The sequence below is a fragment of the Zingiber officinale genome, chromosome 7B, assembly GCF_018446385.1.
Source record: "Zingiber officinale cultivar Zhangliang chromosome 7B, Zo_v1.1, whole genome shotgun sequence".
Taxonomy (NCBI): domain Eukaryota; kingdom Viridiplantae; phylum Streptophyta; class Magnoliopsida; order Zingiberales; family Zingiberaceae; genus Zingiber; species Zingiber officinale.
In genome coordinates, this window is record NC_055999.1 from 90416514 (window position 1) to 90560692 (window position 144179).

The following is a 144179-nucleotide window of genomic DNA, read 5'->3' on the forward strand; positions in this document are numbered from 1 at the left end:
GACTTTTAGTATACACTCTAACAATATTTTTGATCAATATGACTCTTTATAAATATTTACAAAAACTAGACTTTTAGATCCCTTATAGAAAATTGTAACAGAATTCTGTTATATAAAATTGCAACGAATTTCATTACGAAAAATTTTAACATATTTTTCTTCCATGATATTCATCACATTGATCTTCATCTAAATATAAGTCACTCGTCAACAGGACATTTTATGTGGCGAGAAGATTTTGGCTTTAAAAAAAAATAACATGGACTTACCACGAGGACGATCCATAAGTTTATATACATAGAGAATTTAACCTACACATTTATTCAGTGTATATTTTTGGATGACTCTCACATGCATGCCCAGTGCCCAGGTACCCGGAGTATTTGTGGGCGTACCGATTCACTTTTACAAATCAAGGTGTCCAAGAATACTATTGGGCGTCTGGACATGTGAGCATAGTAAGTATATATATATATCCACGGGAGAACGGATTAAAAGGAACAACAAACGAACCCTCCAAAATGCATCAAATCAAAGCAATAATAATAAACAACGTGCTTAAGAGACGAAAATTTCACATTTCACGTCCAGGATAACACAGCACAATCGAATGGAACAGTCGCCATGGAAACACGCCGGCACGTCGAAGTTTGCGCTGCCGTTTTGTTCGCCTCACGGAATCTCTTCAATGCGGGCTACGACCTCCGACATCGACGGGCGGTGGTTGGGGACCAGCGCAGCGCAGTCGACGGCCAGCTGCATCAGCTGCATCATTGCCTCCTCAGCTTTCTCATCTCTCAACAGTTCGACGTCGAACACTTCCGTTCTCCAGTTCACTGCGGCCACGGATCGGACCCATGTTGGGAGGTCGACGCTGTCGTCGCTGTGAGGCGTCTGCGTCGGAGATTTGGCAGTGAGTAGCTCCATCAGAAGAACACCGAAGCTGTAGACGTCGGCCTTCTGCGAGACCTTGCGCACGTCGGTGACCTCCGGCGCGCGGTAGCCGACGGAGCGTTGGTCGGGCATCGCGACGGAGCCTAGGCTGCTTAGGCCGAAGTCGGAGACGCAAGCGTCGTAAGTTTTAGTGAGGATGATGTTGGACGACTTAATGTTGCCGTGGGAGAAGCCGGAGCCTTTCAGGTGGATGAACTCGATGCCGCGGGCTGAGCGGAGCGCAATCTCCAACCTTGTCTCCCAATCGAGAGGCTCGCGACCAGACACTTTGTTTCCTACGACAAAAGAAGAAGAAGAGCAATCAGTACCATCTCTTTGACATTTCGCCAAACAGCTTATGGACGAAAAGAGTGCTTGCCGTGGAGAAGGGAGGAGAGGCTTCCGTTGGGTACGACTTCATAGACCAGAAGCTTCTCGTCTTTGCTGTAGTAGTAGGCCTGAAGGGCGACCAGGTTGGGGTGGTCCATGGCGCCGATGGCATCCATTCTCTCGCGGAACTCCTTTTCCGAGAGACTGACGTCCCTGAGGCGCTTAACCGCCACCACCATCCCCATCTCCAGCATCGCCTTGTACGTCGTGCCACTCGTCCCTTTCCCAAGTACCTCCGCCGACGCTCGTAGCAAGTCCTGCAAGTCGTAGATCCTCTGAACCTTCCCGGTGAAGACTAGTTTCCGACCGACCCCGTTTGCCCCTCCCGAGACTGGCAAAGGCGAAGACGCCACTGACGGCAGTTCCGTCTTCTTGTCTGGAGTGTCTCGCTTGCCCCTCAACGCCATCTCCGCTTCGGGCTGCAATTTCCGCACCTCCTTTGGCTTTGCCTCGCCCTCTTTGCGGGCTCGGAAGCAGAGGACCATGAGGAGGAGCAGGAGGATCAAGAAGGCGACGGCCGCGCCAATCGCAAACCCGGAAATTTCGCCGGCGGAGAGTTTCTTTTTGCCTCCGGATTTATTGGAAATGTGGGTAGAGCCCAACGGTGACAGCGCTGGCGCCGCCAAGTTCGAGTTGTCGCCAGGGCAGGCGGCAAGCGGACCTCCGCAAAGGGAATTACCGATGAAGGAACTAGCTGGAATTCCTCGTAGGCTCGAAGGGATAGATCCGTTGAGATGGTTAAAGGACACATTGAAAAGGAAGAGGTTAGGGTACCGGAGATCAGGGATCTCGCCGGACAGCCGGTTGCGGTCAAGAAGCAGCGCATAGAGGTTGGTAAGTTTGCTGAAATCCTGAGGAATTACGCCATGAAATAAGTTTCCCCCCAGGTTAAGGCGGACGAGCTGACGAAGAGCGAAGATGGGAGGAGGGATCTCGCCGGAGAAGCGGTTGTTCTGGAGATGAAGCAAGCGTAGATTGACGAGCGCGGTGAAGTCTTGCGGGAGAGTTCCATAGAGAAGGTTGTAACGTAAGCTGACGGCTGTGAGAGCTGTGAGATTACCCAGCGTTCCGTGTGGGATTCGGCCGTAGAGGTCGGCGCCGGGGAGGCGGAGCTCGGTGACGCGGTTATCGGAGCAGGTGACTCCGTCCAAGGCACACGGAGAGGGGTCAGAAGTGTTCCACCGGTGGCTGTCTCTGAATACGGCAGCTCGGAAGGCTAGGAGCGCAGCACGATCGGATGCGAGATCGTCCGGCGCTGCGCCGCCGAACAACGATGACGAAAAGAAAAGGAAGAGAAGGAGCGACCTCATTGGCAGGAAAACGGGCGCCATTGATAAAAATTCTGTATGAAGAATGCTATAATTCCATGGAGAAGATGTAGTCGCCGCCGCCGTCGTTTCTTCTTCTTCTCCGACTCAAGTAGTCGCGAGCGCATACAGGTCGCCATGATCTTTTAATTTATTTCGTAATGGATATTTTTTAATTAAAAAAATCATTCAATTTTTAAATAACCGTTTAGGAGATTTTGGTTGTGGACGACTCGGCGGCAAACGTTGATCCCTTGTTTTGATGACGTGTCAGTAACACTTGGCTCGGCAGTGGACGTGGGACCCAGTAAATCACCCAGGAGAGACAGACGTGGGATTATGTTCATGTGGGGCCCACTTCTTTTTTTTTAAATCACCAGTTTCCACCCTGGTCGTTGTTGGGGACAGGAGCAGGGTACCCGTAGAGTTGGTAAGTGAAATGGGTTGGCAGGACAGCTGCCGTTTTGCGGGCTAATCCTAAAAGCATGAAATAATAAATAGGTTTTTATTTGAGCTGCTCAACGCAGAGGTGGGGCCGAACTCCGAATAGGCCGGCGAGAAGCTTCTTACGAGAATATTTACTTGGTGAGAAATATCTGCGACTTTAATTTTAAAAATAAAAAAACATTATTTATTTTGTTATTGTTAAAAAGGGTATCCATGATTAAAAAATATATTAAATGTTCCTTCTAAATTTTCTTCTCAAATTATTTCTCTTTACTCGATCGATCCAACCACCTTAATCCAACTCGACAGCCTAAATAAATCAATCGAGAGATGAACCAATTAATGATTTTATAAAGTCGTTTTTACACTAGCTCTTTAATGTTTTTCTTAGTCACTCATTTTTCATTTACTTATTCTATTTGTCGTACTTTTGTTTTTGTTTTTTAATGGAAATATGTGGAAAAAAATCAGCAATCCATCAAAAGCGCACTTAAAAATTTTTAAAACAAAATTCAGCCATCCATCCATGAAAGAGCGCACTTAAAAAATTTTAAAACCTGCACGTAATTTTTAGATTTATCAGATGACATATTTATTTTTCATTTTATCCCTCCCGCACAATCACTATTAACACATTCTGGTGCAGGATTACAAACAAAACAACAAAATCAAATTAGTTTTAGGGTTTATGCAGCATTACAACTGTGTTATTCTTTGAATAAATTATTATAGTGGGGGGGATAAAATGGAAAACAAGTGACTTTTTTTGAGAAATCTAAATATTAAATGCGACTTTGGATAATTTCATAATTTTATGTGCACTCTTTCAGCAATTGCCGAAAATTACTTTGTATGATTTAGATTTTTAAGTGATCTCAGGAGCACGTAAAACCAATATACAACGATATTAATATAATTAATTCTTAAACAACTACATGGGAAATCAATGCCCAAGAGTGGAAGCACCTCATAGTTAATTTGATTAACAATTATAAATTTACTTTATAATTTATCTTCTTTCCTATAAACTGAAGACAGAGGATAAAGATATCTTTTAATATAATACTCGTGGAAGATTAAACTATTTAATAACTAGTCCCTATGTTCACGCGTGACATTGGATTAAATGAATGTGCATCTTGAGCTATTTTGGTTCGTACAATAGTTTGTGGACCAAACTGCTAAATCATGTAGATTGATTTACATGTCTATCATTGCATTATTATGTTCAGTTGACTCCAGAAAGTTGTAAGATGTTATGTCCCAGTTATGTGTTAAAATATATTTCATAAATATGTACAATAAAAAATAAAATAATGATTTTTAATTATTACAGTATGTACATCACACGTAAATAAGAATACATTTCACACATACATAATCATAAAATAAAATTTTCTAAAATAATTTTTATTCTAGTTATACATAACGGATGATGTAAAGTGAAAAAGACATCAACTAGTAAATCCAACGGAGTTTGCCTCTACTTGTATCCATGCCAAGTTATCGTTGAGATTGCTTCACGAAACCACGAGTCGTTTGTCTCCGATCGGTACTAACCAAGCATGAAAACGAAGTAATCCGAGAGAACTCCCATAACATGATTTAGTGGGGGCGTGACATCGAAATCATCGACACCAAATTCGTCAATACCGAAATTGTCAGCACTGAAATCCTTGACACCGAATTCAGTAGCTGGAGATGGCAGACGATAACTCTTGGGAGGCAAGCGCTTGGGTGGCAGCTAGAGAGAGGGAGAAGAGGGTGAGAAGAAACTCTAATCAAATTATAGTCATATCTCAAAGAATAAAATCACTATACTACAAGAATTCAGACTTTTAACTACGCATTTTAGCGTCACCATATGTACGTAAAATGCGTCGCAGAACATTTTGCGGCGCAAACATGTGTTGCCAGCATCCGTCGTAATTGGTTCGTATGCAAATGTCAATATGATCTTTGGCGACGCATTAAGGTACGCATCGCCACAGGTTACAACATTTCGCGACGCAAGTATTGACGACACCTTCTTTTATTACGTCGTCAAATGACGTCGCCAAAGGTGATGTCATTTCGCAACGCTAATATTGGCGACACCTTTTATGCGTCGCGAATAGGTTCTAACATGTCACGACACATGAAATGCGCCGCGAAATGTATTTTTGCTATATATTTTTTTCTTTTATTATTTGTGACGTAGTCTATGCATTACAAAATATATTGCTCATCCCGTCACAACATTATAATGTGTCTAAAATACATCATAAAAGTGCAATTTACTATTAATTAGTCAAATATTTTTAAAACATGAACACAACTAGTCAAATATTATCCAAAAGAACATATAAGTAGTGAAATGCGCATTACATAATGTTGCAAAATAAAAAACTACATAGTCGATAATGGAGGTGGGCGAGGTGGTGGAGGAGGTCGAATTGAAGAGCATATTGGTAGAGGCTGGAATGAGAAGCCAAGAATGACCTGTTGAAGTTGGTGCAATAATGCTTCAAATTTTTGATACTACTCACATATAGTCAGATTTTGTTCATCGATTGTTTTCTGCATAGTTGCAAATTTTCCATAATTATCATGATGTTTTGAACTGATATTTGTGGCTCTAGAACCACCCACTACAGATAATTTAGGTAATGGACCTAAACCCATCACGTAACGAGACCATGAGCCTAAGACTTGTGTCATGATATTGACATCCTTTGGCTAGCGTACATTATCAACCGTAGAGGTGAACTCTTCACTTTCTGATTGAGTCAATCGAAGATCTACCATTTTAGCCTAAAAAAAATATTAGTATGAAAAATAATGGATTAATGAATTTAAATTTTATGAATAAATACATCAACAATATGTAAAAAAACTATAAACAAATTAATCATCAAATATACAAATAAATAACCAAATGCTATTTCATTTTACATTAATTCGATGAAGCAAAAGGAATTATGTGGAGTACGTATCAACTATATATGCAGACAACACAATCAAAATACAATTGGATCAAGTAGCAACTATTATATATAAATATTCATTAAACAGAATTCTTAAAATAAAATATTAAGAAACATGCAAGCACTGTTAACGTAATTAATTAGTTAGCAATCAAATAAACCTATTTTCTATGAGTGACTTTAAAATGGGTGAGTATATGATATTGAAAATTTGTGCTTCAGAGTGAGTATATGAGATACTTATCTCTGTTATTTTTTTCTTTCTCTCCTTTCTTTCAAATGAAACACAACGTAAGGGATATTCCATCTTTGATTCTTGTATCAACGATGCTTGAGCTATGTTATGGGCTTTTCTGATTGAAATTATGCTTAAATACACGGATGGTCTATTCTACTTCAGGAAATTACTTTATTATTTTGTTTATTGAAAGATATAGCCAAATGAGAAGTAAACATCAATGTGTCTCTTGAAGTTGTTATTGGCATTAACAATTACATAGCTAGTTTGTACTCATCAGAGTCAAATTCTCTTTTACTGAGGGCAATGCTGGAAATGTTTGCGAATAATGGAATCCAAAGTACTTGTCCTGGAGTTTTTTTTTCAAAATATCTTTATATGTTATTTAATAAGGGTAGATTTTGCCATTTTGTACTTCAGTATTTGTGTTAATTGCGATGTCTCATCTACTTGAGTTGCACTAAGTAATAATAATAATCAGAGAGGATATCTAGATATAGCTTCAACTAGGTTCAGTAATTCTAATGTAAGGGTGGTGTGTGGTGAAGGAATGCCTCATTGTCTCAAAGTGTAGTTAAAGATTATTATTATCCATCAACTTCTCTTATTCTACAGTACTATATATGTACGTAGTTAAATATATAAGAAAGGTTTGCTTGAATATGTAACTTTCAACAATAAAATTCTTCAAATCAAAGATTTTCTACAGTACTATATATGTTTCACTCGATTGTTTTAATACCAGTAGATGAGGTGATCAGTGGTACAACCTCAAGGTTAAATGCTGGTTGGGTTGGCCTTTGTCTCCATTATATTCTCGAAGGTATTAAATACTTACATGTTTTTGTGCAGCCCAATCATTCTTCCATTGTCCTCCTTTGTGAAAAAATTTCTCGAAGGTGTCGATCACACTCGGAAGCTCTCCCCTCACAGGATCAGCTTTAAAAAATGAAACAATTTATTATCATATAAATTGTGATAAAAAAAATTTATTTTCAAATAAAACTTACAGCTGTGTGATAATGTTGAACCAAAGTTTTCAATCCATGTGCACCTTCAAGTGGCCTATTAAACCAATTATTAGTATTCTTTTCAGATATTTCCTATAAAAAAGATAATATTAGTGCAAGTAACAATAAAAAAATATTTATCAACTAAATTTAACTATTACTAACCATTTGTTTTTTGTGCCAAAATAATTACAAAGAAAATCCCAATCATCTTAGCTTACTCCCTTGTACGACTTCCTTTTTGGTGAATCTTTAGTTCCAAGTCCCCCGAGTTGTTTCCAATGCCTCCTCATCTTACTCCTTTCTTCTCGAATAGCTCTCATGGCAAGCCGCTCTACCTCCGCCATCACCAAGTTCGTCTTTTCATATTCAAATTTGTTCTGCCAAAAAAATTCATAAATACATAAATTATTGATGGATCGAAAGAGCCGCTCGTGGCTATTTTTCGCGATTTAAATACAGAGTTGAAATGCAGCGGAAAGTTAAAGCAAACACACAGAGACGCAAGTGTTTTACTTCGTTCGGAGCCTATAGCGACTCTTACTCGAAGGCCCGTGGTCCTTGACCGCTTTCGGTGGGCAACAACTATAATATCGGAATGATTACAAACTGGAGTACAATTAGTGCAATAAAGAAACTATACCAACGAACAAGAAGAATAATGAACTTTGGAGTTGATTCGTTGGAGTAGCAAAGCGTTGTTGAGGCGTTAGCAGCAGTACATGGAAGAGCTCAGTTTTCTTGTTCGGAATTCGATGATATGAGCTGCACCTCGAGGCCTGTTAGTTAGAGCCCTAGAGCCAATCATTTGATGATTGTATGGACTCATTGTATCATATTCTTGTATAAATAAAGGCATTTGTTTGGTTATTATACTTATTTGTATTAGTGCTAAATAAACTAAGTATAATAGCGTCCTTGAGTAGAAGGTTCATACCTATATCAATCGATTAGTTGAATCGATAGTGAGATGATATAGGGAACACTACTCTAAATCATTCCTAGTCGAGTATTAACATTCAGGGACAATGTTAATGCAATAAGACTAGCATGTAGGTCAGCTCGATGACTTGATCTCACAAGTCATGGATATAGAGATATCAAGCTGACACATGGGTATACATTGGAGAATGTATACTGAATGACCCGCCATGAGAAAGTATCATGGATCGTTATATGAGTGTCATATACTTTCTCATGTGACTATTAGTATGACTATTAGTCCTTAGACCTGAAGTCACCATGGATCCCTACATAAGGAGTTATGTACTTTGGTTTCGTCAAACGTCACCCGTAACTGGGTGGACTATAAAGGCGATTACTGGGTATATAACGAATTATGTAGAGGGATGTGAGTGATGTAGATGGGATCTATCCCTCCCATATGACGGGAGCGACATCGGTATTCTTGATAGAGTGAGACCACTAAGTACATGGCCATGCCCAAATGAGTCAACATTAGATGTTGAGCTCATTTGATCGAGTGAGTCTACTTGGAGTTCAAGATTTAGATTGATTAGAGGATGACACGGTCTATGCCTCACATTGATCAATCTAGATGTCTAGGATAGAAGGAAAATGTCACATATTGTGAGGAGTCACAATTAGTAGTCACAAGATGATGTTGGATCTCAACATTCTTGTAACTTGGGTAGTAATGATGTGTTGCTAGATACCGCTCATTACTTATGCTCCTAAATGGGTTTAGGGCATTGCCAACGTTACAAGAACCTATAGGGTCACACACTAAGGACAATTAGATGGAGATTTGGTTCATACGATGAACCAAGAGGATTAGATTCATTTGATGAATCAAATTGGATTAAGAGTAATCCAAATTGGGCTACTTGAGTTAGACTCAAGTTGATTCATGTATTTAATGAGTCTAATTTAGATTATGACTCATTAGATCAATTTAATTTAATGAATTAGATTCATTATATTAAGTTGGCTTGACTTAACCATGAGAGAGATTGAGTCAAGTTTGACTTGACTAGAGAGGAAGAGGAAGAGTCAAGTTTGACTTGACTCTTTGCCACATCATGAGTGAGGTGGCAAGATGTGGACCAATAGTGTTGCTCCACATCATCTTGCTTTGCCACCTCATGGAGGTTACAAGCCTCCATTGCATTTAATGTGAGTTAGCCACATTAAATGAGTGGAGGTTACTCATTTGCCACATCATTGTGAAGTGACAAGATGTGGACCAATGGTAATGGTCCACATCTTCATGATGTGCCACATCATAGGAGTTACAAAACACCTCTTAATGGCTTCACATTAATTGTGATTAATGTGGAATGGGAGTTACACTCCATGGAGTGGCCGGCCACACAAAAGTGGTGAATGAAATTTGATTTTATTCAAGTGTGATTATTACTCCTTTCTTCTTCCTCAAGCTCTCCCTCTCCCTCTCCTCCTTGCTTGGCCGAATCTCACCAAGGTGCTAGCACACCTTTGTGTGAGGTTTTCTCCACCTACGTGTCCGTGTGGATACTTCTAGAGGACCGACGCTTGACGGTCTAGAGATCCGGCAATTCCTTGGACGAGCGGGAACGCGAAAGGGCACGCTTCAAGGTGTACTTCTTAACACATAGATCTAGGAGTAGATCTAAAGTTTTGAAACTCGTACTTGTATTTCATTCGATTTTCCTTGCACGGATCTACGGCTTTGGGTGATTCGGGGTTTCCGCGACGCGAAAAGCGGTTTTCGCGGCCCGAAAAATCCAACAAAGCCTCCTTTTATAGCTCTGCAAGGTCTGATCCAGATCCCCAAGTCTCGGGATCAGCTTTGACCCGAAGCGGATCGGTCGACCGATCCCCACGTTCGATCGATCGATCAGATGACCTCCACCGCATCTGATCCGTCCATCCGTCGCTCCGCTTCGATCTGGTCAAACTTTATCCCTGGGTTCGGTCGACCGATCCCAAGGTTCGGTCGACCGATCAGTCTCCTCTGACCCGCACACCTCGGCTTAATCCAGTCGACACCTTTCCCAGGTTCGGTCGACCGATCCCAAGGTTCGGTCGATCGATCCCTGGTCGAGCCTGGTCCAACTTCTGGAGATCTGATCTGGTAGCTTGGAGGTTCGGTCGACCGATCCTGGTCAGTTCTAACCCTGCATAAAACTGTTAGTTACCTGCAAAACAGAGTTAGAACACAAAAAGATAATACGATAAATAAAATTGTCAGTCATCGGACTGACCGAATCTGACTTCGGGCTTCCAACCGGAAACCTAGGTCGACCCGACGCCTACTGTTCCCTCTACGGGGAACGCGTCCTCACCTACTCCACTCAAGAGATTTACCTGATGCCAGTTCGATCCTCCAGACCGACTGGACTTTCCGCCTAGGGTTACCACCCCCTAGGACCTAGTGTTACCGCCCCCTAGGGTTTTTCTCCACCTAGGGTTACCACCCCCTAGGACCTAAGGTTTCTGCCCCTTAGGATTTTACTCCACCTAGGGTTACCACCCCCTAGGACCTAAGGTTACCGCCCCTTAGGATTTTCCACCTGCCTAACCGTAGTTAGGACTTTCCTGCACACTTGTTTAAGCTCATTAGATAACAAAATAACTTAACTTGAACCCTTTGACATAATCAAAATATCGGTTCGATCGTCGGATGCTTCCTGCACCAACAATTATTATATAATAAGAACATAATACATTAAAGAACATAATGTAATTTCCCAATCTTACATCAAGACGGCGGTCAAATATGAGTTGTTTTTCGGCCAAAGAGACATCCTCCCAACTTGTAATACGAGGAGATATTGTGTCTCGAACTATTTGAGCTATCAAGTTATTAAACCATTTTCCATTTTCTTCAAGACTAACTCTGGTATGCTCTTCAAATTCAACCACTACAAGAAAAAAGTCTTACAACAACAGTTTTTCACCGTTGTCGTATTCCTTTCGGACTATTGTTAAAGGATGTGTTGTTAAAGGGGGTGCTCAAAGACAACAGTTTTTAACCATTGTCTTTGAAGACAAAGACAACAGTTTTTAACCGTTGTCTTTGAAGACAGACAACAGTTTTACAATGGTAAAAACCCGTTGTCTTGTCATTGACAACAGTTATTCACCGTTGTCTTTGAACGTATACCTTTAATAATAGGCTCTTCAACAACAGTTTTGAACTGTCTACGACAACGACTAAAAACTGTTGTCTTTTTAGCCAATGACAACGGTTTGACAACGGTTAAAAACCGTTGTCTTTTTAGTCAACAATGTTATTTAACAGCAGTTTGACAATGATTTTTTACTGTTGTCTTTTAATGCTATTGACAACAGTTTCACATATTTAAACTGATGTCTTTGGGTACAATATACAATATTTTGACAATAAATAAAAAATTAAATTTTTTCCATCATTTAATAACCATTATTTTATTTAAATAATATATCTACAAAATATCATATATCAAAAACCTACAATCTGATCCAAACATCATAATCCAGTGCAAATTTCATTAAAGTACAAAACATCATCATCCAAACATCATTAAAGTACCAAACATCAACATCCAAACATCACAAAAGTTTACAAAACTAAATAGTACGCATAACAATATATCACACATATATATGAAGTCCAAAATATCTTGTTTTGTTGGATCAAATCTTCTCTACCTGTGCATCTTCTAAACACCATATTGAGAACTGTAACCTTTTCTGCTTTCTCCTCCCTCCTAGCTTCTTTTTTCTTCTCCTTTCTGGGTATGGTCATTATCTTTTCCCTGAGGTAAATAGCATATGATTGCAAGTTAAGTCATTTCCCAAGAGTAAATGGCGTAAATTAAGATGATGATGACAAAGACGCTGTACACATTTGAATATGATAACAATACTTCTTTCTAGGCACAAACTAAAATTACTGCATACCTCACTTTCAGTTCAAGTTATCTACAAAATATCATTGATCAAGAACCTACAATCCAAACATCATCATCCAAACATCATTAAAGTACCAAACATCAACATCCAAACATCACCAAAGTTTACAAAACTAAATAGTACCCATAACAATATATCACACATATATATGCCAAAGTATCTTGTTTTGTTGGATCAAATCTTCTCTACTTGTGCATCTTCTAAACACCCTTTTACTTCCTGTGAAAATAAAAATCACATGATTTTAATCCAATTCAACAACAACAAGTTTAGCTAGTCTCCAGTAATATAGAACTTTAGAGTTTGCAAAGTATATAACAAAAACTGGCTAACAAGGTTTGTTATTTTCTTCATTGTGATATACTCTAAATTAAACTTCTCATACAGTATTTTCATATAGTAGATCCTAAAAAATAGAGTATCTTCCAGAACCATCGGATAGCATGAGCTGCTCCAACAGAAAAATCAAGCAGAAAATATTATGCCATGCAAGAGAAATCAAAAATAAAAACAAGAAATAAATTTCAGACTTAAAACTAGAAGGCATTATTTCCTTTATTTATTTATGTTCTGGAGAAAAGGAAGTCACATAATATATATTACTTGTCCGGTTCTTGGTCAGCCAACCATTCCCCTACAAGAAAAATGCCCATTACACATCTAATGGGAAACTATACCCTTTACATTTGGCTGCAGATTATTACCTTTAACTTATAATAATCGAGCTTGATTTGATCCATCAAAGGGGAGCATTGCAAGCTTTCCAACACAAGTTGGTAATTTTAAGATTATCATTTTGTTTTAACCTTTAATAATAGTACATTTGCACTACAACACTATAGAACTGTCTTATATTAATTATGTATTTCCCTTTTCATTGTGCTTCTTGTGCAAGTAGGTCATCAGTATTACTTCGCCCACAACTACGGAGCATCCAATTCTTTAAGAAGAAGGTAGTTGAACAGAATCTTAGAAGTAGTTGCAAAAGTCATGACCAATTCAAAAGTTATCGAATGGAAAGGGAAAATAAAATTTAATCCTTGTTCTAATCGATCTTGATAAAGTAAAGTAGTTGAACGAAGCATGATGGTAAAAGGAAGTCAGCACAGTAAAGGCAGATACATCAAACACAAACTAATTACCTGACAGGGATATTGGCTCTCGTGCTAGGGGATTGATCCTTTCTCTGCCCAGTGATCCACTTGCGGAGGCCTTTCAGCATTCTCCTTAGAGGTCTCACTTTCCTCCATGATCTATAATAGGTAGATTGCAAGTATATTTTAAATGCCAAGTCAAAATTCTAAAAGGCAAACTAATCTGGGAAGAAAATATCCCCATATCAATATGTTAATTGTTGCTCATTGGATGCTCGAAAGCTTCAGGTTTGATATGCTTAGTTAATAGCCTTAACATGTGATTTTTGCAAAACATATGACATGATAATTGTAATTAGATTTTTTTTTTACTTGTAAAAAATCGCTATGGGCATTGAAACTTAACAGACTTTATTGATCTGAACACTTAACATCACAAATGTTCAAGCTTGCCACTTTTCCCTGCATCAATAATGCATTGAAACAAGGTATCACGCAACCAATCTAGGACAGTTTGCATGTCATTCGAAATTGAAAAGTAAACTTTTGTTAGCAAAAAAGACAACTTGATAACATGCACTTTGGAGGTGAGACTAGGGGAAATTATCAGGTCATTTTACACAATAATGGAATAAATCCTGGTTAGGACCTGATTAATATGGAACTAAACAGGCTACACTATACAAAAAAGTAAATTTCAATAGAGGGAGAATAAATATAAAAATCATACTTTTAGTTCAAAGATGGAACAAACCTGAGCACGAATAAAGCCAGAAAGAGCAAAAGTGGTATACTGACCGGTGTACACTCCATTATCATCCAAGTGTCCAATATTGATTTGGACGGATGCGTGATCCTTGGCAGTGATTAGTCTGTTCGTAGCAGAACTAGGGGAGAAAACGAAAGTTGGAAAAAACATCACAATAATCAACATAATCGATCAATATATCCATGCTACAGAAGATCTAATTACTAATAAGATAATCACCATTTTCTAAGGATATAAAGATTCATCATTTCACCCATGTAGAAACTACAGCATAGGAGAATCCATGCTCTGGCAACTTCACTGACTTCATAAAGTGTTCAAGACTCGTGACATTGAATACACCATCTCCGTCAATCAGTTGGATAGAGCAACATTCATTAGCCATTTCTGCTTAAAAAAAGAAGAAAACAGTAATTGATGTGAGGTCAAAAACAATCCTTTAACCGACACAATAGACATCAATTGAATTATTGCATTATGGAAGTGAAGTAATAATCCTTTAACATGACAGACATAATAGATTACTCATATCACAAGCCAATGCATATAACTTATCATACAACTATACTTATTGGTATTGATGGAGTCTATTTGTTGGTCCATTCCATTGGATTGTAGGTTATTTTCTTTGTAACGACTTGGATGCTGAGATCTCTAGTTATGGTATCATCTCCTAGAAGCCAACATGACTACATGAAAGGCAAGCAAGGTCATGGATTCTAGTGAGTACTTAGATAGACTTGAACCTTCCTAAAGTATCATCTCTAGTTATGGTACAATCGTTTTTCAGAAACTTAAGGGGAAGTTGTTGATGTAGTTGTACTTGAGTTGGACTCATTTTAATGTGTTAGTAAAATGTATGACGTTATGTTTAAGTTGGACAAAACCTCTATATCCTGAAGCTTTAATCCATACAACAAACTTTAATGAGAAAAGTAAATGACCAAATTAAAGATAAAAATATGTTATAGCTACATGCGCAAAAGGCAAAAATAACATATTCTGATGCATAAAGCAGTTGGTCAACAAAACATGCACTTGTCTAAGAGTTTTCATACCTGATACAGAGATGACTCAACTTTTGCCTAGCTGTGTGTAATTGATTCTCAAGTGCAAAATTAGATAGCATCAGAGCATCCCATTCTTGTTTCAGCAGAAGAAAAACAACATTAAATTCTTTAAGGATCAATACATTGGCTGTAAAGTATAAAGAAAGATTATTCTAGAAAATTAGGATAAGGACAAGCCATGGCAACAAACTGATACATGCAAATGATTAGACCACACAATCAAATCTATACTAATTGATGCATAATAATCAGGATTAAGTTCTAAACTAACACTATTGAAGAGGTGAAATTACTCAAAAGATCTTTTTTATATTATCCGCCATTGCCATCTATCTATCTTACAAGTCGTGCAAAGAATAAGATTACATCATAGGAAGAAGAAACTTATCCTCGACCCATTTACTAGAAAGAACATAAAAGCATGTCAGATTATTTAAAAATTCATGTAGCACATAGAATTCAAGGAAAAAGACATTTATTGCATTCAATTGATAAGACAACTAGACAGTTAAGGTAACTAAAAGAATATATTGCAATCCATATTCAAAACAAAGAGTTCAGAATACACATATTCTGGAGCATTCCAAGCAGTCCAGGAATGCTGGCAGCTTGCAACGGTCCTGGCTTCGCCACCTACCAGAAGAATAATTTAAAAAAAATCATGAAAGACAATAAATATAAAAAATAGCATTGTTCAGTTCCATGCATTAATTTATTAGCTTGCAATGATTGTAACATTTCATAGTTAAGGAATCAACAGCGCATGGGGTTGTGAAAATTCTCAACCAAACAAAATGGGATTAATTGTTGTTTATGCACATGGTATTTTGAAAGTAGAGTTGATCCTCCTACTACAATGAACAATCAAACAAGACAAATTAGTGAGTAGGACAGGGATGGACACTATTAATGCAGTGTTGTTGTTGTATCATGGCATGGGAGCAAATCCTAGACCCTATACATTAGAACATTTAGAATCTTAGAAGATTGGTCACAACTAAGTCTCTCCTACCATCCTCACCATTAACAAAAGTAACCATTACAATCAAATCTCTACTTTCTTTTTATGGCAATGAATCCACGAGAGCAAAAAAACGAAAGAATAAGAGAAAGATTGTATTTCTTATAAGATAAAATGAATGATGAGTTGCTGAGGATAAAATCAATTATTCTGTGGGGGGGCTTAAAGTGACAAATAAATGCTCGTCTTTTTTTTGCACATCCACATAATCAAGTCACAATACAATCCACCGCCCCTTGCTTCTTCCACAATACTTTCATATATATATATATATATATATATATATATATATATATATATATATATATATATATATATATATATATATATATATATATATATATATATATATATATATAGACCATTTTGTAACTTACATCGATTTCTGAGGTTGACATCTTTGCAATACATCCCCTACAACATTCTAACTCATAAAAATGACACTTGGTAGCTAGACAAAATGACTTGAAACAGTCTAAATTTTTCATTCATATATGTACATTATATCGTGCTTTATAGTTGCTGATCAATTATGATGATAGATCGTCACCATTTATATTATGAGATAAATTAAAGAACTTGACGATTTATATTATTTGACAACCCAACCATTTTTCTTCTTAATCTTGGTAGTTCAATCACCTTTAACTACGTCCCTGAAGAAATTAAAGGAACAAAATTAGCCAGGGAAAATTAGAGAGCACTAAGCTACGTACAGAGTACAAAATCAGCTAGCCAGGGAGAATTACGATCGATCTCTTGCAATGAACAATCGCGTCGTAAATGGAGATATCGACGTTGCTATGACACCACTGCATGTTGGAGGAAGAGGCCGCAGCTGCAGTGGCATTGGAAGCGCTGCTGCTTCTAGCAGAGTCTTTGCAGCCGCCTTGGGTCGACATTGACTTGGAAAAGGAAACCGATCTCGAGCACCTGAGCATCAGGTGCGCCGAGGGGACGAGGAAGCTCAGGCACTTCTGCAACGTCTTCTTCGCAGCCCTCATGCAGCCCCCGAACAAGTACTCCAGCTTCCAAATCTTCGACGAAGGAATCAGATCTATGGGCGACGACGAGCTGATTATTGGGCTGCCCGAGTAATCCAGCTTTGCCCTGCAGGGAAGCGTCGCCCTCGCGGTCAGTGACGACTGGGAGGAGGATTTATAGAAGTAGTGATTATTGGGCAGCGCAGCTTGGAAAGGAATGGAGAAGGGGCGACGGGTTTAGGGCTTGGAGAGGAAAGGAGAAGGGGCGGTGGGTTTAGGACTTGGAGAGGAAAGGAGAAAGAAAAATGTGAAGTAGATGAAGAGATCGTAAAGGGGGGGAATGCAGCGACAAAAAAATTTCGAGGAGAGGGAAAAAAAAAGCGCGGCGGCAAAAAATGGCGAAGGGGAAAAACAGCGAAGGGAAAAAATAATGGTATTCAACAACACTTAATAGACAATGGTTTTCAAAAACTGTTGTCGTAATCCCAAAAAATAGCGCACATAGACAACAATTTTCAAAAACTGTTGTCGTAGCCTTTAAAAACTGTTGTCGTAGCCCTAAAAAAGCAAAAATAGACAATAGTTTTTAAAAACTGTTGTCGTAAGCTAAAAAAACTGCTAAAAGACAACAGTTTTTGTTAAAACCGTTGTTAAAAGGCAAAAAGACAACAATTTGGCATAAAATTGTTGTCGTTTGAGTGTTGTTGAATGGGGATTTTCTTGTAGTGAACCTTCAATTTATCTTTTTTTCTTTTTTGCTTTTTTAATGTCTTCTCGAGAACTCTACTACAAGACTGTTGTCTCCATGTCGTTTGTTTACCTCTTCCATCACCTCCTGATCCATCCTCATTAGCACCTGAACTACTACCATCCAAACTAGACATCCTATAAAAGAAAATTACTTTCTATGAACAATTTTTGATAAAATAATATCAAACATAATGAAAAGCTTAAAGGATCGGTTGACTCAGCTTCCAGATAGGTTGACAAATTAACCATTTAAGTTTAAATCTATAAAAGCTTAAGGATTGGAACAGGCACATATTGTTTTCTAGTTGAAAACAACAATAGATTAGAATTTAGGCAATTCTCTTAGTTTTTCTTTGTCATTGTTCCTCAGTTCATTGAAAAACTTTAGAATCACTTGTCAGACATTGATTAAAAGCAAAAGAAAAGAAAGGACAAGAATAAATGGAGCATAGGTCTGAGCTTGCTTGATGATGACATGGATGTCTTAGAATTGCAGAGAAGCTAGGGACACCATGGAGTATCATGAACAGGAGAGAAGAAATCACGACAATGGTGAGAAGCAATAACAAAGAAATCGGCAGGAGAGAAGGCTTACCTGTTAAGAGAGAGCAGGAGATCCTCGGCGAGCAAGATGCACAGGAGAGAAAAATTGGCAATGGTGAGAAGCACGAACGAAGAAATCGGCAGGCGAGAAGGTTTTTTGGTGAAATCGGGTTTAGCGTGAACGAACAGGGTAGGGTTTTGATGCATTAAAATAAAATAAAATAAGAATTATTTAATAATTTGTTTGATTTATTTTTAAATGCTATTTATTTTGATTGATAATTTTGTTAAAAGAGAATACAAACCATTAATTTATTAAAATAAATTAAAACATTAATTATTTAATAATTTTTTTTTAAATGATATTTATTTTGATTTATAATTTTGTTAAAAGAGAATACGAGCAGTTAATTTATTTAAAAAAAATTAAAATATTAATTATTTAATAAATTTCTTTCTAATGCGTTTTCAAATGATATTTATTTTTATTTATAATTATAAAATTTTTGAAAAATTTTTAATCTCGAATTTTATTTTAGCGATGGTTAATGTATCTACGTCGCCAAATAACTACAATTTGAGGTGGAAAAAATTTCCACTACTATTAGTGGCGTTGAGTACAGAATGCGTCGCCATAGTGTCACATTTGACGACGTGTTTTCTATGTCTTGTCGCCAAATGATCCAGGTAAAATTTGCACTATCTTTTAGCGACGTGGAGATGGAGTGATGTGCGTGTCGCCAAAGACCTTCATTTGACGACACATATTGTTTAATGCGCCGCTAAATGATACAAAATAAATGTGGGAAAATTTCCTCCTAATGTTCAATCTTTTAGCGACGCGAAACATTCCACGCATCGCCAAAAGGTCATATTTTGCGACGTTGACCGTGTTATGCATCGCTAAAAGTCCGAATTCTTGTAGTATACTCTCTTATCCTCATAGGGGTATTTATACACATCTAAATAACTTAGGGAGCAAGTATCTCCCAAATCCAATAAGTAAAGTCAACCTGATCCATTATCATTAAGATTAAGTTTGGTTCAAAATGAAATCATCTCGGTCCATAATTAAACCAAACCCTTTTGATTTATTATTAGACTAAAACCCTTTTTGGTTTATCCATCCATGCTTCTATTCCGACAAATATCTTTCCATATTTATCTTTTCCGTTTGGTCCAACTGTCACGCCCCGAGGGTAACGTTGACCGATGAAAATTGGACAGCACATCCCCTGTAGTAATGACAAATGAAACCAGTATACAATGTCACAAGGCTACTCACAAGCTATCAACAACTCACACGGCTGGAACATACACAACCACACAGTTATATATACAGTCCACACGGTTGGAACAATAAGAACATAACCACGCAGTTGTTTAATAAACAACCCACACGACTGTAACAAAACACAGTAGAAGTCACAAAATAACAATCACAAAATCATAAAACAACTAACTGTGAGTCGACCCGGCTTGACACGACATCATACATCAAACCAAATACAAGATACCACAAAGCTAACCTCTATATATATAAAAGATACATATATGCAAACAAGTCCAAAGCCAATAATACGAACCGAAGCAATAACAGAAGAAGTCGTTCAATGTGAAATGGGACTGGCGGACAGGATCTCCAGATGACTCCATACATCCTTTACCTACTATCCGGCGAAAAAAAATTACTTTGTATGATTTGAGTTTTCAAGTGATCTTAGGAGCATGTGAAACCAATATACAACAATATTAATATTAATTCTCAAACAACTACATGGGAAATCAATGCTCAAGAGTGGAAACATCTTATAGTAAATATGAGTTGAGATAAATATAGTCACCTTTTACTATAATACTCAAGAGTGGAAGATTAAACTATTTAATAACCCCATATGTTCAAGCGTGAGATTGGATTAAATGAATGTGCATCTTGAGCTATTTTGGTTCGTACAATAGTCGTAGACAAAACTGCTATATCATGTAGATTGATTTACATGTTTATCATTGCATTATTATTATGTTCACTTGACTCTAGAGAGTTGTAAGATGCAATTGTTTTTCACACCTAATTAATTTTGCATAATGAAGTAATTAAAACTTTAAATCTAATGTTCTAGTTTTGTGACAAATTACTACATTAAGTTTTGAACTCCTACATGATTAAAAGAGTTTATTGTTATATGGAGTAAGAAATGCATTTGTTTTACAATACTAAAGAACGTCATGTAATTGGTAACAACAATGGGTAAAGTAGAGAAAAATCCCTAATTACAATTTGAATTTTGCATGCAATCCCCACTCATAAAAAAATTTGTTTCCACTCCCTCCATGCAAAGCTTTATTTGCTTCAACTCCCTCATACAAATATTGTGACCTAATTGCCCTAAGATTTTTTAGGTACAAAAGGTCCAAAAATGAGTATAATTCCTCTTAAATTCAGCACTTTACATTAGAATCGAGTATATTTTCTATTAAATTGAGCATATTTTTTTTCCTGTTTTAATATAATTTCTCCCTGCATGCAAAGTTTTATTTGCTTCAACTCCCTCATACAAATATTGTGACCTAATTGCCCTAAGATTTTTTAGGTACAAAAGGTCCAAAAATAAGTATAATTCCTCTTAAATTCAGCACTTTACATTAGAATCGAGTATATTTTCTATTAAATTGAGTATATTTTTTTTCCTGTTTTAATATAATTTCTCCTAAATTCAGCACCATGTAAAAAGAAAATCTAGTATATTTTCTATCCAATTGAGTATCATTTAAAGAAAATCTAGTATATTCGAGTATATTTTCTATTAAAATTGTCATTCGTATTTTTTAGGTATAAATAGTCTAAAAATGAGTATAATTCCTATTAAATTCAACATTTTAAACTAGAATCGAGTATATTTTCTATTAAATTGAGTACGACTTTTTTCTTATTTAATATAATTCCTCCTAAATTCAGTACCATTTGAAAAAAATCTAGTATATTTTTTATCCAATTGAGTATCATTTAAAGAAAATCTAGTATATTTTATATTCAATTGAGTATCATTTAAAGAAAATTTAGTATATTTTCAATCCAATTGAGATGGAAAAAGAATCGTACTCAATTTGATAGAAAATATACTAGATTTTAGTTTAATGTACTGAATTTAAGAGGATTTATACTCATTTTTAGACTTTTTATACTTAAAATATAAGGGACAATTAGGTAAGTATATTAGATTAGGGAGTGAAAAGAAAGATTTTTTCCAATGAGGAATACATACAAAATTATGTTTGTCAATGGAGACTACATGCAAATTTTCCCAACAACAAACTTATCTATTGATTACAAAAGCATGCACTGCCTTGCATGAATATAGAAATGGAAAAATGATCGTTTTTTCAGTTTAGATTCTTTTTCATATTTGTACGACCTAGTAAAAATATATATATATAAACTTCCTCTATATATATATATATATATATATATATATATATATATATATATATATATATATATATATATATATATATATATATATATATATATATATATATATATATATATATATATATATAATCCAAATATAAGAGACATTATGTTCTCATGTAGAGACCGTTACATTAGGGTATAATATTTTTTATAATTTATCTATCTGTATTTTACTGTGGAACAAATAATACTGTATATAGAATGATATAAAGTCATCTAATGTAGACTGCCCATGGCCCAATTCTAAACAGATGATTCCACAGTTTTTTTTTTTAATTTAATATATTTATAATATTTAAATAATATTAATTAACATATTCTATCTTTCTATTATAATTAACTTTTTAACATATTTATCTTGAATTTTTTTATATTAGACTATTCTATCTATATAGTTAAACTATTTTTTAATTGATTTTGTTAAACCTTTTCTATTCTACCTTTAATTATTTGATCTGAGAGTATTCTACCTTTAACTTAATAAATTTATTAATTTTATTTAACTCTCTTAACTACTCAATCATTTTATTTTATTAATTTAATATTTAATTTATTTTAAAAATCAATAATTATATATATATATATATACACACGCACCATATTCATGCCCCTCCGCACCCCACTTCCGCACTCGAGGGGCTGCCACGTAGGGGGGCCCATCCCCTCCTACCACATCGGTTGCCACCTCATATGCGAAAGTGGGACATGGAGGGATGGACATGGTATCCTGTGTATATATATACTTGATTCGAATTCATAATTGAGTCAACGGGTTTGATCAATTCCGACCATTGATAATTTTTTATAAATTTTTAATTATTATTTTTAAAATAATAATTTTGAACCGTCTTGAATGGTAGCGAATCGTTAATCGAACTATGAATCAGCGATTTTGAATCGTGAACTAAATCATTTTGGACAAATAAGATTAAGAGTTGATCGATATTCCAGAAACTGTCGAATTAACGATTCTGAACCGTCGGCGATTCCAAAATGGTGACAATTCAACGGCTCTAAAGTGTCGAACCGATAATTTAGAACCGTGATATATATGGTCTCCTAGTGTTGATTAATAAAACTTTCTTTTCACGAGTTCTAGGCATCATATACAATCCAAACATAAGAGACTTTGTGTTATATCACTCCATCCCATGTTTCTCCTCTTACCACGTGCGTGATGTACGCAGCTGCATCCCTACCGTTGCCACCGCCCCTGCCCACGTGAGTCGTTGATGCCGGCGCCGCGTCCCTCTGCTACCCTCACCAATGGCCACGGACAGCCGCCACCGCCGCTACCGTCGGCTGTCCTGCCGGAGAAGAGCTATAACAACAACTAGGTAACCTGTCAACTAAATTAACAAAAATTATTGTTTTGGTTAATCTAGGATTTATAAGGATTGTCAATTAGTTTGAAGTTAATTTGATTTGATTAAGTTAATTAATTAATTGATAATCTAATCTCGATTACAGATTAAATAATTAAATAGGTGGATATTAAATGATTGATTATCTAATAGGTATTTAAAAATTTATTAATATCAATCAATTAGTGATTAATTAATTGTATTAGTTAATAATCAGATTAATTACATATTTAATGGATTGATTAAGTAATTAATTGATTTATTAGTTATCTGATTAAATGTATTATATAATTAATTGAGTAATTCATAAATTGAGTTATTAACTAGTTTGATAGTTGACTAATTTAATTAACTTAATAGTTAGTGGGATATCATTGGTAATCAGATTAGTGATTGACTAATTAATTAACAGATGGATTAATATTGATGAATTAATGATTAAGATATGAATTAATCAATGGGTTGATAAACCTATTTGACTCTATTACTAGGATTATTCTAATTAATACTTAGTTTTACTTCGCATCTTGTATTCGTAGGATTAGAGTTCGAATCAGACCATTTGATTTGAAGATGATTAGGATGACCTATAATTGAGATGGGTGGTTCTCCTTGATCTCTTTAGATTTTTTGACCCAAGTACATGATTCTTGTTATTTTTATTAATTAGGAAGTATTAATTGCTTATTTTGACTCCACTCTATGCTATTTTTTTAGATTGATATTTGTTGCGTGATTTTCTTTTATTCTACTTTGATATCTATGCGCTTTCATTGATATTTATTGTCATTTATACTTGTACTTTTATGTTAGCCATACTATACCATCTCATAAATGTAAAATTAATATTCGATCGGCTGTGTGAGGCCATCAGGATCAACGTATGACCTTTTATAGAAATAAATGTAAAATATTCTACTTAGTTACTAGTACTGAATGATTTGCCATGAGAATGTTTCATGGATCATTATATGAGTGTCATAAATATTCTTATAGTACTATTAGTATGAATAGTCCTTAGACCTGAAGTCACTATGATTCCCTACATAAGGAGTTGTATACTTTGGTATCAACAAACGTCACCTGTAACAAGGTGGACTATAAAGTCGATCATTAGGTATGCAATAAGTTATGTGGAGGGATGTGAGTGATGTAGATGGACTCTATCTCTTCCATATGACGGAAGTGATATCTATGGGTCCCTTGATAAATAGGACACAAGAATATATAATCATGCTTAAATGAGTTAATATGAGATATTGAGCTTATTTGATTGAGTATGTCTACATAGATATCAAGAAACACAAAATTGATAACAATATGACATAATCTATGCCTCATTAATCAATCTGGGTATCAAGAATAGAATGATTGAGTCATACAAGATAATAGACACTGAAAGGTTAGGTCGGATCTCGACATTCTCATCACTTGGGTAGCAATGATGCCTTGCTAGATGTCACTCATTGCTTATGTATCTAAAATGATTTTAGAGACATTGCTAACATTACACGAACCTATTAGGTCACACACACAAAGAATATGTTAATTTGGAGATTGATTCATATGATGGATCATTGGATTAAGTCTAATCTGAATTAGACTCAATTGGATCCAACTATTGGATTGAGTCCAATTTGAATTAGACTCATTGAGTTAATTAGGATTGATAAGGACCAATGAGTTAGACTCATTGAGTGAGTTGGTGAATTTGAATTCATCAATTAAGAGAAGTGTTCAATTTAGAATTGATCATATATTGGATGAAGAGCAAAAAGTTGGTCAATTTCGAATTGATCATGCATCGAATGAAGGCAAATATTAATGTCAATTAAGGCAATTGATTGAATGAGTACAAAAGGAGTTTTTATTGGTGCAGGTTGCACCAAAATCAAATCTTTTGATATTGTCAAAGGTTCGAGTTAAGTCATCTTGTGATCTAATAAGTTAACTAAGTGTGCAGGATGTTTACTCAACCGGGGAAGTCTTAGCAGATAGTGGAAGCCAAACAGGAAGCCCAAGTGGGTCGAGAGGACCTGATACTTGGCAGGGAAGCTCGATAGGTTTGGAGGACTAAAGATCGAGGAAAAGTCCTGGTGACCCGATAGGATACTAAGCGGCAAAGTCCAAACATTTTTGGAGGACAAATGTTTGACAGGTAGGTTGAGGTAAGCAAACTGGAAAGGAGCGACAATGAGATCGTGTTCCAAGAAGGAACAAACCCTAGGTCGCTGATCCAACTGAAGAAACAAGGAAGGTTTCTAAGTTGATATCAAGACAGTGCTACTGTCAATTACTACTCATGCATCATACTATACTGTGTTAACTTTTGTTTTACAGGGATATATTGTGTTTAACTCTATTTTGCAGGAACCGACATGATTTGTCGACCGAACATAGGGATCGGTCGACCGAACCAGATCGACTGATACCAGAATTTAGACCAGAGCAGAATAGAGTTAGATTAAAGGCTGATCGGTTGACTGGACCAGACGATCGGTCGACCAAATAATGATGACATGGCAGAGATCAGATCGAGCCGAAGCAAAGAAGGAAGCCAGGCTGATCGGTCAACCGAACATAGGGATCAGTCGACCGAACGATCAATTCATTAATGCAGAATTAAGTGTGAATCTCAGCGAACAGGGAACTTCACTAGTCGATCAACCAAAAAAGGTGATTGGTAAAGCTCATTAATACTCAAAGATCAGATCTCGGCGAACAGTTTATCAGTCGATCGATCAAGGCTTATATAAGCAAAGCTCGAGGTCCGAGGTGAGGCATCAATTTTGAAGTCAACATTGTGCAAAGCTCATGTACATTCTGCTACTCTGTACTTCACTTTCATAAGCAAGCTGCTCAATCTGGAAGTACCGAATGAGCTTCATCTTCTATCTAGTGTCGTCGTTATAACTTTTTGTTTATGCTTGTATTGTCTTAATTTCTAAAATATGGTAGTTTGTTACTATCTTACATTCTCCATATTGTATGCACTGCTTCTTTATGAAGATTTCTGAAAGAAGAGTTTTAGTGGATTGTTTAATGGTGCGATCAAGGATCGTGGGTCTTGGAGTAAAAGTCAACCTAGGCTTCAAACCAAGTAACCAACTTATGTCATCTGTATTATTTTCGTTTTGATTTTCACTGCTTATTCTAATTTGTTTTACAAGCAAAAGAAAGTTTTTAATGTGCGATATTCACCACCCCCCTCTATCGCATCTTTCCATCATTCAATTGGTATCAGAGTCTGGTAGCTGTAAAATTACTTAACAGTTTTTTGAGCAATTTTAAAAACTTTTTCTTTTTTTTAAAAGTGTTTTCTTTAATTCTTAAGTAATATTTTTTCTTTATCTCGCACTACTAATCCCAAAATGAGAGTCTTGGAAATTTTCTTCCTTTTTACTCTTTGTCACAAGGATGTCGAACTCCTACCAAGAAGGGTACAACACCATCCACCCTCCATTGTTCAAAGGGGAGAACTTCAGCTACTGGAAGAACAGAATGAAATGCTACCTCAAATCCAACATCGAACTTTAGTTCACCATCTTAAAGGATACACTCCTCCGATGGTTGATGGAAAGCCGATAGAATCAGAAGATTGGACTCTCCCGATGATCAAGAAGGCACAACTAAACTACAAAGCAATCAACACAATTTAGTGCGGCCTGACCATGGAAGAACTGAACCGAGCCGAGCCTTATGAAAATGCAAAAGAACTCTGGAACTATTTGGTAAAGCTGCATGAAGGAATCAATGAATCTAAGGTAAATAAAAGAGATTTACTATTAAATAATTTATTTAATATTAAAATACTTCCCGGAGGGACGACCACGCAACTGCATGCGAGACTAAAGGATATTCTCAACGGCCTACATTTGATCGGACACAACTTAGAGAACTGTGACACAATAAGGTACACACTAAACGCCTTCCTGAGAAACTCTTTGTGGGCATCAATAGTAGATGCATACAAAGTTTCAAGGGATCTCTCAATTCTTAAATTAGACGAACTTTTTATAAACTAAAATTACATGAACAGTCTAACTTGAGTTTGTAACGACCCGCCTCCTACTAGCTAGGCTACGAGGCCGATCGCTACAGTTATGCTGTGCTGGACTATTAATGCGGAATGAAAACTGACTAATTTTAAATTTTACTGAACTAAATGCTGTAAAATAAGATAATCTATGCCTCTCGGATGACCTGCTAGCTGTAATCAGACACTTCAATCGATCCATAGATCGATTGGGCTGTCGGATCGATCCCGTGATCAATCCAGCTTGTTACTGGCACGGAACAACTCTCTGGATCGGTCGGCAGACCGATCCATATGCTCCCTCGCCTCTGTATGCGGCTGGATCGGTCTACCGACCGATCCAGGAGTACCCTGATCGGTCGGCTTGACCTATCAGTAGCTCACTAATCGGTCGGCTGACCGATCAGTGAGCGTCGGTAATCTCTGTTCGCACAATGGATCGGTCGGCTGACCGATCCATAACAGAGGCCAACTCTCTATTCGAGCATGGATCGGTCAGCTGACCGATCCAGCGGCACCACCCACTCCCTGATCGGTCTGTAGACCGAACAGAGTTCTGATTTCGGCCTGAAACTCTGATTTCGGCCTGAAATTCTGATTTCAGCACTTAGGCGTGCCAAAATCTCACATATGAGTTATACACTACATGAGAAACATTCTAATAACATGAAACTAGTATTCTAAACTTAACATGACACATAGTTCACTGGTTCATAGCATTACACAACTAAACGTGCATGAAAGTAAAACACTAAAGAGTTTTACGATTTAAACTTGCTAAGTCCCCTAAGAATCTTTTATTCCAGTTCCTGCCACACACACCATCTCTGCATTGGCCTCCAGCTTCCTCTGCTAGTCCATTTTCCTTTTACCTGTATCTGCAGTATAAGGAAAATAGTATCTGTAAGCTAAAAAGCTTAGTAAGAAACCATCTACCTCACTAAAACATGCATACGATGCAAATATGATTTTAAATCATGCTGTTTGAAAGGATATGCTAAGTATACTGAATAAACTAAACATGGCATAACATATAAGCATACAATCATGGCATAACAACTAATCATATGAATCAATAAAAATAACTGAACTGAACATATAATAAGCTAAACTGTAGCTAAACTAATACTGAATTCCAACTCAACTAACATAACTAATTTGAGCTTTGAAAACTAATTCATAATAAGTGAAAATACATAATCATGCTGTTTGGGCCCAGCAACTGTACTTGCTGTGCGCGCATCCCTAACTAGACCCGGGTTTGCAAGTCCCGAATTTAGTAGGGTTAACTATGTTATCTAAACCTAGGGACGACTGTGGGAGTCCAACCCAATGGATATCTGATCCAGTACAATGTCACTGAAAATAAAATACATTTTGCTAATACTATTTTGCTGAATCTAGGTTATCTGAACCTAGAACTAGGTTGTCTGAACCTAGAGGCGTCTGTGGGAGCCCACCCATTTGGACATCTAGTCTCGTAAAAACTGAAATAAAAACTGATCATGCTAATTAACATGTTCTATGGCATTTACTAAATGCCCACTGTATCATAAGGCTGTGTTAGGCATTTTGTCGAGCATTTGGCGCTCTCTAACTCTCCTCTCGATCAGGGAGACCACCTCTAGGCACCCAGCAGCGTCTAAACCCCTATCTACAGAGGATACACGTGCTCGGCCCATCTAAAGATGCTCACTAATCCCTAAATCTGTGAGAAGAGTTAAAATACACCCTATACGCTGACAAAATTCAATAAACTAATCTAATGCATAAAAGAAAACACGCGAGAGCTACTTATACTGCAGGTGAGGGGTTTCTTACCTTGTGTGCTAGATTTCTTACAAATCTAATCGCTAGAAATTCCGGTGGAGACGACTTCTCGACGATTCGCTCGCGTCCACGTGCTCTACTCGCGGAGGGGAACGTCCTTGTGCTGAAATCGTCGCCGGAAGACATCCTTGGGGCCCTAGGGAGAGAACCCTAGGTCTCCCTGTGGTTGGCGCCGAGAGAGGGAGGAGAGGGAGAGGTGTTCGGCGTGAGGGTTTGGAGGGGAAGAGGTTGCCGAACCAAATTAAAAATAAACCAAACCCCAACTTAAATTTCCTATTTATACTAAGTAATTAATTCGGCCAAACCAATTATAAATATAATTAATTCCCTTTCCTTTCAGCACGGCCCTGCTGGGTTCACCGGTTACTAAGGTTAACTAAAGGTTCAGCGGACCCGAGGGGTTCCGGGTTCGATTCCCGCTTAAGCCTTTTTATTCTTCTAATTATTTTTGCTACTTCCGCTACTCAGAAAATTCTGGAAAAATATTTAAAAATTCCAGAAAAATCATAGAATAATTCTAATGCAAGTTTGAGAATTTTCGGGCGTTACAATCCCCCATACCTTATAAAAAGTTCGTCCTCGAACTTAGAATAATTCTGGGTACTTCTGTCTCATGCTGGCTTCTGTCTCCCAAGTTGCCTCTTCTGCTGTGTGACTGTGCCAAATGACTTTGACTAATGGTACTTCCTTGTTCCGCAATTTCTTAACTGCTCGGTCTATTATCTGAATAGGCTGACTATCATAGCTGAGGTCTTCACGGATCTGTACCGACTGGGGCTCAATCACCTGGGTGGCATCTGGGGTATGCTTCTTCAGCATAGAGACATGAAATACGTTGTGGACAGCTGACATTTCCTGGGGTAGCTCTAGCTCATATGCTACCTTGCCCACTCTTCTGCTGATAAGGTATGGTCCCACATATCTGGGACTAAGTTTGCCCTTCTTCCCAAAACGCATCACTCCCTTCATGGGAGCTACTCGAGGAACACCGTATCCTCGATCGAAACTCTAAGGGTCTCGCTGTATCAAGATAGCTTTTCAAGGCTCGAGCCCTCTATCCTCCGCGGATCTGCAGATAATCGCTGTGGTATCCGCTACTAGATCTGCTCAAGTTCTAGTTCTTCTGCTCACCACTCTCATACCAGAAGATATCTGCACTCCGCCCATAGAGAGCCTCGTAAGGTGTCATGCGATAGTGGCCCGATAGCTGTTGTTGTATGCAAATTCCGCTAAGCTCGGATATTTGCACCAACTTCCCTTGAAGTCTAGGGCACACGCCAGCATATCTTCGAGTACCTGACTCCGTCTGACCATCCGTCTGAGGATGGAATGCTGTCAACTTTAACTTAGTGCCCAACGCCGATCGTACACACTCCCGTAAGTGTGATACGAATCGCTATCTCTGCCTGAAATGATGGTTCGTGGGACTCCATGTAGTCCGACGATCTCCGGAGATACAACCGAGCTAGCTTCTCCATGGAGTAGGATATCTTGATAGCTAAGAAGTGAGCCGATTTAGTCAACCCGTCGACTATTACCCGGATGGCGCCAAAACCATTCGTGGTTCTGGGCAGCCCACTATGAAATCCATAGAGATATCCTCCCACTTCCATTCTCGAATCAGATAGGCTGCAGGACTCCTCCTGTCGCCGATGTTCCGCCTTGACCCTCCGACAGTGAGGCAGACATGCTAACATATCTCGGCGATGTCTCGCTCATCCCGGCCACAAAAATGGTTCTTCGTGTCTTGATACATTTTGGTGGAACTCGATGCATCGCATAGGGAGTCTTGTGAGCCTCATCTAAAATCTGCCTCGTAGATCCTCCTGATGGAACACGTAGTCTGTCACCAAAATACAACACCCGCCTATCGGACACTCTGAATTCTCTGATTCTGCTAGCCCTTGCTTGATTTTCTCAATTTCAGGGTCCCGCCTCCCGAGCCGATCGAATATCACCAAGCAAGGTAGACTCTACGGTCATAGTAGAGAGCCGTCCAACGATGAGTTCGAGACCAAATCTACGATCTCCTTCCGTAGGGGCGGTGACATGGTCGTAAGAGATAATAAGGTAGCACCGGATTTTCTGCTAAGTGTCTGCTATCTTATTGGCTTTCCCTCGGTGGTAGAGGATGTCTATATCGTAGTCTTTGACCAGCTCAAGCCATCGCTGCCGCATGTTCAGATCCTTCCGAGTGAAGAAGTACTTCAGACTCTGTATACACTCTGCACTGAGCTCCATATAAGTAATGTCTCCAAATTTTGAGAGCGAACACTACTGCTGCAAGCTCAAGGTCATGAGTAGGGTAATTCTTCTCATAATCCTTGAGTTGTCTAGAGGCATAGGCGATCATCTTGTCGTTTTGCATCAGTACTGCTCCTAGTCCCAACTTAGAGGCATCACTATAGATGTCAAAGCTGCTGGTGCTGTCTGGTTGAGCCAAAATGGGAGCACTGGTCAATCTCCTTTTTAGCTCGCTGAAGCTGTTCTCACCGAAATTCTGTTCTTTCTGGTAAGAGCTGTCAGTGGGGAGGCTATCCTGGAGAAGTCCTCTACAAACTTTCTGTAATATCCTGTTAATCCCAGAAAGCTCCTGATTTCGCTGGCGTTATTGGGTCTCTTCCAGTTACTTACTGCTTCTATCTTGCTGGGATCTACCATGATACCATCCTTTGAGATGATGTGACCCAGGAAGGACACCTGATCTAGCCAAAATTCATATTTCGTGAACTTGGCGTATAGCTGGTTCTGCTGAAGGGTCTGCAATACTAGTTTCAGGTGCTCTGAGTGTTCTTCCTGAGTTCCTGAGTAGATAAGAATGTCATCGATAAACACAATAACAAACTTATCTAAATACTCCCTGAATACTCTATTCATGAGATCCATGAATGTAGCTGGAGCATCGGTCACGCCAAAGGGCATGACTACGAACTCGTAGTGTCCGTATCTGGTTCTGAATGCTGTCTTGGGTATATCCCCTTCTTTAACCTTCACCTGATGATAACCTGATCTGAGATCTATCTTAGAGAACACCGCCTTTCACTGGTCGAACAGGTCATCGATTCCGGGAAAGGGTACTGTTCTTGATCGTGACTTGGTTCAGGCTCGTAGTCTATGCATGATGCATGCTTCCATCCTTCTTCTTCACGAACAAGACAGCACTCCCCATGGTGAGTGACTCGGGCGTATGAAACCCTTGTCAAGCAGCCCCTGTAGTTTCCTTCATTCTGCTGGAGCCATGCGATAAGGCGCTTGAGATAGGATTTGTACCGGAATGAGCTCTATCTCAAAGTCAATCTCCGTCTCGTGCTAAGCCCGTAACTCTTCGAAGACCGGTAGTCACATATGACTCAACCTCTGCTAGCGTTGGTTCTTGTCCCGGCCGGCGTTGACTACGTATGCTAGGAATCCTGTACATCCCGAATCCAGAGCTTCGTGCTTTCATAGATGAGAGAAACTTCTTGGCCTTTCTTTGGTTCCCCAGATTCAAATTGCATCCGCCAGTTGGAAGATGACTTTCATTTACTAGACTCTATGGTAGCACCGTATCGATCGAAAGTCCATTCCAAAGATAACGTCATAGTCGGTCATCTCTAGCACTATCGGATCACAAAAGAGCTCTGTCTGCTATAATGACCGGCACTGAGCCAGTGCGTGGATGCCATGATCTCTCCAGAAGGTAGTGTCATCAAAACCGACCACCGAGTACCTCCGAGGGTATTTCTAATTTTCGAGAACAACTGGCTATATATGAATGGGTTGCCCCAAGATTTAACAAAACAAGAGCACTATAATCGTAAAATGCTAATTTGACTGTGACAACCGCCGAGGCATTGGCTACGCCTTCTCCGTGAGTGAGTAGATCCTCGCATTCGCCGTAGGAGGGGCTTCTAATCCGCCCGGCCGATAAGTGGACCTTCTAGAGCAGCCTGCATCTAACCGAGCTGGCCGGCCTGCATACTGAATCTCTGTGGCCGAGGAAGACCGGTCTTGTTCGGGCCTGGCCATGTGCCCTTCTTGTCCACATTCAGAGCATCCTCGTGTGCCGCGACAAACCCCTGGTGGAATTTCCACAAGTAGCACACTTTGATAACCGGGTCGCTGCTAGATGGTCCTCCTTGGGTCACTCCCGATTTGCGCTTGCTGGAGTTCCTTTCGCTAGAGTCGTGGCCTTGTTGTTTTGAGTGTGAGAGTTTCCTTGGCCTTTGGACTCGAGGAGACTTGCTTCTGCTTTATGCTGTTCGGTAATGCTCTGGTCAAGGCACCGCCCACTAACTCCTCCGTGGTTTGTGGCCTATATACCCACCAGCCACGTTCATCGCGGCCTCAGCATCTTGAGCATCAACCGATTCGTTCCTTCTCTGTGCCGACTAGCTCTAGGCATAGACGAGCCAACTGTTGAATTTCTTCACAGCTTCCTCAATCGAAAGGTTGCCCGACCGAAACTCAGTGAACTCGTCGTAGTGGCGGTTTGTAACCCGTATGTGAAAGAACTCCTCGAAGAATTCCTTCTCGAAATCAGCCCATGACATCTGGTTCACTGGGTGCTTCGTTCTGATTCTTTCCCACCACATGCGTTCGTCTCCTGTCAGGCAGAAGGAGGCACACTTCACCTTCTCGTGTTCTGGCCAGTCCAGAAGCTCCATCGTGCTCTCCAGTGTTTTGAACCAGGCTTGTGCATCCCATGGTTCACTAGTGCCTGAGAAGTTCTCTGGCTTGACTCGCTGCCACTGGATCAAATAGGTTTCCTTTCTTGGCTCAGCTGCTGGGACTGCTGGTGCTGGTACTGGTGCTGGCGCTGCAGGCTGGGCTGGTGGAACCTCTAAGACTTCTGGAGTCGTCAGGTTCGATTCCGGGGTGATTATGGGGGTGCTCCGCTGATTAGCCTTTAAGGTGGCTATTTCCTGTTGCTGTTCAGCTAGCTGCTGCTGTAACTGAGCCACTAATGCTATAAGGTCTGGGGGAGGCACTGAACTGCCTGCCTCTTGCTGGGGCTCAGTAGCTAGTGCCCTTCTAGCTGGGCGTCCTCGTGCCATTGCTAAAGACATAGAGGACAGAACATGCATAACTATTACAATCATAATTGTATAACTATCATTATCATGTTATATACTATCACATACTATCAAGCAGTAGGCATATAAACATGAACTGTAATAACAAAACAAAGAGCATAAATTAAGTAGAGGTATTCTTACTTGGAAGCTGCAGGTTCAATGCTGATGTGTGTGTAGGAAGTATGGAACACTGCTCTGATACCACTCTGTAACGACCCGCCTCCTACTAGCTAGGCTGCGAGGCCGATCGCTATAGTTATGCTGTGCTGGACTATTAATGCGGAATGAAAACTGGCTAATTTTAAATTTTACTGAACTAAATGCTGTAAAGTAAGATAATCTATGCCTCTCGGATGGCCTGCTAGCTGTAATCAGGCACTTCAATCGATCCATAGATCGATTGGGCTGTCGGATCGATCCCGTGATCGATCCAGCTTGTTACTGGCACGGAACAACTCTCTGGATCTGTCGGCAGACCGATCCATATGCTCCCTCGCCTCTGTATGCGGCTGGATCGGTCTACCGACCGACCCAGGAGTACCCTGATCGGTCGGCTTGACAGATCAGTAGCTCACTGATCGGTCGGCTGACCGATCAGTGAGCGTCGGTAATCTCTGTTCGCACAATGGATCGGTCGGCTGACCGATCCATAACAGAGGTCAACTCTCTGTTCACGCATGGATCGGTCAGCTGACCGATCCGGCTGCACCACCCACTCCCTGATCGGTCTGTAGACCGAACAGAGTTCTGATTTCAGCCTGAAATTCTGATTTCAGCACTTAGGCGTGCCAAAATCTCACATATGAGTTATACACTACATGAGAAACATTCTAATAACATGAAACTAGTATTCTAAACTTAACATGACACATAGTTCACTGGTTCATAGCGTTACACAACTAAACGTGCATGAAAGTAAAACACTAAAGAGTTTTACGGTTTAAACTTGCTAAGTCCCCTAAGAATCTTTTATTCCAGTTCCTGCCACACACACCATCTCTGCATTGGCCTCCAGCTTCCTCTGCTAGTCCATTTTCCTTTTATTTGTATCTGCAGTATAAGGAAAATAGTATCTGTAAGCTAAAAAGCTTAGTAAGAAATCATCTACCTCACTAAAACATGCATACGATGCAAATATGATTTTAAATCATGATGTTTGAAAGGATATGCTAAGTATACTGAATAAACTAAACATGGCATAGCATATAAGCATACAATCATGGCATAACAACTAATCATATGAATCAATAAAAATAACTGAACTGAACATATAATAAGCTAAACTGTAGCTAAACTGATACTGAATTCCAACTCAACTAACATAACTAATTTGAGGTTTGAAAACTAAATCATAATAAGTGAAAATACATAATCATGCTGTTTGGGCCCGGCAACTGTACTTGCTGTGCGCGCATCCCTAACTAGACCCGGGTTTGCAAGTCCCGAATTTAGTAGGGTTAACTAGGTTATCTAAACCTAGGGACGACTGTGGGAGTTCAACCCAATGGATATCTGATCTAGTACAGTGCCACTGAAAATAAAATACTGAAATAGCTAATACTATTTTGCTGAATCTAGGTTATCTGAACCTAGAACTAGGTTGTCTGAACCTAGAGACGACTGTGGGAGCCCACCCATTTGGACATCTAGTCTTGTAAAAACTGAAATAAAAACTGATCATGCTAATTAACATGTTCTATGGCATTTACTAAATGCCCACTGTATCATAAGGCTGTGCTAGGCATTTTGTCGAGCATTTGGCGCTCTCTAACTCTCCTCTCGATCAGGGAGACCACCTCTAGGCACCCAGCAGCGTCTAAACCCCTATCTACAGAGGATACACGTGCTCGGCCCATCTAAAGATGCTCACTAATCCCTAAATCTGTGAGAAGAGTTAAAATACACCCTATACGCTGACAAAATTCAATAAACTAATCTAATGCATAAAAGAAAACACGCGAGAGCTACTTATACTGCAGGTGAGGGGTTTCTTACCTTGTGTGCTAGATTTCTTACAAATCTAATCGCTAGAAATTCCGGTGGAGACGACTTCTCGACGATTCGCTCGCGTCCACGTGCTCTACTCGCGGAGGGGAACGTCCTTGTGCTGAAATCGTCACCGGAAGACGTCCTTGGGGCCCTAGGGAGAGAACCCTAGGTCTCCTTGTGGTTGGCGCCGAGAGAGGGAGGAGAGGGAGAGGTGTTCGGCATGAGGGTTTGGAGGGGAAGAGGTTGCCGAACCAAATTAAAAATAAACCAAACCCCAACTTAAATTTCCTATTTATACTAAGTAATTAATTCGGCCAAACCAATTATAAATATAATTGATTCTCTTTCCTTTCAGCACGACCCTGCTGGGTTCACCGGTTACTAAGGCTAACTAAAGGTTCAGCGGACCCGAGGGGTCTCGGGTTCGATTCCCGCTTAAGCCTTTTTATTCTTCTAATTATTTTTGCTACTTCCGCTACTCGAAAATTCCGGAAAAATATTTAAAAATTCCATAAAAATCATAGAATAATTCTAATGCATGTTTGAGAATTTTTGGGCATTACAGAGTTAAATCGAGAAATGTATTACCTTGTATGTAGGATTAAGCAAAGAAACCAAGACTAGAGCCAAGAATGAATCAGAAACTGAATCTGACTCAGACTCACCCAATGAAAAGGAGCTGGTCAACATGGTCATAAAACTACTAACAAAAAGGAGGTTCAAAAGAAGCATCAAGAAGATACCAACCAACCAGATGTAAAATAAATTAGAAATGATTTATTATGGATGCAACAGGAAGGGACATTTAAAAAAGGAATGCCCTAATTGGAAGGAAGAAAATTCAAAATTAATAAGAAGGAAGAAGGCCCTCAAAGCGACATGGGACGAGTCATCTTTCAAGGAGTCCGACGTGGAAGAACCAAAGCACTCGAGCCATCTTACCCTTATGGCAAGAGACGAAGATTCTGAGTCCTAGGAAGAGTACGAGTCCGAGATCGACATCGAGTCTGAAACGGACATCGAGTCTGAGAGAAGCCACGAATCCGTATCCGTTTCCGGAAGTCCCAATATGGTAACCTTTTATTTAATGTCAAATTTATTTAAAGTAGTTAAATATTTGGTTAAAAAATTAACAAAATCTGAAAAATAAAATAACTTGCTACTTAAGGAAATTGACCACCTTAAGGAGAAAGTTAACTTGAGTAACTGACTAACCAAGTTCAAGTCAAAACTTCAACTCAAGTTGAGAAACTTGAGAAAGAAAATTCCAACTTGAAAAATCAAGTTGAGCGACTCAAGAAAACATTGGAAAAGTTTAAACTGGGATCCAAGTGTCTAAATATGGTACTTGGCTCATAACGAGTCGTATACAACAAATCAAGACTTGACTATAAACCAAACAAAACTAAGAAACCATATACGACATTAATTAGTTAAAATGTTAGAAATCAAGTCCAAGCACGAGTTCCTAAAAAATATTTAGCCAAACCAATCAAACTAAATCATTATTTGATCCCTAAGAGTCAAATTCACTACTTAGATATGGTCTATCTAAGCTATGACTCAGGGGAAGCAAATAAGAAAACTGTTCAACCAACTTGATTAATCAACTATGCATGCTTAGTTTAGAACGGATAGTTAAAAAGGTTTATCAAACTCTAATAACATAGCATCGGAATGGATTGGGATGATAGTACGTCAAGAAACTTTGTTGAAGACATGTCTAGGCTGAATCTTGTATATTCTACATAGTGCACGAGACTTAGTGGATCTGACCAAAGCTATACCAGTCAAACATGAGCTAGTTAGACCAAAACCTAGTATTAAGTTTTTTTGGATAGAACTGATTTGGAAAGTATTGACAAAGTGGTCCACCATTGATACACAAGAACGTCATATCCTCGCCATTGATGGAAAACTTATTCTTAGAAAGCTTGCTTGATTAACCCAAAATTAAGTTTTGATATAACATGGGCTCAACAACCATTTTCAAAATACTTAATTAAAAACTTAATTAATTTAAAAATTATTTTAAAACTTAATAAAATTAATTAATTTAAACACTTCTTAATACTTAATTAATTTAAAAATTATTTAAACACTTCTTAATACTTAATTAATTTAAAAATTATTTAAAATCTTAATAAAACTTAATTAATTTTAAAATTATATAAAACTTATTAAAACTAATTAATTTAAAAATTATTTAAAAACTTAATAAAGCTTAATTAATTTAAAAATTATTTAAAAAACATAATATAAACTTAATAAAACTTAATTAATTTTAAAAAAATTAATAAAACTTAATTAGATATTAAATTGATTTAAAACTTAATTAAAATTATTTTAAAACTTAATTAAAATTTTATTTAAAAACTTAATTATTTTCAAACTTAATTAATTTAAAACTTAATTAAAATTATTTTAAAACCTAATTATTTTAAAACTTAATTTAAATTAATTTAAAACTTAATTAAAAATTTAAAAACTTAATCATTTTCAAACTTAATTAATTTAAAACTTTATTAAAATTAATTTCAAATGTAATTAAAAATTTATTTAAAAATTAATTATTTCCAAATTTAATTAATTTAAAATTTAATTAAAAATTAATTTAAAAGTTGAAAAATAATTGAAACTAAAATTAACACACCTAACTTAATACTTAACTAAAACTAATTCTTTTGTAACTTAATAATTAAACTCAAGTTAAACTCAAAACACTTAAAACTCCATTAACCAAACTTTGGTCTAACTCCTACGTTATGTGTAGGAATTCAAAGTTTTGGACAAATGGATTTTGGACAATAACTGCTTCAGGCATATGACTAGGGATCGACATAAATTCACTAGTATCGAGTTCAAAAACCTAAGATCAGTTGTCTTTAGAAACAACGACAAGCTAAAGGTAATGAGTACAGGAGAGATTCAATTATAGTCGAATATTAATTATGAAAATAGTGTTTGTCGAATATTTTCATTATAATTTGTTTAGTATAAGTCAATTATGAGATTTTGAATTTAAAGTAAAAAATTTATCCTCTGAATGTCTAATAAATTAAACTAAATCAACCAATACATTATTGAAAGGATTTAGAGATAAAAATATTTACTCAATAAATCAACCAAAAACCTCATACAAGTGTCTTTTAGCACAACATGAAGAAGCATGATTGTGGCATAGGAGATTAGCTCACACCCATATTAGAAATTTACTAAAATTAAATAAAAATGATTTAGTTAGATCTACCTAAATTAGGAACCCCTGAAAATAAAATATGCAACTCTTGTCAACAAGGAAAACAAAGTAAATCAACTCATAAAGTAACTAATCAAAATAGAACTAATAAAATACTTGAATTATTACATTAAGATTTATTCGATTCTCATGGAGTAAAATCGCTAAAAGGAAGTCTTTACTGCTTAGTTATAATAGATGATTACTCCAAATATACTTGGATTAAATTCTTAACTCATAAATATGAAACTTTTGAAATATTTAGTAACTTCTACAAACAAATAGAGAACGAAAAAAAAATCAAAATCAAGAAATTTAGAAGTGATAATGGAGGTGAGTTTAAAAATTAAAATTTTACAAACTTTTGTCTAGAAAATGACTACCATCATAAATTTTCATGCCTCCAGACCCCACAACAAAATGGACTATTAGAACGTAAAAAATAGAACTTTACAAGAAGCTGCAAGAATAATGCTAAATGAATATGATTTACATAAATATTTTTGGGCAAAAGCTATTAATATAGCCTGTTACGTCCAAAATAGAATTATAATAAATAAATTTCTAAATAAAACATCATATAAAATTTATTTTAAAAAAATTCCAAACATATAATACTTTAAAGTATTTGGATGTAATATGCATATTTTAAACCTTAAAAAATACTTAGGAAAATTCACCTAAAAAATCCATCAAGTAATTTTCCTTAGATATTCATCTACAAGTAGAGCTTATAGAATTTATAATAAATTAACTTTAAAAATTAAAGAAACAACTAATGTCACTTTTGATAAAAAAAAATATTAATAATAATATAATTAACCCTGAGAAAACTAATAATCAACATAATTCTTCAAATCAAGAAGAAGAAGAATAATTAAAACAAAACAAATATATAGAAAAAACCAATCCAAGAATAATACGACTAAACCCTGATCATCTAATTAAACAAATAATAGGGAATCCTGAGTTAAGAGTTTAAACCTGATTAGCTTTTAGGAACTTAAGCCAAATAGCACTAATATCTAAAATTGAACCCAAAACCATTAACGATGCATTGTCTAAACCTGACTGGGTAATTACAATGCAAGAATAATTGGATCAATTCGATAGGAATCAGGTTTAGGATCTAGTACCTCCACCAAAAGGTAAGTCAGTTATTGACACTAAGTGGGTCTTTAGGAATAAGTTAGATGACCAAGGTGAAATCATAAGGAACAAAGCTCGACTATTTGCCAAAGGATTTAGTCAAGTCGAGAGACTCGACTACGATGAGACTTATGCCCTGGTAGCTAGGCTTGAATCAATTTGGATATTGCTAGCGTATGCAGCATACAAAGGATTCAAGTTATTTCAAATGGATATTAAATCTGTATTCATAAACGGGCAAATTAAGGAAGAGGTTTATGTAAGTCAACCACCAGGTTTTGAAAGCTTAGAATACTAAACCATATTTTAAAACTAAAAAAGGCACTATAAGGATTAAAACAAGTACCTAGGGCTTGGTATGAAAGACTATCTAGCTTTCTAAATTTAAAAGGGTTTAAAGAAGGTCAAATTGACCCTACCATTATCATAAAAAACCCCTATCTCAGATATATTTATAGTCCAGGTATACGTAGATGACATAGTATTTGGATCAACCAACTCAAAATTTTTAAAAGAATTTATAACTCTAATGGAAAATAAATCTGAAATGAGTCTAGTTAGAGAGTTAAACTACTTTCTAGGACTACAAATTAAACAAACTAAAAAAGAAAACTGCGTACATCAAACTAAATATACAAAAGAACTAATTAGGAAATTTGGTATGGAACACTCTAAAGAACTAAAAACACATATGGCAAGTAACATTAATCTAGATAGTGACCCAAATGGTAAATCAGTTGACTTAAAATACTATAGAAGTATGATAGGTAGCTTAATATACTTAACTGCAAGTAGACCTGACATATTATTTACAGTAAGTATGTGTGCTCAATATCAAACATGCGCTAAAGAGTACCACCTATCATATGTTAAAAGAATAATTAAATATCTAAAAGGAACCATTAATGTAGGCGTGTGGTACCCAAGAACATTACATTTTGAATTAGTTGGCTATTCTGATTCAGATTATGCCAGTTGTAAGTTAGATAGAAAGAGTACAAGTGGAGGATATCAATTACTAGGATCATCTTTAGTTAGCTGGTTTAGTAGAAAGTAACATTGTGCTGCCTTATCTACTACTGAAGCTGAATACATAGTGATGGGCGAATGCGTAGCTCAATTACTATGGATGTCCCACACTTTAAAAGATTTTAATTTAGATTATAAAAATGTGAAAACATATATTGGTAATATAAGTTCTATAAATCTAACTAAAAACCCAGTACATCACTTGAGAACTAAACACATAGAAGTTAAACATCACTTCGTTAGGGATCATGTCACTAAAGACAATATTGAACTTAATTATATTGACTCTAAATCAAATGTAACTGATATATTTATCAAAGCTTTACCTGAAACTGAATTTAGTAACTTAAGAAGACAATTAGGCATGTGTTTTATAGAATAGATTTCTTTAACATGTTTTTGAAAATTATTAATTAGTTTTTCAAAATTCTCATTTCAAAATTTATTTTTAAAATAGTGTTTAAAATATTTTATCTTTTGGAGTAGCCTAGGACTTACTGTAGAATTGCATATTCCTATAGTCTTAGAAGCCAACATATCACAAGCATAGTAGGGTACCTTGCTTGTGTATGTTGAAACATAGAACGGTGTGAGATGCTTAAAACTTAGCCTAAGATTTCAGATACTTATGCCAGTGTATCGCTATAAATCTAGGCTTCAAACAAAACACATTGATCAATTTGAGTACTCTATCTAATAAAAAACTAGTTAGACCAAATGTTCAAATTGACCATCTTGAATCAACAGTTGCTATCTTGTGGTAGTTAGCTAAGTATGAAGGTTGGATATTTCATCATAAGGACATTTTTTAGTTTTTAAAATCATGCTTGGACTTTTAGGCACTTTTCAATTTTAGGGAGAGCTTCAATATCATTTTTAAAAATTCCAAGAATAAGAAAATTCAAATTTAATTTTTTAAAATTATTTTTAACCTTTATATTTACAAAAAAAATTCAAAATTATTTTCAATTTTCCCCTTAATTTCAAGATTATTTTACCCTTTATCTTTACAATAAAATTTTCAAAACTATTTCTAAATTTTTTTTCTTTAACATATTTTCAAAATTATTTTCAACCTTTATCTTACAAAATTTCTTTAAAATCATTTTCAACTTTCTCTTTATAATATTTTCAAAATTATTTTTCAAATTTTTTACTTAACAAATTTCAAAATTATTTAAAAAATTTTCCATTAATATTTATCTTCAACTTAACCTTTTTCTTTTAAATTTTTATTTGACTTTCAAAATTTTCAAACTTCTCTTCAAAATTTATCTTCAAAATGTATCTTTGGATAAGTTCTCAAAAGTCTATTTTTTCTAAATATTTAGATACATTTTCCAAAGTCAATTTCTTTTAAAGACTAAATATTTTGGATTCTTGTTTAAACTTTTTTAAACAAACCCCTATTTTTCTAACTTCAAACTTGTTATTTTTGTTTCCCCTATTTTTGATGTGTATCAAAGGGGGAGAGATGAAGGGGAGTCTTGACATAACAGTAAAGTTGTTGCTATGTGACCAAAAGGTCACGAGTTTGAATCCTGGAAACAGTCTTTTGCAAAAAGCAGGGTAAAGCTACGTACAATAGATCCTTCCCTGGGACCCCGCATGGCGGGAGCTTCATGCATCGGGCTGCCTTTTTTATCAAAGGGGAAGAGATAATGAATTCAGAGGGAGAGATAATGAATTCAGGGGGAGAGTTAAAAAAAGTGTTTGTTTACTTATATTTTCTATGTTATTAAAACTTAATTATGAACCTTGGTTGTCAAACATCAATAAAGAGGAGATTGTTGGTGCAGGTTACACCAAAATCGAACCTAAGTTTAGATGTTGTCAAAAGTTCAAGTTAAGTCATGTTGTGATCTAACAAGTTAACTAAGTGTGCAGGATATTTACTCAACCAGGGAAGTCTTAGCAGATCGTGGAAGTCAGGCAGGAAGCCCAAGTGGGTCGAGAGGACCCGACACATGGTAAGGAAGCTCGATAGGTCTGGAGGACCGAACATTGAGGGAAAGTCCTAGTGAGCCGATTAGATGCTAAGCGGCAAAGTCTAAACATGTCTGGAGGACAAATGTTTGATAGGTAGGTTGAGGTAAGCAAACTAGAGAGGAACGATAGTGAGGTCGTATTCTGGGAAGGAACAAACCCTAGGTCGCTGATATAATTAATAAAATCGAGAAGGTTTCCAAGTTGAGATCAAGACAGTGTTATTGTCAATTATTACTCATGTATCATACTATACTGTGCTAACATTTGATTTGCAAGGATATATTATGTTTAACTCTATTTTGTAGGAATCAACCTGATCGATCGATCGAACACAGGGATCAGTCGATCGAACCAGATCGAGTCATATCAGAATTCAAACCAGAGCAGAACAGAGTTTGATCAAAGACTGATCAGTCAATCAGACCATGATGACATGGCAGAGATTAGATCGAGCCAAAGTAAAGAAGGAAGCCAAGCTGATCGGTCGATTGAACATAGGGATTTGTCGACCGAACGATCACTTCATTAATGCAAAATTAAGTGTAAATCTCGACGAACAGGGAAGTTCACTGTTCGATCGACCGAACAAGGTGATCGGTCGACCAAACCATTAAAGCTCATTAATTCTCAAAGATTGGATCTCAACAAAGAAGGAAGAGAGTGCGTTCAGTCGATAAATAGGAGGTTCAATCGACCGAACTGATCAGTCGATTGAACAGTTTATCAGTTGACCGATCAAGGCTTATATAAGTAGAGCTCGAGGTCCGAGGTGATCAGACATCAATTTTGAGGTCAACATTGTGCAAAGCTCTAGTTCATTCTGCTACTCTGTGCTTCACTTTCACAAGCAAGTTGCTCAATCTAGAAGTACCGATCGAGCTTCATCTTCTATCTAGTGTCGGTATAACTTTTTGTTTATGCTTGTATTGTCTTAATTTCTAAAAGATAGCAGTTTGTTACTATCTTACATTCTCTATATTGTACGCACTGCTTCTTTCGAAAGATTTCAAAAAGAAGAGTTTTAGTGGATTGTCCAACAGTGCGATCAAGGATTCCAAGTCTTCGAGTATAAGTCAACTTAGGCTCTGAACCAAGTAACCAACTTGTTTCATCTATATTATTTTTGTTTTAATTTCCGTTGCTTATTTTGATTTATCTCACAAGCAAAAGAAAAGTTTTTAATGTGCGATATTCCCCCCCCCCCCCCCCCCCAAATCGCATCTTTCGATCCTTCAGTTTTGATTCATTTCATGAATATACACTTGTGTTCTTGCTCTTCTTTTAATCTTTCTTCCTCTTTGGCCGAAATCTCCTTGTTTGGTTGCTAGCACAACCTTGTTAGAATTTGAGGGATGTCCTAAGACGATTGCCTTACGATTTTTTCTATTTATTTGATGAGTATAGATTCACTATTTGAGTGTATATTATATGTTTGATTGTCTTAAACTCATTTACGGAATGTCCATAATATAATTCATACCATGGGCAGGGATGGATCTAGGCGAGGGTTGGAGGGGGTTGAAGCCCTCTTCAAGATTTGCCGGAGCTTTAGCTAAAGTGGAGTCCGGGATGAGAAGTTCGGTGTCCGGTGTGACTGTGAGAAGCTCGGCGTTGGACAAAAATGAAGCAGCGAACTTCTAGATTTTTTTTAAAAATAAAATTAAATCTCGGCATCGGTCGTTAAGATTTGCCGTCCAGTGACTGTGAGAAGCTCGGCGTCGCCACTGGACAAAAACGAAGCAGCAATCCAGCAAAGCTCGGCGTCGCCCACTGGAAAAAAATGAAGCAAAAAAGCTCGACGTCGCCCACTGAACAAAAATGAAGCAGCAATTTAGCAAAGCTCGGCATCGCCCACTAGACAAAAACAAAGTAGCTGTAACGACCCTACCCTCCTCTTAAACTAGTCTGTAAAGGTGGGACGTTACTTAACTATTAGCTTTACTTAACTAGTGTCGCTCACATATTGACAGTAATACTTGAAACTCTTTGAAAACTCGAAACATGCAATTTAATAGCAGCTGGAATCATAAATAACTCATCTATACATTCTACTCAAGCATTTGTTCTCAACTAAAATATATCAATCTGCACATGCATGCGACAGTGATACAACTCAAATAATGAGACTAATGTGCATAGCAATATAAATGGAAGAATTCTAAAACATAAAAGCATTCTATGAATAAACCATCAACATGAAAGAATAATTCTAACAATGCAAGAAGGACTTAATCCACCTAAATTTCTCAACCAGTCTAAATATAAAATCTTAATAAATTCTTTAGCAAGGTCCTAAGGCTTCCATAGTCCAGACATCACACATTCATCCCACACCTCCTTGTCGCCTTCCTTCACTATAGCTTTCCTTTTCCTTTATCTGTAGTAAGAGGAAATGCAACTATAAGCGGATGCTTAGTAAGCGCTGTCTACTCACAAAACTCAATGTGCATATATGGATATATCTATAACAAAAACTAAAACAAACTGAAATGCTTAAAGAAATGTTTAACAAGTGAGTAATATCTAAAATGCTTTAGTAAGCCCTGCTCGGTCTAGTAAGTTTCAAGGGAAAAACCGAATCTGCAAAATCAACTTATATAAAGCCGATCCCCTCATTCAAGCCAACAACTGAACCAAAACAGCATTGCTACAAAAGAGGAACTGTCCCCGCCCGTTTATAACCCAGCAAAGGATCTAAAGTTGAAATGCAATTGGTGGCTATTCTTGCTCATGGAAAAATACAAAACCAGAAAATCTGGACTGCACACACTTGGATTAGAGTTATTCATGCTCAGAATTTACAAGGAAAATTCTGTAACTGGAATGCTATATTACACAACCAATGAATCTAAAACTGCATGTATAACAAAACAATAACAAAGGATCTAACAACATAGTTAGCACAAGTTGTTCCTACTAAAGAGTTCCGAAGGGAACCAAACTGCATGTTTAGATGAACTGCTAAAAGACCTAGCTGAATACTCCAAAAAACACAGGCTGCTCATGCCCGATACATAGCACAAACAACACTAAAGCCTGCTGGAATTAAAAACCCATATAAAGCTTATTTCATTTGTTCAAAGCTTATAATTCAAAATAATAATAAATTTTCCTCTTTGGGCCCAGGCGTAGTACCAAAGCGCGCTCCCTAATAGAGACTGGGGTGGCGAACCACCAGTCCTACGAGGGTGAAGACCTTGGTCTTACCAGGGCCGAGACCTCGGAACCGGTCACCTGGATTTGTTTAACGACAACCTCGGAAGTCGGGTACTAGCCTCTTCAAGTAAAATACTCGTTACTTGTTAATACTTTTAATATAAAATGCCTCGACATCTCTTCAAGCACTTGGCGTGCTGCGGATCCAAATTCTGAAATTCAGAATTCTATAAAAACTAACCTTGCTTTACTTACAACAACCCATAAGTCTCTAAAGGTCTACTAGGCACAAAACCATTCTACTGCATCCTCATTTAGAGGGCTTTTCCTACACATGGCAGCAAGGAAAATCAAATACTGAGATATTATTGTTAGAGTGTATACTAAAAGCCTAGCTTTTGTAAACATTTATTTGTTGAAATAAAAGAATCACATTGGTCAATATCTGCATTTATTTATTAAATGTAATTGTTCGATTAATTTATATATATAGTAGACAACATGGAGTGTGGTGTCACACTCAGTAGATCATGTTGTCAGTTCTCTATAAATTATAAACACATGCTCGCGACTAAGATAGAAAGGAACAAACTATCAGTATAATCGTAGTGTAATTAAGTATTAGTTTATCTTGACTAATTAATTACACTGATACACTTTAAGTGTATTGAGTAGGATCATTTAGGTAAGTTATTTTTGTACTGACTTAGTAAAAGAACTAAACCTTAGTTATTATGGAAGTGTGTGCTCTTAATCTTAATATAATAACAAGCACATATATTTAATATTTATTTCTTTAACTTATCAAAAGGTGAGGTTTAGCTCGATAAATCAATATGCCCGATAAGTTGGGAAATGATATTACTTATAGTGTGTGTTGTTGATTATAGAAGGAATCTGTGTCCTAGTTATCTAGGTTGAGAATGTTCCCAAGAGGAGCTCATAAGGATTGCCATGTTAAACCCTGTAGGTGGACCTAGTCCGACATGACAATAAAGTTGAGTGGTACTACTCTTGGAGCTAGATATTAATTAAGTGAGTTGTCAGTAACTTACTTAATTAGTGGACATTCATAATCTTAAACACAGGGAGACTAACACACTCATGATAAGAAGGAGCCCCTTAATGTAATTTGGGATTGGTGCGGTAGTGCGGTAATAACTCTCTAGTGGAATGAGTTATTATCGATGAACTTGAGTTGTGTGTTCGGGGCGAACACGGGATACTCAAGCTCATCGGAAGGCCAAAACCAATTTCTCCTCTAGGTCCCTGTCGTAGCCTCATTATAGCCTCAAGTCCATCCAAATATAAGGCTCTTCTTGGTGTCCAAGAAGTGGACCGGTCCAATGCTTGGTGACCAAGCAAGGGCCAGCCACATCCTCTCCTATAGGGGTCGACCCTTTGCTTGGTGACCAAGCATGAAAGGGGCCGGCCACAATATTCAAACAAGGAGGGTTGTTTTTGAATTTTTAAAATCTTCTCTTTGTAGAAAACTATAAGTTTTAAAAGAGAGATTTTAATTTTTTAAAAACTTTCCTTATTTGAATTTGGCCACATGTTTTAATAGAGAGTTTTAAAAGTTTTAAAACTTTCCTTTTTTAACCATCCTCATGGTTTAAGAAAAAAGGGAGATAAGTTTTAAAATTAAAATTTTCTATCATCATGTTAAAAAAGGAAATTTTATAAGAGAGTTTTTAAATTTAAAATATGATTTTAATTTTTAGAAACTTTCCTTTTTTTAACTCCTACTTTAGGAAAGAGAGCTTGTAAAATTTTATAAGAGTATTTTCTCTTGTAAAATTTTATAAAAAAAATTATTATTCCTTTCCTAAATATGGTGGCCGGCCACCTTGCTTGGTGCCCAAGCAAGGGGCCAACCAAACTTAATCCTAAACCATATAGGATTGATCACAACCATTGATTGGTGATTGATTCAATCAAGAGGAAAGAAAAGGAAAAATAAAAAGGGAAATGAAAAACTCTTGGATGATTTTATTTTTTTAAAAGGTTTTTCCTTATTTGTTTTGGGCAAGTAATATAAAAGAAGGGGTGAGGGGGCTTCATGAGATACAACTCTTATTCTATTACTTGGAGGTCTTTTGGTGGCCGACCCTCTCCCTTCTCCCTTTCCCTTTGCTCTCTTCTCCTTGGTGGTGGTGGTGGTCGAATCTTAGAGGAAGAGGAAAGACTCTTTTGGGTGGTGTTCATCTTGGAGGATCGTCACCCACACGACGTCCAAGGCGAGGTGAGGAATACGGCAGAAGATCTCGAGGTCATTAGCTTACAAAGAGAAGGTATAACTAGTAATTTTCTTCCGCATCATACTAGTTATTTTCTTTGTAAGAATTCTAAATACAAGAGGCAATTAGATCTAGTTTTTCGAAATAGTTTTTCAAGTTTGTGTTTTCTTCTTTTTCGAATTTGTGATTCGATTGTTATTTTTGGTTAACCTAGAGTTATTTAAGGAAATAAATATTAGCTTTCCTTAAAAGGCTTTGCCTAGGCGGTGGTGGTTGCTCCCATATCCAAGAAGGCCATGTGCCTCGCCATGCAGTCCTGGAAGTCAATTTTGAAAATTAATATCTATGGAATTAATAACTTAGGTAGATTTGAATCAATAGTGTTAAGTTCCGTTTGTGATTCAAATCTAAACCATTAAGAATAGATAAGTTATATTTAGAATCAATGATGTTAAATTCCGTCTGTGATTCCTAATTTAACTTCTAAAGAACACAATAGGTTATTTAAGGAAAAGTTCGACACTTGTACAAAAATTTTTGTACAGTGGAACCGGTACGTTTTCCTAGGATTAACCAACAATTACAAACATAAAAGCCATTTCTGTTCATAGCAGTAACCACAAAACCAACACCACATGCTCAAAATCTAACTCATCTCAAGCTCGTTGCTTGGCAACAAAACCGAAACCTGCAAGGCTCAATATGAGTCGACTGTTCCCATTAAAGTAACAACCAATAAGAATCTAAATATGAGATGCTAATCATAAGGGCTGGAAAATCTAACTACATGCCTAATCCACACAATCCTTTTTTTTTATAAGACTCATGGCAGCATACTTCGAAAACCATACTCCTTACAGCGTGCTTCGAAAAATCAAGGAGGAACAAGAATCCGAAACTACTCCTACTGCAGGTGAGAAGCACTTACCGAATTCCCTTGACTCACAGCCGAAATCGGCTTCTAGGGCTTCGGAGAAGATTGAAATTTCGACAACTTCCTCACGTCTACGCGTTCTCCTCGACGAGGTGATCGCGATGGTGTGGAAAGCTCTCGAAATTGATCCTTGGCTGGCCGCCGGAGTCGAAGCCCTAGCTTCCTCTTTTCGTTTTCGCCCAAGCAAAGGCGCCACGTGCAATCGGGAGGAGGAAGAGTCTTAGGTCACGAGAGAATAAATTAAATTCCTCTCTTAACTTATCCCTTTTAATATCTAGGGTATTTCTGTTACTTATTACCGCTTAAGTTCATTTCTCTATCTATTTGATCAGCATGGCCCTGCTGGGTTCTTGGTCATCCGAAATAACTTAAGACTTTGCTTAACTAGAGGTCTCCGGTTTGATCTTCGGTCAGACCTCTTTTTGCCTCAAATTCGTTTCTTTTGGTAAAAATATCAAACAAACTCCGAAAATTACATAAAAATACTCTAAAATTTTCTAAAAATCTCTAGAATATTTCTAAAGCATTTCTAATTTTTTTTAAAGTACTAATAGGACTCGTAATGAGGAAATTTGGGTTGTTACAATTCACCATACCTTATAAAAAGTTCGTCCTCGAACTTAGAATAATTCTGGATATCTCTGTCTCATACTGTCCTCATGCTCCCATGTAGTTTCCTCGTGCTTCTGATTTTGCCAAATGGCCTTCACTAGTGGTACGTCTTTGTTCCTTAGTCTCTTAACTTCTCTGTCCACTATTCGTATAGGTCTGCTCTCATAGCTAAGATCCTCCTGAATCTGCACTGACTGAGGTTGAATCACTTGGCTAGGGTCGTGGAGGCACTTCTTTAGCATGGAGACATGAAATACATTGTGTATTGCTGACATATCTTGTGGTAAGTCCAGCTTGTAAGTTACTTTCCCAATCCTCTCTGTGATCAGGTAGGGCCCTACATAGCGGGGACTTAACTTGTCCTTTTTGCCAAATCTCATCACTCCCTTCATAGGAGCAACTTTGAGGAAGACTGAATCCCCCACTTGGAATTCAAGTGGCCTACGGCGTGCGTCAGCATAACTTTTCTGCCTACTCTGAGCAGTCTCAATTCTCTGTCTGATCTTCTGGATAGCCTGAGTGGTCTCATCTATCATCTCAGTCTACCTGCCTAGTTCTGATTCCATCTCTTTTCTTTCTCCAGCCTCCAACCAGCATATTGGTGATCTACACTTTCGGCCATACAGTGCTTCATACGGTGCCATCTTGATAGTGGCCTGGTAGCTATTGTTGTAGGTGAATTCAGCTAAGTACAGATACTTGCACCAACTGCCCTTAAAATCTAATGCACAAACTCGGAGCATGTCTTCTAGAATCTGATTTACTCGTTCTGTCTGTCCATCAGTCTGGGGATGGAAGGCTGTGCTGAACTTGAGTTTGGTGCCTAATGCATTCTGGACACACTCCCAAAAGTGAGAGGTGAATCGCCCATCCCTATCAGAAACAATCGACTTCGGGACTCCACGAAGTCTGATCACCTCCTTAACATATAGCTGTGCCAACTACTCTATTCAGTGAGACACCTTGATGGCTAGAAAATGAGCAGACTTTGTCAACCTGTCTACTATAACCCATATCACATCGTACTCATTGGTGGTTCTTGGAAGACCTATTATAAAGTCCATGGATATTTTTTCCCACTTCCACTCTGGTATTGGGTGGGGTTGCAGACTCCTCCTGGTCTCTGGTGCTCTGCTTTGACCCTCTGGCATGTCAGGCAGGTACTGACATATTTTACAACATCTCTCTTGAGTCCAGACCACCAGAATCTCTGTTTCAAATCTTGATACATCTTGGTGGAACCAGGATGCATGGAGTACGGTGTATTATGAGCTTCCTCTAGAATCTTCTTTCTCAATTCCTCATCATTGGGGACACAAAGGCGGCTCCCCTAATAAAGGATTCCACTGTCTGATACCCGAAACTCTGAATTTTCTTATTTTTATATCCCTTGCTTGATCTTCTGGATATCTGGATCTTCACTTTTCCATCTCTGTATATCCTCAAGCAAGGTTGACTCTAAGGTCAATGCAGAGAGTTTCCCACAAACAATTTCGACTCCAAAGTCTGACAGTTCCTTCTGCAGTGACAGTGCTAATGATGACAAGGGCATCAGGGTTACACTGGATTTTTGGCTTAGTCCATCCGCCACTTTGTTAGCTTTACCTGGGTGGTAGAGGATTTCACAGTCATAATCTTTAACCAACTCTAGCCACATGCGCTGTCTCATGTTTAAGTCTTTATGGGTAAAGAAATCAAGCTCTGATGGTCGATGAAGATTCTGCACTGAACTCCATACAAATAATGTCGCCAGAGTTTTAGTGCAAAGACCACAGCTGCCAGCTCAAGATCATGAGTAGGGTAGTTCTTTTCATAGTCTTTGAGTTGTCTGGAAGCATAAGCTATAACCTTCCCCTCTTGCATGAGAACAGCTCCAAGGCCCATCTTGGAAGCATCACTGTATATGTCAAAACTCTTGTCACTCTCTGGAACAGTCAGAATGGGAGCACTGGTCAGTCTTTTCTTCAATATCTGGAAACTTTGCTCACATTTGTCTGACCATTCAAACTTCTTGTTCTTCCTAGTTAGGGCTATTAGTGGAGAGGCTATCTTGGAAAAGTCCTCCACAAATTTCCTGTAATACCCAGCTAAACCAAGGAAGCTTCTGATCTCCCTGGTGTTCTTGGGTCTACACCAGTTGTTGACCGCTTCTATTTTAGCAGGGTCCACCTGGATACCTTCTTTAGAAATGATGTGACCTAGAAACGCCACCTGCTCTAACCAGAACTCGCACTTTGAGAATTTGGCATAAAGCTGTTTTTGCTGTAGGGTCTGCAGTACTATTCTCAAGTGTGTGTCATGCTCCTCTGGGGTTCTGGAATAAATCAGAATGTCATCAATGAACACGATGACAAACTTGTCAAGGTATTCTCTGAACACTCTGTTCATTAAGTCCATGAAGACCGCAGGTACATTAGTCACTCCAAAAGGCATGACTACAAACTCGTAGTGTCCATATCTAGTCCTGAAAGCTGTTCTGGGTATATCACTTTCTTTCACTTTCAACTGATGGTATCCAGAGCACAGGTCTATCTTAGAGAACATTGTTGCCCCCCTTAACTGATCAAATAGATCATCTATTCTGGGAAGAGGGTACTTGTTCTTAATTGTCACTTTGTTCAGCGCTCTATAATCTATGCACATCCGCATAGATCCATCTTTCTTCTTAACGAATAACACTGGAGTTCCCCATGGTGAATGACTAGGGCGGATGAAACTTTTGTCAAGCAGCTCCTGGAGTTGTTCTTGTAGCTCTTTCAGTTCTGCTGGAGACATCCGGTATGGAGCTTTTGAAATTGGACCGGTACCAGGAACCAACTCAATTTCGAACTCCACTTCTCTGTTAGGAGGTAGTCCAGGTAGCTCTTTTGGAAAGACCTATGGATACTCACAGACTACCCAAACGTCTTCCTGCTTAGGTCCTTTTTGTTCTTCTGTATTCACAATGTATGCAAGAAAACCAGCACACCCTTTAGCTAACATCTGGTGAGCTGTTAGAGAAGAGAGGAATTTCTGGGTTTTTCTCTTTGGGACTCCCGTGAACTCAAAGGATGGTTCACCTTCTGGACTGAAAAACACTTTCCTTCTGCGGCAGTCCACCGAGGCACTATACTTGCTGAGGAAATTCATACCCAGAATAACGTCGAAATCCTTCATCGCAAGGACTACTAAATTAACATATAGCTCTCGGTCTGAAATTCTGACTGGTACAACCCGAAGCCACTGGTTGGACTCCATGACTTCCCCAGAAGGTAGGGTTGTCAAGAACTTGGAGTTCATACTCTCTGTAGGCACCTGAAATTCCTTGGCAAAGGGCACTGATATAAAAGAATGGGTCGCCCCAGTATCAAATAGTACCGTAGCTAAATGCTGAAAAATAACCACTTGACCTGTTACGACCGTGGAAGCACTAGCAGTTTCCTCTTTAGTGAGGGAGAATACTCTGGCACTGGCTGGAACTGGTGGGGCTTCCTGGTAGATCATTTGGAGCGATAGAGGGGGGGTGAATATCGTGCGTTTTAAAACTATTCTTTTCTTTCAAATCAAAGTCGTGCAGCGGAAATAAAAAGGAGACACAATTCGGTTACTTTGTTCGGAGTCTAGCTCGACTCCTACTCGAAGGCCCGCGGTCCTTGACCGCACCGATGGGCAAAGCACAATAATCCTTCTTTCCAAAATCCTCGGAAAGAAGTGAATCGTACAATGGAGCAAGATAGTAACACCCTACTATCTTGCTTAAATAAAATTACAGTGCAAGCTTAAATTAAAATATACCGACAAATGAATTGCAGATGAAGCTTAGGTCGGCACTCCGGATGATGTTGCTTGCTGAGCTGATGAAGATGAGTAGCGTGAGCAACTTACAGAGTAGCACAAGAATTGATCAGAAAGTACTTCTTGGCCTCTGACTTCAAGCCTCAATTTATAGGTATGATGGATGTTCGGTCGATCGATCCCTCTATTCGGTCGACCGAACCAGCTCCGATCCCTTCCAGCTGGAGTCTGACGCTGGCTCGATATTCTGCATTAACTGGACTTCAATGGTTCGGTCGACCGATCCCTCTGTTCTGTTGACCGAATAGGCTCCTTCCCTGTTCGTCGAGATTTGTCGTGATCTGCATTTACTGCACCTTTAATATTGATGGTTCGGTCGACCGATCCTCGGGTTCGATCGACCGATCAGTGTATTTTCCTTCTGCATCTGATCGTTGCTGATTAAACTGATCTGTGCTGAGTCATCTTGGTTCGGTCGACTGATCCTCTGGTTCGGTAGACCGATCCGGCCAAACCTGCAACACAGTATTAAACAAAGTATCCCTGCAACACAAAGGTTAGCACAGTAATATATAATGCATGAGTATGATAGTTAGGACTGTCTTGATCTCAACTTAGAAACCTTCCTGGTTTCTTTAGTTGGATCAGCGATCTTAGGTTGTTCCCTTTAGGAACCCGACCTCACTGTCGCTCTTCCAGTTGCATACCTCAACTTACCTGCCAAACATGATCCTCCAGACATGTTTGGTCTTTTTTCTGCTCAGTGTCTGATCACCTGATCCACTAAGACTTTTCCTGCAATACCATATTAGCCAACAACAATAATAGTAATACAGAAAATAATGGTAAACCTAGACCTAGATTTACCGAGATCCGCTGGTCTGGTCGACCTCCGATCAACCTTGCTTGGAGTTCACTCCTCTAAGACTTCTCGTTACCTAAGGTTACCACCCCCTAGGATTTTCTCCACTTGGCTTCACTCACCAAGACTCAGTATTCAGCTACCCAGGGATCAAGTCCTCCAGACCTATCCACCTGGCTTCCACGATATACTGAGATTTCCCTTACCTAACCTACAACTAGGACTCAGTATTCGGCTACCCAGGGATCAAGTCCTCCAGACCTATCCACCTGGCTTCCACGATATACCGAGATTTCTCTCCTTGCCTAGCCTCCAATTAGGACTTCCCTTGCCTAGCCTACAACTAGGACTTCCCTAGATTAAACTCCATACTTAAACATACTTAAACATATTTATCTGACATTAAAACCTTGGAGGTCGATTGCACCAACACTTCCAACCTTCCTTGACTGAGATGAGGTCCGTCCAGAGTTGTAGGTATGTAGTGTAACTGAGGCTTGCTCCCGTATGGCGCTGCCTGTTACTGAGGTGCTTTGAGCGTGTTAGGACATGCCTTAGCCAGGTGTCCTTCTTGACCACACGAATAACATCCAGTCATACCCACAAGACAGGCTCCTGGATGTAGTCTCCCACATTTAGGGCAGGGAGGAAACTTGGCCTGCTTGTCTACTGGACCTCCCCTTTGGCTGTCTCCTGTATTCCATCGTTTCCTTTTGTTATCCTTGCCCTTCCAGTTCTGTTTACTTGCCTAGGGTTTCTGATTCCCTGCTGTCTTGCCCTCTATTTTGACTGGCTTGAGTTGCGTTTGTTGTGCCTTGATGCTGTTCAGATAGTGCTCAGCGACTAATGCCCTGCTGACCAGCTCTTCACCAGTCTGTGGTTGGTGAGTTCCACTACTAATGTTAAGTGCTGTTTCTGGCCTCAGCATTCGGAGCATCAGTCTGACTCGTTCTTTCTCTGTACTTACTAGCTCTGGGTAGAGATGAGCTAACTTGTTGAATCTCTTGACTGCTTCTTCTACTGGCAGGTGACCCTGTCTGAATTCTATAAACTCCTATTCTATAAACTCCTCATAATGTTTATTGGTGATCCGATGGCGGAAGAATTCTTCGTAAAACTCTGTCTCGAAGTCAGCCCAGCTCATCTGGTTGGCTGCTCTCTTGCTCTTAACTCTCTCCCACCACATACGAGCATCTTCAGATAGGCAGAAGGAGGCACACTTGACCTTCTCGACTTTTGGCCAGTCAAGAAGCTCCATTGTGCTCTCTAGTGTCTTGAACCAAGCTTGAGCATCCCAGGGCTCAGTCGTGCCTGAGAAACTTTCTGGCTTCAGCTTCAGCCACTGTATCAGATACGCTTCTTGTCTTTTAGGTGTTGTGGCGACTTCCAAGGCAACTAGTGGAATCTCAGTCACCACCGGGGTATCCACATTGATAGTTGGGGGAGTGAGAGGTACTGGCTACCGATTAGACATCAGATTGACAATCACTTGTTGCTGCTCTGCTACTTGTCTCTGAAGATGAGCAACAACTTCAGAGAGATCAGGTTCAGTTGTTCTGGGCTCTTCGTTCTCCTGAGTTCGGTCCTCAGTACGAGCGGTACGGGGACGCCCTCTTCTTGCCATCTAGTCATGCAGAGAGAGAAAACTAAGCATAATTCTTGACTTTAAACATATATGAGCAAGTACCTCTAAACATTTCTCTATACTGCACATAAATAATAAAGGAAAACATTTATAGAAAGTATAAATACATTCTTACTTGAAGACGGCAAGGCTGATGCTGATGTGTGTGTGATGCTGGAGAATGAGAACTGCTCTGATACCAACTGTAACGGCCCTACCCTCCTCTTAAACTAGTCTGTAAAGGTGGGGCGCTACTTAACTAGTGTCGCTCACATATTGACAGTAATACTTGAAACTCTTTGAAAACTCGAAACATGCAATTTAATAGCAGCTGGAATCATAAATAACTCATCTATACATTCTACTCAAGCAATTGTTCTCAACTAAAATATATCAATTTGCACATGCATGCGACAGTGATACAACTCAAATAATGAGACTAATGTGCATAGCAATTTAAATGGAAGAATTCTAAAACATAAAAGCATTCTATGAATAAACAATCAACATGAAAGAATAATTCTAACAAAGCAAGAAGGACTTAATCCACCTAAATTTCACAACCATTCTAAATACAAAATCTTAATAAATTCTTTAGCAAGGTCCAAAGGCTTCCATAGTCCAGACATCACACATTCATCTCACACCTCCTTGTCGCCTTCCTTCACTATAGCTTTCTTTTTCCTTTATCTGTAGTAAGAGGAAATGCAACTATAAGTGGATGCTTAGTAAGCCCTGTCTACTCACAAAACTCAATGTGCATATATGGATATATCTATAACAAAAACTAAAACAAACTGAAATGCTTAAAGAAATGTTTAACAAGTGAGTAATATCTGAAATGCTTTAGTAAGCACTGCTCGGTCCAGTAAGTTTCAAGGGAAAAACTGAATCTGCAAAATCAACTTATATAAAGCCGATCCCCTCATTCAAGCCAACAACCGAAGCAAAACAGCATTACTACAAAAGAGGAACTACCCCCACCCGTTTATAACCCAGCAAAGGATCTAAAGTTGACGTGCAATTGGTGGCTATTCTTGCTCATGGAACAATACAAAACCAAAAAATCTGGACTGCACACACTTGGATTAGAGTTATTCATGCTCAGAATTTACAAGGAAAATTCTGTAATTGGAATGCTATATTACACAACCAATGAATCTAAAACTGCATGTATAACAAAACAATAACAAAGGATCTAACAACATAGTTAGCACAAGTTGTTCCTACTAAAGAGTTCCGAAGGGAACCAAACTGCATGTTTAGATGAACTGCTAAAAGACCTAGCTGAATACTCCCAAAAACACAGGCTGCTCATGTCCGATACATAGCACAAACAACACTAAAGCCTGCTGGAATTAAAAACCCATATAAAGCTTATTTCATTTGTTCAAAGCTTATAATTCAAAATAATAATAAATTTTTCTCTTTGGGCCCAGGCGTAGTATCAAAGCGCGCTCCCTAATAGAGACTGGGGTGGCGAACTGCCAGTCCTACGAGGGTGAAGACCTTGGTATTACCAGGGCCGAGACCTCGGAACTGATCACCTGGATTTGTTTAACGACAACCTCGGAAGTCGGGTACTAGCCTCTTCAAGTAAAATACTCGTTACTTGTTAATACTTTTAATATAAAATGCCTCGACATCTCTTCAAGCACTTGGCGTGCTGCGGATCCAAATTCTGAAATTCAGAATTCTATAAAAACTAACCTTGCTTTACTTACAACAACCCATAAGTCTCTAAAGGTCTACTAGGCACAAAACCATTCTACTGCATCCTCATTTAGAAGGATTTTCCTACAAATAGCAACAAGGAAAATTAAATACTAAGATATTACAAACATAAAAGCCATTTCTGTTCATAGCAGTAACCACAAAACCAACACCACATGCTCAAAATCTAACTCATCTCAAGCTCGTTGCTTGGCAACAAAACCGAAACCTGCAAGGCTCAATATGAGCCGACTGTGCCATTAAAGTAACAACCAATAAGAATCTAAATATGAGATGCTAATCATAAGGGATGGAAAATCTAACTACATGCCTAATCCACACAATCCTTTTTTTTTATAAGACTCATGGTCGCATACTTCGAAAACCATACTCCTTACAGCGTGCTTCAAAAAATCAAGGAGGAACAAGAATCCGAAACTACTCCTACTGCAGGTGAGAAGCACTTACCGAATTCCCTTGACTCACAGCCGAAATCAGCTTCTAGGGCTTCGGAGAAGATTGAAATTTTGGCAACTTCCTCACGTCTACGCGTTCTCCTCGACGAGGTGATCGCGATGGTGTGGAAAGCTCTCGAAATTGATCCTTGGTCGGCCGCCGAAGTCGAAGCCCTTGCTTCCTCTTTTCGTTTTCGCCCAAGCAAAGGCGCCGCGCGCAGTCGGGAGGAGGAAGAGTCTTAGGTCACGAGAGAATAAATTAAATTCCTCTCTTAACTTATCCCTTTTAATATCTAGGGTATTTCTGTTACTTATTACCGCTTAAGTTTATTTCGCTATCTATTTGATCAGCACGACACTGCTGGGTTCTTGGTCATCCGAAACAACTTAAGACTTTACTTAACTAGAGGTCTCCGGTTCGATCCTCGGCCAGACCTCTTTTTGCCTCAAATTCGTTTCTTTTGGTAAAATATCAAACGAACTCCAAAAATTACATAAAAATACTCTAAAATTTTATAAAAATCTCTAGAATATTTCTAAAGCATTTCTAAATTTTTTTTAAGTACTAATACGACTCGTAATGAGAAAATTTGGGTTGTTACAGCAGCAAAGCTCGGTGTCGCCCACTGGACAAAAACGAAGCAGCGAGGTTTTCAATTTTTTTTTAAATTTTTTAAAATAAAATTTAAAGGCTTTTGCTGCCCAAGCCCAATGCCCAGTAGGCAATAGGTCATCCGTATAATTTTTTTTTGTCTTCGTCAATTGCACTTTCTCCCTCACGATCGCGAATCGCGACTCCGCCTCAGCAGTCGGCGCTTCGTTCTGCAGTCCGTCGTTCGTGTTCTATCGTCCGCTGTCCGTCGGTCCACCGCCCACCGGTCCGACGCCCGCTAGTCCGACGTCCGCCGTTCGTGTTCTATACTTTTTTTTTTGGTGTTGATTCCACTGTCTGCCGGTCCGCCACCCGCCAGTCTGCCGTCGACTAGTCCTGGGCTGGGCTCGTCGGTCCGCCGCCCACCGATTGCAGCAGCCGCCCACTAGGTCCGCTGCCTCCCTCTCTGTTTTTTTCTCTAGTTTTGTTTTTTTTTCCTTGTGTTGATTCTGCTGTCTGCCAGTCCGCCGCTGACCATTTTGTCGCTCGTCAGATGCCGGTCTGTCACCTGCCGACTGCAGCAGCCGCCCACTAGGTCCGCTGTCTCCCTCTCTTATGTTTTTCTCTACTGTTTTTTTCTTGGGTTGATTCATTGATTGGATTATGTGTAACTTTGTTCTCAAAATCTTTTCTATTTTAAATTGTTCTATTGACTACCATTACCAAATATGAAAATTAATATTATTTAGTGGCACAGTACTATTCGAGGTACATAGTAAACTCATTTGTGTTGTTTTCTCACATGTTTTGCAGAGTCATTGTCTTATTGGGAAGCCCCTAGCCACTAGGCCACCACTGCTCAAGTTATTCACATAATTCAAGGTTAATTTTTTTTTTACCATTCTTATTTCTTTTTTTACTTTTTTATTTCAATTTAAATTATAGGGTTTAGGGTTTAAATTAATTGTGATTTGTGAATATTAATTTAATTACATCATATACACAGGGGCGGATCTAGGCTAGGGCTGGAGGGGGCTGAAGCCCTCGCCAAGATTTGCCGAAGAAAGAGGTAAAGTGGAGTCCGGGATGAGAAGTTCGGTGTCCGGCGTGATTGTGAGAAGCTCGGCGTTGGACAAAAACGAAGCAGCGAACTTCTAGATTTTTTTTAATTTTTTAAAATAAAATTAAATCTCGGCGTCGGTCGTCAAGATTTGCCGTCCAGTGACTGTGAGAAGCTCGGCGTCGCCACTGGACAAAAACGAAGCAGCAATCCAGCAAAGCTCGGCGTCGCCCACTGGACAAAAATGATACAGAAAAGCTCGGCGTCGCCCACTGGACAAAAACGAAGCAGTAATTCAGCAAAGCTCGGCATCGCCCACTGGTCAAAAACGAAGCAGCAAAGCTCGGCGTCGCCCACTGGACAAAAATGAAGCAGCGAGGTTTTCAATTTATTTTTAAAATTTTTTAAAATAAAATTTAAAGGCCTTTGCAGCCCAAGCCCAATGCCCAATAGGCAATACGTCATTCATATAACTTTTTTTTTTATCTTCGTAAATTGCACTTTCTCCCTCGTGTTCGCGAATCGCGACTCCGCCTCAGTAGTCGGCGCTTCGTTCTGCAGCCCATCGTTCGTGTTCTATCGTCCGCTGTCCGCCGGTCCACCGCCCGCCGGTCCGACGCCCGCCGGTCCGACGCCCGCCGTTCGTGTTCTATACTTTTTTGTTGGTGTTGATTCCACTGTCTGCCGGTCCGCCACCCACTAGTCCGCCACCGACCAGTCCTGGGCTGGGCTCATCAGTCTGCCGCCCGTCGATTGCAGCAGCCACCCACTAGGTCCGCTGCCTCCCTCTCTGTTTTTTTCTCTAGTTTTGTTTTTTTTTTCTTGTGTTGATTCCGCTGTATGCCAGTCCGCCGCTGACCAGTTTGTCGCTCGCCGGATGCAGGTCCATCGCCCGTTGACTGCAGCAGCCGCCCACTAGGTCCACTGTCTCCCTCTCTTATGTTTTTCTCTACTGTTTTTTTCTTGGGTTGATTCATTGATTGAATTGTGTGTGATTTTGTTCTCAAAATCTTTTCTATTTTAAATTATTCTATTGACTACCATTACCAAATATCAAAATTAATATTATTTAGTGGCACAGTGCTATTCGAGGTACATAGTAAACTCATTTGTGTTGTTTTCTCACATGTTTTGCAGAGTCATTGTCTTATTGGGAAGCCCCTAGCCACTAGGCCACCACTGCTCAAGTCATTGACATAATTCAAGGTTAATTTTTTTTTACCATTCTTATTTCTTTTTTTACTTTTTTATTTCAATTTAAATTAGAGGATTTAGGGTTTAAATTAATTGTGATTTGTGAATATTAATTTAATTACATCATATACATTACTTTATTTTTAATTATTTATTTATGTAGATTATGGAGAGGTTTTTTAAACCTAAACGTTTTCGTGAGAGTTCTTCCAATGATCCCAATACTAGTGAAGTTGTGGAAATTCAATCTCATGTGGAATTAGATTTAAATGATATTGTTAGTGATCCTAGATTACGAAAATCAATTGAAGAGTTTGATATTTCTATTCGAGATAAATCCGAAGAGAGTACTTGACTAGGGGGCCTTGCCAACCAATTGGGCATATCCAAAAAGATCTTTTGGTAATCAAGAAAGGAGTTTCCAAGAAAGTTGGTATAAAATATATCCATGGCTAGAATATAGCATATCAAAAGATGCTGCGTTTTGCTTATGGTGTTATCTTTTTAAACTATCAAATAAAGGAGGTCAATATAAAGAAGATGCCTTTGTAAAAATGGGATTCATTAATTGGAAAAATGCTTTAGAAAGATTTAATTTGCATAATGGTGCCGTAGATAGTTGTCACAATCATGCTAGAGTACGGTTTAAATCTTTTCAAGATTAAAGACATAGTGTTTCAAATATATTACGAGCACATGGGCGAGATATAGAGGTTTCTTATCGCACCCGTTTAACAGCAATGTTGGATGTTACGCGATTTCTTTTGAAGCAGGGACTGTCTTTCCGTGGACATGATGAGTCAAGTAATTCTTTAAATAGAGGAAACTTTCTTGAATTGCTTCAATGGTACAGTCAACAAAATAAGGAAGTTTCAAAGGTTGTTAATCAAAATGCTCCCGGAAACAATCAAATGATTTCTCCAGCAATTCAAAAAGACCTTACGCGTGCTTGTGCCTCTGAGATAACACTTTCCATAATCGAAGATATTGGAAACAATGTTTTCTCCTTAATGGTTGATGAATCTCGAGACATTTCAGTGAAGGAGCAAATGGGAGTTGTTTTGAGATATGTGAACAAAAGAGGACAGGTGATTGAACGATTCCTTACAATTGTACATGTATCTGACACTAGCTCTCATTCTTTGAAGGATGCTATCGATGCTTTATTTGTGAAACATGGATTATCATTATCTAGACTAAGAGGTCAAGGATATGATGGAGCTTCAAATATGCGGGGTAAATTCACTGGGTTGAAATCTCTCATTTTACAAGAAAATCCATATGCAAAGTATATTCATTGTTTTTCTCACCAATTATAGTTAGTTATTATTGTTGTTGCCAAGAGTAATCTCAATACAAGTGATTTTTTTTAACTATGTTACTATGATTGTCAATACGACGGGAGCATCATGTAAAAGGAGAGATCAACTTAGGCAAATTGAACATAATAGGATTGTTGCAATGTTGGAGGGTGGAGACATTAGTACGGGCAGTGGAAAAACTCAAGAAACTAATTTAGTAAGGCCAGGAGACACTCGTTGGCGATCACACTACTTGACATTGGGTCGTCTATTATCTATGTGGCCTTCAGTGATACACGTGTTGGAGAATATTTGTGATGATTTTAGTTCTTTTGATAGTAGAGGGGTTGCCAAAAGTTTGATTTAGAAAATGGAGAATTATGAGTTTGTTTTCATATTGCACTTGATGAAGATGATATTGGGAATGACACATGAGTTGTCACTTGTGTTACAACAAAAGGATCAAAATATTGTCCAAGCCATAAGTTTGATTGAGAGTGTGAAAGATCAATTTCAAATATTTAGGGAAGACGGATGGCATACAATTACAGATAAAGTCAACACATTTTGTGAGTTGAATGAGATCCCAGTGCCAGATATGAAAGACAATTGTTTGATTGGTGGTCGTAGTAGACGTAGAAGGCAAGTCATCACTAATTTGCATTATTATCGTGTGGAGATTTTCTATCAGGTATTATTTCTAAAAAATAAAATTTATTATTATTATATTCATCAATAAGATTTTTTTACTTATTAATTATTATTCTTGTAAATTACAATGTTAGGTTGTTGATTCAGTTATACAAGAGATGAATACTCATTTTTCAGAAGTTGGCACAGAATTGCTTAGTTGTATAGCATGTCTTCATCCAAGAAATTCTTTTTCTGAATTCAATGTTCAGAAACTTGTTCGACTTTGTGATTTATATCCTGAGGACTTCTCAACAAATGATTGTATAGTTATTGAACAACAACTTCAGAATTTCATTCATAATATACGACAGGATCCAAATTTTTCTGGAATTGAAAATTTGGGGAGTTTTGCTCAGAAAATTGTTGAAACTCTAAAAAATCAAGCTTATCCATTGGTTTATCGTCTAATTGAGATGGCATTAGTTTTACCAGTTGCGACCGCTTCTGTTGAAAGAGAATTTTCTGTGATGAAGACGATAAAGATTGATTTACGTAACAGAATGGGAGACGAGTGGATGAATGAAAGTCTAGTTGTATACATCGAGAAAGATATCTTTTCAACAATTGAAAATGAGCAAATATTGCAGCGTTTTTAAAAGATGAAAAGCCGCAGAATGCAGTTGCCTCCTCTTTCTTATCCAACGACCACCTGATATGTCACCAAGTGTTAACCAATACTTCAATAAGCAATAGCCTAATTGCAATTTATTAATTTAGTATTTTATCTTTTTATGATGCCAAATTTAACTTTTTGTTATTAAATATATTTATTATGTTACAAAAGATATTCTGTTAGCCCTCGTTAAAATTTATTTCTGGATCCACCCCTGCATATACATGACTTTATTTTTAATTATTTATTTATGTACATTATGGAGAGGTTTTTTAAACCTAAACATTTTCGTGAGAGTTCTTCCAATGATTCTAATACTAGTGAAGTTGTGGAAATTCAATCTCATGTGGAATTAGATTTAAATGATATTGTTAGTGATCTTGGATTACGAAAATCAATTGAAGAGTTTGATATTTCTATTCGAGATCAAGTCCGAAGAGAGTACTTGACTAGGGGGCCTTGCCAACCAATTGGGCATATGTATCCAAAAAGATCTTTTGGTAATCAAGAAAGGAGTTTCCAAGAAAGTTGGTATAAAATATATCCATGGCTAGAATATAGCATATTAAAAGATGCGGCGTTTTGCTTATGGTGTTATCTTTTAAAACCATCAAATAAAGGAGGTCGATATAAAGAAGATGCCTTTGTAAAAATGGGATTCATTAATTGGAAAAATGCTTTAGAAAGATTTAATTTGCATAATGGTGTCATAGATAGTTGTCGCAATCATGCTAGAGTACGGTTTGAATCTTTTCAAGATCAAAGACATAGTGTTTCAAATATATTACGAGCACATGGGCGAGATATAGAGGTTTCTTATCGTACCCGTTTAACAACAATGTTGAATGTTACGCAATTTCTTTTGAAGCAGGGGTTGTCTTTCCGTGGACATGATGAGTCAAGTAATTCTTTAAATAGAGGAAACTTTCTTGAATTGCTTCAATGGTACAGTCAACGAAATAAGGAAGTTTCAAAGGTTGTTAATCAAAATGCTCCCGGAAACAATCAAATGATTTCTCCAGCAATTCAAAAAGACCTTACGCGTGCTTGTGCCTCTGAGATAACACTTTCTATAATCGAAGATATTGGAAACAATGTTTTCTCCTTAATGGTTGATGAATCTCGAGACATTTCAGTGAAGGAGCAAATGAGAGTTGTTTTGAGATATGTTAACAAAAGAGGACAGGTGATTGAACGATTCCTTGCAATTGTACATGTATCTGACACTAGCTCTCGTTCTTTCAAGGATGCTATCGATGCTTTATTTGTGAAACATGGATTATCATTATCTAGACTGAGAGGTCAAGGATATGATGGAGCTTCAAATATGCGGGGTGAATTCAATGGGTTGAAATCTCTCATTTTGCAAGAAAATCCATATGCAAGGTATATTCATTGTTTTTCTCACCAATTACAGTTAGTTATTATTGCTGTTGCCAAGAGTAATCTCAATGCAAGTGATTTTTTTAACTATGTTACTATGATTGTCAATACGACGGGAGCATCAAGTAAAAGGAGAGATCAACTTAGGCAAATTGAACATAATAGGATTGTTGCAATGTTGGAGGGTGGAGACATTAGTACGGGCAGTGGCAAAAATCAAGAAACTAATTTAGTAAGGTCAGGAGACACTCGTTAGGGATCACACTACTTGACATTGAGTCGTCTATTATCTATGTGACCTTCAGTGATACAAGTGTTGGAGAATATTTGTGATGATTCTAGTTCTTTTGATAGTAGAGGGGTTGCCAAAAGTTTGATTCAGAAAATGGAGAATTATGAGTTTATTTTCATATTGCACTTGATGAAGATGATATTGGGAATGACACATGAGTTGTCACTTGTGTTACAATAAAAGGATCAAAATATTGTCCAAGCCATAAGTTTGATTGAGAGTGTGAAAGATCAATTTCAAATATTTAGGGAAGACGGATGACATACAATTACAGATAAAGTCAACACATTTTGTGAGTTGAATGAGATCCCAGTGCCGGATATGAAAGACAATTGTTTGATTGGTGGTCGTAGTAGACGTAGAAGGCAAGCCATCGCCAATTTACATTATTATCGTGTGGAGATTTTCTATCAGGTATTATTTCTAAAAAAGAAAATTTATTATTATTATATTCATCAATAAGATTTTTTTACTTATTAATTATTATTCTTGCAAATTACAATGTTAGGTTGTTGATTCAGTTATACAAGAGATAATACTCGTTTTTCAGTAGTTGGCACAGAATTACTTAGTTGTATAACATGTCTTCATCCAAGAAATTCTTTTTTTGAATTCAATGTTCAGAAACTTGTTCGACTTTGTGATTTATATCCTGAGGACTTCTCAACAAATGATTGTATAGTTATTGAACAACAACTTCAGAATTTCATTCATAATATACGACAGGATCCAAATTTTTCTAGAATTGAAGATTTGGGGAGTTTTGCTCAGAAAATTATTGAAACTCTAAAAAATCAAGTTTATCCATTGGTTTATCGTCTGATTGAGATGACATTAGTTTTACCAGTTGCGACCACTTCTGTTGAAAGAGAATTTTCTACGATGAAGACTGATTTACGTAACAGAATGGGAGACGAGTGGATGAATGACAGTCTAGTTGTATACATCGAGAAAGATATCTTTTCAACAATTGAAAATGAGCAAATATTGTAGCGTTTTCAAAAGATGAAAAGCCGCTGAATGCAATTGCCTCTTCTTTCTTATGCAACGACCACCTGATATGTCACCAAGTGTTAACCAATACTTCAATAAGCAATAGCCTAATTACAATTTATTAATTTAGTATTTTATCTTTTTATGGTGTCAAATTTAACTTTTTGTTATTAAATATATTTATTATGTTACAAAAGATATTCTGTTAGCCCTCGTTAAAATTTATTTCTGGATCCGCCCCTGACCATGGGAGAATTTGTGATTAGATCACAACTAGTGATTATCTGTACATGTGTAATTATGAATATATTGAAATTTTTCTAGTCATCGAATTGATGTATTCGGACACCATCAATTATGTAAAACTAGCACAGGTTATACTCTTTGGTTCTGCCAAGCAGCTATTTTCTCACTGGCTGGAGACATTGAAATGTCGAGAGTTAAACGTGGATGTTGGCTATCGTAACTAGTTCATTAGAGTGACTCGCTGTAAGATTTCATATGGTTCTCTATATATATATATATATATATATATATATATATATATATATGCGAAGTTCTTACTACAGCACGAGTGCAAATTTCCTTCAACTTGAGGTATACAAGTCATCTTGATCATGGAGACTTATACTTTGATATCTTAAGCAAGCATCTCATTGAGATGTGGACCCGGGATGATTGGGTATAAGTTGAAGTACCCGAATATTTTTGGATAGCCCACAGAGGATTCACCGCTCCTTGCGAGGAGATGTATACCCTATGGTTACTCGTTAGGATTATTACTCAAAGTCTTTAGTCAAAGCATCACATGTTAAGAGTGCGAGACTCTTGTACATATGTACAAATAATTTGAATCCGCAGAATGAGAAAATATTACTTAGGATAGGTGTGACGTAGTCAACCTAGTAGGGATAAGATACATAGTATTTATTAGATGAATGTCATTTTAGATTGAACTTGGATGATATTGTTAGTTTAATTCGATCGATGACATCAAATTATAATTTTTGATAATAAAAATAAATCAGAAATATTTGAATAAGGATAATAATTTATTCAAACCTTTCTGATTTCTCAAACAACTCAAGTGAGTTGCCTCCCAAGGTATTCATGGTGGCAAAAGATGAATACGTTCGCCTCCAGCGCCCCCGCCAATCCGTTCCAGGGTTAACACGGAGGAGGTAAATCACGGGCGGCTACCAGCCTTTGGAATAATGACTAGCACATAAGGGAAGTATTTACCTCGACTTTGTCGAGATTCAAATTCCAGACCTCATGATGTCATGATGACAAGCCTCCCAAGGTATTCATGCTCTCTCTAACTTTTGTGAATAATTTTGTTGTGTGAAATTCTGATGGTCAACCTACACAACGATTGCTCCTTTAAAAGAGATTTGCGTGGGATCCTTAGGGATTTTAAATTTCAAATTATGGATGATTATTAATCAATATCCGTGATTACTATAATCACTTATTTACATTCCATAATTAAATATCCATTGACGTACAATTATGTCCATTAACATATTGTAGAGATTAAAATAGATATTGATAAAATCCTTTACTACAAAGTTACAATCTTATCCTTTCAACCACACTATATTCCATATGGGTTATTGTCAAAATGAATTTACCCATAATTTTCATAACTCATTTGGACTCTAAAAATTTTTGAAACAATTTTTATATATAACTATAAATATAAATGATTTAAAATAGCCGGCTGGTTTTCTTTGGGTCCAGTCAATAATGGAAATTGAATTGAATATACTCTCTTTAATGAAAAATGGCGGATTCCTTGTTGAGCATTTATATAATTTAATTATCACATACACGACCCAATAAATCTGTATATATCTTTTGTTAGCATCCTATAAGATAGTTTTGGTGTGATGAATTAAATTAGGTTAGATTTTATTAGTATTTAACCTCTATGTCTAAGTGTTCAGAAATTTAGGAGCACAGGAAGTCGAACGAAAGATGCAGCTAGCGAGAAGGACGACACATACGAGAGTCGACAAGCTCGGTGCATCCGAAGAATGAGGTGCTGCGAAAGAATACGCGGGCGGAATGAGGAGGCGCTCGACATTTTCGAGGGACGAGAAGCCGGAGCGGAAGACTGCTAGAAGACTAGAAAATGAGTTCGGGTGAGCCCTATTCCAAATGACTGAGATCACCCAAGCGAGCGGAGCCGCAGCAGAAGACTTGGACCAATGCGAGCAGAATCGGAGCAAAAGAGTCGGGACCAAAAAAGTCAACAAAATGTTGACTTTTTGGGTCAGGGCACTCGGACTTGGTCCAGGCGCCCGGACGAATGTGACGTGGTTATCCCCCTCCAGGGACCTGAAACCCTTCCAGATGCCCCGACTAGTGCTATAAATACAACCCTAGTCCCAGAAGGTCATGCAACACTTGTAATTGATTCCATTTGAATTTAGCTTTGCATTTTGAGTGCTTTAATTGCTATAAGAGGCTTCTTCGCCTGAAGGAGACATTAGTGAGCTTTTCATCTTCCTTAGATTAACAACCTCCCCGGTTGTAACCAAGTAAACCTTTTGTGCCTCTTCCTTTCTTTATTTAGTCTCTTATTTATTTTATGCAAGTGTTGATTCTTATAAAGTTATAAAGTTCGAGGAAGGTTCATTTTCCTTTGCAGGGCTATTCACCTCCCTTCTAACCAGCCGCTAAGGGTCCTACATTTGGTATCAGAGTGGGTTCACTTTAGGAGGACTAACCGCCGAACGAAGAATACAAGATGGCCGAACCGAGCATCTACCCATCGAAGTTCGAGGGGGAATTCGTGAGTTGGAAGAAAAAGATGGAGGCATTCTTTAAGACAAATTTTGATTTACTTTTAATAATGAAATTCAGTTTTATAGCACCTAAGGGTAAAGAAGAATATCAATGGATGAAGAAGGAGCAAACCAACTTCGTGACAAACGACAAAGTAAAGTTTCACCTGCTTAGCGTTTTACCACCTCAAGAAGTCAACCGGATTGGAGCCTATGAGTCAGCCAAGGAGCTCTGGGAGAAATTACTGGAACTACACGAAGGGACCTCGGAAGCAAAACTCGCGAGACGGAATTTGCTCAAGAGCCAGATCAGCAACATCAAGTTAGAAGAAGGTGAAACCGTTGCACACCTTCACTCAAGAATAAAAGAACTCATCACCGAACTCACGAATCTCGAAGAAAAGGTAAGCAACAAAGATTCGCTAAGGTACGCGCTTAACATATTTCCTAGGACTACTGAATGGACATCATTAGTAGATGCTTATTATATATCTAAGGATCTTGAATTAAGTATGTTAGAATCATTATTTTCAACATTTGAAGTCCATGAAACAAGATATACAAATCCGAAGGAGCCAAGGTACAACGTTGCCTTAAAGGCAAAAATGGACGAATGAGACTCTTAATCTTCTCTCGACGATAACGAAATGACACTCATGGTAAGAAAATTTTAAAAATTATTTAAAACTAATAAATTTAATTAAGTGCAGGGTAATAAAAGGAAAAGAAAGATAAGATGCTACCATTACAATGAAAAAGGGAACGTAAAAGATAATTGTCCTAAATTAAACAACAAAGACAAGAACAAGGACAAGAAAAAGAATAAGAAGTTAGCCCAGACCAAGTATAATCTAAAAGCAACGTGGGATGAAATGTCATCTGAATCAGAGATAGAATCCCTCTCTAGACTTGCGCTAGTGGTAAGTCACCAAGAAGATGAAGACGAAGCAAGCTCATCCGAAATGAGCATCGAGAGCATCGATGAATGAGGAGCGACATCAGAATAAAGCAACACTTTAGGGGGAGCTTCATATTATGAGATCGACAAGGTAAGTTAGGTACGGTCTCTTCCTCTTGACAAGTTATTTCAGTTCATAAAAATGTTATCAAAAAATTGTTGTAAGTTAAAAAAAAAAATAAAGAGTTAAAATCAACCTTAGCTATATCTTATCGATTAGAAGATCTTGACAAAATAAAAATGGGAAATGAAAATTTAAAAATAGAAATAGAATATTTGAAGGAATGTGCATGCTCACATGTTCAAAATATTAGAAGATATAATGGTTTAAATTGGTATTTTAAATACCATAAAGACCAAATTAGGAAAATATCAGAGAAATATATTCCTAAGAAATTTTTGATTAATCCTGTAGGAAAGAATTTATTTTGGGTTCCAAAATCATATTTAGATTAATTATCTTTTGGGGGCTTTCAGAGATAAAATTAAATATTTACTTTCATTAAAAGACTTTGTCTAGAATTAGTTGTTGTTCCAATATCCAAGAAAGCCTAGTGCCTCACCACAACCTGAAAGCCAATTATTGAAATAAGTATTTAATTGACTAACTGTCAAGCATTTAATTGTTATAAAAATGCTTTCAATTGTTTGTAAAAAATTTTGTAAGAACTTAATTAGAAGTTAATTTTTCTAGAAAGATAACTTTATCACTTATCTGTAAGAAATTTTTAAATTTTTATGAATGTTAAATTTTTTAATTATTAACCAAAAAAAAATTAATGTGTAAAAGACTTTATTTTTGCTTAAAAATACTTTTAACTTCGTATGAAATTTTTTTTCTGCCTTATATATGTTAAATTTTTTTAAATCAAGATTTTTCGAAGCTTAAACTTTAATATTTTCTAGAATTTTTCCTTAGACTTTTATTTTTTTCAAATAGCATTTTTAAAATATATCATTTTTAATGTGATCAAAAGGGAGAGTAGTGAAGATTAAGTCTAGGGGGAGAGTAGTACAATTTAATTTTTGTACTTGCTAATTTAGTTACAAATTTTATAACTGTTATTTTGTAATTGTTATTTTTATAACTATTTACCCTAACTTAACTTGGGTTTGCTCATATTAAAAAAGGGAACATTGCTAGTACCCCAATATAGTTTTGATGTAATAAACTAAGTCATGTTAGATTCTGTTAGTATTTAACTCCTGTGTCTAAGTGTGCAGGAACTTAGGATCACAAGAAGTCGAGCGAAAGATACAGCTAGTGAGAAGGACAGCACGAATGAGAGCCGACGGGCTCGATGCGTCCGAGGGATGAAGTGCTGCGGAAGAGTACGCGGGCGGATGAGAAGGAGGCGCACAACGTTTCCGAGGGACGAGAAGCTGGAGTAGAAGACTGCTAGAAGGCTAAAAAATGGGTTCGGATGAGCCCTATTCCGGATAGCCAAGATCACCCAAGCGAGCCGAGCCGGAGCGGAAGACCTGGACCAATGCGAGCGGAACCGGAGCGGAAGAGTCGGGACTAAAAAGTCAACAAAATGTTGACTTTTAGGGTCGAGGCACCTGAACTTGGTCCAGGCACCCGGACTTGGTCCGAGCATCCAAACTCTAGGCGACAGGAACCCTTCTAGGCGCTTAGAGCATAATTTTATCCGGAATGTGACGTGGCACATTTCGTTACAACGGGGATAAAAGTTTATCCCCCTCTAGGTATCTGGAATCCTTCCAGGCACCCCGACCAGAGCTATAAATATAACCCTAGTCTCAGAAGGTCATACAACACTTGTAATTGATTTCATTTGAGTTTAGCTTTGCATTTTGAGTGCTTTAACTGCTGTAAGAGACCTCTCCGCTCGAAGAAGACATTAGTGAGCTTTTCATCTTCTTGGATTAACAACTTCTCCAGTTGTAACCAAGTAAACCTTTTGTGCCTCTTCATTTCTTTATTTAGTTTGTTATTTCTTTTATGCAAGTATTGATTCTTATAAAGTTATAAAGTTTGAGGAAGGTTCGTTCTCCTTTGTAAGATTATTCACCTTCTAACTGGACGCCAAAGGTCCTACAACTTTTAATTAGCATCAACAATTGATAAATTAAAGTTATGCATACTTTAATTAACTATATATAAATCTCTCATGTCTAAGGATAAAAAGAAATTTGTGAAAAATATATTTTTGGCAATAATATACTTATATATATTCTTTAATTGATCATGTTCAGTGCATGCACAGCTTACATTGCACCTACTTATTTACCTAAGGTCACTACCTTAATGATGGAGTAAATCATTCTATCTCGTAGGGGCACAACAAGCGTAGGTTATATATATACATTATTTTATAACCTAGAACTGTTAGGACCGAAAAGTAGCTAGAGGGGGGGGGGGGTGAATAGCTCGTCGCGTTTGCTCGTTGATCGGCGTTGCTTGTTCTTTCAAAGATGTGCAGCGGAAATACAAAGAAACAATCACACAACGCTAACACGGTTGGTTTACTTGGTTTCCACCTCACAAGAGGTGACTAATCCAAGGATCTACACCAACACACACACCCTCCACTATGAATAACACTCCTTTATGATAACTACCAAAGGCGGAGAAGCCCTACAAGACTCAACACAAAAAGAGAGGGAAAGGATACAAGAAATACAAGCTTACAAGCTTACAATGAGTACAAACCCTAACCCTAGCTTCTCTTCTTGGCTTTGATCCGCCTCTTGACTTGGAAGCCTTCCAAGATCCTTCAAGAACTGGCGATCTGAGCTTTGTGAGTGCTGTGGAGAAGCTGGCGAGAGATCTGAGATGAATCTACGAAGAGATACCGAAGGAATCGTGCGCCTGCGGCCTTTATCGACGCCAACGGTCGGATCCTGATCGATTCGAATGTTCCCAATCGATCGGGGAGGCTTTGGATCGATCCACGGATCGATCCAGAGCGCCTCTGTGCTCTGGAAAAATGTCTGGATCGATCCACGGATCGATCCAGCGCTTATCGCGCGAAGCATCAGCGTCCCAATCGATTCACTGATCGATTGGGACATCTGGATCGATCCACTGATCGATCCAGAGGCTTTCTGTTCGCTGGGAAAGGCCTAGATCGATCCACTGATCGATCCAGTACTTGGTTTTTGCCCAAAACCAAGTCCCAAGCCTCTCAACCCAACATCCGGTCAACATTGATCTGTTGGTGCATCATGCCTAGCATCTGGTCACTCCTTTGACCTGCTAGGACTTCCCACCAAGTGTCTGGTTAATTCCTTTGACCCACTTGGACTTTTCTATTCATGCCAAGTATCTGGTCACTCCCTTGACCTACTTGGACTTCCACCAGATGTCTGGTCAATTCCTTTGACCTATCTGTATTTCCTCGTGCCAAGTATCCAGTCAATCCTTTGACCTACTTGGACTTCTCAACACCAGATGTCCGATCATCCTTGATCCATCTAGATTTTCCCTTGCCTGGCTTCACTCACCAGGACTTTCACCTAGCTTCACTCACTAGGGCTTTCACCTGGCTTCACTCACCAGGACTTTCACCTAGCTTCACTCACTAGGGTTTTCAATCTGCCTAGCTTCACTCACTAGGACTTTCCTTCTGCCTGGCTTCACTTACCAGGACTTCCATTCTACCTAACATCCCAGTTAGGACTTCCCAGTCAAGTATCCGGTCAACCTTGACCTACTTGACTCTTCTTCAATCAATTTCTTATTGTCAAACATCTAAACTCAAACCAAGACTCAGCTTGGTCAAACAGGTCAACCTCGACCTGAGGGATGTTGCACCAACAATCTCCCCCTTTTTGATGTTTGACAATACCACAATAACACTTACAATACCACATGTAAGTTAGGCTAATCCTATAGCCTCAATCTTCATGCCACTAGGTAATGAACACATAAATTAAGCTCTTCATTCTCCCCCTAAGAGGGCACACTCCCTCTAGGTAATGAAAGCCTAACTTACACCCAATCACAGGTCCTTTCATTCTCCCCCTATTGGCACACATCAGCCCATCTTTGGGCACACATCAACCCATCTTTGGGCACACATCAACCCATGCCCCAATTTTGGGTACACATCAACAAATCCATTTGTTGACGATTCTCCCCCTGAAGAGTTGCTCAACGTTGTTCACAACATCGCTCGTTGTGATCAACACGATAATGAAGGTCTCATCCCCTTCATTTATCCTTAACTTCTCCCTCAATGTAGACAAATATCCAACCTTGAACATTTTCTAACCACTTGAGTTCCCACTTGAAATAATGAGGATATCCACTCCCCATTTCAAGTTCAAAAGCTCATACATGAGCATTTTCTTTAAAGAAGGTTAACCACCTTCCAAGGTTCATGAAAAATAAATTTTTCATGTCTTTAAAGAGTCCCTCCCCCTAAAAACATGGTGGTAACTTCTGTCATTGCACCAACAATGACTTGGAATCCCTAAACCTTTAGGAAACCCAAATTTTGAAGTTTTGAGGTTCAAATACTCAAAATTTGAAACAAACCTCAACCTAAACTTCAATGAAGCCTTCCTTAACCAATCCATCCTTGTTTTCACATGAAAACACCCTTTGTATGTATACAAATATATTTTAGGGGTTTGGAATGGTTACCTAGACTCAAAGAGGTTCAAAGATGCTAAAATCAGGCCTTCCCAGCCAAAATCTGCAACTTGGATCGATTGGAGTTGGGTTCCAATCGATTGAACCTTTCTGAATCGATTCAGACTACCTGGATCGATCGGCTGATCGATCCAACGAGCTTCTGCTCGCGGGAGACTTGCCTTCTGAATCGATCCACGGATCGATTCAGGCACTCCAATCGATCCATGGATCGATTGAAGCTCTGATAGTTGCTGAAATTCCATTTCAGTCAACTTCAGAAACCCCTAGAAAATTCTACAAAAATCCAAAAATCATAAAATTTCGTGTAGACATTATTTAGGGCATACTTAATCATGGAAAAATAGTTTTCTATGAAAATACATCATATTTTCAAAGATTGACACAAACTTGAGAACTTGCAAAAACTTTAGTGTTTTCTTCAAGTTTGTGTCTAACTATTCAATGGTGATTACTATCAAAAGATAGCCTTCACCAAGGTTTTCCAAAATCATTTTAAAACCATTTTCAAAACCAATATCCCATCATGTTCCTTGGGCATAATGCACATGACTTGTACATTAGCTTTTCCAATGATGGGAAAACACATAACTATGTGTTTTGATGAACCTAAAAACTCAAAAGAATGCACTAAATCAGCATCTTGAGCTTTGTTCATCATCCTCACATCTCACTTGTATCTAATGTGCACTAAAACACATACAAGTCACCTTATAGTCTTTGTGAGATGTAGATTTTGGTTTTGCCCTAATCTAGGGATCATGCATATCTATCTAGGCATTTTAAAGATATTAGACATCCACCTAGGATGTCACTTGTTAATAAGTGTTGTTAAATGTCATTTGTCCTTAATTACAAGGAATTAAACTAATGCATGATAATGTTATGGCATACATCAAAATAAAATAACTTTCAAAAGAAAAATTCCTATAACTACATGATGTATGAATGTCATGACATGGTATTTTTGGATTTTGCATAATAAAACATGAATGCAAAAATAGACATGATGTCATGGCATATGATGGGCAAACAATCATGGCAAGATTTAGCATAAATAAAATATACCTAGATTAACTATCTAAGTATCCTTAAAATCTTAGCTAAACTTACAACTTAAACCTAGATTGCCCTAAAGTGCTTCAAGAAAATGACAAAGCCTAAATTTGCATCTCTAATTTCCTTGATTAATGCATGCCAATTGAAAATAAGCATATCCTCAAATTGTTGGCCTATTTCATTTTTCCCAAGAGTAGCACCTTTAAATTAAGGCCCGGATCGCCTTAAATTTCCTAAGAACATACCAAAATCCCAACTTGGTAGTTCTTATGAATTTCCCAATATGTGCAATTTAAGATTAAAATCAATTCTTCCACCATTAGGCACATTTTACTCTTTCAAGGAGTAAATAATAATTCCATTTCATTTTCAAAGGTTAACAAACCTTGAAAATGCTCATTGAGTGTCAATTTCCTCAAAGTTGGGTTAACTACCCTTCTAATCGGAGTTGACACTCTCTAACCCATTTATGGGGTAGAGAAAATGCTCCTAGGAACCCAACACCTATTGGTGCTCCTTGGATGCTCTAGGTACTCACTAGGGATAACTTCCCTAGATACCTTCCTAGTGACCTTGTTGGGCATCTTAGAAGCCTTGGTCACATTTTCTAGGTCAACTCTAGGGATAGCCTCCCTTGTGACTTTGTTAGTGACTTTCTTAGACTTCTTAGAAGTCTTAGTCACTTTGGTTGTAAAGATACTTCTAGGGATATCTTCCCTTGTATCTTTGACTTGACCTCTAGACTTAGGGTTTGTTCCATAGCTATATGGAACTCTATGATAACTAGGCACAACCTTTTTAGCTTTGGGTTTGTATCCCAAACCTCTATGGCCATTGGATGACTTTTGTACCCTTAAACCTAGGTTATGCTCATTTTGCCCTTTTAGGATATTTTCCATCCTTTTTAGGGTCTTTTCCATTTTATCGAGTCTTGATCTCAAAACTTGATTTTCTATCATTAAATCCTTAGGTTTTGGTCCATGAGCATTTTTGTTCTTGGGCATGTATCTATTTTCCTTAGTGTTCCCGCCCAAGTGTCTATCTACCTTCCTTACCTTAGGTTGGGTAGTTTTGGCATGTAGGGCCACATGCTTTTCTTTAAAGCCCTCATGCTTTCTATTCTTATGGTAAATTGCATTAAAATGATAAAAATTAGAACTATCATGCTTTTTACCATAATGTAAAGGGGTAGGCTCAATAAATGTTACATTCTTCTTTACCTGGGAGGCTCCCCCTTGACTAATGCCTCCTTGAGCCTTGACCATCTTCTTCCCCTTGGGGCATTGACTTCGGTAATGCCCCTTTTGATTGCAAGAGAAGCATATAATATGCTCCTTGCTTTTCTTTGTGTTGGGGATGATCTCCTTGGGCTTCACCTTGCCCTTTTGTGCCACTTGGCCCTTCTTCTTGGCCAATTTAGGGCTCTTGTAGTGCCCATGTTCCCTACACTCAAAGCATATAATATGATTTTTATTATTAATTGAAATATTTATACCTTTGCTTGTAAGGGATGGCATCTTTTCCTTTGGATCCGGAGGTAGAAGCTTCCTCTTGATCGGACCTTGATTCTCCTCCATTTGATTTTTCTTGACTTGTGGAGGTAGAATCTTCTTCCTCCTCTTCGTCTCTTGACCCGGATGTAGAAGCTTCTCCTTCTTCTTGATCCGGCGTCACCAAGGATTGCTCCCCCTCAATCCTAGAAGTGGAGGCTTCATCATCTTGAATATGAAACAAGGAGTATGCTCCCTCCTTGTTCCCTTCGTTGCATTCCTTTGAGGATGAAGCTTCTTGGATTTCCTCTTCTTCGGAGGTTGAGCATCTCTCAACCTCGGAGTCCTCCTCTTGGTCTTGCTCCAAAGAGTCACCCTCTCTGGATACTTCTTGCTCTTGTACAGTGGAGGGGATCTCTTCATGAAGCTTGGCCAATTTGCTCCATAATTCCTTTGCATCTTCAAATTCTCCAATTTTGCAAAGGATGGTGCTTGGCAATAAATTGACCAAAAGCTTGGTCACTTTGTCATTGGCCTCGCACCTTTGGACTTGCTCTTGGCTCCACTTGCTCCTCTTGAGAACTTTGCCCTTTGAATTTCTTGGAGCCTTGAAGCCTTCCATTAGAGCAAACCATTGCTCTATCTCCATCATAAGAAAGTTTTCGATTCTTGATTTCCAAGAATCGAAGCTCGTGGAAGTGTACGGTGGAGCCACCCTTGTGTCAAATCCAAGTCCATCTTGGAATTGCATCTTGAAGTTGAGCTTCTTGAATTCTTTGACTTTGATGAATTTGCTCCAACTTCTTCACCCTCTAGCTTTGCTTGTTATGTTTGCCCCTTCCGGCGGTGATTCCGGTGAAGAGCAACTTTGCTCTGATACCACTTGTTAGGACCGAAAAGTAGCTAGAGGGGGGGGGGGTGAATAGCTCGTCGCGTTTGCTCGTTGATCGGCGTTGCTTGTTCCTTCAAAGATGTGCAGCGGAAATACAAAGAAACAATCACACAACGCTAACACGGTTGGTTTACTTGGTATCCACCTCACAAGAGATGACTAATCCAAGGATCCACACCAACACACACACCCTCCACTATGAATAACACTCCTTTATGGTAACTACCAAAGGCGGAGAAGCCCTACAAGACTCAACACAAAAAGAGAGGGAAAGGATACAAGAAATACAAGCTTACAAGCTTACAATGAGTACAAACCCTAACCCTAGCTTCTCTTCTTGGCTTTGATCCGCCTCTTGACTTGGAAGCCTTCCAAGATCCTTCAAGAACTGGCGATCTGAGCTTTGTGAGTGCTGTGGAGAAGTTGGCGAGAGATCTGAGATGAATCTGCGAAGAGATACCGAAGGAATCGTGCGCCTGCGGCCTTTATCGACGCCAACGGTCGGATCCCGATCGATTCGAATGTTCCCAATCGATCGGGGAGGCTTTGGATCGATCCACGGATCGATCCAGCGCTTATCGCGCGAAGCAGCAGCGTCCCAATCGATTCACGGATCGATTGGGACATCTGGATCGATCCACTGATCGATCCAGAGGCTTTCTGTTCGCTGGGTAAGGCCTAGATCGATCCACTGATCGATCCAGTACTTGGTTTTTGCCCAAAACCAAGTCCCAAGCCTCTCAACCCAACATCCGGTCAACCTTGACCTGTTGGTGCATCATGCCTAGCATCTGGTCACTCCTTTGACCTGCTAGGACTTCCCACCAAGTGTCTGGTTAATTCCTTTGACCCACTTGGACTTTTCTATTCATGCCAAGTATATGGTCACTCCCTTGACCTACTTGGACTTTTCTATTCATGCCAAGTATCTGGTCACTCCCTTGACCTACTTGGACTTCCACCAGATGTCTGGTCAATTCCTTTGACCTATCTGTATTTCCTCGTGCCAAGTATCCAGTCAATCCTTTGACCTACTTGGACTTCCCAACACCAGATGTCCGATCATCCTTGATCCATCTGGATTTTCCCTTGCCTGGCTTCACTCACCAGGACTTTCACCTAGCTTCACTCACTAGGGCTTTCACCTGGCTTCACTCACCAGGACTTTCACCTAGCTTCACTCACTAGGGTTTTCAATCTGCCTAGCTTCACTCACTAGGACTTTCCTTCTGCCTGGCTTCACTTACCAGGACTTCCATTCTACCTAACATCCCAGTTAGGACTTCCCAGTCAAGTATCCGGTCAACCTTGACCTACTTGACTCTTCTTCAATCAATTTCTTATTGTCAAACATCTAAACTCAAACCAAGACTCAGCTTGGTCAAACAGGTCAACCTCGACCTGAGGGATGTTGCACCAACAAGAACAACTTGGATATATATATAATTAAGATTATTTCTCCCCACTAATGATCATTTAATTATAAGTATAATTTAATAAAAATATCCAATTGATATCACATACCAATAAAATCTACCCATAAATATAATATACACATGAATAATATTTAAAGAAATTATTTTGAGGGCATATAATTTTAACAGATATATTGTATTATATTTATCAAAATTGCTGGTTAAATTAGTCCAAAAATGTGATTTAATCGGTCAATTTTTATCTATTTACATGAAATATGTGGGTTCTTGCAGCTGGATTATTGTTCTTGTAATTATATGTATTAAATGAGTGCGGTGCCTTTGACACTGGAAGAATGGAGTGAAACCAGATTCAAGTAACGAGGAACAAAGCAAATTTATTAGGTAATTATTTCAGTGTTTCTCCTCAAATTGGTTCAGTAACTACTTTTAAAGATCCCAGTCTTTGTAGGTTAAAGTATGAGTTGCAAGATTTCCTGAAACCAAGTTTGCGTATAGTATCTTCAAAAATAGTAAGTCGTCTTTGAGCATTCTTTGTTTTAGAGCTCATAAAGTTGTTCACAATGACTATGTCTTCAAAGATAATCTTGCATTTTTTTATTTAATTTTGAAAATGATTTTAAAATTAAAAAAAAATATATCTTTACTATTAAATCCGGCTTGCCCGAATAAAAATAATTTTATAATTGACTGATAAAATATATGATATTACTTACCAAGCTTGCCGAGCAGGGACGTTGTTGGTGATTAATGATTCAGAAGTTATAAAAAAAAATGTGAAATCATTACATCAACGGTCTTACTAGAGCCGGTCCCACGATTATGGAGAGAGATAAATACAGATACATAGTTGAAAATGAAAAACTGTATAAGTAAATTTTTTATAATGCCCGACACCACTGTCGAAACGACCCCTTATCGAAAGTTACAAGTAAGCTATTAATGTGGTGATTTGATTATTCTAGGGCGGTCATTAGTGTGTCCAGTATGCCGTTTCAAGTCAGTTATTAATGTGCCCATTTTATACTTGAGGTGGTAGACAGAAAAAATCATTTGAGTGGCAAAACGTTAATTGTATTACTTGGCCTCTAGATTTTCACCTCCACCGTGAGCCATTCTGTCACATTAGAGTAAATTTCCGCTGTTATTTTCTTCCAATGCGAAATTAATTTTTCAATCACATTATAACCTATTTTTCATAGACTTTTCTAATTACACAAAGAACGATAGTGCAGCTCCGTAACAAATGATAAAAACCCACCGATAACTAGAAGATGAAACGAGTTTTGCAAGAAAATAAAATCACAAAAAAAAACAAATGTTTTTTTTTCAATGTTTTTCAATTGAATTACTGTGCTATTGGGGAGTGGGCGTCAGCAGGTGTGGGCAACAGGCTTGGCCATAACAAGGTTAATCGGATTTTTAAAACAGGGAATAAATAAAACAAAGAATATTGTTTGCTTCGCCTCATTGAATCGATCAGCACGTTGTATCAAAGGTTAATATTGTTGTTATCCATGATTTATCTTCTCCGTATTGGTCCTAGGACGGATTGACGGGGGCATTGGGACGAGTATATTCGCCTTTGCCACCAAAGGTTAATATTGTTGCCACTGAAAATGAACTCCGCCATCACGTTAATTACGTTAGATCACAGGAGAATGCAGAAGACTGTCCATTACAAAGTATATTGAAAATGAGTATAATTTTGACTGACAAATTAAGATGTCCATAATCCACAATCACTTGGGAACTGCTATAACATTTCATAAGCGAAAGAGAGGAAGATAGCATCATGGAATTTTTGAAAGAAAAGAAAAGAAAAGAAATTGCACCAACCAAATTTAAAAAATTAATTACCAATAACCAAAATGACAAAAAAAATCACTTTGAATACATATCAGAGCTACAGCTCACCTCTATACTCCATTACTCATTACTAACAACATCCCTCCTAGCACTACCTTCACTCGTAAATCATGGAAAATTTCAGATCTTACTTTACAAGCATATTTTGATGAACACTCCAAAAATTCACTTGAATCATCAGTATACTTCGAGGCAGAGAGCAAGAACAATCCATAGTATCGTTTTTCCAGGAAACTTAAACTTCTCCTTGATGGCCAGAGTTTCGTCTCTTTTTGTGCTAACTGCTGCCTTTCTCAGGTTCTTCGATGTAAAAAAATGGTCAAATAAACATCAAAATCCAGTTAGAATAAAGCACTCCACACAGCACCATCTTCTTCACCACACCTTTGATGGACACCCTTTATCTTCTCCACAGATTTGCATATGCCACTACAACTCCAGTCAAATGATGCAATGCAAACATTTCCTGCCTGTGCTTTCCACTCGCAGTCTGAAGAAAAAGTTAACAAAGAACCGTGAAGCACAAATGTCACGATAAGATAGCTTATAGACAGACGACTGCAAAAGATTAGTTCCTAACCCGGCGGAGTTCCACAGCACATATTCCTCTCATCGATGTATTCAACTTCCAGCCCAATGAACCATGAACCTAGTGATACATCTTCATTGGCATACTTGTGCAGTATCGGTCTGGCATCAGCAACTTAACAGTAAGAACCCTGTGCAACTGAAGCTTAGCGACAAGGAAGACAATCATAGATCACCCTTACTGGTTAATTGATATGTATGTGGCCAGATCTTTTGATATAGCATAAATCTGCCCAGTAGCATGCCGAAAGTACTTGTTTCCATCTTCTCCGAATTTCCAGTATTCAGGTTCATGGTACTTCGCATTTCTGGGATTCATAATTAGCAATCAATAGAAGCATTTTGCAGAGTCATTGCTTTAAGGATTCATAGGGTCACAAGAGATTTAAGAAACAAGAATATTACCTATCAGAAAGCACTGGCCCAGACTTCATACACCCTATGTAGGTTCTTGGTTTTGATCTATGTCGAGCAAGGGTTGTAGCCAGCATACCTCCATTTCATAATATTATCAAATTGTATCAATGTATATGGAATCTATAAGGAAACAGAACTTGAAATTTATAATTGAGTACTACAATTTGCACCTAGATTCACATGAACATCATCATCAACCTTGACATAGAAATCAGCATCCCATATAGCAACAGCAGTGGAAAAGAATATTTTTGTTTTGGCAGACAGTTCATGGTAACCTTCAACATGTTCCTGCATATGAAGCGATAGAAATGCAGGTAAAACAAACAATGTGCAAATAACATGCCAATTGTAATGTGAAATTTTAAAGTCCAAATGCCGGATCAATTCAGGCAGCACAAATAATCTGCAAACACCATGGCAATCTAAAATCCTGAGACAACATGCTTTACCAGCCTGAGAAAGTCATTGTGCTGAGCTTCTTCTGAATCGATAGCTTTATCCAGAATACTGTGAGATGTAGCACTGTGAAAAAAGAAGTGATTTTAGGTTTTCAATGATCAAGAACATTATCAGCTGGATTTTGTATAACTCGAATGCTAGTCCAAAACAAGAAACATTATGAAGATAAAAGACAATCAACAAAAGAAGTCAATATTTGCTGGTAGCTTTTAACAAGATTGAAAAGCAATAAAATAACAAGTTAACGACAGCCAACCAACTATGAATCTCATTTTTTAAAGTCTAGTACATGGATTTTATCCAGTCATTAAAGACTATATGCGAATGATAATTTCCTGATCTTTTAAATCACTAAATTATGTTGTATAGATTTCTTATACTCCTCATGCTTTCAACTCTAGTCAATTTAATTTAACATCTATTGTCTCGGTGAACATATCCAAATCATTTCAACTTATTTCCTCTCATATTATCAACAAGATATTGAACTTATCTTTCACAGAAGCATATATAAGATACATTCATAAAGTTATAGTAGGGTTTCATTTGGTTTGTTAGGTAATTTCTAAACCACCTTGTATTAATGAATGCATAAACATCTATAAAAGAAATATTTGCATGGATTTTTTTGCAGTGTACGTTCCTCTAGAAGCATTAACCTATTTGTACACAAAGCAACACTTAAACAATTCATGAAAATCAAGGGAAGTATCCACATACTAAACCATAATTAGAATGTTTTAGTTGTTGGGACCAAGGGGAGCTGGGGGGTTGAATAGCTTGCTCGCTTCAATGAAGATGATTTGCAGCGGAATACTTGAAGCGAAGAACTCTCCAATGCTAACACAAGGATTTACTTAGTATCCACCTCCTTGAGATAACTAATCCAAGGATCTGACCCTCTCTCATACATACATTACGAAAGAGTTCCTTCTCTGAAACAATCCGAAGGCGGAAAAACCTCGTACAAGCTCACACACAAAGCAATACAAGAAGAAGAGGATGAGAAGCTAATACAAATGAAATCTTACAAGATTACAACAATGAAACCCTAGCTAAATGCACCATCACTTCACTCTAAGTCTCCAAAAACTTGTGTGTGGTTGAGTTGTTGTGAGCAAGAGGTTTGCTTTGAAATGTCCACGAAAACCCTTTTCTAGGATTCTTTGACGCCTCCCAATCGATTCAGCTTTTCCCTAACCGACTGCCACATCATCCGACCGTCCCAATCGATTGGTGAGTCATCCCAATCAATTCAGAGAGCCTTAATCAATTTACCCAATCGATTCCGCAACTCTCTGGTTACTCACAAAAAGGCCTTAATCGATTGCCTCAATCGATTCCCTCTTCTCGCAATAAAACACTACCTAATCAATTGATAGCATTGGCTAAATCGATTGCGCCAATTGATTCAACCTTGTTTTCATGAATTCCTCTTCGCGAATCTCCTAGCCCTAATCAATTGGTCCAATTGATTAGGCTCGGCTCAATCAATTGACCAATTGATTCGGACTCTTTCTATGTTCTCGCAAGAACCTCTTAATCGATCATCCTAATTGATTAGCTTAGGGTCAATCGCCAATCGATTGCCCCAATCGATTGTCCAACCCTAACTTGCTTAATCAAAATCTAGGGTTCCGTGTCCAACATTAGGTCAATCGTGACCTGTTGGGACTTCTCCACCCAGTGTCCGGTCAATCCTTTGGCCCACTTGGACTTTTCTCCTAGTGCCAAGTGTCTGATCCTCCATGACCCACTTGGACTTCCAAACACTAAGTGTCCGGTCAACATTTGACCCACCTGGACTTTTCTTCTCGTACCAACTGACCGGTCCTCCGTGACCCACTTAGACTTCCAAACACCAAGTATCCGGTCAACTTTTAACCCACCTGGAACTTTTCTTCTCATGTCATTGTATCCGGTCCTCTATGACCCACTCAGACTTCCAAACACCATGTGTCTGGTCAACCTTTGATCCACCTAGATTTTCCAATGTCTGGTTTCACTCACCAGAACTTTTCTCTACCTAGCTTCACTCAGTAGGATTTTTCCACGTGGCTTCACTCACTAGGGTTTTCTCACTGCCTAGCTTCACTCATTAAGACTTCCCAATTGTCTGGCTTCACTCACCAAGACTTTCCAATCACCTGACTTCACTCATCAAGACTTTCCAACTACCTGGCTTCACTCACCAAGACTTCTCACACCAAATGTCCGATTAACATTGACCCACTTGGTTTTTCTTCTTCTGCCAACCATCCGATTGGTCTTGCCCCTGTCTAACCTCCAGTTAGGATTTTTCCAGTCAACTATCCAGTCAATCTTGACCTACTTGACTACTCTCTAATATCAAATTGGTCAACCTTTAACCAGTGGAGAATTGCACCAATAATCTTCCAAATGGACAATTGCATCTGTAATCTTCATATATTGTCAAATATTAAAACTCAAGTCTGAGTCAAACTAATCAACTTTGACCAGGGACAATTATACCAACATTAGTCTCATGGTTTCTGAATTTGAAAGCAAAGCTCAATTAAGACAGGTATACTAGATCCACGGGGTATGGCACTATACTAGAAAGATGGATCTAAAAATATGCATATTTATAATAAAATCAGGTTCAATGGTGATATGGTAATGGACATACTGTAAAAATACAGGACATAGGGGGAAAAAATGAAAAATGATGATAAAATACCAGTAATTTATGCCTAAATTTATGGAACAGGAATCAGAAGTAAAAGCTAGAAGAAGGGGCTTCACTTACCTATGGCCAATCGTAAACCGAACGACAATTCCTTTTTCTTGTTCTAGCAGTTGGAGCTTTCCACCTAATTAGAAGTAGAAAATAAAAGAAAGTAGATATTTAAGAGATAAGACTACTTAAACACAACATTACCAGCACAGTCCAAAACAAGTTAAGTTGAAAATGAAGAAATCACTTGTCTAATCTACCTTGCGGCATCCATGTGGCTCTGACCGAGTCCCTTCTCTTCCTGCTGCTAAATGCTGTATTTATTCCAACCACCACGAAAGCCTTCTTCCTCTTCTCAGTCAAAGCTTCTGTTGATGGCGGACCATCCCTGCCGATCAACCCCCTCGAGCTCCTCTTTGCAGCCAACTCCATCTGCAGCGTGGATATTGCCTTATCCAAAGATCTAATATTCAACATATCCTACAAGCTTTAGTTCATCTATTCCTCAATAATAAAAACCCTCAAAAGTTATAAAATGCATGCAAATCCCATGAGATCCAGGTAGAGGACGCACTGGATGGCCTCATGTGTTCTGCTCACTTCACCCATTACATCCTTTTCTTCCGCATGCTTCTGCAATCAAGTTGCAATTTTTAGCCATCTAAACGCCCAAATCCAACAATTTAACAAGCAAGCAGAACAGACTCTTTTAGTGGTACAATCTTCAGAGATGATCTGGAGCTCCTGCTCCTGCCGCCGGCTACTCGATACGACCGGGTTGTTTGCATCTGGGAATGCCCAAAACCTAATCGCAGACGAAACCCCCCATTTAAATTGAATCAAAATAAGATCTTTAACACACCAAAAAAAAAACAAAGGAAAAAAAAAATGTAAAATTGAATCTAACTTGTCAGTGAGAAGCATTCCTAAAGAGAAGCTGCAGACGCAAAGAATGACCATCCATCGGGGTGACACTCTCCGATCGCAACGGCCGCCAGCGCCGCCGCCGCTCCTCCCCCGCATCTCAGTCTCTGCCTCGGAGCTTCTCGAGCTCAAACAAAACTAGATTTGATGAAATGGACACTAAGAATTTGCTGTCTCGATTGGAATCCAGCCCATCGATTTGAGACGGGGGCTTGAGAGAGAAAGGGAAGTGGGATCAGGAGGGATTTTTGTCGCGGCATGGCCGCATTCACGTTTATTGATTTGATTCTTGAAGCGTTTCAACGGAAGTGACCCGGCGACGTAAATACGACTCATGTCTGTTCTTAATCACAACACTCGATTCGCCAATTTGTCTTACTTCTATTTTGATTTGGAGTTTAAAACGGGACCCACGGGGACTTATGCTGTGGCAGCTCCCTGCTCTCATAACCAACTCAGGTAGATGGTCGGGTGCTCACGAATCGGTAAGAAAATCTCAATCTTAATATTCTCCTGGTGTATTTTAATGTCCATATTTAAAAAAAAAATTAAATATCCCTCACGGAAGTCCTCATCGAACTCTAGATACCATCACACAATAGCCCGCGGCCTATTTAATGCCACTCATGCACGTTTACGAGTATTAGCCGCCTAAGGATAGACCTGACCTGGATCGAATCCAAATCAGATCTGATCCGGATCAATAGATTAGTTATTCATTGACTCAGTTCAATGCGTCTAGACGGACCAGCTAATTAATCAATGAATTGGCGATTAACCACATATTCATTAAAAAAACATATATTTTTTAAATTATAATTTTTTATTTGATATATTTATAATATTTTAATAATATTAATGGTGTGGTTCAATATTTTATATATATATATTACATTTCTATTTATACTAATTTTTTAACCTATTTATCTTGTATTGAAACTATGGTATCTTTTTATTTAAATTACTTTTTTAACTTATTTACTGAAGGTTTTTGACGTGGGACTATTACTATATTCTTTAACTTATTAATTTTATTTAACTTCCTTAGTCTTATTTTATTCCTTTAATATTAAATTAATAAAAAAAGCTAAGATAAAAATTATTTGACTTGATAATAACTGGTATGAAAAAGAAAATATAATGTGTTTACCATATATATATATATAGTAAAAACTATTATATTTTTGGATAATCTAGATATTCAACTCTTCAAATGAACTAATCTTGAAGATGATCGATCCGAACTCATGTAAGTTTCGTACCGATTATTAAGGTAAATCGGAAAGGGTTCACAAAGGCCTATTCAAGCGGTTATCATTCTTAGGACTCGTCCCATGGGAGGTAAATCCATGCAATGTACTGCAGCTAGGATTCAAATTTAGATGCCTAGTTAATCACTTAGAGGGCCTAACTACTACACCATAGCTCCGGGTAAAAAAATAATTATAAGATATAATTTATAAGATATATATATATCTAGACTCGACTCAAACACATAATCAGGTCAATGGGTCAATTCCAAGTGTTATTTTTTAAAAAGAAATTATAATTTTTAAATATATATTTTAAAAAATATTAATAATTGTTCTTGCTAAATATCATGGATGGTCAAGTTACCCGTCAATGAATGATTCGACGTACGGGCTCTCCAGAGGTCGCCGACGAGGAGGGTGAGGAGGCCTTGAAAAGCACTTCAGCATAGGGTTAGAATGACGCTAAGGAGAGATGTCATTTCGATGCTCTAAGTTAGGGTCAGCCCCGGTCTTAACATTCAGGAGGCCCGGGGCGAAACAATCAGAATAGGTCCTTGATTTTTTTTTCATAAAGTAAAAATTATTTACAATGACTTCTTCTAGCTTTTCTAGATGCAAAATCATCTATAATATTATTAATTTCATAATTTTCTAAAATCTCTTTTTCAATAGATAAAATTACTAATTCATTCAATTTTTCTTGTGACATTATTGATCTCATGTATGTTTTTAACAATTTTAATTTTAAGAAATTCCTTTCAGCTAATCCTACAGCAACAGGCATAGTTAACAATACTCTATAAGCAATTACAATATTTAGATAACAATCTATATTTTTCATAAAATTAAGAATATCAATTGCTGACATTATTTCATTTGGTAAAGTCACTTGTAATATTTTTAATTCCGTAAACAAATCATCTAACTAAACATCTAATGAATTGTCCTGCGTAAAAGTGGATGTTAAATTAACACAACATTTTCTCAACTCATCATTATCTAATGATTTTAATGTTTTCAAATCAAACAAAAAACCAAATATATTTTCAAATGTTTTCATTTCATCAAATCTACTTTTCAAAGAAGAAATTGTCATGTCTACAATAATCATAAAATAATCAATTCTAAAAGATTCTTCCGGTGATAGTGGAATTTCATCATCTTCTTTCTCATCAAATTATTTTTTTCTAAAATTATGACGTTTCATTGAAAATATTGGCTCTATATTCATATTAGATGCAAGACTTTTAGCAATAGTCAAATTTATTGCAAAACCATCGTTCTTATATTTTTTTTCAAAATATGATATTGTACCATCTAATTGTTTCATAGCAGAATCAATGCACATAGATTTTGATTGTAACTTCTTACTTATCATGTTTATAGCATACCAAATGTCATACCAAATAACCATACCAAGTAAAAATTCAAAACTTTCAATTGAGTTAACTATATTTTCAGCTTCACTCTTAGACTTTGCATCATCACAAATATTATATAACTCTAATAAAGCACTTCGCACTTCAGAGCCTGAAATCTAATAGTTTGAACACTTTTAATACGGCTTTCCCAACGTGTGTTTGAAAAAGATTTGACAGTTAATACTTTCACGTTATCAAGTAAAACTTTCTATCTTTTAGGAGAATTTGAAAATAATGTGTATATGCGTTGGACTACTCCAAAAAAAAGAAATAACTTTAACACAAGAATGTGTCATATCACTAAGAGTCAAATTAAAACTATGACAAGCACATGACATGTATAATATTCTTGGATTTTTTTTTCAAGCAACCTCTTTTGAACTCCTTGGTGTTTTCCTTTCATATTAGAACCATTATCGTAACCCTGACCTCTAATATTTCCAATACTAAGATCAAGTGATTTTAACACATTTTTTAATTGATTAAAAAATCCAAAACCAAATGTATCATTAACTTTTAGAAACTCTAAAAAAATACTCTTCTATTTTCACATTGCTAGATAACATATTAACACATCGTGCTATAAAAATCATTTATTCTTGATGACTTATATATGGAGTACAATAAAAAATTACTGAAAAATATTTTGTCTCCTTGATTTTCATAATGATAATACTTCTAACATTATCAGCTAAAAGAGAAATCAACTCATTCTGAATTTTATGACCAAGATAATGATAATGAATTTCATGATTTTGAATGTGTCTAATATGATCTTGCATCACAATGTCAAATTCAGCAATCATTTCAATCAACCCTAAAAACTTTTCATTACTTTCTTGATATAGTTTCTTATTAGATTCTCGAAAAGTCAAACAAAGTTTAGAAAGATATTTTACAATTGCTAATATTCTTGTAAGAACTTGTCTCCAACGCTCTTTTTCTTTAGATATTTCTCGTTGTAGATCTTTAGCAATTGTTCATTTTTATCTAATCTCATTTTTAATTCTTTCCAAGAGATCATATTAGTTATATGTTCAATAGAATTTTTATGTTCTTTAAGTTGTTCACTGATATGTTTCCAATCTCTAAACCTATCACTTGCTAAAGAACTTCTATTATTTTTAAATTTAAATAACTTACAACAAAAGTAATAAACTTTATCTACATGTTTACTGTATACCAACCACTTTCGGTCTCTTATCTCTCCATTACTTAATTTTTTAAAATAATGAGTACTTGAAAAATGTCTAGAGCACTGATCAAAAGGAAATATGAGATTCATTTCTCTTATAGGTCCCTTTTCAATTAAAATATTATGTGCATTATTATCAAGATTATCCCAATTCCTTGGATCATATATATCAAGTAAAGGAATAAATTATTTATCAATATTAGTATTCTCATTATCTACTACATTAGTAATATTTTCATGTTCTCTTAAATCATCTATATCCTCATTAACATCATGAATTTCATTAGATTCATCATTAAAGTCATGAATTTCATTAGACTCCTCGTTAACATCATGTATTTCCTTAAACTCATCTATATTATCCCTATTTAAATTTTCTATATTTTCATTAGAACTTGATCTTTTAACAAAGAATTTATTAAAAGCACCTCTTTGTGATTCACTTAATCGTTTTAGTCCTTTTTTTTTTCTTTTTTCACATCCAGAACTATGTTTTCTAGGCAACATATTATACTGCACAAATTACAATAATTGTAAAACTATAATTTAAATCAACTGGAATAATTGCACCTGGATGAAGAAGATGAGTAGATGACAACCCGCAACTGCCACAACTCGTAAATCGCAACACAAACCGTAGAGGTTCAAAACCTTCAGGTGCAGCATGCAGGAGGTGCTGGTGCAGCCGTGTAGAGCAGAGGCAAAGGTGCAACCTCGCTGTGACGCAGTCGCGGAGTCGCCGGTAGAAAGGAGAGCAAACAAAAATGAAAAGGGAAGACTAAGAGAAAAGTGGTGTAATTGTAAAAAAAAAAACCAAGAGAAAACTGAGAAGCAGACAGAATCTGATAAAGGAGAGGCATCAGCGGAAATTGCAAGAGCGTGTGCGGTGGAAGTTGCAAGAGTGTGTGCAAGATTTACAAGTTAACCTAATTCTTAAAACAATTAATATATACATATACTTATATAAATTATATAAGCTTTTAAAAATTTTGGGCCCCTCCCAAACTTTGGGCCTTGGGCAGTTGCCCAGGATGGCCCAACCTCTGGGCTGATGGTTAGGGTTGGCTTGAGTATGGAGAAAGATAAGCAGGAAAAGGAGGAGCTAAAGAGTGTGTGTGTGTGAGTCCAAAATCGAAAGCCCTCATATTTACCTTTTCTAAGGTTTATATAATTGTTTAGAAGAGCATCTTTATGTCAGACATTGCATTCTTCTACATCATCCTTATGTGAGTCAATGAGGGAACCTTATCCCACAGTCGTTAGTTGCCTCTCTATTCATCAAAGGCCACATGATTGAAGGAGGACATCTAGGAGACCAGATCTGACAATCACATAACCGTCTCTCCATTCATTTAGTGACATGTATCCTAGAATATTCACAATCGTTGTCTGGGGGTAATAGTCATGCTACTTCCCTATCCACGTGTGCCCTACATGCCTTCAGTAGGCCAATATAGGGTGTGGGTCTGATCAAAAGATGTATGAGGAAATGAGAGTTGATGTTGAGCGACCTTGAGAATAGGCAAAGTCGGCGATTGAGGTCGAGACAGGGAGGATGTCGACGACTAAAACTAACCCAGGTGTGATGCCAAGATCTTAGGACGAGGGTGTTAGCGACTAAGGCCGAGACATGATGTTAAGATCTGAGACTGAGAAAGGTACAATACTGGGATCTAAGATTGAGAGAGGTGCAATGTCGACGACTAAGGCCGAGACACGATATCAGCAACTAAGACTGAGAGAGGTGTGATGTCGATGACTGAGATTGATGCATAGAGGATGTCAGGATCTGGAGCTGAGATAGAGAAGATGTTGCCTTTGGCAACTGAGGCTGAGACATAATTGCTAACTTGTCATTGATCAAACTTGAATCTTTGGGATGAGTATGTTGAGCTAGTTTGATCAGGTCCAACTCTTATCTAGGCTAGGTATGATTCCTTTTGGGTCACGTCTGACTCACTTTGACTTTGATTGTATATGACATGTGGAAACTATAGGATTTCGTTGTATCACGAGCCTTCAAGTCTAGTCGAACTAGGTATAGTCTGACTGACTGACTGACTGAATTGTGTTGAGTTGTCATTTGCTTATTAAGTTTACCTTTTTAGAATATTAAGCTGAGGTGTTGGCATTTCAATAGAATAGCAGGCTGGGTCTTGATTGTTAGAGAGAATATAATGCATCACATTTAATGAACCCGATATGTGAGATCGTATATTATCCTTACGATTGGCGTACTATTCTGTCACATTAATGGGTGACATGCGGTATCTACCTTGAGTCGCAAGAGAACCTTAACTCATTAATTGCAAAGGCATGTGAAAGTGTCTTTACCGACGTAATCCTGGATCAAACGATGGAGGTGTGTTGCCTCCTATTTGGACTGGGCATTCGATGGCTGTGTTTGAACCATCATGGAGATCGATGTGTCACTTTGTAACTTGCCACTATTGCGCTTAATAAGGAGAGATTATGTTGTGATCATGACCGTTCATCTGAGTAACCTAATGGCTGTGATGAGATCTCATCATTATTTTCTTGCAATCCAACGACTTGGCGGGCTAACGCGACAACTCTATTATGTCGCCACCAAGGTATAATAAGTCATCAGAAAGCAACAATGCCTTTATTCATTTTTTTTCTTGAGCCAGTGTCTTCGTCTCTATTTTCTCTGTTTCCAATATAATAAGTTTGTCGTCCTTTCTTCTTCTATTCCTGACCCTTTCCCTCTTCCCTTCTTCTTTATTTCAAATTCATGGCTATCGACGAGGCTGTAAGTACTCCGTGATAGTTTTGATGTGATCAACCAAGTCAAATTAGATCCTGTTATATTTTGATATCCTTGTGTCTAAGTGTACAGAAACTTAGGAGCACAGGAGATCGAGCGAAAGACGTAGCTAGCGAGAAGGACGACATAGGAGAGAGTCAACTGGCTCGGTGCGTCAGAGGAACGAGGTGCTACAGAAGAGTACGATGACAGACGAGAAGGAAGCGCAAGACGTTTCCGAGGGATGAGAAGCTGGAGCGGAAGGTTGCTCAAGAAGGACGGGAAATCGGTTAAGGTGAGCCCTATTCTGGATGGCCGAAATCACCCAAAATAATTGGAGTACGCCAGCGGACGAGAAGGAAGCGCATGACAATTCCGAGGGACGAGAAGCCAGAGCGGAAGGTTGCTTGAGAAGACCGGGAAATGATTTCAGGTGAATCCTATTCTGGATGGCCGAAATCACCCAACCAAGCGGAGCCGGAGCGAGAGCCCGGATCAAAAAGTAACACAGAGGTTGACTTTGGTCCGAGCACCCAGACCAGAAACCTTATCGAGACTTAACGTGGCTCGATCCGTTGCGAAGAGGATAAAATTCTATCCATGTCCAGGCACCTGGAATCCTTCCAGGTACCCCGATCAGGACTATAAATACAACCCTAATCCTAGAAGCTAAGAACAACACTTGTAAACAATTCTATTTGAGTTTATCTTTATAATTTAGTGCGTTAACTACTGTAAGAGGCTTCTCCGCCTGAAAGAGACTTTAGTAAGCTTTCAACATCTTGGATTAGCAATCCTCTGATTGCAAACCAAGTAAAACCTCTGTATCTTTTTCTCTCTTTAATTAGTTTCTTAATTCCTTTTATGCAAGTATTTATGTTAGTTAAGCTATAAGACGAAAAATGTATTTTATTTTATTTTGTGCAGGACTATTCACCCTCTCTAACCGGCCGTCAAGGGACCAACCAAGGCATCCGACCCTTGGTTTGTGACTTAACGGTCTATATATACGAGAGAGCAAAGACTACAACTCCGGTTGCAGTTCTCCATCCCTCCCGATCACAAGATATTGATTTCAGCACCAGAGCATCGGCAATATGAGCCATCCCCGGGGTACATCACCTACTTCCACGGTCAGTTAATGGGTGGCCATAGGTTTCCCCTCCCCTCTTTTCTCCAAGACCTCACCACCTACTTCATATCTCTTATCCCAATTCGCTCTAAATTCCTACTGATCCTGTCCGAACGCTGAATCAACGGACGCTGGGCACGTGGCGCTCTCCGAGTTGATGACGTAGATCTCTGACCGGCCGTATGGAGCTCCGGCGAACCTGCAAAGAAGTCGGGCCGGGAAGGGGTTCCCGGCGACGACCCTTCGACGCTCAAGTCAGGCAGACGAAAAACAAGAAGGTGGCTCCCAGGATAGAGATTTCATACCTCCGGTGAAGTCTGAGGGCTCTTATATAGAGCTATGGGAGCTTGGTACACACAAACCGAAGTGTACACGTGTCCTATACCATACCGCAGCATGGGCTTGTCAGAAGAGCATGTCTGACGCCACACTGCTACAGTCTGAGCATCTCCTTGATGGGACAGCAGAATCTTTTGTCGTACGATACTGAGTATGGCCTGGTCATCGAACATGCCTGTTGTCAGCAACAGGGGTTGCTAAGATGATGTCCCCACTGTCCCATACCGTTTGACTTCCTTTTCCCGGACCGACCGTCAAGCCGCTCAGCTAGAATATTCACCTTTGATCTGGCGTAGGTGGTCGTCCGTCCGGGAAAATTCAGGGTCGTCGCCTGCTCGGCTCTCATAGCCTGACACCCTGGCCGAGCGGGCGGACTGCTCGGCCTTTATACTCTTGCCTTGCACCGCAGCCGAGCGGACAATCCGCTCGGCCATATGATCTTCTTTCTTTCATTGGAAACTCGGGCTTACGGCCAGGTGGTTGTTCCCTCGGATGGGGGTCATTGCCTAGTGATCGGCATGTCTCGTCCGCTCGTCGAGCCCATGGGGTTGACCCCCCCTTTGACTGTTGACCTCCACGTGTCGTTGACCTTTCCCTCATGAGGGCCCCCCGACCTTACCACCGGATCACTTGCCTCCCCTTCAAGTCTAGTCGAAGGAGGCGTCAAGTCCGACTGACTGGACTGCCAGTCTGACTGAGTAACGACCACTATGCTGGCCTCGGGAATGTTCATCCGCTCGGCTTACCTTCTTCGTCATGCCCGTTCGGCGCTGTCATGCTGACGCCTTCGGTATCCCCTCGGAATTCATGCCGAATCTTCTCCATTAACGCCAAGCACGCGCGCTGCGCGTGGTAATGGGCATTCATTAAATGCGCACTGTGTCCTGCTGACACGTGGCGCTCCCACTGTCGTCAGCGTACGGCGGTGGCGTTACCTCCGATGGGACAGCCGCCGTTTGAAATAAACGGCTCGATAACAGCTTCGTTTCTTGCGGCCTGAATCTAACGACTGAGGCCATTCGGGGCCAACACTATAAAGCTCTCGATTTCTTCTCTCCACCGCATTTCTGCTCCCTAGCGCTCTGAAGCCTTGCTGCTCTTTCTGCTCCGGCGACCTCGTCTTTCGGCTCTCCAGCAACTTCGCAGCCTCTTTCTTCGATCATCCTTTCACTCGTAAGCCTCCCTCACCCTTCATTCCGTCGTTCCTTTGCACTTTTCATTAGTTGTCCTTTCCGTCTTATCACCATCCTTCCCCGCTTGCTCTCTTGTTTCCTTTCTGCCTTGCATTTCTTCCTTACTTCCGACCATGGCTAGCACTTCTCAGCCGACCGCCGGCGCTCCTGGTCTTTGGTATGCGACCATGGAGAGCCGGTTTGACGAGGAGGACGCACTGCGCCTCGCTCGGACATATGAACTCCCTGCTGACCACAACATAGTATTAGCCACCCCCACCGACCGGCCTCATGACCCGCCGCCCGGCACCGTTCTCTTTTTCCGAGACCAATTTTTGGCTGGGCTGTGATTTCCTCCGCACCGGTTCATCCTACAAGTATGCAACTATTTTCGTATCCCGCTCGGCCAACTAGTTCCGAACTCCATTAAGCTGCTGAGCGGGGTGGTAATTCTTTTTAAACTGAACGACATCCCACTGGACCCCAAAGTTTTTCACTACTTCTACTATCCGAAACAATCCGAGTGGGGCACTTTCATTTTCCAATCTATGATAGGTTTTGTTCTTTTCGACAACATGCCGAGCTCCAACAAGCACTGGAAGGAACATTTCTTCTACTTGCGTTTTCCCGAGCTGCCGGCTTTCCGAACCAATGGCAGACGGCGGTGCCGACCCAACCGGAGCTCGGCAAGTTTAAGAGCGATCCGGCCTATCTTCATGCAGCCAACCGGCTGGTCGGCCAGCGATACAACATCGATAAGCTGCTCCTTCCAGGAGTGCTATATATATTCGGCTTGTCCCCTGTCCAAGCCGACCTGCCCTGCAGCATGAGTAAGCATTCTTCTCGCCCTTTTTCCTTTGTTCTAACTGATTTATTCTTCATTTCTGCAGCTGAAGTCATGTGGCGCGCCAAGGCTACCGATCGGCTTAAGTTGAGAGCTGCTGAGATTGAGGCGGCGAAAAACAAGGAGGTCGCCGAACGGGGGTTGGTCCTGGCTGGCTCGGCAACTGGAGGGAGTGAGGGGACTCAGATTGTCCCCGAAGCTCTAGCCGCTTCTGTCTCTATCAACGAGGCCGTGGGCGAAGCGGATCAAGCCGAGGTAGAGGGTCGCTCGGCTGATGAAGCTCCTCTGTCGGCTCGGAAACGCAGACGGCAAGAGCAAGTCTCTCAGCCGACCCCATCTGATGAGCAGCGTTCCGAGCGGGGTGACGATGCTCCCGTGATCTCCGGGGCGATTTCCTCAGAGAGTACCCCGACGCAGCTCAGCTCGCCCCGGGCTGCCTGCGAGATGCAGCCTACCAGTTCTCCTCGGGCCCTGTGTCGCCTTAGACGATTGGGCGATCGTCCTTCCACAATCGGCGAGCCCTCTGGCAAAGCAGTTGCGCCCCAAGATGATCCAAGCAGCCCGCGGGTGATTAAAACTGTTCTGCGATTTCCATCGGAGGAATACTTATTGGCCGCTGATCGGCCAATGGTTCCCGAGCAACAAATCACCTTGACAGGTCCTCTCGCCAAAGTCTGGGAGGACGCTCGGATTCGCGTCGTGCTCATGACCCCCAGCCAACTCGGCGACAACAATTTGCAGCAGGCGACTGGGGTATATCCTTTGTCTTGTTGGCTATTTTGGTTTAGCTTATAACTTGATCACATCCGTTCACAGAACTGGGTGGAGCAGATCGCTATCAGCAACCGCCTGGCCGAGCTGGAGGATGAGCTGAAAAAGCTCAAAATCTCGGGGGAAAACCAAGGACAATTCTCGACTGCTTTGGAGAGAACCAAGAAGCTCTTGGAAGCCGAACGGAATAGATCTTCTGACTTGGCGAGTGAAGTGGCTCGGCTCGAGGCTCTGGTCAAGCAACGTGATAAGGAAATAAAGCTCGCGACCAACCGGAAGCGTAAGGCCATCGACGATATGGATGATGAAGGTGGAAAACCGGGGGCTAGAACAGCGCATGAAGGACTTGGACGCCCTACTGACCACCGAACGAGAGAGGCGCTCGGCTAATCAGGCTAAATTTGAAGGGGATTTGAAAGATCTCTAGGCTTCCCTTGACGCTTCCCGAGCCACGTTCAAAGAATATCAAGACGAGGAGCCTGGCCGGTCGGCTGAAGTGCGAAAAGCTTTCGTCCGCTCGGACGAATTCAGTGAAAAGTTCAGCGATAAGCTGTCCGTAAATTTTGAAGAGGCCATCAAGGTGGCGGTTGACTATTTGAAGACTAAGGACCACCTACCATCCGAGCTGTCCCCCGAAGATCTGGCTGTCATGATGGACTCTATCCCTGACGCCCTTTTTAATTTTGATGAGTGAGGAGTATTTGAACCGTTTTTTGTAAGCCCGTCGTTCGGTGCGAACACTCTTGCTATTACTACTTTTGTCTGGCCGCCGTTCGGCGTAAATAAACTCTGTTTTTGCTTGTTATTTGCTTGCTAGACCAATATTCATCCTTAGCCCTTGTTTCGGTCATAATAATTTTTTCACGCTAAGTATTCTTTATAAGGGAGCCGCTCGGCAGTACGATGACCTTATTCTTGCCTTAATAGCAGGACCGGTTGTGAGTCAGCGCTTACAACCGGGTCGTACCATGCACAAAGCTATCCGTTCGGAGGCTTTATAGACGCCGGTTCGTCTCTCGATTTTTAACGTCGGAGCTCGACGGTCTTCCGGCCGGAGGGTTTATAGACGCCGGTTCGTCTCTCGATTTTTAACGTCAGAGCTCGACGGTCTTCCGGCAGGGGGGTTTATAGACGCCGGTTCGTCTCTCAATTTTTAACGTCGAAGCTCGACGGTCTTCCGGCCGGGGGATTTATAGACGCCGGTTTGTCTCTCGATTTTTAACGTCGAAACTTGACGGCCTTCCGGCCGGGGGGTTTATAGACGCCGGTTCGTCTCTCGATTTTTAACGTCGGAGCTCGACGGTCTTCCGGCTGGAGGGTTTATAGACGCCGGTTCGTCTCTCGATTTTTAACGTCGAAGCTCGACGGTCTTCCGGCCGGAGGGTTTATAGTCGCCGGCTCGACTCTTGATTTTTAACTTCGGAGCTCGACGGTCTTCCGCTCGGAGGGTTTATAGTCGCCGGCTCGACTCTCGATATTTAACGTCGGAGCTCGACACTCTTCCGCTCGGAGGGTTTATAGCCGCCGGCTCGACTCTTGATATTTAACGTCGGAGCTCGACGGTCTTCCGCTCGGAGGGTTTATAGTCGCCGGCTTGACTCTCGATATTTAACGTCAGAGCACGACGGTCTTCCGCTCGGAGGGTTTATAGTCGCCGGCTCGACTCTCGATATTTAACGTCGGAGCTCGACAGCCTTCCGCTCGGAGGATTTATAGTCGCCGGCTCGACTCTCAATATTTAACGTCGGACCTCGACGGTCTTCCGCTCGGAGGGTTTATAGTCGTCGGCTCGACTCTTGATTTTTAACGTCGGAGCTCGACGGTCTTCCGCTCGGAGGGTTTATAGTCGCCGGCTCGACTCTCGATATTTAACGTCGGAGCTCGACGGTCTTCCGATCGGCTTACGATGCCCTATACTTGCGCTAAATTTTTGATTTTTTACTCCTGCATTTCAAATATATAGCCGAACGGAAAGTATACGGAATATATTATATTGGCGCACCTTTCACCCCGTCCGGTAAGGCTGGAGGTGGTTCCCCCTGAATGCCGACCAGATCTTTATCTCGGCCCCATGTTGAGATATTCTCCGGCCTGCTTGTTGCTCCAGTCGCTCGGTCTGCTGATGCTGACGTCGCTTGTTGCTCCAGCCGCTCGGCTTGCGCTTTCTGCTTCTGTTGTTCCACGAGTTTAGCTGCTCTTGCCTCGATTAGAGCATTGAGCTCCTCCTGGGAGAGCATCACGGTGTGCGGTCGTCCAGCTTCATCCATCTCTTCTGCTCGGATACAGGTGCGTTCCCACAAACGGCGCCAATTTGATCCTATCCGAACGCTGAATCAACGAACGCTGGGCACGTGGCGCTCTCCAAGTTGATGACGTAGATCTTTGACCGGTCGTATGGAGCTCCGGCGAACCTGCAAGGAAGTCGGGCCGGGAAGGGGTTCCCGGCGACGACCCTACGACGCTCAAATCAGGCAAGAGGAAAGCAAGAAAATGGCTCCCAGGATCAGAGATTTCATACCTCCGGTGAAGTCTGAGGGCTCTTATATAGAGCCATGGGAGCTTAGTGCACACAAACCGAGGTGTACACGTGTCCTATAGCATACCGCAGCATGGGTTTGTCAAAAAAGCATGTCTGACGCCATACTGCTACATTTCGAGCATCTCCTTGATGGGACAGCAGAACCCCCTGTCGTACGATACTGAGTATGGCCGGGTCATCGAACACGCCTGTTGTTAGCAATAGGGATTGCTAAGATGACGTCCCCACTGTCCCATATCTTTTGTCTTCCTCCTCCCAGGCCGACCGTCTAGCTGCTCAGCTAGAATATTTACCTTTGCTCTGACATAGGTGGTCGTCCGTCCAGGAAGATTCAGGGTCGTCGCCTGCTCGACTCTCATAGCCTGACACCCTGGCCGAGCGAGCAGACCGCTCGGCCTTTACTCTTGCCTTGCCCCGCGGCCGAGCGGACAATCCGCTCGGCCATATGGTCTTCTTTCCTTCATTGGAAACCCAGGCTTACGGCCAGGTGGTTGTTCCCTCGGATGGGGGTCATTGCCTAGTGATCGGCATGTCCCGTCCGCTCGTCGAGCCCATGCCCTTTGACTGTTGACCTCCACATATAATTGACCTTTCCCTCATAAGAAACCCCGGTCTTATCACCGGATCTCCTACCATATGATTTATGGTGCAGTCATCATTTTCTGACTGTACTAAATCCCTTTTGATCCCATACTTTCTTATTATTTCTTTGACCCTGGTACGAAGAACTCGGGGTCTTCTATTTTACAATCAGACCAGGGTGCAATTTGCCGATAGGGATAGCATGTAGAAGCAAGTCAATATTTAATTATTTAAATAAAAGTAAATATGTCAATAAGGAGGGTAGCTTTTCTGTTGCACTTCGCATATTTGCAAACAAACAGTAGTTATTTTAAGTTATTTTTGGTCCAAATACTGTAATGTTAATTCTATGAAATCTGCTTTCCACATGCTTTTATTTATTTGGGAAATTATATTGTTGTTTAGTAGCTTCTTTGGTGTCCATGTTTTTTCAAATACAAATGTAAGAAATGAGGTACATATTTTTTCCATTAGTAATTAAACAACATAAGTTCAAGTTAGCTTACGGTGACATTACATAAAATTTATCTTAATTATTTTTATTTTTGTGTTATTGTTAGTGATAATTGCTATATTACGGTGACATTATTTGACACATGCTATTTTTATCTTAATTATTTTGATTTTTTTATGTTCTTTTTGGTGAAATTATATTATGGTGATATTAGGGGGCGTTTGATTCATTCATAGGAATAGGAATCGGAATGGGAATCATTGTATTGTGGAATGAGAATGGGTATGAGCATGGATATCACTCTTAAAAGCAATGTTTGGTTAGTTGCATATTTTCTATCGGAATAAATCAAAATTTCCTTTTTTACCCTTAAAGGAAAATAAGAGAAAAAATTATATATGAGAGAAAGATGAATGTGAGAGAAAAATATGATGAAAGAGAATGATGAGAGAGAAAGTATGATGAGAGAGAAAGTGTGATGACAATGAATGAAGAGAGAGAAAGTGTGATGAAAAAAATGATAAAAGAGAGTGTGATATGAGAGAGCATGATGAGAGAAGATGAGAGAGAAAATATGATGGGAGAGAAAGTATGATGGGTGAGGATGAAGAGAGAGAAAATGTAATGAGAAAAAAAATGAGGAGAGAGAGTGTGATGAGAGAGATTGAGGAGAGAGAGAAAGTAAGATGAGAGAGAAAGTGTGATGAGAAAAAAAGATAATAGTGAGTGTGATGGGAGAGATTGAGGAGAGAGAAAGTATGATGGGAGAGAAAGTGTGTTGAGGAAAAAAAGGAGAGAGTGTGACAAGAGAGATTGAGGAGAGAGAAAATGTGATGAGAGTGAAAGTGTGATAAGAAAAAAAAAGAGTGTGATGGGAGAGATTGAGGAGTGAGAAAGTATGATAAGAGAGAAAGTATGATGAGAAAAAAAGAATAAAGAGAGTGTGATGGAAGAGATTAAGGAGAGAGAAAGTATGATGAGAGAGAAAGTGTAATGAGAAAAAAAAGTGTGTGATAGGAGAGATTAAGGAGAGAGAAAGTGTGTGATAAAATGACGAGAGAGAAAATATGATGAGAGAGAAAATATGATGAGAGAGAACAAGGAGAGAGAAGTGATACGAAAGAAAAAATAAATAAATATATTTTGATATTTGATATTAAGGGAGAAAATTTTAATTTTAGGTCAAGGGTATTTTTGGAATAAGGGAATATTTTGATTGATGAAAATGGGGTAATGACTCATTGAAGGGGAGGTACATGGGAATGAGCTATTACCCAATTTCAAGGATTCATTCCCTTATTTATATTCCTATTCCCATAATCCAAACATTAACAATGGCAATCAATGATTCTCATTCCCATTCCCCACTCCTATTCCCCTAAATCAAATGCCCCCTTAGTTGTTACAATTTGTTTGTGAAATTAGATTGCTAGTGGTGATATTGATAATGATATTAGGAATGATATTAGTGGCGGTAGTGATATCAATGGCATGCAAGGTTTATCCCTCTACCTAATTCATTTTTTTTCTTCTTTGAATAAAGTAAGAGAATCCATATAACTAAAAATTTAATTGTTATTGATTAAACTATACAAATCCTCATCAATTAATCTGGCTTTAATGTTAGTACAATCATCCTCATGTAAAAGTTGACCAGTTTGACTAAGCTGGCTCGAGCTTGACTTTTGATAAAGAATCAAGTAGGTCAAGAGAGGACCAGATATTTATTCAGGAAAGTCCTAATTGGAGGTTAAGCAACAAAAAGTCCTAATTAGAGGTTAGACAACAGGAAGTCCTAATGAGAAGTTAGGTAACGAAAAATCCAAGTGGATCAAGGAGGATCATACTTTGGAAAAAAAAAAAAAAAACCTAACTGTTGTTAGGTAAAGGAAAACCCTAACTAGGGTTAGGTAGAGTGGAAGTCTACTGAGTGGCTAGTCCTAACTAGGGTTAGGTAAAGAAAAATCTAAGTGGATCAAGGAGGATCACACGTTAAGAAAGGAAAGCCTTAACTGTGGTTAAGCAAAGGAAAACCTTAACTGAGATAAGGCGGGGTGAAAGTCAACTGAGTGACTATTCCTAATTAGAGATTAGGTATGAGAAAAATCTAAGTGGGTCAAGGAGGGCCACACTTGATGATCGAAAGTCCTAACGAGACTAGGCAATGAGAAAGCCCTACTAGGTCAAGTTGACTGGATGCTAAGTAATGGGAAGTTCAAACAAGTCACAATTGACTTTGGGGTTAGGTAAAGGAACCCTAAACTCAAGTTCAGAGTTTAGGGTTGGGTAATCAATTAGCTTGATCGATTAAGTCAAGGTCAATCAATTAGGCAAAGTGCTTAATTGATTAGGGTATACTCTAATTGATTGTGAGTATTTTTACTAAAATATAGTGAGGGTCGGAATCGATTGGGCTTAGTCTGTCGATTGTGTTGGTGCATCGGGATCGGCAAGAGGGGGTAAATTATTTGTAAAAAATAAAACTAAATCCTTCTTGATCTTTCAACTCAGATTAGTAGCACAATTAAATTAAAATAATTGAACAACTAATAAAATAAAAGAGGCTAAAGAATTACTTTGTTACAACCTAGGTGGTTGCTAATCTAAGGCAAAAGAAAGTACTAAAAAAATCTCCTTCGTGTAGGTAGAGAAGCCTCTTACATTCATTCAACGCTCAGAAATATGTCAGGAAATGAATACAAGAGTTATTAATTTCCTAGGTCCAAGGGTCTTTTTAGAGTCCTTGGAAAATGTTATCCACAGCTTGAAGGTGGCTTCAAATTGGTCCAACGCACCTTCCATCCGATAAACTTTATCCCCCCAAGGATAAAACATTATCCTCGGATAACGGCTAGGAAAGGCGCATTCTATGGGCTGGAAGGCACCTTCGCACTATTCATTGAATGTTCCTTTCAAGTCATGGAAGGTGCCTTCCATTAGGCAGATCAGTTCAATATAAGCTAATCTCTTCGAGTGGGTGACGCTTTGGCTAATCGAAGTTGAGCTCACCCAAACCCAACTCTGACTTTCTCCTCGAGCGACCTTCTTACCAGGCTTCTCATCCCTCAGACCACTGTGCGCATCCTTCTCATCCGTCGGTGTACTCTTCCATAACACCTCGTCCTTTAGATGCACCGAGCCCGTCGGCTCCTTTCTCATACTATTCTTCTCGCTAGCTGCATCTTCCGCTTCTAAGCTCCTACATACTTAGACACAAGGATCAAATATAACAGGATTTAACTTAACTTGGTTGACCATATCAAAATTATCACGGGGTACTTATAGATTGGATAGGATTTCTCATGAATAGAAGGTTGGGCAATCGATTGGCCTGAGATTCGTGAGAGAACATAGGCTTAGTGAATCAATTGAGACAATCAATTTAGGCTTTCCCAATCGATTGGGTCCTTTATCGCGAGAGAACAGAGAGCTTGGGAATCAATTGGGCAATCGATTAGGTTACTTTCTCTTATGAATAGAAAGCTTTTGAATTTATTGGTGCAATTGATTAGAAACTGCCAAATTGATTGGTATTACTCACCAATCGATTAGGAGTTTGAAAAATAGTCATTCTATAGGTTGTTAGACAATCGAATGACCTAACAATTGATTAGGGGAAATCATAATCGATTAGGAGGTAACAAATAGTTTGAACATCATCCATATAAAGGGGAGGTCATCTACAGTTTTCGCCGCAAGTTCTTGAGTGTTTGGAGAAAAAGTGTTGCTACATTTTCCACAACCAAGAGATAATCCAAATTAAAAAAAAAACAAACAAAGCAAGGTTCATATTGTAAAGTCGATTTAGATTTCTTTTATAACCTAGTCTGCATTTCTTGTTTACATTTCTCATGCTTGAGCTTGTACGAGCCTTCTCCGCCTCCAAGAAGGAGGTTTACATAGTGCATCTATGAGAGTGAGGAGTGGACACTTAAATTAGTTGTTGGGACCGAAAAGTAGCTAGAGGGGGTGAATAGCTCGTCGCGTGCTAGGTGCTCGTCGTTGCTTGTTTCTTCAAAGATGCGCAGCGGAAATACAAGAAACAAATCACACAACGCTAACAAGGTTAGTTTACTTGGTATCCACCTCACAAGAGGTGACTAGTCCAAGGATCCACACCTACTCACGCACCCTCCACTAATGAAACCCTCCTTTTCGGTAACTACCGAAGGCGGAGAAGCCCTACAAGTTCACACTACAAGAAGAAGGGGAAAGGATACAAAATACAAGCACAAAGCTTACAATGAGTACAAGAAAACCCTAACCCTAGCTTTCTTCCTCTTGCAATAGATTCGCCTCTTGACTTGGAAGAACCTCCAAGAACTTCAAGAACTGGCGTGGAGAGCTCTGTGGAGTCGTTGGTGAAGATCTGAGCTCTGTCGTGGAAGCGATGCCGAAGGAAATGAACGCCTGCGGCTTAAATCGACGCTAACGATCGAATCCCGATCGATTGGAATGCTCCCAATCGATCGGGGAGGCTTTGGATCGATCCACGGATCGATCCAGAGCACCTGGATCAATCCACGGATCGATCCAGCGCTTATCGCGCGAAGCAGCAGCGTCCCAATCGATCCACTGATCGATTGGGACCTCTAGATCGATCCACTGATCGATCCAAAGGCTTTCTGTGCGCTGGTAAACTGCCTGGATCGATCCACTGATCAATCCACTGATTGATCCACTGATTGATCCAGCTCTTGGTTTTTACCCAAAACCAAGTCCCAAGCCTCCCAAACCAACATTCGGTCAACCTTAACCTGTTGGTACGTCATGCCTAGCATCTAATCACTTCCTTGACCTGCTAGGACTCCCTCACCAAGTGTCCGGTCAATACCTTTGACCCACTTGGACTTTTCTCCTCTTGCCAAGTATCCGGTCAATTCCTTTGACCTACTTGGACTTTCCTTCATCATGCCAAGTATCTGGTCACTCTCTTGACCTACTTGGACTTTCACCTGATGTCTGGTCAACCTTGACCCATCTGGATTTTCCCCCGTGCCTGGCTTCACTCACTAGGTCTTTCACCTAGCTTCACTCACTAGGATTTTCCTCTGCCTAGCTTCACTCACCAGGACTTTCACCTAGCTTCACTCACTAGGATTTTCTCACTGCCTAACTTCACTCGCTAGGTCTTTCACCTGGCTTCACTCACCAGGACTTTCAACCTGCCTAGCTTCACTCACTAGGTCTTTCCCTTTTGCCTAACATCCCAGTTAGGACTTTCCCAGTCAAGTATCCGGTCAATCATTGACCTACTTGACTCTTCTTCAATCAACCTTGTATTGTCAAACATCGAAACCCAAACCAAGACTCAAGCTTGGTCAACCAGGTCAACCTTAACCTGAGAGATATTGCACCAACAATCTCCCCCTTTTTGATATTTGACAATACCACAATAACACTTACAATACCACATGTAAGTTAGGCTAATCTCATAGCCTCATTCTTCTTCATGCCACTAGGTAATAAACACATAAGTTAAGCTCTCCATTCTCCCCTTAAGAGGGAAAACTCCCTCTAGGTAATGAAAGCCTAACTTACTCCCTTTCATAAGCCCTTTCATTCTCCCCCTATTGGCGCACATCAAACCATGCCCCATTTTTGGGCACACATCAACAAATCCATTATTGAAAACTCTCCCCCTGAAGAGTTGCTCATCGTTGATCACAACTTCACTCGTTGTGATCAACACGATAATGAAGGTCTCATTCCCTTCATTTTCAACCAATGCTCGCCCTGGAGCATTAACAAGGTCTAATGACCCAAATGAAAGTCTCATACCCTTCATTTGTCCTTAATCCTACATTCTCTTTCAATGTAGTTAAATGTCCATCCTTGAGCATTATCCACTTGAACAACTTGAACCATGAGGATATCCACTCCCCATTAAAGTTCAAATGCTCAACTTTGAGCATGTTCTTAAAGGAAAGTTAACCACCTTCCAAGGTTCATGAAAATAATTTTCATGTCTTTAAAGAGTCTCTCCCCCTAAAGACATGGTGATAACTTCTGTCATTGCACCAACAATGACTTGGAATCCCTAAACCTTTAGGAAACCCAAATTTTGAAGTTGTGAGGTTCAAATATTCAAAATTTTGAAACAAACCTCAACATAAACTTCAATATAGTCTTCCTTAACAAATACATCCTTGTTTTCAACATGAAAACTCCCTTTTTATGTATACAAATGTATTTTGAGGGGTTTGGAATGGTTACCTAGACTAACATAGGTTCAAAATGCTGAAATCAGGCCTTCCCAGCCAAAATCAGCAACTTGGATCGATTGGAGTTGGGTTCCAATCGACTGAACCTTGCTGAATCGATCCACTGATCGATTCAGGAGGGTTGGATCGATCGGTGGATCGATCCAGATGGCTTCTGTTCGCAGAAAGCCTTCTCTCAATCGATCGCCCGATCGATTGAGGTCTGAAAGTTGCTAAAATTCAATTTCAGTCAACTTCAGAAACCCCTAGAAAATTCTACAATAATTCCAAAAATCGTGAAAATTTGTGTAGACATTATATAGGGCATATATTATCATGGAAAAATAGTTTTCTATGAAAATACTTCATGTTTTCAAAGATTGACACAAACTTGAAAACTTGCAAAAACTTTAGTGTTTTCTTCAAGTTTGTGTCTAACTATTCAATGGTGATTACTATCAAAAGATAGCTTTCACCAAGGTTTTCCAAAATCATTTTAAAACCATTTTCAAAACTAATATCCCATCATGTTCCTTGGGCTTAATGTACATGACTTGTACATTAGCTTTCCCAATGATGGAAAAAACACATAACTATGTGTTTTGATGAACTTAAAACTCAAACGAATGTACTAAATCAACATCTTGAGTTTTGTTCATCATCCTAACACCTCACTTGTATCTAATGTGCACTAAACCACATACAAGTCATCTTATAGGTCTTTGTGAGATGTAAATTTTGGTTTTGCCCTAATCTAGGGATCATGCATATCTTTCTAGGCATTTTGAGTGGTAAACATCCACCAAGGATGTTACTTGTTGATTTCACTTGTTTATAAATGCCTTTTGTCCTTAATTTTAAACATAATGCATGATAATGTTATGACATACATCAAAATGGGTTAGCTTTCAAAAGAAAGATTCCTATAACTACATGATGTATGTATGACATGACATGGTATTTTTATATTTTTCATAGTAAGTTATGAATACACAATACAAAACTAAATATGATGTCATGGCATATAGTGAGCAAACAATCATGGCAAGGTTTAGCATAAATAAAATACCTAGATTACCTATCTAGGTGTCCTTAAACCTTAGCTAAGTTAAAACTTAAACCTAGATTGCCCTCTAAATGCTCCAAGAAAATGTCAAAACCTAACTTGGCATTTCTAATTCTCTTAATTAACTTATGCCAATTGAAATTAAGCTTATTCTTCAAATGTTGGCATATTTTGTTCTTCCACAAGAGTAGCACTTTGAAATTAAGGCTTAAATTGGCCTTAAATTTCCTAAGAACATACCAAAATCCCAACTTGATAGTTCTTATGATTTTTCCAATTTGTGTCACTTAAAATATCATCCAATTTATCAAATTGTGACACATTTTACTCTTCTCAAGAGTAAACATAAATCCATTTCATTTTCAAAGGTTAATAATAACCTTGAAAATGCTCCTTGAGTGTCAATTTCTTCAAGTTGGGTTAACTACCCTTCTTCTTAGAATTGACACTCTCTAACCCATCTATGGGGTAGAGAAGATGCTCCTAGGAACCCAAAACCTATTGGTGCTCCTTGGATGCTCTAGGTATTCACTAGGGATAACTTCCCTAGATACCTTCCTAGTGACCTTGTTTGGCTTCTTAGAAGCCTTGATCACTTTTTCTAGGTCAACTCTAGGGATTGCTTCCCTTGTGACCTTGTTTGTGACTTTTTTAGACTTCTTAGAAGTCTTAGTCACATTTATTGCAAATATACTCTTAGGGATGACCTCCCTAGTAATTTTTGCTTGCCCACTAGGCTTAGGGTTGGTTTCATAGCTATATGGAACCCTATGGTAAGTAGGTGTATCCCTTTTGATTTTAGGTTTGTATCCCAAACCTCTATGGCCCTTGGATGACCCTTGTGTCATATTTGTGATTTTTCTAAGGGTCTTCTCTAATTTATCAAGTCTTAACCTCAAGACTTGATTTTCTTTCCATAATTCTTCAACCTTAGGTTTTTCACTAAAACCTTGATTTTTCTTCTTCTTATGCACATACCTAGAATCCTTAGGGTTCTTGCCTAAGTTCCTATCTACCTTTCTAAACCTAGGTTGAGAGGTTTTAGCATGATAAGCTACATGATTTTCTTTAATTTTATCATGCCTTCTATTTTCATGGTAAATAACATTTAAATGATATAAACTTGAACTATCATGCTTTTTACCATTTTCCAAAGGGATTGGCTCAATAAAGGTTACTTTTCTTTTTACCTTGGAGGCTCCCCCTTGAGTTGAGCTTCCTCCTTGAGCCTTGACCACCTTCTTCCCCTTAGGGCATTGACTTCGGTAATGCCCCTTTTGATTGCAAGAGAAGCACACAATGTGCTCCTTGCTCTTCTTTGTTCCGGGGATGGTCTCCTTGGGCTTCTCCTTGCCCTTTAATGCCACTTGGCCCTTCTTCTTGGCCAATTTAGGGCATTTGCTCTTGTAATGCCCATGTTCCCTACATTCAAAGCATATAATATGATTTTTATTATTAATTGAAATGTTTATACCTTTTTGTGTAGGGATGACACTTTCTCCTTTGGATCCGGAGGTAGAAGCTTCCTCTTGATCCGAAGATGATATTCCTCCATTTGATTTTGCTTGACTTGTGGAGGTGGAAGCTTCTTCATCCTCTTCTTCTCTTGACCCGGATGTGGAGGATTCTTCTTGCTCTTGTTCCGGTGTCAATGAAGATTGCTCCCTCTCAATCCTAGAGGTGGAGGCTTCACCTTCTTCTTCATCTTCATCCTCTTGTACATGAAACAAGGAATATACTCCTTCCTTGCTCTTTTGATTGCTCTCCTTTGAGGATGAAGCTTCTTGGACCTCCTCTTTGGAGGTTGAGCATCTCTCAACCTCGGAGTCCTCCTCTTCTTGGTTTTGATCCATTGAGTCGCCCTCTTTGGATTCTCCTTGATTTGGTACAGTGGAGGGGATCTCATGAATCCTTGCCAATTTGCTCCAAACCTCCTTAGCATCTTCAAACTCTCCAATTTGCTCCAAGATGTTGCTCGGCAATAAATTGACCAAAAGCTTGGTCACTTTGTCATTGGCCTCACATCTTTGGAGTTGCTCCTTACTCCATTTGCTTTTCTTGTGTCAAATCCAAATCCATCTTGGAATTGCATCTTGAAGTTGAGCTTCTTGAATTCTTTGACTTTGATGAATTTGCTCAAACTTCTTCACCCTCTAGCTTTGCTTGTTTTGTTTGCCCTTCCGGCGATGATTCCGATGAAGAGCAACCTGGCTCTGATACCACTTGTTGGGACCGAAAAGTAGCTAGAGGGGTGAATAGCTCGTCGCGTGCTAGGTGCTCGTCGTTGCTTGTTTCTTCAAAGATGCGCAGCGGAAATACAAGAAACAAACCACACAACGCTAACAAGGTTGGTTTACTTGGTATCCACCTCACAAGAGGTGACTAGTCCAAGGATCCACACCTACTCACGCACCCTCCACTAATAAAACCCTCCTTTTCGGTAACTACCGAAGGCGGAGAAGCCCTACAAGTTCACACTACAAGAAGAAGGGGAAAGGATACAAAATACAAGCACAAAGCTTACAATGAGTACAAGAAAACCCTAACCCTAGCTTTCTTCCTCTTGCAATAGATCCGCCTCTTGACTTGGAAGAACCTCCAAGAACTTCAAGAACTGGCGTGGAGAGCTCTGTGGAGTCGCTGGTGAAGATCTGAGGTCTGTCGTGGAAGCGATGCCGAAGGAAATGAACGCCTGCGGCTTAAATCGACGCTAACGGTCGAATCCCGATCGATTGGAATGCTCCCAATCGATCGGGGAGGCTTTGGATCAATCCACGGATCGATCCAGAGCACCTCTGTGCTCTGGAAAAATGCCTAGATCGATCCAACGCTTATCGCACGAAGCAGCAGCGTCCCAATCGATCCAGAGGCTTTCTATGCGCTGGGAAACTGCCTGGATCGATCCACTGATCGATCCACTGATTGATCCAGTTCTTGGTTTTTACCCAAAACCAAATCCCAAGCCTCCCAAACCAACATTCGGTCAACCTTAACATGTTGGTACGTCATGCCTAGCATCTAGTCACTTCCTTGACCTGCTAGAACTCCCTCACCAAGTGTCCGGTCAATCCCTTTGACCCACTTGGACTTTTCTCCTCTTGCCAAGTATCCGGTCAATTCCTTTGACCTACTTGGACTTTCCTTCATCATGCCAAGTATCCGGTCACTCTCTTGACCTACTTGGACTTTCACCTGATGTCTGGTCAACCTTGACCCATCTGGATTTTCCCCCGTGCCTGGCTTCACTCACCAGGTCTTTCACCTAGCTTCACTCACTAGGATTTTCCTCTGCCTGGCTTCACTCACCAGGACTTTCACCTAGCTTCACTCACTAGGATTTTCTCACTGCCTAACTTCACTCGCTAGGTCTTTCACCTGGCTTCACTCACCAGGACTTTCAACCTGCCTAGCTTCACTCACTAGGTCTTTCCCTTCTGCCTAACATCCCAGTTAGGACTTTCCCAGTCAAGTATCAGGTCAATCCTTGACCTACTTGACTCTTCTTCAATCAACCTTGTATTGTCAAACATGGAAATCCAAACCAAGACTCAAGCTTGGTCAACCAGGTCAACCTTGACCTGAGAGATGTTGCACCAACATTAGTTACCTCAAGGAGGTGGATATTAAGTAAAATGAGAAATGTTAGTATTGTGAAGTCTTTGCTTCGAGTTTTCGCTACAAATCATCATTGAAGAAACGAACAGAGGTATTCAAACCCCCCCCCCCTTTAGATCTCTACATGTCCTAACAAGTGGTATTAGAGTGAGACCACTATTCATTGGACTAACCGCCAGAAGAAGCAAGAGCTAGAGGAAGAAGAAGAAGTTGAAAGTTATTGTCCTAAATTTCAACAAATTAAAGACTCATTATCAAGGTGCTCAACTTCAAAATGAATTTCTAAGATGGATTTGGATATAACATTCGAGCACCTCCACCATTCGAAATAGTAAGTTTCGATCTTTGAAAATCAAGGGTCAAAAATTTCTTCATAATGGATATAGAGCAATGATTTGCTCTAATGGAGGGATTTCAAGCTCCAACAGATAGCGAAGGGATTATCCTCGAGAAGAAGAAATGGGTCGAGGAGCAAATCAAGAAATGCAAGGCTAATGATAAGGTAACCAAATTGTTAGTTAATTTATTACCAAATATCATCTTATACAAATTTGGAGAATATCAAGACATCAAGGGGCTATAGAGAAAGTTAGCAAAACTTCATGAAGATTCAACCTCTGTGTAAAGTGAAGTAAAATCCAAAGTGTGAAACTCATTAGGTCAAGAACAAGAGGTTTCAAAGGTTGAGAGATGCTTAACATCTAAGCTTAGTTTATTAACACTAGAACAAGAAGAAGCTTCTACATTCGAATCAAATGAAGAATCATGTGTCACCCCTATGAGTCAAGGAGGTATAATAATTTCAATTTATAAAAATAAAAATCATATCATTTGCTTTGAGTGCTGGAAGAATGGACACTACAATAGTAAGTGTCTAAAATTGGTCAAGAAGAATGTTCAAGTAGCAGTCAAGGAAAATAAAAAAATCAAAATGGGTCGGAACCTTAGTACGGAAGGTCAAAGAGTACATCGTGCATTTCTTGTATAGTCACAAAGGATATTATCAAAATCAATGTTTAAAGAGGAGGTCCTCAACCAAGAACAAAGGAGGAAGCTCAAATTAAGATGAGCTTCCAAGGTAAAACTAAGGTATCATTAGTTAATGATACTTATTTAAATTATGATAAAATGCATGCTAAAAATAGCTTTCATCATTTTATTACTATTTATCATGAAAATCGAAAGCATGAAGAACCTAGGGAAAATTATAAGTCATTTCATGCTAGAACTATCTCACCTAAGTATAGAAATATAGAAAACCAATTAGGCAAGAACTCTAAGGAAATTAGATATATGTCTAAAAGGAAAAATATTCAAGGCCATCGAGAAAAATCAAAAGTTAAGGATTTAATGATAAAAAATTAAGTCTTGAGGTCAAGACTTGATAAATTAAAAAAGACCCTTAAAAATGACAAATAATGTCAAAGGGTCTAAGAAACAAAATCTAAGTTTAAGAAACCAAGGGTCATCTATGGACAAGAAGGGTTTGGGGTACAAATCTAAGTCCAAGGATAAGCTGTCCTCGTATCATAGAATTTCATATAACTATGGAACTAACTCTAGGTCTAGAAGTCAAGTCAAAGTTACAAGGGAGGTTATCCCTAGAGTTGACTTTGAGAAGACTAGTGTGACTAAGACTTTTAAGAAGTCTAGGAAAGTCATTAGGAAGGTATCAAGAGAAGTTATCCCTAATGAATATCTAGAACACCCAAGGAGCACCAATAGTTATTAGATTTCTAAGAGTGTGTTCTCTACATCTTAGATGAGTTTAGAATATGACAACTCTAATTGGAATGGTAGTTAACCCAACAATGATAAAGTTGGCACTTTGGGAATTTTTAAGGTATTGTAATATCTTGAAAATGAGAAAAGGATTTTAACACATGAAGAGTAAAATGTGTCAATAAATTTGGAATATTGAGCTTGATTAAATTGACACAAATATGACAAAATTCAAAGGAATGTCAAGTTGAGACTTGGATATTTTTCTTAAGGAGATAAGGGAAACTTAGGTTTATTTTAACTTAACAATTAGTTGAAAATACTTAAATAGAAATTCTAGGTATTTTTTTCTCATGAGCTATAATTTTCATATTTCTGTGTGCCCTATCACATGTCATGACATCATATACTATATTCATATTCTTATGAAAATACTATATGTCATGTCATATATACATTATTTAGCTAGGATTTTTTTAAAAATATATATATATTTTGATGTATGTCATAATTATTATCATGCATTATTTTTAATTCTTTGTAATTAAGTACAATGACATAAATTGGCATCCTAGGTAGGATGAATAAAGTTAAAATGCATGATCTATTAGTTTAGGAAAAATCTATTTTACATCTCATAAAGACTATAGAGTTGACTTGTATATGTATGGAAATATATTAGATACAAGTGAGTTGTTAGAAGAATGAACAAAATTCAAAATATTGATTTAGTGTATCTTTTTTAGTTTTAGGATCATCAAAATACATAGATTTTGTAAAGTCCAATCATGGGAAAAGCTAAAGTACAAATCATGTGTATTTAACCCAAAGATAGTAGTTAGAAATTATTTTTAAAATTTATTTTAGAAAACCTTGGTGAAGTCTATTTATTAATAAAAATCACCATTAGTTAGTTAGATACAAAATTAGGGTGAAACATCAAAGTTTTCTATGATTTCTAATTTTGTATCATTTTTTTTTAAAATGGGATGTATTTTCATATAATTCTATTTTTTCCTGATAGTATATGATATAAGTAATATATGTTGGTACAGTTAGAATTAATGATCTAACTCAAGTTTTGATGAATGACAAGTGAATTAAAGGGAGATATTTGTGGTCTAATTTGTCTACCAAATGTGTAGGATATGAACTTGATGGGTCTAGAGGAACAGACACTAGGCTGAAGTCCAGTCGGGTCAGGTGGACCAGACGATTGGTAGGAAGTCTAGTAGAGTTAGAAAGGAATAGACAGTTGGCAGGAAGTCCAGTCGACTAGATGATTGGTTGAAGTCCAAATTGGTTGAGATCTGGTCGGAAGTCCTGATGGGTCAAGGGACCTGACATCAAGGAAGTTTGCAATTGGTAAGTGGAGGTAAGCAACTAGAGGAGAGATCCAATGAGAATGCGCTCCCGTTTGAGGGAACAGTAGCTGTCAGTCCGATCTAGAGTTTTAGAGAAATTCAAAGTCAGGATTGGACAGTCTGGAGGCTATGAAATTCACTTTACTTTAAATATTATTGCTTGTCTTTCTAACTCTGTAGTGCAGGTGTTTGAAAAAGAAAGAGGGCTAGAAAATAGGGCTTTGGGCGCCTGGAGCTTGTCCAAGCGCCTAGACATCCGAGCGCCCGGAGGTACTCCAGGCGCCTGGGTCAGGGACTTTGAAGGAGCACCCGGGCCACACTGTAAGCACCTGGATGGTCCGAGCGCCCAAAGTTGCTCCAAGAGCCCGGACCAGGAAAAGTTCATTTTCGAGCTGCATTGTCATGCATTGGTTTGCCGACCCACATCAACAGTTCAGGCGCCTGAAGGTGGTCCAAGCGCCTAGACATGGATAAACTTCTCGGATGAAGTTTCAACGAGAGTATACCATGCCATCACACTCCAGGCGCCCGGGGATGGATCCAAGTGCCCAGATGGGGCTATAAAAAGAGGGTTCGACTAGCAACTTCAAAGCACCAATTACTCGGACTCTTGTTCTTGCGTGTTGCTCTGAAAAGGCTCCTACGACACTGTAACTCTTCTCCGACAACTTGCAATCAAGTTCTACTAATTTTCTTTATTGTCGGTAACTTTTCTTTATAGTTCTTATACATCACATGCACTTCAATTCTGTAATATTCGAACTATTAGTGGATTGTCCAACGAAAGCACGAGTGTAAGGCTTGGAGTAGGAATTGTCGAAGGCTCCGAACTAAGTAAATTGAACTTGTGTTAGCATTTGCCTTTGTTTTCTATTTCGCTTTCTTTTTTGATACTTCTACTGTGCACTTAATTTTCAAAAGAAAAGAAATATTTTTAAAATCACGTGATTCACCTCCCCCCTCTCACGTGCTCACGATCTAACAATATCTACGTAAACTTTCATGATTTTTCAATAGTCATAGAATTATTTATGGGTTTATGAAATTGGATCTAAATTTGAATTCAGATATCAAAAACTCCAATCGATTTAGCACTATGCCCAATCGATTGAGATGTGGCGTAATCAATTAGTAGCAAATGTCAATCAATTAACACTGGCTAGAATTGATTAGTAGTTGAAACTAATCGATTGGATATGTTGTTTTTGGCTAAAATGATCTAATTTCAATCCATTAAGCCACATTTAATCAATTTATCTATTCCTAACCCTAGGAAATGTCATGATAAGTATTTAAAGATCATTTTCTTGATGAAAATAAGAAAGGAATGGTTAAAATGGACTAATTTGGAGTTAAGGAGGAGATTTAGATTCAAGGTTAAATCATTAACCTCAAGACATCAATTTTGGAATTTTCTAAAGGTTTAGGAAATCTAAATCATTATTGGTGAAGTTGGAGATTGCTTTGAGGGGAAGGTCTTTGTTAAAGGAATGATTTATTTTTTTAAGGATGAGGAGACAATTGAAAGTTGGGAACCTTCATTGTGATGAATGCTCTAGATTGAGCATTGAAGATAATGGAAGATTGAAAATCTTCATTGTGATAGATGCATGCTCAAGGTTGAGCATAAGATATAATGAAATGTATGAGACTTTCATTGGATTTTTTTGACAAATTGACTCTTAGAAAAAGTTTTTGATATGTATCAAAGGGGGAGAATGTAGAGTTGAAGTTAGAATATTCTCGTTCATTGTTTGGCATGGGATGAAGATGGAAATTAGGCTAATGGGTTAGCCTAATTTAAATATATTGTCAAACATTAAAAAGGGAGAGATTGTTGGTGCAATCGTCCTCATGTCAAGGTTGACCAGTTTGACTAAGCTCAATTAGCTCAAGCTTAAGTTTCAATGTTTGTCAATATGTGAAAGAGAAGTCAAGTAGGTCAAGGGAAGACTGAATACTTATCCAGGGAAGTCCTAACTGGAGACTAGGGAACGGGAAGTCCTAACTGGATTAGATAACAGAGAGTCCAAGTGATCAAGGAGGATCACATGTTGGCAAAGGAAAGCCCTAACTACGGTTAGACAAGGAAAAGCCCTAATTGAGGTTAGGCAGGTGGAAGTCTACCGAGTGACTAGTCATAACTGGGGTTAGGTAAAGAATAGTCCAAATGGGTCAAGGAGGATCATACGTTGGTAAAGAAAAGCCTTAATTGCAGTTAGGCAAGGAAAACCCAAACTGAGGTTAGGTAATATGGAAGTCTACCAAGTGACTAGTCCTAACTGGAGGTTATGTAAGAGGAAAATCCAAGTGAGTCAAGGAGAACTTCACTTGGTGATCGGAAGTCCGAGTGGGGCTAGGTAATGAGAAAGTCCTGACAGGTCAAGTTTGACTGGATGCTAAGTAACGAAAAGGCCCAACGAGTCACAATTGACTTTAAGGTTGGGCAAAGAAACCCTAAACTCGAGTTCAGAGTTTAGGGTTGGACAATCAATTAGCTCAATCGATTAAGCCAAAGTACCTAATCTATTGGAGAGTGCATAATCGATTGGAAGTGCTTTGTGAAAACACAGTGAGAGTTGGAATAGATTGGGCGATCAATTGGACTTAGTCCAATCAATTAGATAAGGTTTCTCATGAATAGAAGGTTGGGAAATCGATTGGTCTAAGATTCACAAGAGAACATAGGCTTGGTGAATTGATTGAGGCAATCAATTCAGGCTTTTTCAATCAATTGTGCTAATTAATTGGGGCCTTTGTCGCAAGAGAACAAAGAACTCGGGAATCGATTAGGCTGCTTTCTCTCGCAAATAAAAAAGCTTCTGAATCGATTGGGGCTATCAATTAGAAATTGCCGAATAGATTGACATGACTCACCAATCAATTAGGGGTTTGAAAAAAAGTCATTCTACAAGTTGTTGGACAGTCAGTTGATGTGACAATCGATTAGGAGAAAGCTTAATTGATTATGAGGCAAAAAGTAGTTTGAACACTAACCATATAAAGGGGAGTTCATCTATAGTTTTTGTCATCAGTTTTTGGGTGTTTGGAGAAAAAGTGATGCTATATTTTTCACCATGAAGAGACAATCCAAAGCAAGAAAAGAGCAAGTAAAGAAATATTCATATTGTAAAGTCATTTTTTATTTCTTTTGTAACCTAGTTTGCATTTCTTGTTTGTATTTCCCGTGCTTGAACTTGTACGAGGTTTCTCCACTCCCGGAGAGGAGGTTTTTATAGTGTATCTATGAGAGTGAGGAGTCGACACTTGGATTAGTCATCTTGAGGAGGTAGATACCAATTAAAACAAAAAGTGTTAGCATTGTGAAGTCTTCGATTCGAGTTTTCGCTGTAAATTATCATCGAAGAAACGAACGGATCTATTCACCTTCCCTCTAACTCTCTGTGTGTCCTAACATTTAAGTGACACTCTGACCGCCTATGTATGTTTTAGTCATTATTTTGGTCATCTAACTTGGTTTCAATAACTTTAAAAATCTCCTATTTAATAATTAGTGCTATAGTTTACTTATCAAATTGGTATTTACCGGACTCTTGCATTTAAACTTGTTGTATTCTGACGCTATTTATCATGTTGTATAAAATTTCCTAAAATAATTTTATATTGTTTTACAATTAAAATTGAAGAATGTGAGGTATGGAGATATCAATGATAATTCTAAATGCGAGTTGCTTCATTGGTGTGTTGGTGGAGTTGTTGCAAAAGGTCGAATTGCATCTACAAACAAAAGTGTATCACATTCCTCTTGGTAGATTTTGTTGAAAAGTTTAGATTGATAGAATTTTTTTTAGAGAAAGTGGACCTAATTCAACCCATTGAAAAAAAAAATTCTCAAGGATACACGTCGCTTGGTTATTTGAATTTATAATTTTATGTGACTGATATAGGTTCTACTATTGTTTTTATCATGTATGATTTTTAGGAAAGAAATCATTTTACTAAATAAATTTTTTGTTATCAATTTGGATTGTTACTAAGTGAAATCATATTATTGTTTTTGTATGGTATTTATATGTGGTATTATAATTATGTGTGGTATAATAATTATATAGTATTGAAATTGTTTGAGTTTTAATTTTATATTTGTGTGGTGTTGATAATTATATATAGTTTACATCGCATCCTAACTGCAACTCGTAGTGTGCGCTATAAATGCTCTTAACTGCAACGTACGATGCGTCCTGTAAATTCTCTTAATTGCAACACGCTGCGCGCTACGAATGCTCTTAATCGTAACACGCGGCATGCGATGTCAAGGTTTTATGATTTTTAATAGTTTACAGTTATACAGCATGTGATGCACGCTGTAGATAGAATAATTACGTGTTATAAAAAGTAAAATTTATTATAGTATAAGATTGAGCTCAGAAACTTAATTCATGCAAGATGAGGACAAGGCTCGAGGGTGAGCCAAGGACAGATGAGAGAATAAGATTAGAAGGGGCATTTACTTGAAAGCATGTCAAACTCAACTGAAGTATCAAGATCCATCAAAACAAATTATAATCACCCTTTGGACCAAATCTTAAAGGATGTATTAGAGAGATAGGACAAAGTCATTTTTTAAAAGGAAAGGTAGTCAGATCACTCTAAATTTCACAAGTTATGCAACTTGTCATCCTTCTACCCTAGCCTTCCTAGTTCATCTCATTGCCAAGCCTTCAAACTATCAAACCCAGATGATATTCAACAAATCAACTCAGCTACATCATCAAGTTTGAATTACTATGGGCACATGCACTATTCTAAATTCTGCACATTTAGTGTAGACCAATTCTGTCAAATGTATTAAGAAGAGAATATTAATTCCCATTTTTAGTAAAAAGATAATTATAGACATCTTAGGTATCTCTTACAATCTGTCGTTAAATTATATGAAAAACACATCATCAACTTATAACCAATTGCAAAATGATTAAAAAATGAAAACAAAATTTCCAAGAGGCATACATCCATCGAAAATTAACCCCGTGATTCCCAAACAATGAATATATATTTAAATTAGAAGGTTCCCAAAATCTCATTCCTAAAACAACAAAATTAGATAAAAACTAGATTTCACCAAATGACAAATTTCATGAATTATTTTTTAAAAGGCCACTGAATCAGATAATTGTCTAATACAATAAACAAAGACAGCTGAAATAAAATTTATAATTAATATAAATTGATTTCACAATCAAAATAATTCTAATCATTGTGTGCTGAAGTGCTGTACGGTTTTGGAACCGGTAATTTAAAGGAAATATACAGCTCATGAGAAGTAGCGTGTACGGCTCGCAAATGTGAATATAACGAATTCAGGCCACATTAAATATCAAACTCATTGATGAACAATTTATGTACATCCCTGCATAAGAACACATTATTTTGCTGACAGTTCTGTCATCCAACGCACCAAGATGAAAAATAAAAGACGCCCAAAATGAAACACACAAGAAAACATATGGAAACAACTTGTAGTTTTTTAGACTACGATTTATGTATCATTACAACCATAATTGCCTATTACAACAACCAAATGCTGATTCTGCTCCTACCTACTAATCTACCTATTGACTAATTCTCACTACATAGTACATTCTTTTCTAGACTAATTGAATGCTAAATGTGGGATTTGACTGTTAAATTTTCATTTCCAGCAAAATATGTCTCAAGGCATGCCTACTACCACCATCACCAAAAAAGGGGCTTGTCCTTTCAGACAAGGGCTGGGAATTTAAAGGCCAAGAATGTACAAAAGTTTACAAAACCTGTAACCTATGGGATCTCTATTACCCATGAAAGCTTCCATGTAGCCAATGAAGTGAGTAATCAAGCTCAACACTGGCAGTTAACAGTGACAACTAAGATCATACATCAAAGGATACTCAGCTCTTCCACTTTTAATATACTTTCCTTTGATATATAAACAAAGTTGACATCAATACTTTCTTCTCCGGGCTGCATCGGTGTTGTATGAATGCATGGCAAACCCTGTTTTCACCAGTGTCCTCTTATAAATCTCAGGGCATTTAACACTGGTGGAACCTCTTTCATCAGTTTGCTGTTTGTGTATCATCAGCAAATCGATTGCCTGGTATTCACCTTTAAATTTGTCCACAGGGACTCCAAGCCCCCTATAATGGAAAAGAGCACTTGAATAATTTATCCTTGAACTTATCTCCCAGGTTCGCTGGGCTCTTGTGTTTCCATTTCCTTCTTCAGTGCCCTTTCTTTGGAAAGAGAACCAACAGGGACATAAAAATACCCCTTGGAAGGCCGTTGATTTTGCATTGATGTTTGATCTGACGATAACGCAAGATCCTGAATGGCCTCCTGCAACATAACAAAATGGGATTGAACAAGTTAACAAAAGTACAACAGTAATAATTAATTGAAAGCAGATCATACCTTTTTTTCCTTAATTTTCCTGTTTCCATCATCTACAGATATCCGGAAAGCCATTGATGCTGATCTCCGTGGAAGTTGTTTACCAGCAAGAGAATCCCGCTCTGCTAATTTTCGTTTGATTGATGATTGTGACGTGGAACTATCATCAGTATGTCTGTCCACATCCTTATTACTCAAAGAAAATCTAATTTTACGTTTATTAGAAAAGGTACTGTCCACTGTAACTTCATCTGATCTCAGTACCATTCCACTGTGTGACCTATTATTTATAGATGTAGTAGCTGATTCTGAACTGGCACCAGGATGCAAGAAGGAATTGGTTGCAAGTGCCGAGTATGTAGTAGAATCCCTTTTCGAAGCAAGTATATCATGTGAACAAAGAACCAAGTCTTTCTGTCAAAATTGGACTAGTTAATGAGTCATTTACTCAGAAGTGAACCAGTTAATGAATTATGCAATCATTGAAATAACTGCAAAGAAAAAACTTGGTGGCAAAATTTTTAAAAAAAAACAACTCTGAATATACATATAATGTTGGGCCTTTGGGTTAATCATTCATAAAAAGACGTTAGCAAAAAATATCAGATGAAATTTTTGAATAAATGCCTTAAACCAGAGACTAAAATTGCAATAACATCATATCTTCTAATGGCGATGCAAACACAAATTTAAGGTCCCAAGATGATCCATGCAAAGATATAAAGGCCCAAATTAGAAATATTTTTCTCTGGTAAATCATTAGAGTTAAGATGAATGGATAATGTCATGCAGGTAAATGTCAAGAAAGATAAGAAAGTGAGGAGGGAAAAGGGCTTTGAAACCTATAAAATAAGATGCAATGCTTTTGGCATGTTCAAAGATGTCCAAATGAGTTACTTTCAAGAATTATAGTTTGATGAATTGTGCTTTATTAGAAAGAATTAAGTGAGGTTATTGAGGTGGTCAAAAATATAAATGTCATTCCAGAGTCTAAACAAGGTTTCAGAAGGTCTAAATAGGTAGTATGTAGCCAACCCACTACGTAATGCATTTGTGATGTGGGAGCACATGCAAGGCCTATGCAGTGAATACTGATATATTAAAAATTATCCTATGCATACAATCAATATCATCGCACCAAATTGTTGACATGTTTTCCATGTCAACATGTTCTATTCATTTTGTTGCCATATACTAACATAAAATACTGGTGAAAGCTGTATAACTAGTTAATATTTATAGAACATTGTTTTAGTATAATTTTAATTGAGAGGTAGTGATAGATTTGTTTTTTTAATGCAAGGAAGTTCAGCAATTGATTGATTGAAGGTTCAAACGTATGGTTCATGTAGTTTGAATCTTTAGACATCAAATCAGATGTATTGAGCAACAAGCCAACCCATCAAGGTAGGTAAATAACCCTTTACTTATGCAGTGCCAAGTCATCATACGAATGGTAGTTGGAACTTATATATGATCATTCTCACCTATGGTCAATGTGTCCTTGGTGTTGTAGCAGTCAAATGTATTGATTGACCTCATCCATGGGTGTGATCATTAGTTAGGTGAAGGCTTTGATTGTTATGGAGCTAATGCCCAAATGATGTTAAATGTTGGCAGATATTGAGATCAGCAATGGGTTATATCCTTGTACTCTGCAATTGTCTAATCCATATATAAGTGTGATGACTGAACAATATTGTGGTTGGATGGAAACCAAAGTCAATGTGATATATTGTCTTGCATATTTGCAGTATGCTATGTGCAGCTGTTTGTAGGAGCCACCTAGTGGTGGGCGTGTGGGATATAAGGATGTGTAAGTGATCTTCTGATACAGATAGGGATCTACAAAACAAAGAACGATTCTAGAAGAAAACAAGCAGGGATGTTGTGGATAAGTCTGTGAGGTTATCTATAGATGAATCAGACTTGGTGGTTGGATAGGTTTTGATTTCATTGTCGTCTTAAGTTTAGTCTCGCATACAGGATTTCATAAGAAGCATGAGTTATCTTGATTCTTGTCATGCTTTCTAATTGACTTATTGCGACACTGATGAGCATAGAATCGAACCATAGGATCGTAAAACACAACAATTTAGCAAGACTACTTTAAAAAATACATTTGCTATATATAAATTAGTATATCTATTGATTTTCAATATTAAAGTTGATATGAATATTCTAAATATTATGATTCTAATATTATGAGCATAAAGACATTTTTCATATAGTAAATATATAAAAAAATACGATTAATTTTTCATTTTTATATAGCAAGTACAAACCTCTATAAGACGAATCATAATTATAATATAGATGATAACAACAATATTAATTATAAAGTACTCTACTTAGGAGTCAATAAGGATGTTATATTACAAAACTTTCTCAAGCAAACTAATTATTTGCTTCTGTAAATATCAATGCTAAAATGTAAATATATTATAATCAAGTTGATGGGACCAAGATCTATGTAGGAACCATAAGTAGATATAGGATCGGATCACAGGATCATAAAATTTTATTTCAATTGATATCCTACAAGGATCTAGATTGTTTCGTTTGGATCCTAAAACCCTAAGATACAAATCACAATTTTGAAGATCATGCTCACAATTGCTTATATCTCAATGACTTGGACAATATATTAAGATATATGTTCATACATCAATGCAGTATCATAATTATTTGTGACCCCAATGTAGTATCATAAGTATTTGCATTACCTCAATGCAGTTATACAATGCATCTTTGTTTTACAGATCGAAGCACGGTAAATGGTGGAGTACAAGAGGCAGTGAGTCAGAATTAGGAATTTCTAAGGTGAATGCAGGGATGTAAGGACCCTGAAGAGAAGCAACTGCCACAGGTGTGAGCAGTGGGAGGTGTCTAGTCTTAGGGAGGTTGATGTAGCATATGTAGGCGTTTCAAATGAAGACAGTAGAGTCAATAAAGCTGGGATTAACAGAGGGCAGGAAGGGGAGGAGGTTTGTGATTGATATTAAAATTACAGATAGGGGAAGAGGCCGCTGAGAAGGGAAAGGGAGTAGCACAGGGTGAAGTCATGGGAAGTTAGTGCAGGTAAAGGAGCAAGAGACTCATAGGCAGGAAGTCACACGTGAAGTGTTGTGCTTCCTAGGGCTGCAAGAGGCAACATTGTGGGATAGATCGTACAGGGAAGCAGATGGGGGAGTAGAGATCCAGTTCTTGTGGACAGAGAGAAGAGGTAGTGGTGGAGCAAGGAGTCAAATAGGCACAGGAAGCTGAGGAGACATGAAGCACACTAGGCAAGATGGGGGAGATCAAAATGGGAGTTTGGGCGATTAGGACACAAATTCCCAGACGCTTGAGATCTAGTTGTTCAATCTGGAGGAGCAGATAATGGTAACCATGCATTGATCTCAAATTTTGCCAAGTGTCACATAAAGAGATACTCAAACACACCCTTTACTATATATACAATTAGTCTATTGTACATACATTTACATGTGTGAGGCAAGACGCTGATTGCATACTGCCTATTTGTGTTTGATCATGATTATATTATCCATATTGCTTTTTTGTATTTCTACTTTGCACATTTATTGCACATTAATTTTTTGTGGATCGAGTTGGTTAACTAAACATTGGGTGTTAAAATTTCTCAATAAAGATATATTATCTTATGTTTCCACTACCAGATAAGCTCATGCATGTGAAACCTCTATTATTCAGTTGATTGACCTTAAACGCAAGGTGAGACAAGCAATCAATTGCAAGATCTAAATTAAGTTTGTTTCATATATCCATCATCCATAATTACACTAATGATCTTGAACTTGCCCCCATGGGCTTAGCTGAGTTGGTAAGTGGCAAGTTGATTGCCAAATGAGATCTTGGGATCGAATCTCGAGGCTGACGGGACGTAAATCCCTGCAACCTGTGTAAACTCACCCCACCTGCCACTTGCCTTCTCAATCACCGTGATTTACCTCCTCTATGTTGGTCCTGGGACGGGCTGGCGGAGATGCTAGGGGCGAGCGTATTTGCCTTTTGCCACTAATGATCTTGAACTTTGTGGCTGGCACAATTAGTTCATGCAAGGGTGTTGCTGCCAATAGGCTTGGGGTCGATTCCCAATGCAGAATGTCTCACTGGTTGCCTCAACCCCTCGCATGCGCTGCTATTGTTGGACGAAGCTCCGTGATTTACCTCCCTTCCAAATAGTGGGGGGTCGTCCTGGAGAGGCCGCCGATGTAACGGTTTCACCTTTTGCTGCCAACTAATGATCTTGAACTTTTACTTCTTACCCTATATGCAATAAAATTTTGTCATTGTAATTTCAATAAGCACAGCATAACACTTTCTTCTTGTCTGCTACAGTTTGCTAATTCATTGAGAATGTTCGTAGAAATTTTTGTCCCATAAGGAACTATCAATATGTTAGGTTATTATAATATATATAGTTTTCTCTAATGTAATTCAATTAGATTGATATAGTCCTTTCAACTTGGTATTATAAGGGGCAGTCTAAAATTTTGCTTTGGGTCTCTTATTTGAGGTATAGGTTGTTTGATAGAGAAGTGAACCTCCCTTGCAACCCTGGATCTCATCTGAATGACAGCTTTCTCTTGATAACTTCTCAAAAATCTCCCTCACCTCCTCTCCCTGTCCATTTCTCATCAGCAATCTTCCTTCCTTTCCTAAACAGGCCAACACCCATCACTGCTCATCCTGTGCAACAATCAAAACAGGAAGCTACTTGTTGCCAGTCAATATAAAGAATCTCCCTACCACTTCCCGATTTATCAGGATTAAACAAGATGTCGTTGTATAAGATGTTGTAGCTATATCCATCAACCATGATTGGTGACCCTGTTACCAGGCCCATGAGCTCCTAAGCAAGGAAATTTATCTCCACCTTTGCCTGCGCGTCTTCCTCAGCTAAGAACTTGCAGATCCTTCATCCAAGCATGTTTAGCACCAACACATGGCACAGAAACCCAAACGTTAGCTTGTGAAATCTATAAGACCATCATGTGTGTACATTGTCAATTTTTCTTCTAACTCCTTTTCAACCATTCTCCATCATCAACTTCTTTTTGCAATGTCATTTGCTTCTTCATCAAAATCATCAGTCCCATACAAGCCCTCCACACTTGCTGGAGGAAAAGACAAATGACAATTACCATCAGAAACTTAACCCTTTCTATCCAAAGAAAAATAGAACAGACACAAAGGTACCCTTCTCAATTATCTGTCAATCACACCTCACAAGATCACTCCCTAGTAGTGTCAACACCTCAACATCCAACAAAAACTGTAACAGGAAACACCCTACCAGGATCAAGGCCCTAGACCAAACCCAAGCCTATATATATATATATATATATATATATAGATAAAGGTTTGATATGTCACGGACCTTACGTCGCACACCCCGTGCACACCTAACATTTTTTTTTTGTGCTTAATATTATAACCAACTCCGCCCATGATGACCGATCATGGCCGGTCCCAAGCCCGGATAAAGGAAGAGGGTTGCGTTAGGTTGCCAGTCAGCGTCAAACTATGGTAAATATTTAATGAATCCATTAAACTATTGTGCTAATACTAAGTTGTTCCCCGGAATGAACGCGTTGCAGAGTCCGACTGTAACTTCTCGGCAAAGACTGCTACATCTCCAAAACTTGGGTGTAGTGATAAATATGCAAGAGTTCGCGTTACAGGGTCCGACTGTAACGTCTCAGCAAGGACCGCTACATTTCCAGAACTCAGGTGTAGTGATAAATAAGCAAAAGTTCTAACATCATAGGTTAGATAAGAACAAATATAATAGGAAAACTAATAATCTAAGATTTGGAACATGGAATATAGGAACTCTCACTGGTAAATCAATGGAGATAGTAGATATGATGATTAGGAGAAAAATTAGTATTTTGTGTGTACAAGAGACAAAATGGACAGGTGAGAAGGCAAAGATGATAGAGAACTCAGGTTTTAAGTTATAGTATACTGGAAAGAGTAAAGCAAAAAATGGAGTGGATATCATTGTAGATAGTTTGTTAAAGGATGAAGTTGTAGGAGTAGTTAGAAAAGGGGATAGAATTATAGCCCTTAAAATAATAGTGGCGAAAGAAACTATGAACATAATTAGCGTATATGCACCACAAGTAAGATTAGATGAAGCTACCAAATCAAGGTTTTGGGAGGACTTAGATGAAATATTACAAAATATTCCATCAAATGAAATGATTTTAATAGGAGGTGATCTAAATGGGCATGTCGGAGTGAAAAATGAGGAATATGAGAGAGTGCATGGGAGTTATGGGTTTGGAACGAGGAATGAGGAAGGGAAAACTATATTAGATTTTGCGATAGCATATGACCTTATATTAACTAATACGTTTTTTAAGAAAAGAGAAGAACACTTAATCACATTCAAAAGTGGGAATAATAAATCGCAAATTGACTTTCTTATGGTTAGGAAGAAGGATAGAAAGATTTGTAAAGATTGCAAAGTAATTCCTGGAGAAAGCTTAACTACCCAACATAGGGTAGTAGTGTTGGATATACGCTCAAACATAGTATCAATAGAAAGAAAATATATACAATTCCTAAAATTAAGTGGTGGAAGTTAAAGGATGGGAAACAAAATATATTTAAGGAGAAAGTAGAAATACAAGCATTAGGTGAAATATACGATGACTCTAATACAACATGTGATAAGATGATATCAAAGTTGAAAATAGTAGCTAAGAGTGTACTCGGTGAGTCGAAGGGACATGCACCACTAAATAAAGAATCTTGGTGGTGGAATGAGAAAGTACAAGAAAGTGAAGGAAAATGAATAGCTTATAAAGAATTATATATTTAAGAACAAGGAAAACTTAAAAAATATCTAAGAAAGAAGCGAAGTAAAAGTAAAAATGAAACTTTTGAACGGTTATATCAAAAATTGGATACAAAAGAAGGGGAAAGAGATATTTATAAAATAGCTAAAGTGAGAGAAAGGAAAACAAGAGATCTTAGCTAAATAAAATGTATTAAAAATGAATGTAATAGGGTATTAGTACATGATGGAGAAATAAAAGAGCGGTGGAAGAGGTATTTTCATCAACTTTTTAATGAAGGTTTAGGTGACCAACTTAACTTAGGTAATTTAATTAGGTCAAATAAGCATAGGAATTTTAATTTTTATCGTAGAATTCAAACTTCAAAAGTAAAACAAACTTTAAATGAGATGCACAATGGAAAAACTGTTGAACCAGATGATATTCCGATAGAGGTATGGAAGTGCTTAGGGAAACAAGGTATTGAATGGCTTACAAAATTATTTAACATGATATTGAAAACAAAAAGACTGTCTGATCAATAGAGGATAAGGACTCTAGTTCCCTTATATAAGAACAAGGGAGACATACAAAATTGTGCAAACTATAGGGGTATTAAACTAATGAGTCATACTATGAAACTTTGGGAAAAAGTTATAGAAAAAAGATCAAGGAAGGAGACCACAGTGACAAAAAATCAATTTGAGTTCATGCCTAGAAGGTCGACAATAGAAGCTATGTATCTCCTTAGACAATTAATTGAAAAATATCGGGAGCAAAAACAAGATCTACACGTGATATTCATTGACTTAAAAAACCTTATGATAGCGTAACATATATTGAACTAATTAAGGATATGTATGAAGATATAACGACCAGAGTAAAGACTTCAGGCGGAGCAACTGAAGCATTTCCAATAAAGATAGGGTTACATCAAGGATCAGCCCTAAGTCCCTATCTTTTTACACTAGTTATGGACGAACTCACTGCGCACATCCAAGACACAGTACCGTGGTGCATGTTGTTTGCAGATGATATTATTTTGGTAGATGAGATATGTGAAGGAGTAAATGCTAAATTAGAATTTTGAAGGGAAACACTAGAAGGAAAAGGTTTTAAGCTTAGTAGATTAAAGACAGAATATATGGAATTTAAGTTTAGCAATATTAGAAGTAATGAAACAATTGTTAAGATAGGAGAGGACGAGTTGTATGTAACGGAGAATTTTAAGTATTTAGAATCATTTTTTAAAAAATATAGAGGGATTTCTTATATAAAATATAGGTGGGATGGTTGAAATGGAAGAGAACGTCGAGTATTCTTTGTGATCATTAAGACTTAAACGAAAGTTTTATAAAATGACGATTGCACTTGTTATGTTATATGGAGGCAAATGTTGAACTATGACAGGAGCACATAAGCAAAAAAAGAGAGTTGCAAAGGTAGGGATGTTAAGGTGGATGTGCGGACATACATGGACAAAATAAGAAATAAAAATATTAAAAAGAAAGTTAGAATTGCACCTATTAATAAAAAGGCAGGTTTAGAATGGTGCAGACATGTATTAGACGATTAATAAATGCTCAGTTAGGCGATGTGAAACTATGATAAACATGCATATCAAACGAGGAAGAGGAAGACAAAAAAGACTTGGTTAGCAACAATAAAACAAGATAAAATTTATTTAAATATAGATGATGATATAATAGGAGATAGAGCTCAATGGCGTAAAAGGATTCATACAGCCGACCCCACCTAGTGGGAAAAGGCTCGGTTGTTGTTGTTGTTTATGCTTAATATTATAACCTAGCCCCTAAATCTTAAAAGTCAAAACTCTAAATGACATAAGCTAAAAAATTAAACAAAAATATAAAAAAAATAACAGAAACCATGCAGTCGCGGATGAAGCTCGCAGCTCAACATCTGCAGGATAAAATAGCGCTCTCTCTCTCTCTCTCTCTCTCTCTCTCTATATATATATATATATATATATATATATATATTCATTTTATTTTTGGTTGCACAACTTTAATGGAGATAGGTTATTATCTCTTTGCCAAAATTTCTATTTTTTTTCAAGAGTTAATGTTGGTTTTTCCTGTCTTTCCTAACATCTACCTCTCCAACCAGACTAAAATGATAAAAAACTCAATCTCCTACATCTTGTAGATATTGAAATCCTAATATTTTCCAATGAAATATGTCTCACTTCTCTCTCTTTCTTGAACCTTTATAGTTGTTTGCTTAATAAGCAAAATGTTTGTGATACTCAGTATTCTCGATCAGATCTTGTTTCTTCTGTTCATTTGATATAATATTAAACAAAATAAATAACCTTAAACACAAATGATCTCAACGTCCCCTCGGGATGGTCTAGCGGCTAGCACATAAGGTATTGCCACCATAAAATCTGGGGTTCAAATCTAAGCATAGCCGAGGTAAATGTCTCCTTTATGTGCTAGTCACTATTCCAAAGGCTAGTAGCCGCCCGTGATTTATCTTCTCCGTGTTGGCCTTGGGACGAGTTGGTGGGGGCACTAGAGCGAGCGTATTTGCCTTTTGCCACTATGAACAAAACTCAAGAAATGAATAAATTTGTTTATTAATTTGTCTTATGCTTGATTATTTATCATAGTTCTTGTTTTTAACACAATCTCAAAAATAGCCTCATGCAAACAGAGTAAGGTTGCATACAATAGACCCTTTCCCGGGACCCGCATTGATAGGAGCTACGTAGCTGCCCTTGTTTTTAACACAAATATATAAAAACATATATAAGTGTGTGTGTGTGTGTGTGTGTGTGTGTGTGAGAGAGAGAGAGAGAGAGATGAAAATATAATATGAATTGCATTTATTGGGTCAATATTTTAACTAAATTATACAGGCAATAACAACACTACAAGCTCAAGCTTACTTGAGCTCAATAAGACTTTTAATAACTAATCTTGAAAAAGATAAAAGTGATGCTTTGCTCAACTCATTTAAAGCCCTGTGTTTGCTTAGATGAAAGAAAGAGGCAAAGAAAAGAAATAAAAATATCAAATTTGAGAGGAAATTCAGTAGATGAAGGAATTTAGTCCCATCCAATTCTTCTATTTAATTTCCTCCAAAATAAGGAAGAAATGAAGGGAAATGAAGTTCAAGCATCAAATAAATACAAACAATTGACAACATTTCTTTCCTTCTTATTTCATCCTAATAAACAAGATGAATGGAATAGAGAGGATGAAAGATAATATACGTATATTTTTTTGTCTCTTCGTTCCCTCCTACTACCTATCCTCCAAGTAAATATAGAAATAGAAAATAGAACAATTCTCTTGTAAATATAGTAATATCAAATTTTACTCGGGTCTCTCTCTCTAGTTTCTCTTTGTTCATATCACAAGCAAAAAAATATCACAAGACTAAATCAAATTCGAATATTGGATTGCGCCATCAAAGACCCTCAGTCATTGTTACTTTCATTATTCTTGTCAAGCATCTTTTCAATCTTTTTCCTTGTTTGTCAGTTTTATCTATTCTATATAACAAGTTGGCTTTGTTGCTTTTATCTATTCTATATAACAAGTTGGAATTTATCTATTTTATGTTTCAACTAGAGGGTAATAGAAGGTATAGGTTTCATCCTGCATGAGGTACAATGTCATTGAATATTTGTTGGATTATTATACATAAAGAAGTAATTTTATCTTTTAATTGAAGAAGATAGATCAATTTCTTTCATCTGGCAACATGAGATAAGAAATTTAAGTCTTATTGAGGAATTAGTGTGAAATCAAAAACAAAGGGAACGAGAACTGAAAATAAAAACCATATAAGCTAAACAAGGCATTCTGCTATTGCAAAAAACGACAACCTGAAAAAATTTTAAAAAAAAGCAAAAGCAACATGTTTTAAAGAAACAAGAGAAGAATAAAATCAAAATTAGGATCAACAGAGATTGGTACCTTTAACTTTTCTCTCTTTATAATCCTTTCACAAAGTAGACGTACTTTTTCCAATTCAACCTGTCATAAGAGCCTTTATTAGAATAGCCACTTGCACAAAAAAAAATCCCTCAAGTCAATGCCAAATAACTAAGGATTTGCAACCAAAAAGAGAATGAACATGTTAATAAAAACTAACAAGATTCCTGCTTATAAGCCTCTTATTCTATCTCATCCTAACAAGAAGCCACATTACAAACTTAACATTTTGTAAATATCCGCCTAGTTGTTCTAAATAAAACAATATCAAATATTGAGAATAAATTTAGTTGCACCATCAATCAGCTAGGATGAGTTTAGCCTTTCATTTATTGGAAACCACAAAGTAGTAACAACAAAAGCAAGACCTTACATAATGATACCATTTATTTTATACCCTCGTTAATCAAACTAAAAGGAATATGGATAGAGTAAAAAAGAATTAGAGACAGTTAAAATGAACTACATACCAGTATATCCACTAGTAACATGAAATTTCAGATGGTTAAAATAACAGTCAAAACCGTTTAGTCTTAAATGTAAATGAACCATGCAAAGAATTAGATAATAACAACCAAATCTTTATCCCACCTATATAAATCGTCCTACGTCATTGAGCTCGATCCTCTAATATATTATCACCTATATTTAAATAAATTTTATCTGTTTTATTATTGCTAATTCCCTCCTCCTCGATTATTATGCATATTTGTCACCTAACTAGCACCTTTATTGGTTGTCTAAAGATATACATGTACCATCTTAAACGTGACTCTCAAAATTTTTCCACATAGGTGCAATTCCAAGTTTCTCAATAATGTTCGCATTTCTTATCTTATTCATCCTTGTATATTCACACATCCACCTTAACACCCTCGTTGCTATGATTCTCATATTTTGCTCGTATATTCAATTCAAAGCCCAACATCATCTTCATATAATATAGCAGGTCCAACAACAATTTTATAGAAACTTCTTTTAAGCTTTAGAGATACCTTATGATCACAAAGAACACTTGATCCCCTTCATTTCAACCATCTTTATCAACCCCTCCATCCTTTTGCAAAAAAACCCTAGATAATTAAAAATTTTCAATTATAAGTAACTCGTAATCTCTTATCTTAACAATTATTTTACTACGTCTGCCACTACTTAAATTTCATATATTTTATCTTTACTCTGCTAAGTCTAAAATCTTTAACTTTCAATATCTCCCTTCAAAATTCGAGCTTAGCATTTACACTTTCACGAGTCTCATCAACCAAAAAAATATCATCTATTACCAACATGCATCATGATAACTTACCTTGGATGTATCCAATGAGTTCATCCATAACTATTATAAAAAATATATGAATATAGAATTGATTCTTAATGTAATCATATTTTTATAGGAAACATTTCGGTAAATCTATTTAAAGTCTTCACACTTGTCATTATATCATCATATATATCTTTAATTGTCTCAATATACGCTACACAAACACTTTTTTCTAAAATTCTTTACATAATTTTCCTCATCATACGCTTTTTCTATGCTAGCGACAGTCATTATCTTAATGTCTCTGTAATTTGCATAATTTTGTATGTTTTGTTTTTATATAGGAGAACTAAAGTACTTGCACTTCGTTGATTTGGCATTTTCTTTGTTTTTAACTCCATAAATCATTAACACTCTGCTTCCCTAGGAACTTCCATACCTGGATTGGAATATCATCAAGTCAAGCCACTTTTCTATTTTTCATCACATTTAACTTCTACTTCTAAAATTTGAATTCTTTGCTAAAAATTTAAAATTTTATACTCTAAATCTACATACATTTCATAAGTAGGTCACCTAAGCTTTCATTAAAAATTTGATAAAAATACCCAGCCACTTTATTTCCTCATCCATCATTAGTACCATATTAAATTCATCTATAATGTTTCTTATTTAGGTAAGTTGTCTCGCTTTAACTATTCTATAGATATTATTTTCTCATTTTGTATTAAATTATCGATGCAAGCATTCAAAAGTTTTATTCTTGACTTCACTCTATGCTTTCTTAGCTTCTTTTTTAACTATTGCATACTTTTTAAATTTTCTTCATTCCTACAAGTATAGAATAACTTATAGGTTGCTCTTTTTTTCATTTAATTTCTTCTGTGCTTCCTCTTTCCAATTAAAATTTTTATTTGGTGATGTCTTTAGTTTGGTTATGGTGCTTTTACGGCTTCCTATTGCATTTGTCAACAATTAGGTGGGAATAGAATAACAGAGCAGCTAATAGTTTATCCGCGAAATGTTTAATGTTATAGATTTCAAGCATTTTTGCTTTTGAGGAGAAAATTAAAATTGGGAAATGGGATCTTGAGCAATGAAGAAAATAAGCTCTTTATCTCCAATAGAAGACAAAGAATCCTGCCCAAGTGTACGTAAACTTAGTATACGTAGGAGATCGAAAGCTGCAGCATCTAGCTAGCAGAAGGATCTACATAGAGAGAGTCAATCGCCCGGTGCGCCGTGAGGAACGAGCATGTATGAGCATTTAAGATGCATTTGAGAAGGAAGCTAAGTACGCTTCCGAGGGACGAAGTCGGAGCGAAGGTCACAAGAAGGACGGAAATCGTTAAGGTGAGTCCTATTCGGATAATCACCCAAAATAATTGGAGTACGCCAGCGGACGAGAAGGAAGCGCATGACAATTCCGAGGGACGAGAAGCCAGAGCGGAAGGTTGCTTGAGAAGACCGGGAAATGATTTCAGGTGAATCCTATTCTGGATGGCCGAAATCACCCAACCAAGCGGAGCCGGAGCGAGAGCCCGGATCAAAAAGTAACACAGAGGTTGACTTTGGTCCGAGCACCCAGACCAGAAACCTTATCGAGACTTAACGTGGCTCGATCCGTTGCGAAGAGGATAAAATTCTATCCATGTCCAGGCACCTGGAATCCTTCCAGGTACCCCGATCAGGACTATAAATACAACCCTAATCCTAGAAGCTAAGAACAACACTTGTAAACAATTCTATTTGAGTTTATCTTTATAATTTAGTGCGTTAACTACTGTAAGAGGCTTCTCCGCCTGAAAGAGACTTTAGTAAGCTTTCAACATCTTGGATTAGCAATCCTCTGATTGCAAACCAAGTAAAACCTCTGTATCTTTTTCTCTCTTTAATTAGTTTCTTAATTCCTTTTATGCAAGTATTTATGTTAGTTAAGCTATAAGACGAAAAATGTATTTTATTTTATTTTGTGCAGGACTATTCACCCTCTCTAACCGGCCGTCAAGGGACCAACCAAGGCATCCGACCCTTGGTTTGTGACTTAACGGTCTATATATACGAGAGAGCAAAGACTACAACTCCGGTTGCAGTTCTCCATCCCTCCCGATCACAAGATATTGATTTCAGCACCAGAGCATCGGCAATATGAGCCATCCCCGGGGTACATCACCTACTTCCACGGTCAGTTAATGGGTGGCCATAGGTTTCCCCTCCCCTCTTTTCTCCAAGACCTCACCACCTACTTCATATCTCTTATCCCAATTCGCTCTAAATTCCTACTGATCCTGTCCGAACGCTGAATCAACGGACGCTGGGCACGTGGCGCTCTCCGAGTTGATGACGTAGATCTCTGACCGGCCGTATGGAGCTCCGGCGAACCTGCAAAGAAGTCGGGCCGGGAAGGGGTTCCCGGCGACGACCCTTCGACGCTCAAGTCAGGCAGACGAAAAACAAGAAGGTGGCTCCCAGGATAGAGATTTCATACCTCCGGTGAAGTCTGAGGGCTCTTATATAGAGCTATGGGAGCTTGGTGCACACAAACCGAGGTGTACACGTGTCCTATACCATACCGCAGCATGGGCTTGTCAGAAGAGCATGTCCGGCTCCATGCCGCTACAGTCTGAGCGTCTCCTTGATGGGACAGCGGAACCTTCTATCGCACTATACTGAGTATGGTCTGATCTTCGAACATGCCTGTTGTCAGTAACAGGGTTTACTGAGATGACGTCCACACTGTCCTCTACTCTTTGACTGTCGTTTCCCGGATCGACCATCAAGCTGCTCGGCTAGAACACTCGTCTGATATGGCGTAAGTGGTCGTCCGTCCGGGAAGGTTCAGGTTGTCCGTCCGCTTGGCTCTCACCGCCTGAGACCTTGGTCGATCGGGCACACGGCTCGGCCTTCACTTTCGCGCTGTACAGCGGCCAAGCGGGTTATCCGCTCGGCCATATGGTCCTCTTGGAAATACGGGCTGCCGGTCAGATGGTCGTCCCTTCGAGAGGGGGTCATGGCCTGGTGGCCGGCATGTCCTGCCCGCGCTTCGATTCCCTGGGGTTGACCCTCCTTTGACTGACGACTTCCACATGTCGTTGGACTTTCCCTTCAAGTCTAGTCGAAGGAGGCGTCAAGTCCGACTGACTGGACTGCCAGTCTGACTGAGTAACGACCACTATGCTGGCCTCGGGAATGTTCATCCGCTCGGCTTACCTTCTTCGTCATGCCCGTTCGGCGCTGTCATGCTGACGCCTTCGGTATCCCCTCGGAATTCATGCCGAATCTTCTCCATTAACGCCAAGCACGCGCGCTGCGCGTGGTAATGGGCATTCATTAAATGCGCACTGTGTCCTGCTGACACGTGGCGCTCCCACTGTCGTCAGCGTACGGCGGTGGCGTTACCTCCGATGGGACAGCCGCCGTTTGAAATAAACGGCTCGATAACAGCTTCGTTTCTTGCGGCCTGAATCTAACGACTGAGGCCATTCGGGGCCAACACTATAAAGCTCTCGATTTCTTCTCTCCACCGCATTTCTGCTCCCTAGCGCTCTGAAGCCTTGCTGCTCTTTCTGCTCCGGCGACCTCGTCTTTCGGCTCTCCAGCAACTTCGCAGCCTCTTTCTTCGATCATCCTTTCACTCGTAAGCCTCCCTCACCCTTCATTCCGTCGTTCCTTTGCACTTTTCATTAGTTGTCCTTTCCGTCTTATCACCATCCTTCCCCGCTTGCTCTCTTGTTTCCTTTCTGCCTTGCATTTCTTCCTTACTTCCGACCATGGCTAGCACTTCTCAGCCGACCGCCGGCGCTCCTGGTCTTTGGTATGCGACCATGGAGAGCCGGTTTGACGAGGAGGACGCACTGCGCCTCGCTCGGACATATGAACTCCCTGCTGACCACAACATAGTATTAGCCACCCCCACCGACCGGCCTCATGACCCGCCGCCCGGCACCGTTCTCTTTTTCCGAGACTCAATTTTGGCTACCGTGATTTCCTCCGACCGTTCATCCCTACAAGTATGCAAATTATGTATCCCGCCCGCCAACTAGTCTGACCCATTAAGTCACCAGCTGGTGGTAATTTTTGAACCGAACGTATATCCCACTGACCCCAAAGTTTTCATCACTTCTACTATCCAAACAATCCGAGTGGGGCAATTTTCATTTTCCAATCTATGAGTAGGTTTTGTTCTTTCTTTAATAACATGCCAGCCCAACAAGCAATCGGAAGGAACATTTCTCTCTACTTGGCGTTTTCCCAGCCGCCTAGCCCGAACCACGGCAGATTGCCAGGTCAATTTAACCTAGAGTCGCAAGTTTAAGAGCGATCCGGCTTTATTCATGCAGCAGCCAACCGGGCTGGTCAGCCAGCGATACAACATCGATAAGCTGCTCCCCTTCCTGTGAGCAAGAGAGAGAGCATCGGCTTGTCCCCGCCTGCCGACTGCAGCATGAGTAAGCATTATTCTCGCCCTCTTTCCTTTATTCTAACTGATTTATTCTTCGTTTCTGCAGCTGAAGTCATGTGGCGCGCCAAGGCTACCGATCGGCTTAAGTTGAGAGCTGCTGAGATTGAGGCGGCGAAAAATAAGGAGGTCGCCGAACGGGGGTTGGTCTTGGCTGGCTCGACAACTGGAGGGGGTGAGGGGACTCAGATTGTCCCTGAAGCTCTAGCCGCTTCTGTCTCTATCAACGAGGCTGTGGGCAAAGTAGATCAAGCCGAGGAAGAGGGTCGATCGGCTGATGAAGCTCCTCTGTCGGCTCGGAAACGCAGACGGCAAGAGCAAGTCTCTCAGCTGACCCCATCTGATGAGCAGCGTTCCGAGCGGGGTGACGATGCTCCCGTGATCTCCGGGGTGATTTCCACAGAGAGTACCCCGACGCAGCTCGGCTCGCCCCGGGCTGCCTCTGATATACAGCCTACTAGTTCTCCTCGGGCCCTGTGTCACCTTAGACGATTGGGCGACCGTCCTTCCACAATCGGCGAGCCCTCTGGCAAAGCAGCTGCGCCCCAAGATGATCCGAGCGGCCCGCGGGTGATTAAAACTACTCTGGGATTTTCGTCAGAGGAATACTTATTGGCCGCTGATCGGCCAATGGTTCCCGAGCATCAAATCACCCACACAGGTCCTCTCGCCAAAGTCTGGGAGGACGCTCAGATTCGCGTCGCGCTCATGACCCCCAGCCAACTAGGCGACAACAATTTGCAGCAGACGACTGGGGTATATCCTTTGTCTTGTTGGCTATTTTGGTTTAGCTTCTAACTTGATCACATCCGTTCACAGAACTAGGTGGAGCAGATCGCTATCAGCAACTGCCTAGCCGAGCTGGAGGATGAGCTGAAAAAGCTCAAAATCTCGGGGGGAAACCAAGGACAATCCTCGGCTGCTTTGGAGAAAACCAAGAAGCTCTTGGAAGCCGAACGGAAAAGATCTTTTGACTTGGCGAGTGAAGTGGCTCGGCTCGAGGCTCTGGTCAAGCAACGCGATAAGGAAATAAAGCTCGCGACCAACCGGAAGCACAAGGGCATCGACGATATGGACGCGATGAAGGTGGAAAACCGGGGGCTGGAGCAGAGCGTGAAGGACTTGGACACCCTGCTGACCACCGAACGAGAGGGGCGCTCGGCTAATCAGGCTAAATTTGAAGGGGATTTGAAAGATCTCTAGTTTTGACGCTCCCCGAGCCACGCCGCTTCCAAAGAATATCAAGACGAGGAGCCTGGCCGGTCGGCTGAAGTGCGAAAAGCTTTCGTCCGCTCGGACGAATTCAGTGAAAAGTTCAGCGATAAGCTGTCCGTAAATTTTGAAGAGGCCATCAAGGTGGCGGTTGACTATTTGAAGACTAAGGACCACCTACCATCCGAGCTGTCCGTCACATCCGGGTCACAGTGATGACCCCATCCCTGACGCCCTTTTTAATTTTGATGAGTGAGGAGTATTTGAACCGTTTTTTGTAAGCCCGTCGTTCGGTGCGAACACTCTTGCTATTACTACTTTTGTCTGGCCGCCGTTCGGCGTAAATAAACTCTGTTTTTGCTTGTTATTTGCTTGCTAGACCAATATTCATCCTTAGCCCTTGTTTCGGTCATAATAATTTTTTCACGCTAAGTATTCTTTATAAGGGAGCCGCTCGGCAGTACGATGACCTTATTCTTGCCTTAATAGCAGGACCGGTTGTGAGTCAGCGCTTACAACCGGGTCGTACCATGCACAAAGCTATCCGTTCGGAGGCTTTATAGACGCCGTCTGCCTCGATTTTTAACGCCTGAGCTCGACGGTCTTCCTACGGAGGGCTGCAGACGCCTGTCTGCCCTCGATTTTAACGCCGAGTCGACTGGGTCTTCCTAAGCAGGGGGCTTATAGGACGGCTCGCCTTCAATTTTTAACGCCGGCTCGACCACCGCCGGGATTTATAGACGCCGGTTTGTCTCTCGATTTTTAACGCCGAACTTGACGGCCCGTCAGTTTATAGACGTCTGCCTCGACCTTAACGCCGAGCTCGACGCTTCCTACCGGATTTATAAACGCCGGGTTCATTTCTCGATTTTTAACGCCGGAGCTCGACGGTCTTCCGCCGAGGGTTTATAGACGCCGGTGCCTCTCGATTTAACGTCAAGCTCACGGTCTTCCTACCGAGGGTTTATAGTCGCCTCGACTCTGATTTTTAACTTTAGCTCGCCGGTCTTCCGCCGGAGGGTTTATAGTCGCCGGGCTCGACTGATATTACGCCGGAGCTCGACACCTTCCGCCGAGGGTTTATAGCCGCCTCGACCTTGATATTTAACGCCGGAGCTCGACGGTCTCCGCTCTGTGAGGGTTTATAGTCGCCACTGACCGACATTTAACGCCGCACGACGGTCTTCCGCCGAGGGTTTATAGTCGCCCTCGACTCTCGATATTTAACGCCGGAGCTCGACAGCCTTCCGCACGGAGGATTTATAGCGCCGGCTCGACTCTCAACATTTAACGTTGGAGCTCGACGGTCTTCCGCGCGGCGGGTTTATAGTCGTGGGCTCGTCTCTTGTTATTTAACGTCGGAGCTCGACGGTCTTCCGCTCGGAGGGTTTATAGTCGCCGGCTCGACTCTCGATATTTAACGTCGGAGCTCGACGGTCTTCCGATCGGCTTACGATGCCCTATACTTGCGCTAAATTTTTGATTTTTTACTCCTGCATTTCAAATATATAGCCGAACGGAAAGTATACGGAATATATTATATTGGCGCACCTTTCACCCCGTCCGGTAAGGCTGGAGGTGGTTCCCCCTGAATGCCGACCAGATCTTTATCTCGGCCCCATGTTGAGATATTCTCCGGCCTGCTTGTTGCTCCAGTCGCTCGGTCTGCTGATGCTGACGTCGCTTGTTGCTCCAGCCGCTCGGCTTGCGCTTTCTGCTTCTGTTGTTCCACGAGTTTAGCTGCTCTTGCCTCGATTAGAGCATTGAGCTCCTCCTGGGAGAGCATCACGGTGTGCGGTCGTCCAGCTTCATCCATCTCTTCTGCTCGGATACAGGTGCGTTCCCACAAACGGCGCCAATTTGATCCTATCCGAACGCTGAATCAACGAACGCTGGGCACGTGGCGCTCTCCAAGTTGATGACGTAGATCTTTGACCGGTCGTATGGAGCTCCGGCGAACCAGCAAAGAAGTCGGGCCGGGAAGGGGTTCCCAGCGACGACCCTCCGACGCTCAAGTCAGGCAGACGAAAAACAAGAAGGTGACTCCCAGGATTAGAGATTTCATACCTCCAGTGAAGTCTGAGGGCTCTTATATAGAGCTATGGGAGCTTGATACACACAAACCGAGGTGTACACGTGTCCTATACCATACCGCAGCATGGGCTTGTCAGAAGAGCATGTCTGACACCACATTGCTACAGTCTGAGCATCTCCTTGATGGGATAGCAGAACCTTTTGTCGTAAGAAACTGAGTATGGCATGGTCATCGAACATGCCTGTTGTCAGCAACAGGGGTTGCTAAGATGACGTCCCCACTGTCCCATACCTTTTGACTTCGTCTTCCCGGACCGACCGTCAAGCCGCTCAGCTTGAATATTCACCTTTGATCTGGCGTAGGTGGTCGTCCGTCCGGGAAAATTCAGGGTCGTCGCCTGCTCGGCTCTCATAGCCTGACACCCTGGCCGAGCGGGCGGACTGCTCGGCCTTTATACTCTTGCCTTGCACCGCGGTCGAGCGGACGATCCACTCGGCCATATGATCTTCTTTCCTTCATTGGAAACCCAGGCTTACGGCCAGGTGGTTGTTCCCTCGGATGGGGGTCATTGCCTAGTGATCGGCATGTCCCGTCCGCTCGTCGAGCCCATGCCCTTTGACTGTTGACCTCCACATATAATTGACCTTTCCCTCATAAGAAACCCCGGTCTTATCACCGGATCTCCTACCATATGATTTATGGTGCAGTCATCATTTTCTGACTGTACTAAATCCCTTTTGATCCCATACTTTCTTATTATTTCTTTGACCCTGGTACGAAGAACTCGGGGTCTTCTATTTTACAATCAGACCAGGGTGCAATTTGCCGATAGGGATAGCATGTAGAAGCAAGTCAATATTTAATTATTTAAATAAAAGTAAATATGTCAATAAGGAGGGTAGCTTTTCTGTTGCACTTCGCATATTTGCAAACAAACAGTAGTTATTTTAAGTTATTTTTGGTCCAAATACTGTAATGTTAATTCTATGAAATCTGCTTTCCACATGCTTTTATTTATTTGGGAAATTATATTGTTGTTTAGTAGCTTCTTTGGTGTCCATGTTTTTTCAAATACAAATGTAAGAAATGAGGTACATATTTTTTCCATTAGTAATTAAACAACATAAGTTCAAGTTAGCTTACGGTGACATTACATAAAATTTATCTTAATTATTTTTATTTTGTGTTATTGTTAGTGATAATTGCTATATTACGGTGACATTATTTGACACATGCATTTTTATCTTAATTATTTTGATTTTTTATGTTCTTTTTGGTGAAATTATATTATGGTGATATTAGTTGATACAATTTGTTTGTGAAATTAGGTTGCTAGTTGAATTGTATTAGGAATGAGATAAGTGACGGTATCCTCTTGACAGCAATGTCATATTTTCTATCGGAATAAATCAAAATTTCCTTTTTTACCCTTAAAGGAAAATAAGAGAAAAAATTATATATGAGAGAAAGATGAATGTGAGAGAAAAATATGATGAAAGAGAATGATGAGAGAGAAAGTATGATGAGAGAGAAAGTGTGATGACAATGAATGAAGAGAGAGAAAGTGTGATGAAAAAAATGATAAAAGAGAGTGTGATATGAGAGAGCATGATGAGAGAAGATGAGAGAGAAAATATGATGGGAGAGAAAGTATGATGGGTGAGGATGAAGAGAGAGAAAATGTAATGAGAAAAAAAATGAGGAGAGAGAGTGTGATGAGAGAGATTGAGGAGAGAGAGAAAGTAAGATGAGAGAGAAAGTGTGATGAGAAAAAAAGATAATAGTGAGTGTGATGGGAGAGATTGAGGAGAGAGAAAGTATGATGGGAGAGAAAGTGTGTTGAGGAAAAAAAGGAGAGAGTGTGACAAGAGAGATTGAGGAGAGAGAAAATGTGATGAGAGTGAAAGTGTGATAAGAAAAAAAAAGAGTGTGATGGGAGAGATTGAGGAGTGAGAAAGTATGATAAGAGAGAAAGTATGATGAGAAAAAAAGAATAAAGAGAGTGTGACAAGAGAGATTGAGGAGAGAGAAAGTATGATGAGAGAGAAAGTGTAATGAGAAAAAAGAGGGAAGAGAGTGTGATAAGAGAGATTAAGGAGAGAGAAAATGTGTGATAAAATGATGAGAGAGAAAATATGATGAGAGAGAACAAGGAGAGAGAAGTGATATGAAAGAAAAAATAAATAAATATATTTTGATATTTGATATTAAAGGAGAAAATTTTAGTTTTAGGTTAAGGGTATTTTTGGAATAAGGGAATATTTTGATTGATGAAAATAGGGTAATGACTCATTGAAGGGGAGGTACATGGGAATGAGTTATTACCC

The 144179-nt window shown here is 38.8% G+C and overlaps 5 protein-coding genes across 5 annotated transcripts; 2 read left to right on the forward strand and 3 right to left on the reverse strand.

Moving 5' to 3' along the window:
• Positions 1-533: 533 nt before the first annotated feature.
• LOC122003922 (probable inactive receptor kinase At1g48480) lies at positions 534-2744 on the reverse strand. The gene is made up of 2 exons (XM_042558891.1): positions 1313-2744; positions 534-1229 (listed from the first exon to the last, which is right to left on the reverse strand). Exons 1-2 carry the CDS (start codon positions 2652-2654, stop codon positions 673-675), a joined length of 1899 nt encoding a protein of 632 aa, XP_042414825.1. The 5' UTR covers positions 2655-2744; the 3' UTR covers positions 534-672.
• Positions 2745-18426: 15682 nt separating this feature from the next.
• LOC122004531 lies at positions 18427-64379 on the forward strand. The gene is made up of 5 exons (XM_042559405.1): positions 18427-18572; positions 62643-62877; positions 62938-63077; positions 63616-63781; positions 63876-64379. Exons 1-5 carry the CDS (start codon positions 18427-18429, stop codon positions 64377-64379), a joined length of 1191 nt encoding a protein of 396 aa, XP_042415339.1.
• An 855-nt stretch (positions 64380-65234) lies between these two features.
• Positions 65235-67064, forward strand: LOC122004532 (zinc finger MYM-type protein 1-like). The gene is made up of 3 exons (XM_042559406.1): positions 65235-65853; positions 66346-66485; positions 66696-67064. Exons 1-3 carry the CDS (start codon positions 65235-65237, stop codon positions 67062-67064), a joined length of 1128 nt encoding a protein of 375 aa, XP_042415340.1.
• A 15091-nt stretch (positions 67065-82155) lies between these two features.
• LOC122006234 (beta-1,3-galactosyltransferase 7-like) lies at positions 82156-87591 on the reverse strand. The gene is made up of 11 exons (XM_042561657.1): positions 87257-87591; positions 87055-87154; positions 86924-86982; positions 86610-86812; positions 86422-86485; positions 83642-83714; positions 83360-83480; positions 83178-83265; positions 82955-83080; positions 82765-82874; positions 82156-82674 (listed from the first exon to the last, which is right to left on the reverse strand). Exons 1-11 carry the CDS (start codon positions 87370-87372, stop codon positions 82526-82528), a joined length of 1209 nt encoding a protein of 402 aa, XP_042417591.1. The 5' UTR covers positions 87373-87591; the 3' UTR covers positions 82156-82525.
• Positions 87592-121892: 34301 nt separating this feature from the next.
• LOC122004533 lies at positions 121893-132927 on the reverse strand. Its single transcript, XM_042559407.1, has 3 exons — positions 132868-132927; positions 122127-122519; positions 121893-122051 (listed from the first exon to the last, which is right to left on the reverse strand). The coding sequence occupies exons 2-3, from the start codon at positions 122370-122372 to the stop codon at positions 121893-121895; spliced, it is 405 nt and encodes a 134-aa protein (XP_042415341.1). The 5' UTR covers positions 122373-122519; positions 132868-132927.
• Between the last annotated feature and the right edge of the window lie 11252 nt (positions 132928-144179).

What these genes read in the sequence shown, in the direction of transcription:
- LOC122003922 (XM_042558891.1), bottom strand. Translation starts at nt 2,654, where the DNA reads ATGGCGCCCGTTTTCCTGCCAATGAGGTCGCTCCTTCTCTTCCTTTTC. An exon ending in CCTCTCCTCCCTTCTCCACG is followed by an intron (nt 1,230 to 1,312) that starts GCAAGCACTCTT and finishes CTTTTGTCGTAG; the next exon opens with GAAACAAAGTGTCTGGTCGC.
- LOC122004531 (XM_042559405.1), top strand. Translation starts at nt 18,427, where the DNA reads ATGGTGAGAAGCAATAACAAAGAAATCGGCAGGAGAGAAGGCTTACCT. An exon ending in AGAAATCGGCAGGCGAGAAG is followed by an intron (nt 18,573 to 62,642) that starts GTTTTTTGGTGA and finishes TCAATGGTACAG; the next exon opens with TCAACAAAATAAGGAAGTTT. An exon ending in CAAGAAAATCCATATGCAAA is followed by an intron (nt 63,078 to 63,615) that starts GTATATTCATTG and finishes TCAAATATTTAG; the next exon opens with GGAAGACGGATGGCATACAA.
- LOC122004532 (XM_042559406.1), top strand. Translation starts at nt 65,235, where the DNA reads ATGTTGAATGTTACGCAATTTCTTTTGAAGCAGGGGTTGTCTTTCCGT. An exon ending in CAAGAGTAATCTCAATGCAA is followed by an intron (nt 65,854 to 66,345) that starts GTGATTTTTTTA and finishes ATACAATTACAG; the next exon opens with ATAAAGTCAACACATTTTGT. An exon ending in GTGTGGAGATTTTCTATCAG is followed by an intron (nt 66,486 to 66,695) that starts GTATTATTTCTA and finishes TTCAATGTTCAG; the next exon opens with AAACTTGTTCGACTTTGTGA.
- LOC122006234 (XM_042561657.1), bottom strand. Translation starts at nt 87,372, where the DNA reads ATGCGGGGGAGGAGCGGCGGCGGCGCTGGCGGCCGTTGCGATCGGAGA. An exon ending in CGGTTTACGATTGGCCATAG is followed by an intron (nt 83,715 to 86,421) that starts GTAAGTGAAGCC and finishes CTTTTTTCACAG; the next exon opens with TGCTACATCTCACAGTATTC. An exon ending in GTGCTGTGGAACTCCGCCGG is followed by an intron (nt 82,675 to 82,764) that starts GTTAGGAACTAA and finishes CTTTTTCTTCAG; the next exon opens with ACTGCGAGTGGAAAGCACAG.
- LOC122004533 (XM_042559407.1), bottom strand. Translation starts at nt 122,372, where the DNA reads ATGGTACTGAGATCAGATGAAGTTACAGTGGACAGTACCTTTTCTAAT. An exon ending in GGAAAATTAAGGAAAAAAAG is followed by an intron (nt 122,052 to 122,126) that starts GTATGATCTGCT and finishes GTTATGTTGCAG; the next exon opens with GAGGCCATTCAGGATCTTGC.